The sequence below is a fragment of the Cebus imitator genome, unplaced genomic scaffold, assembly GCF_001604975.1.
Source record: "Cebus imitator isolate Cc_AM_T3 unplaced genomic scaffold, Cebus_imitator-1.0 Scaffold59, whole genome shotgun sequence".
NCBI classification, from domain to species: Eukaryota; Metazoa; Chordata; class Mammalia; order Primates; family Cebidae; genus Cebus; species Cebus imitator.
In genome coordinates, this window is record NW_016107374.1 from 3,191,110 (window position 1) to 3,305,777 (window position 114,668).

A 114,668-nucleotide genomic window follows, 5' to 3' on the forward strand; every position below is an offset into this window, starting at 1 on the left:
AGAAAGAAGAAAGAAAGAAAGAAAGAAAGAAAGAAGAAAGAAAGAAAGAAAGAAAGAAAGAAAGAAAGAAAGAAAGAAAGAAAGAAAGAAAGAAAGAAAGAAGAAAGTTTCAGAGAAAAAGAGAGAACCCAATGCCCAATGAGGCTGGAGAAGGAAGGCCTAGTTAGAGCTGGTAAGCCCCTGACTCAGTTTGGGCTCACTCCGAGGGAAGGATTTGGGAGGATTTGGAAGGTGATCGTAGGGAGGAAGAAGGATGAAAGGAGAAAAAGCCAAGTGATTGAGTTATTGAGCTGATTACCACTCCAGGCAACCAGAGTGCAGACCTCGGCAGACCCTCTGAGGAATTGTGTAGAACATACCTCTAAACTGTCCCTCCAAAGGACAGGAGGCTGGAGCCTCTTTCCACCAGCTCCCCACCCCCTCTACAGAGTGTTCCCAGAGTCATTATTTTGTGACTGTGCCTGCATTCAGGCCAAGGGAGCCTCTCAGCTTTAGGGAGAGCCCTGCTGCAGAAAAACAGATTTGTGGTGGAGCTCAAGGTAGGATGCTATCCGCATGCACTGAGCCTTCTGCCCTAACTATGTCTGAAATTAGAGGTAGGCAAAGAGGATGCAAGACATGGCACAGGAACCCTCTGCTACAGCAACCTCGACATGTGAAACCCCATCCTCCAATGAGCACATATGGTGAGTCATTCTTCATCCATTTATTCAGGTCATAGTCAACACCTTTCAGGGTGAAAATACAAGCAATGAAGACTGGAGCATTCCTGCCTCCATGAAGCTCTTTTTGTCCCAGGAAAAAAAAATTACAGTTCAAGAAATGAGAAGATCCCAATACTTTGAGAGGCTGAGGTGGGAGAATTACTTGAGCTCAGGAGTTCAAGACCAGGCTGGGCAACATAATGATACCCAATCTCTACCAAAAAAAAAATAAATAAATAGAAAAGAAAAAAAGGGATGAAGGAGGAAGGAGGGAAGGAAGGAAGAAAGGCAGGCAGAAGGAAGGAAGGGAGGGAGGGAGGGAGGGAAGGAAAGAGGGAGGGAAGGAAAGAAGATCAACTGTGATTAACGTTTAAAAAAAAAAAACAGAAGATTCTCCTAACTCATTATGTCATAAGGATGGCATAAAAGTCCTCCTGAGTGAAGTTATGGTTTTTAAGCCTCTGTTATTAAATGTGTAGAGAGGGCCAGATGCTCTGCTGAATGCTTTATATAAACTCTTTCTTTCATCACTACATCAGGCCTGGAAGGCAGATCTTATCACTTCCACTTTGCAGAGATGAAAACTGAGGCTTGGGGGAAGTGAATAATTTGCTCACACACCAGAGGACTAGCTGGGCTTCCAACACCAGGAAACCAGCGTTTAGCCACAAGATTACAAATCCTCCTTTACTTTTCCTGTGATCGACATCTCCAAGGACATGCCACCCAAAGCACTGTTCTGTCACACTCCAGCCACCATCTCCTTCTGCCTCTCCCTCTCTTCTTTTAGGCTCATGGGAAAGGACAGAGATGACATGAATCATTCCATCCCCTAAAGGAGTGGGAGCAGCATGGAATGGACGACAAGCCACCATGAGCTGGGTCACACTGCACTATCACCATGGTGCTTGGTATACGGACTAGCACATGGCAAACAAATGAAAGCTATTACTGCCATTGCCACTACCCTTATCAACACTGGAGGGACATCAGTCAAACGTCAAAACTCTGCCAGGAATAACCTTCAACTTGCACACCAGGCTGTTTCCTCCACCCCAACACTCACAGCTCTGGGAACTGAAACCAAGGATGCCTAAACCAACATATTCACTGGGATTAACATGCATGACTTCTTTTTAAGTGTAATAAAAATGAATTCTGGCCAGGGGAGTGGGCTTCCACTTATAATCCCAGTGACTCAGGAGGCTGAAGCAGGAAGATTGCTTGAGGCCAGGAGTTCAAGACCTGCCTAGGCAACATAGTGAGAACTCATCTCTTAAAAAAAAAGAAAAAAAAAATTAGCCAGGTATGGTAGTGTGTACCTACAGTCTCAGGTACTCAAGAGGCTGAGAGATCACCTGGGCCCAGGAGATTGAGGCTGCAGTGAGTTGGCACTCTACTCCAGCATGGTCAACAAAGCAAGATCCCATCTCTTTAAAAAAAAAAAAAAAAACCTTCTGAATTTAGAAAAGGTAAGATGCTGGTGATCAGTTTTTAGAGATGTAAAAATTATTCTCTTTCTTCTTTGTTGCCATGAAGGTCCAAAGTTGACAATCACTTACAAAACCAGCTATTTATTTATTTTTTAAATTTTATTTTGTTATTTTTAGAGAGAAGGTCTTCTTCTGTCCCTTAGGCAGAAGTGCAGTGGCTCAATCATAGCTCGCTGCAACTTCCAACTCTTGGACTCAAGCAATCCTCCTGTCTCAGCCTTCCAACTAGCTGAGACTGCAGGTAATCATGTATATCACCATGCCAGGCTAATTTTTAAAATGTTTATAGAGATGGAGTTTCACTATGCTGCCCAGGCTGGTCTTGAACTCCTGGCCTCAGGCTATCCTCTTCCCTCAGCCTCCCAAAGTGCTGAGATTATAGGTGTGAGCCATTAGCCGCTGCACCCAGCCCAAAGTCAGCTATTTAAACACGATTTAAGATGATGCCTGTGGGAAAGCTGTGTTTTAATGATTGTTGAAAGTGATGATAATGACGATGGTGGTAATGTTGGTGTTTTCCTAGCCTCTACTGAGTTCAGGTCTATTATTAAAATAGTAGATCATAGGGGCAAACTTCCCAACAAAAGAAAGAGGATAAAGACAAGAAGCAGCAGCATTAATAATTATAAATCCAACCAAGCTCAGTGGCTCACCCCTGTAATCCCAGCACTTTGGGAGGCTAAAGCGGGCAGATAACCTGAGGTGAGGAGTTCAAGACCAGCCTGACCAACATGGAGAAACCCCGTCTCTACTAAAAATACAAAATTAGCTGGGCGTGGTGGCACGTGCCTCTAATCCCAGCTACTTGGGAGGCTGAGGCAGGAGAATCGCTTGAACCCGGGAGGCAGAGGTTGTGGTGAGCCGAGATGGTGTCATTGCACTCCAGCCTGGGCAACAAGAGCAAAACTCCATTAAAAAAAATTATAAATCCTAGTTAATCCTTTCATGAGCTAACAACTATTAAGCATATTCTCTATACCAGGTGATACAGTTTGGCTGTGTCTCCACCCAAATCTCATCTTGAATTGTAGCTCCCATAATCCCCACATGTCCTGGGAGGGATCCCATGAGAGATAATTGAATCATAGGGGGTGGGTCTTTCCAGTGCTGTCTCCTGATAGCAAATAAGTCTCACACGATCTGATGGTTTTATAAAGGGCAATTCCCTACACAAGCTCTCTTGCCTGCTGCCATGTAAGACGTGCCTTTGCTCTCCTTCACCTTTCACCAGGATTGTGAGGCCTCCCCAGCCATGTGGAACTGTGAGTCCATTAAACTTCTTTTTGTTTATAAATTACCCAGTCTCAGGTACGTCTTTATTAGCAGCATGAGAACAGACTAATACACCAGGCTCTGTGCTAAACACTTTATTCTCATTGTCTCATTGAAACCTCAGACAAACAAGGACTCTCCGGGGCACTCATAGTAACCCAATTTCATATCTGATCAAATGGAAAGTCAAAGAGGTTGAGTGACTTGCCCAAGGTCACAAAGTCAGTAAATGACAGAGTGAATTTTGTAACCTAGTTCAATGAGAGAACAAAGGTGAGGTAAGTGAGTGCCTGATTCAACACGTGTGAGTTGTGTTTATTAAAAGGGAATAATAGCTCATCCCAGGACCACAGCCTAACCTGCCAAGATGACCAAGAAAGCACACAAGTAGCGCCCTCAGAAAAGTGGAAACAAAGAAGTATCCAGGCATCACCTTGTTTTTGAGTTGAAAATGGAACATTCCATGGTGAGCACTCTGCCGATCAGTACTGGTACCCAGCTCTGTCACTGAGGGGGCAATGTCTCTCATTACGGGAGCTTTACCTCCTCAAGGGAGACAGGAGTGTCCCATCTTCCTCGCAGACTCACTTCAATGAACAAACAACAAGCTAGATTTTATTTACTAATTCTACTTCAAGTTACAAAGATAATTCATCTTCATGACAAGAAAAACTGTGACATCCCCAAAAGAACAAAGAAAATTTAAACGCCCCAACCCTGTCACTGTTACTGTTATGTGTCCCGGAGTGCTTCTGTTTCAAGTGTGAATGCATGCTGATGCATTTGATAGAATTGAGGGGCTGCTGTGCAAACTACGTGAAGCTTGCTTCTTTTGCTTGCAGTGAATCTTAAACATCTTCTTTAAATCTTCTCCACAAATGTGTGGGTTTTGTTTTTGTGTTTTTGAGATGGAGTCTCGCTCCATCACTCCAGCCAGAGTATAGTGGCACAATCTTGGCTTGCTGCAACCTCTGCCTTCCGGGTTCAAGCAATTCTCCTGCATCAGTCTCCTGAGTAGCTGGGATTACAGGCACCTGCCACCACGCCTAGCTAATTATTGCGTTTTTAGTAGTGATGGGGTTTTACCATGTTGGCCAGGCTGGTCTTGAACTCCTGACTGCAGGTGATCCATTTGTCTTGGCCTCCCAAAGTGCTGGGATTACATGGGATTACAGGCTTGAGCCACCGCACCTGGCCCACAGATGTGTTTCTTAATGGCCATGTGGTATTTCATAACGCAATAATTTATTTAACCAACTCCACATTATAGGATATTAAGGCTGTCTCCTATTTTGCATGATATTAAAAAATCATGATAGACTTTCTAGAAAATAAATGTTTATATACATCTCTGATTACTTCCTTTGGACCAATTCTCAAAGCAGAATTATCAGATTAAATTATTTGCACATTAAGACTTTTGATATATTTTGCAAATTCTATTCCCAAAAAGTTTATCTAATTTTTATTCCCAGCCATTAGTGTATGGGATTTCCTTTCTCATTAGCAATAGATCACATTTTTATTAAATACACATTTGCCAAGTCAATTATTTAAAAAATTATATTTAACTTGCATTTCATTGATTAGCCTTTCAAGCATTTGTTGAACATCTACTGTGTTAAAAACTTTACTGGAAACTTTCACAGATATGATCTCACTTAAACACACAACAGTTCTTTGAAACATATAGAATATCTTATTTATGTATGTATGTAATAGAGACAGGGGTCTTGCTATATTGCCCAGGCTTACTCCTGGGCTCAAACAATCCTTCATCCTTGGCCTCCCAAAGTATTGGAATTACAGGTGTAAGCCACCACACCTGGCCAATTATCTCCTTTCAATAAAAAAGGAAACTTAGGCTTGGGCTAACAGGCTTTGTGGTACCCCCTGACACACACCAGCTGTGTAATCTGGGGGAATGTTCGACTTCTCTGAGCTCAAGAATACTAATGAGCTGACCCTCTTGAAAGTTCTTGTGTTTCTTCTGCCCTATAACCTTGAATCCTAAACCACAGAGGAACAGGAAGCCAGGGGGATGCTGTAATACTCCTCTCCTGAGTAAAAAAAAAAAAACCCAAAAAAACAAAAATAAACCCTACCATCTCACACATCCAGAGTACCCACTTACAAACTCACACCTCATTCCTCCATCACAGTCTCTGCCCTGGGACCTTTGCACACGTTGTTCCCTCTGCCTGCAATTCTTTTCCTCCCCACATTATACCTGATTAATTCCTACTCATCATTAGGGCTGTGCTCAAGTGTCACCTCCCCCAGATGGGGTTAGGACCCCTTGCCTTATCCCTCTATGGCACTGTGCACTCTGCCTTTCTAGCAATTTCTCCCACTGCAATTCATTGAGAATGCACATAATTTCCTAAGGACTGTCTCTCACAGAGCTAATTCTAAGTTTCAAAGGGCACAGCCTCTATCTCTTTGCTCATCACTGTGTCCCTGGTACTTACCACATGTCCAGTCAAAAGCAAGCATCCACTAAATATATTATAGGAATATAACAATGTTCATCATGCCTCAGTATGGTTTTATTAATGTCATGATAAAACTACATTAACTCTTGAACACTGCATCCTAATCCTACTGATTCAGTGGAAAAATCCATGATAATCGTTTAGAACCCAAAGAGGTTAACGTGTATTGGTTATGAAACAACAGTGTCCCTTGTCTGATTTCTGAAGGCTGCTGTGAACATGTTTTTAATGGTTTTCTAATGGTGGCAACTGTTTGAGTGGTGGGGTGGGGGTGCTGATCCCTAATTTGGATGATGTTCTTCTGAAAGGATAAGACTGTCTGTTGTATACAGCTGATAAAAGTAGTTTCAAAGGCAATTTCTTCAAAGGCAACTCCTTTTTTTATTAATTGATATCAGAGCAAATATCTATTTGGAGCACAGTCAGAATTTCTTCAGTGAAACTTTGCTAATGCTGTCCTTTGGGGGAACAGGAAAGCCATTGACCTAGTTTCTCCACTGCACTTGAAAGATGCTGAATTGCCATTTCTTTATAATTAATTCACACTTCTCAGGGGTTCTTTGCCTGGGAAAGATCCTAGGGGACCTGATTAAATGAATAATTTGTAATCAACAAACCAATTGTTTCTTTTTCAAGGAGATGTGGCATATTTGATAGCTCTTGATAATCTGAGGGGTGTGGGCATCAAAATTACAAAAACAGAACAAATCTGCAGCACTAATGTACTCACCAATTTGCTGCTCTTTCTGTCCCATAAGTGTTCTAGAGGTCAAGTTCACAAATCCTAAATCCATGGATTTTAAGTAAATACCTGATTCACTGATGGTTCATAAAGTCATTTGCAATGGAACCACCAAAACGCCAGGTTCCAACAATTAATTCAGAGAAAGAGATTCTTGAAAAACCCAAACATTTGGTGTTACATATGGTACGACCAATACCATTTTTAGATAGTTAGAATTCCTAAAGTCTTTTCTTCTCTAATGCCTACACAAATTCCATTAAAACAAAAAAAAGCCTCATTCCAGGGATATAAACCAGTGTATACGTATAGTCGGCTTTATCACACTCAAGGACAATGGATCCCAAATTCCCCTGTGATGGGCACGAGAAAGCACATGGGGTCAGAAATTCACATGAAGGACAACCCCTTCCTGTTTCCTTCACTTCCTATCCCCTCTATTCAGTCAGTAAAAAGAACAGGAAAAAAATGGGTGTTCAAGTTCCTTGTACTTGTTTAAGCACATGGTATTTATTAGGCATTAATGGCACACAAATATAAGGCACGAGTACTTAATTCTCACCCTCCCCCCTTAGCAACATACAGAGACATAATTGCATAGGGACACTCACTTACAACACACTCACACGCTCACGTACTTAAACACACTCAGCCTCACATCTTACCCTGTTCTCTTTATTAGGGTCTGTTTAAAAAAAAAAGAAAGAAAAAAAAATTCTTTTTAATCAAAAAAAGCAAAGCACATTTGAAAGAGGAAAAAAAAAAAAAAAAACCACAAACTTGGTTTTGAGTATCAATAAAATTAAAAGCTCTTGGCCAGCTCGTATGCTGGGTTTCATTTCATGTTATTACTTAATTAGAATTCCTATTTATAAATAAATAGTACCAGTAAAATATTACATCTGAAGAACCCTACCATAACACTTTACTTACACACTTTTTTGTTTTTAATACTGTTTTCTGTTTTCAGTAAACATAGTTTTGTGTTGGCACTGGTGTGGGCGTGATTTCTTTGGAGAGACATCATCGGTGAGTGCGTCTTGCCTCTTCTGTAGAAATTGTGGATTCTGCTTGACAACCAGTTTGGGTTGTTGGTGATGGAGGTTTGGAAGGTTGGGGATGGCCTTGTTTTTTTCATTTTTTTTTTTTTAATCAGGAAGAATATTTATTTTGGCTTTTTGTCCACAACTCTTGTCAGCACAGTTTGAGCTGTTATCACAGTCCTGCCTGTGTGTAAACCAGGGCTTTTTAAGTTTTTCAAAGCAAGCTTTCCGGAGGGGAAGCTATAGGCCATGTTTTAGCGACAGACAGCTGGAAAGACAGAGCTGGCAAGATGGTAGGGCTGAATAAGATAGGATGACAGGGGGCGTCAGTGTTATCCTGACTCCCTGGGTAAGTAGAGGCAAAACTGAGCACCGTGATATTGGAGAAGGCAGGACAAAACCAAAACAAATGGGGACATCACATGGCAGAGGTAGGTGCTTTTCTCAGTCAAGGGGATACGTGGTGAATTTAGGTTTCAGGGATAGTTTATTGGAGGGGAATTCCACAAGTACATATTTTGAAATATACTTGCCTCAGACCTCCCCCCAAATAAGGGACTGGGTCCCATTAAGAAAATTGAAAGAAAAAAATATATTATTATTTATTATATAACAATGTCAACATTAACACCAAGACAGGGAAAGACTCCAACTACGCACTAGGAAAAAACACTCGATGAGGCAAGACTTTCTAGAGCCCAAAAGAAGGAATGGGGGAAGAGATCTGGGCAGTGGCATGAATGTGGCTGGTTGATGAGTGTGGTAGTGGGGGTGGACTCATCTTTTTCTGTGTGTGTGTGTGTGTGTGTGTGTGTGTGTGTGTGTGTGTGTGTTTAAGTTTTGAGACAAAACAAAAAAGTCACATTTTTTAAATTGTGGTTTCAAGCTACTGATTAGATCAGCGTCCAGCGACCTTGAGTGCAGATGTGAACATTGGGTGAAATGAAAAATCTTGTCCGTGGGGTTCTCTTGGCTACTGTCCCTCTCCTTCCCCTTCTCCTCTCTTTCTCTCTCCTCTCTCTAGGAAATGTCTGTTGTGAAGCAGGCCTCACTTTAGCTATTGTCGCTCCACTCTGGCACCATGCCAACTCCGTGCACAGAGTGGTACTGATGTGGGGACAGAGTCCTTGGCACACCATGAGAGTAGAGGAACTCGGGGGGCTGAAGGGTGCCGGGGGACTGCAGGCCAGTCTGAGGCCCACACTGCCTGACCACAGGCTGGTGGGCCACGGAGGTCTGGTGCTGGAACATTCCCTCTCCCAGCTGCGGGGAGCCATGGTTGGCCATGCCAGCCAGCCGGGGGACCAGTGGCCCCGAGGTGAAGTGAGCAGAGAAGTGCTGGTAGGGTAGCCTGTCCATGGGCTGCACGGTGGTGACGGTGCAGCTGCTGTAGGAAGGCATGCTTGGCCACGTGTTGCAGCTGATGTCCTCCAGGCTGGGCACAGGCTCGCTGGGGGGCGCAGAGCTGGCATACATGCAGGCCTGCCGCTGTGCCGACTCTGTCCTGTAGGAGCCACCCAGGCCCTGCTGCTGCGGGTAGCTGGAGCGGTAGAAGGAATCTTCTTCACTGGGTGATGTCTCCATGTAGGGCTTCTTATAGGGATGGTCTGTGGTGGAACATTCTTCCTCTGTGAAGACAGGAGAGACAGCAATGAGGCCAGGAGTGAGCACCAGGCAGCTAAAAGTGGAGACAGTTATTTGGCCAAAGTACTGAAGAACAAAGCCTGAGAGATTGTTAGCCCTCACCGCCATTCTGAAAATGCAAGGGAAGTGGGGTGGACTGTAATGGTGAAGACCTTGGGCTATGGAGTTCCATGCAAACAGTTTGACCTTTCTGGATTCAGTTTCTTCATCTGTAAGATGGAAAGGATAATAATAGCCCTTCCTACAGAGGGCAGTGTTGAGGAATTAAATGGGAAAATATATGAAGCACTTAGTCCAGAACCCAGAAACATTCAATAAACAGCAACTAGCCAGGTGTAGTGATACACACCTACAGTTTCAGCTGCTTGGGAGGCCGAGGCCAGGGGTCGCTTGAGCCCAGGGGTTTGAGACCCGTCAGGGAACATAGTGAGACCCACACACCCGATCTCAAAAATAAATAAATAGCAATTATTATGATCTTGCCTCCTCTCCAGCATGTAAACTTCGTAAAGGCGGGACATTGTCTGCCATCTCCATCACTATATTCCCGGAACCTAGTAAACACCTACTCTTAATAATAACAGTAGCATCAACAATAAGTCAAAACAAACACATATAGTGTGTGCTCTGTGTAGCATGATTCTAAGCACTCTCCATAAAGTAACACACTTAATCCTCACAACAACCCTACCAGGTGGGTTTTACTATTACCCTCGTCTTACAGATGAGAGAAAAAGGACTCACAGAGGTTAAGAAGCTTGCCCAAAGTTTTACGTGGCTGATAAGCAGTAGAGCAGGATCAGAATCCAAGTAGTCTGACTACAAAGTCCTTGCTTTTCACTTCCTTGCTACATAGAGAAGACATGCAATCAATATTTGTAAGATGGATGGATGATGGATGGATGGGTGGATGGAGGATGGGTAAGTGGGAGGGACCTTGAATGAATGCTCAGATCCTTTCCTGATGCCTCATGTAAGCAGGTGCCTAGTTAATATTTGTTAAGTTGGTACAAGTTAATGTGTTGCTGTTTCCTGCTGAGCAAGTCACTTCCTCCCCTGTGCACTAGTTATTTTCTAGTGTAGGGCAGTGGAGATAGTTCTGTCTCTGAAAGGGAGTCTCCTTTCACCACTTTGGGGTCCCTGGCCCCTTTGGAAACAAGCAAAAGTGCTGGACTCTTTCCTAGAAAACTATGCTGAAACACAACGTGTTGAAAACTGCATGTGCATACAAGGCTTTGCATACAATTTCAGGGGATTCGAAGACTCCCTAAAACTCAGACCCCAGGTTAAGAAGCCTAGACATGTCTGGATTTGAATCAGGCTCCTTTATTAATGTCTGTGTGATACCAGTAGACACCAGCACCTACGTTCAGAGACTCATCATCATCTCTGAATCAAAGTGAGTAATACTTACCTCAATGGGTAGCTAAGAATTAAGTAAGATTGAGCATATACACCTCCTGATGCCCATCAACATGAGCAGCTCTTTTTTGCAGGGGTAACACTACCAGTCAATCTGATGGTAGATATAATTCACAATAATACCTTCAAGTTATTCCCTTCAGGGTAAACAATACTTGGGGATACCTACCAAAGTGTAAAGCCCAACCCAGACTCATTTATTAGCTGAAATTTTACCTTCTGGACTGAAAATTATCTTTCTTCATCTTCCTATCTTGTTCTAGTCAGTAAATGTTAAGAAATTATGTCGGTCTTTAGAAGGGGTGAAGAAAAATGAAACACTGAGGCATCCGTGCAACTCACTGTGATGGCTGATGGCCATGAAAACAGAATACTGAACTAAATAATGAGAGGAAATGATCAGAGATACTATTTATTGAGCACCTACTATGTGACCTTACTCTTTATCTCACAGTAATTTTCCTCAAGGTGTCTACTGTCATGCCTGTCTCACAAAGGCAGAAACTAAAGCTCAGAGAAGTGACTTGCCCAAAGTCACATGGCTGAGAAACAACAGAGGCTGGAATCCAAGCCAGATTGGATTGACTCTGCCTACACACCTTGCTTCCCACTCTCTAGATTTCTAATATCCAGTGCCACTCACGCAATCATACAACAGATCATTACTGAGCTGCTCCCCAGTGCTAGGTATCGCGCCAGGTGCTGGAGAGAGGGTGGTGAACAGGGTAGACATGACCCTGTTTTTGGTGCACGTCCTCGATTCCAGTCCATCCTACCGTGAGCAGTAAGTGAGGGAGGCTGACACTCTGTGACAGAGGGTGTCCTCAGATATAAAGCCTCAAGTAAGCCATTCTTTCAAGAGTAAATCCGGGCCAGGCACAGTGGCTCACCCCTGTAACCCCAGCACTTTGGGAGGCCAAGGCAGGTGGATTGCCTGAGGTCAGGAGTTTGAGACCCACCTGGCCAACATGGTGAAACCCCATCTCTACTAAAAATACAAAAGAGTTAGCCAGGCATGGTGGTATGTGCTTGTAATCCCACCTACTCAGGAGGCTGAGGTAGGGCAATTACTTGAACCAGGGAGGTGGGGGTTGCAGTGAGCCAAGATCATGCCAGCCTGGGTGACAGAGCGAGACTCTGCTTCGGAAAAAAAAAAAAAAAGAGTAAATCCTTTGGCTTTGGTAAAACAGCTCCCCAACCCAGGTAGAGTAGCTTGGGTTTGGGTTCCACCAATCACCTCCATTTGTATCATTGTCCAAGTGACACCCACAGGTAAGCCAAAAGTGTCCACGAACAAAATGTGTCTATGTTGGGGTTCTGCCCACTTAACAGCAAGCACATTTATTTTCAGCTAGACTCTTTCTGGGCCACATCTGGGACCCATAGGATGCCCCAAAAAATTATACCAAAGGAAAAAAGTGAAAAACACACTCTTCCAGGTGTTCTGTCTACATCATGCCAACCATCCAGATGTTTGAAAACATCCAGATGAGTCTTGAAGACATTGATATACTCAGCTTGGTTCTGTCCTCACCACCTCCTCCCTTGATTCCTTCCCTTCCATTCTTCCTTCCACTCCCTAGATTCATAAACCTGAGTGTTTCCATTGTTGCTGGAATCATAACTTTTGGGTTTTCCATTTAATCAGTGTGTTCCTCTTTTCAATAACAGAAAGTACAGCTGCAGGGTACCCTTGGCAAGAGAAAAAAACAAGGCAAACTAACCATTCTCAAGTTTCTGATCCCCTTCCAGATTTGTTACAAGTAAAAAAGGAAGAATAATAAGAAAACGGCCGGAACACATTTTGGAAAATCGTAAAATTATACATTCCAGTCTTTAGTACCCCAAAGATCTAATGCAGAGCACCAAGAAAAACTCAATTTTGGCTTATTGATGAAAGCAGGTCTTGAACATTCTCAAATTCCTCTCAGGCCTCATCACATTGTAAAGAAATTCCAACTCAAGGATCCAAATTTCAGGTCAGTCATGATAAATGTTCTGGATATAATCTCTGTGTTTATTTTGGTTATGGCTTGGTTTCTCTCTTTCTCTCTCTCTCTCTCTCTTCCTCTTTTTGAGAGCCCAATAACTGTTCAACAGTAAATAAATGTCTCCAGCCAAGTCATGATTAGATTTCAGGGTTGGGGCTGTAGTTAGGTATCAAGTCTTCTGATGAGGTGAGTCCACAACTCAGCTTCAGAAAGCTGCTTATTAAGCTTGGTCAATTATATTGCAACTATCCTAAACCCAAATGAGTCTCTTAGGTAACAGGGAAGTTATTCCTGATTCTGACCACTCATTATGGCATGGCGCTATAGAAAACTCTAGTCCTTTGGATTTTTCTAGATGGTTTTGATTCTGGATAAAGTGACTTTAGTAATGCATCCAGGGCACAGATACTAGGGCACAGGGTTATGGCTCCAATTTTCACTGGCCATGTGACTATGGGTGAATCACCAGGTCAGTACAACCTCAGTTCTTGACTGCAAATGGAAATAATACCCGAGCTTTTCATGAGATTTAATTGTGGTAATACTAAGTTCAGGTGAGTTTCTATCTTCCTTGCACATAAAGCGTTCAAATCTTGTCTGTTCAAATGACCTGTGTCTACTCTCTTTTCCCTTTTTCTCTTTTGGAAGACTGGACAGATAGCTTTCTGAAAGGTGTCCCATACTTAAAAGTATATGGGTAGATTACAGAGCTGGAAAGCTCACAGAGTTCTTTAAATATTAATTCTAGTGAGCAAATATTGTCACAATTCCCACATGGGTCATTTCTCTTGCCAATTCAGTTCATTCAGCTGAAGGACCATTGTTGTCTTCCCCGATAAACACCCTGAAACTCAGAGTAGTAATCTCTCTAGCTGAGTGACCTTCAGCAAGTTAGAAAAGTAGCTATAATTCAGGCCTTCTGACTCACAAAACAGTGCTCATTCTGACAGATGTGGCAGATGGCCCTAGGCTTTCCATTTCATGCAACCCTACCTGCTCAGCCAACATGAAAAGGTAGCAACCCTTGACTCTCAAGGATGAGTGGGTGGATGAGTAGATGGATGAATGGGTGGGTAGATGTATGGGTGGGTGAATGGGTAGATGGATGAATGAGTGGGTAGATGGATGGGTGGTTGGGTGGGTAAATTAGTGGGTAGATGGGTGGGCAGATGGATGGGTAGGTGGATGGATGCGTGCATGGGTGAGTGGCTGGATGGGTTGATGAATGGGTGGGTGGATGGATGAGCGGGTGGATGGATGGCTTGATGGATGGGTGGGGGGAGGGATGAGTGAGTGAATGGGTGAGGGGATTGGTAGGGGGATGAGGGTGTGGATGAGTGGGTGGATGAATGAATGAGTGGATAGATGAGTGGATGGATGGGTGAATAGATGAATGGGTGGGTGGGTGGGTGGATGGGTAGGTGGATGAGTGAATAGTGGGTGGATAGGTGGGTGGATGAGTGGATGAATGGATAAGTAGGTGGATGGCTGGGTTTTTTTTTTTTTTTTTGGTGTTCTGTTTTTATTTTTGTTTTTGTTTTGGTGTCCCCATGCTCTTAGCGCTTAGTATAAAGTAGGAAGGGTTGGAATGATATTGTGGGAAGATTCTCAACTAGAAATCAAAAGACTCAGTTTCCAAAATCACCTAGTTACTACCTAAAACTATTAAATTTACATACTGGCTTATTATATGTCTCATCCAGTAAGAATACAAGTTTCTTGTACACAGGAGCCTTTCCACCATGTTGTCCACTTATCCCAAGCACCCAGCACAATGTCCATTATACATTAAGCGCTCAACAAGTAAAGACTAATTGGATGAATCCATCCCAGATCTGCCATTCATCAGCCACATAAGCTTAGAATCTAGCCCTGTCTCTTGGTCCTCCATTAGACCCCTGCAAAGCAGGGGTGGGTGGCATCTCTCCTAGTTCACAGACTGCTGCAGGGAACTGGGAAATCAGCAAACGAATGGATATAAAATTGCTTTTTAAAATACACAGCCCTGAGAAAATGCACCCTTTTCCATATCTAATTCCCCTTCCCCTCTCAATCTCTAACTTTCCTTTGAATATCTGATTCAGTCCGTGGCTTTGCTGAAATCTTTATTTGGGTTGCTTTTAGTTTCTAATGGGAGTGACAGTCAGGGGTGGGAGGGAGAAAGACAGACAAGTGCTCTCCCAGGCCCTGGGGTCCTGGATTTGATTGAGTGGCATTGATAAAAGACCTTCCCAGCTTTTTTGGCTCAATCCATCGGGAGAGATAGTTTGGAGACAGCCGATTCCAAACACAAGGAGCCCTCTGGCCTGCCTGGCCCTTTGACGTTTCACTGGGCCTGACTCCTGGGATCACTGGAAAGGAGACAGACAATGAGGGGAAGTCAGATAGTGGGGCAGGCAGGGGCCAGGGGGAAAACCACCCATGGAGTTATCACTTAACGAGAATCCCAACTGGAAGGAAACCTCCGCTGATTCCTTATCACTTTACAGTGTGGAGGCTGATGATGAATTACTATTTGTTGTCTCCTAGGCAGGACAGAGAGCTCTTGGCTGGAATGCTCCCTGTCACTGGGAGCTCCCTTTTGGGGGTGGAGGGAGGTGAGAAGGGCAGAGGTTTCTGGAAAGGTGAAAGGATTTCTCCAGGGTGCATACACCCCATTCACCTGGAGCCCACAGATCTCAGTGTGCATCTCCAGTCAGGCCACTCAGGAGCTGGGTGACTTTGGGGAAGTTTCCCAGTGGTGGTTTCCAAATCCACAAAGAAGGGGTCATTCTTCACCTTGTTATCGCCAACCAGCCACTAAGTCCTGATTCCACCCACATCTCCAGCTTCCCCTCACACCCTGACCAGAGCCACCATCTCCCGTTTCAGGCCCTATGACGGTCTCTCAATGGGGCTCTGAAGCCAACTCTAGTCTTGTGCTATTATAGCAATGTGACAGCTTCCAAATAACTTAATCACAAGTTTAAATCCCACCAATGGACATGCACTGGTGGGAGGATAAAATCTGATGTCCTTCATTAAAATGGCTTACATCTCGATCCCTGCCTTTCTCTCTAGCCCTCATTCCCCCCACTTTGCCCTTGCCCTGAGTGCCAGCATCTCAGCCTTCTGTTCACTTCCCAGGGGCAGGCTCTTCCTCAGCCAAGGGGCTTCATGCATGCTTTCCTCTATGCATGGACACCCTCACACCTCCCCTTCCCTATCCAACACTCACTCTCCTCAGATCTCAGCCTCAGTGCTTCCCTGATCTTCCACTCTAGACTGATACTCCGGTTTGATATTCCTTAACACTTTGCATATCTCCTCATGGCATTCAATCATTTATTTTATTTTATTTTTTCTTTTTCACCCAGGTTGGAGTGCAGTGATGCAATCATAGCTCACTGCAGCCTCGAACTCCTGGGCTGAAGCAATCCTCTCACCTCAGCCTCCTGGGTTAGCTAAGACCACAGGTATGTGCCAACACACCAAGCCAGTTTTTAAAATTTTTTTTGTAAAGATGGAGTCTCACTATGTTGCCCAGGCTAGTCTCAACTCCCGGGCTCAAGCAATCCTCCAGCCTCAGCCTCAGCCTCCCAAAATGCTGAGATTACAGATGTTAATCATGTGCCAGGCTTCACAATTTTCATTAAGCCATTATATAATTACTTGTGTAATATGTGACCTGCTTGCAACAGTGTGAGCTTCCTAAGGGCAGGCTTGTGGCAAGCACATGTTCATTGAGCACTCATAGGTGCCAGGCACTGTTCTAGGTGCTTCCTGTGGATGATCTAATTTTCTCTCATCCCAACCATATCAAGCAGATGCTACTGCTATTCTCATTTTGCACGAAAGGAAGATAGTTGAGGCCCAGAAAGGTGAAACAATTCGCCCACGGGCACAGAGCTGCAAAGTGTCAGCAACTGGGAGTATTTCTACAGTGGATCAGCCCCCAACTGCAGCTCCCCCTGTGGCCACTCCAAGTTGATCTTAACTTCATCCAAGGAACCTGCAAACACTCCATGAAAGTCAAGTCATAACCTAAGAGGTTTGTGAACCTTGCATTCAAAGCCTCCCCGCCGCATCCTTCAGGAATGCATTTATAAGGATGCTGTTGTAAATATTGAACCTAAAAAGCACCATGATTCTTTTCGACTTCTTCCTGCCCGTCTTTTGGTATGGTATTAATTTAATCGATTAGACCTCCCTAATTCAAACCTGGTGAGCTCTTAACAGGTTTGACCCAGTCTCAAAGACCGATCTTCAGTGGAAAATGAAATTTTGAGATTGTACCGGATGAGCAAAGGTAACCAAGACAGTATAGAGTGGTGGTGAAATGCACAGGTGTAGAATTTGCAGACCAGGCTGGGGTTCAAGAACCACTGGCATTTTTTGTTTGGAACCTTTCTGAGCCTCAGCTTCCCCATTGGTAAAGTGGGTTAATAATAGCACCTACTCTACAGTGTTGTCAAAAAAGCTGGTGGTCTGGGACTTAGGAAGGGTTCCCTTAAATATCATATAAAACAGATTCTGTTTTATATGATATTTAAGGGACCTGTGTCCCATGGGACTTTCTTAACCTCCTGCTCATGCCTAAAGAGGCAGACATATTTGCAGGCATCTGGTCTCCAGTCCATCCAGCAGCAGACTGCTGGGAGTTGGGCCAGGGGGCCTGTTGGAGTGATATTGTTCAGGCCTTTGAGATCCAAGGCGTTTGGACTGACTTCAGGTAAGCCTGGAAATCAGGCCTCACCCAGGTCAGTTCCCAGCCCCATGTAAATACCAATGACAGTCCTTCCCTCCTTTAAAAAGCAAGATTGGTAAATGTCAAATAGTCAAACTCTGTTACTTTCCTCGTGTAACCCTAGCTCCAGAAAAAGCTACCAAAGCATCCATTCCCATCCATTGTTAGCGAGCTGTTTTTCTTCCTAAAGGTCTAGGCACTGGGTGCTGGATTCACAATGGCTTGTGTTGACTACTGAGTCTGTGAGGTTCAACAGGCCACTTTGTAGATTAAAACTGGTGTATTTTGGAGCAAAACAGCTACTACTTTCTGGGTCAATCCTGAGATAACACATGACATGTATGATTTTTTAACATCTTTGCACCAAGCCTTATGAGACAAGTCATACCCCGAGCCCAAATTTACAGACTTTTTTGAAATGAGGCTTGGAAAGGTTAAGTAACTTGTCACTATTTATAAACATTTTTAAATTTCAAAGGTGAACTTCATCCTCACTGATTCTGCAGACCACAGATGTAAGCTTCAGGCTACACCATCCCCTCCATATCTGGCTTCTCAAGCTCTCGCCTAGAGAGGCAGTCTTCTCTGTGCTTCCTCCTGGGACTCACCTTCTGGAGTGATATCTGCCACATACCCAGTCATAGCTGTCACCTACTGGGTACTTGCCAACTATCAGATGCTTTAGGAAATATCATCATTTACAGAGTGAGAAACTGAGGCTAGGAGAGGCTAGAACACCAGGGTGAGGTCACACAAGAAGCAGGGAGCAGAGATGAGATTTGAACCCACGTCTCTCCATCCCCAAAGCCTTCAGTCTCCCCACCATACCATTGCCTACTCCAAGCAATGGTTCTAGCAAGCTGAACTCAATACACTACCTGTGACAAACACTTCTACTCTGGTTCACAAGAAGGCCCACCAGAAAATTATTTCTTTATATAGCTCCTTTAGACTTGGATGACTTACAAAAAAGCCTTTCATTTCTCATGTGGCAAAGAAAACCACAGAATGCCTCAGCTTAGTAGATTTACAGTGGGGGGCTAAAGGGGGAAAATCACTTGTGATTTGTGCCTGTGTGTTGGTTTTGATCAGAACAAAAAAAAGGGGAGTTCAAAATGCACCTGGAAGAAACACTGGCACATATACCAGAGAGGCATTCACAGTCTCAAGGGGTTTTTCTACATCACGGCTTGTAATACAAGCAGGGACCACTGGAAGCAATCTCCCTGCCTACCAGAGGGGGTGGCCAAATAAACTCCATTTTATCCTTTCCAGTCAATTCTTCCTCCTTAGCAGTTAAAAAAAAAAATGAGGCAGTCTAGGTTTATAAAAAAATATCCAAAATGCATTCTAAAGTTTAAAAGAATAAAAAAATCAAGTTACAAAATACATACAGTGTGATTTTATCTATATCAAAAGTTTCATTAAAAAATGTCGGGTGCCGTGGCTCATGCTTGTAATCCCAGCACTGTGGGAAGTCAAGACAGGTGGATCACTTGAACCCAGGAGGTTGAGACTAGTCTAGGCAACATGGTGAAACCCTGTCTCTACAACAACAACAAAAATTTAGTAGGTTGTGTTGAGGCATTCTTGTAGCCTCACCAGCTAGGGAGGCTGATATGAAAGGATCACTTAAGCCCATATGGTTGAGGTTGCGGTGAGCCATGATTACACTACTGCACTCCAGCCAGAGTGAGACTCTGTCTCAAAAAAAAAAAAAAAAAAAGTAAAAATCTAGTTCTTTCTCTGCACTCTCCGTGTGTGTGTGTGTGTTTGTGCATGTGTGCATAAATGAATACAATAGGTCTGAACATTTCAAATAAGCTTTCTTCAAAGAAGGGGCTAGAACTGGGGATGGGAATATATGAAGGGAACCTTTAGTTTTGGCTGTATAATTTGAATTTCTTATCATCCCCATGTATTTTTGTGTTGTTTACATTTTTTAAAAAATGCACACTCCTCATCCCCCTCCCCCCCAGCCCAAGGAAAGGAAAAGATAAGAAATAATGTGAGCTGACCATGGGTGATCACACTTACCTTTCCTCTTGGTGCAATGGTAAATCTGGCTATGCTCCTGGGGCAGTGGGTATGGGTTGGGTGGGGGCAGGAGGTCCTGGGAGGGGCCGGAGACACCATTCTCACACTGGTACTGGGACCCCAGGTTGGATGAGGTGGAGAGAGCTCGAGACTCACTGCTGAAAGGACTGTGGTTGGAGGCCACTTTTTGCCTCACGGTGCTCCTGGGGACCACAGGATATTCTTTACTGAAAGAGAAAAGATGGGAGATAACACTTATCAGTACCCTGATACAGATTTCCTGAGTGGCTGAACCAGGCATGAGAGAATCCACCAGAAAAGTCACAGAATAAGGAAAAATGGGGTCTTTGATGAATGAAATGATCCAGTTATATTCATGTCCATCATATTTCACAAATGTATATTTGGGTACTAACTTTTCATGCCCTATACATTAGGCAAGTAGATTTGCCAACAGTTCTATAACTAAGCAGAAAAGTAAATAAACACCGCCAGTTAAGAACCCCTTCTAACAATCAATAAACACACAGGGTGTTTTGAAATATGTCAATTTAGTCTACCTATGTCTTTGAATTCCCTAATTCGAAAGCTAGTTAATCTAAGTATTTATTTAGACTTAACCTGTGGGTGTCCATCTTTAAAGTGGGGCTCAGGTCATTGCCCAAAGTGTGTAAAAACTGGTAGCTGACCACCTATGAGGGTCAGGTATAATCCTAGGTTACCCTAATCTGGATAGATTGCTGCTTGTGTCCTAGAATTTCCTTCTGAGCTTCTGTCCTTGTGGCCACTGATGTACTTAACTTCTCCATATCTTGGCTTTCCCATCTGTAAAGTAGGGATAATGAATGTCCCCAGTTCAAAGGGCTGTTGATACTGTGAAAAGACTTAGAAAGGTACATGGCACACAGTAAATGCTCAACAAATGGCAACCATCATCATCACTGTTATTGTTTTGGGCAGAGAGAATAAAGAGAGGGAAAAGGGAGTGAGAAAGAAAACAAGAAAGAAGCAGGAAAAGGAACACGGATTTTAAAAAATAGCATGGGATCTAAGATTACGTACCTCCAAATTCAGGCCCTATCCCCCTATCCCTTGCGGGCTGTGTGTTCATCTGACACACAACCCTCCCCTGAGCTTCAGGGCTTATGCAGGCAAAGTAAGCATAATAAAAATTCCATGACATCATAGGTATAGCATCCTTCAATGTGCTCAAAATCTGGTCCTCACACTCTTACGATTGGTCTTCCACATTCCCTTACCTTCAGATTTCATACAAGGTATTCCCATTTTTTTTTTCCTTAGAAGGACTCAGTAGAAACCTCTCCTGGAAGAAGGAAAGTCATGCTATGCAGCACCACAAGGCTCAAAGGAAATGAGATAGGCGGGGGTTGGATCAGACATGGGAGGTGGCAGAGGAGTAGAGAGAAGGGGAGCAGCTTAAAGATAAAAGGGACAAAGAGAGAAATGTCCAAGGATGGGGGAGAAGAAGAGCTTGACCCCTAACATCCCACACTCAGCATTTAGGATGGGACAGGGAATTTTGGGCATGGCATTTACAAACTGCATATATTGCTATATAGCCATTTAAAAAATAGTTTGATAACTATATTTTACATATAATTGGCTTCCTTTGTAACCTGTGTATTCTATTTCATGCACTTAATCATATTATTCTTAGAGGTGATTCATAGGCTCCAACATACTGCCAGAGAGGCCCACGGCATAGGTTAAGAACCCCTATCCTAGAAGGAGCATGTGTCAGTAAATCCCAAACTTCAGTCAGACACAATTTTCACCATGACCTAGAACCATGTATTCTTTAACTTACGACATTTTAAAAAGTCATCATCTATCCAAATAAGTTAAGCTTCACTATAAGTAATCGTATCTGTGAAATTACAGACTTGTGGTACTAATTATATTTCTTTTAATGCAATTAAAACAAATGTTTATACGCCTGTAGTCATCGCAGCTCAGGAGGCTGAAGCAAGAGGATTGCTTGAGCCCAGGAGTTTGAGGCTGCAGTAAGCTATGACTGAACCATTGCATTCCAGCCTGGGTGACCCTATCTCAATCAATCAATCAATGCTTAACTATTAAAATTAAAGAGTATACCTGAAATAATTTCACGTGCAATGAGCTGCACATAAGGCATTTTGAAGGATCTTGAATTCGTCCGTTTCATTTTTTCTGTGACTCTATGTGGTAGGTATTATTTTTGTTCACATTTTACAGATTAGGAAATTGAGGCCCAGGGAGATGAAGCAACTTGTCTAAGGTCACAGAGTTAGAAAGAGACACAACTAGAATTCTAACCCAACATGTCCTTATAACTTTTGTATTGTCTCCTAAAGACTTCTTTCAATTTTTATAACATAATATGCTTTTAGGAGAGCAGGGTTTGGGGACACAAGACTCTTTCCACTTCTATGCTCTCAAGTGTGTGACAATCTCCACCCTGTGTCTCTGCCTTTGTTTGCCATGTGAAAGCACATCAGAGTGGCCAGGCAGGGACATGGAGCATCTGCCAAGTTTCCATGAAGTTACACCCTCAGGATACCCAGGGGTGTCCTAGCTCAGCTTGCCTGTGGCATGTGCCATCTCAGAACCAAAGCTGAAGCCATCTGAGTGGCCGTAGCCATCAGAATCTCCCCCTGGGGCCAGGAGGCTGAAGGGAATGGAATTAGCTTTATAGCTCTCGCTTTGTGGTTCAAGCTACGTCATGGAAAAAAAGAAGAAGAAAAAGTATAATAACAATAAAACATTATAAAAGTTGTCAAAACTCGCTGGCAATTCTATTTAGATCTATTCCAATATTTTGCTGTCAGAGCTCCAGGAGGAAGGGGAAAATCTCTTTTGGTTTTACGTTTTTAATAGGAACTTGTTTTTTTAATTAAAGAAAATAACCCCCAAAAAATGTTGGCTGAGAGAATTTACAAGAGAATGTATCAATGGACTCCATGGAATTCTCTGTTCCATTACTGCCAAATTGCAAAATTGCTCTCTGGAAAGGCCAAGTCCTGCTTTTGATTACTAACACAGAAGTGGGGAAAGCAATATCATCCCAATAACCACTTGCCCCTTACAGCTCATTTCCCTCTAAGGAGCCCAAAACATCTTCCCCATCACTGATCAAGAACATCTCTGTTAATGCCCAAAATACAATGTCCTCAAGCCCCTTTGATAGGTGTCAAAATATGGCCACGGAATGGGGAAGCGACTCCTCAATCATTACAGAAGGATTCAAGACAATGTCAGAATCAAACAGCAGCAGGGCAGTTTTCACAGAGCTCATCCATGGATCAAAGGAACCGATCAATCCAAGAAACGTGGTTAGTATCAATATGGCCGAAATCTCTCAAGTCCTCAAGATGAAAAGATAAAATTATTTTCTTCTACAGTTTAAGAATATCCATGAAGAAGCAAGGACACAAGGGAATTAAAGTGAAAGTTGAAAAGCCCTGTGTCTCTGGAAATACAGGCAGCAAAAGGAGCCTGCTCTGTTTTTAATCATCATCATCATCATTGTTATCTATATTGTTCTTCAAGTGCCTCCTAATGTTCCAGCCACTGTACTGGTTGATTGATACGCTTATCCTGATTTGATCCTGGCAAGAACCTCATTTCCCAGGTACAGTCAGATTTACATTAGAGATACGAAAACGCACATGAGCCAGGCACAGTGGCTCATGCCTGTAATCCCAGCACTTTGGGAGGCTGAGGCAGACAGATCACTTGATGTCAGGAGTTCAGGACCAGCCTGGTCAATATGGCAAAATCCCGTCTCTACTAAAAATATAACAATTAGCTGGGTGTGGCAGTGGGCACCTGTAATCCCAGATACTTGGGAAGCTGAGGCAGGAGAATCGCTTGAACCCAGCAGGTGGAGGTTGTAGTGAGCTGAGATCGTGCCATTACACTCCAGCCTGGGCAACAAGAGTGAAACTCTGTCTCAAGAAAAAAAAGAAAAGAAAAGAGAAAAGAAAAGAAAAGAAAAGAAAAGAAAAGAAAAGAAAAGAAAAGAAAAGATGCAGGCACAGAGAGGTCAAATGGCTTATCCCAGACCACACAGCTAAGAGGCAAAGCTGAGTCTCACCTAGGGTCAGTCCTATTCCAAAGCTCATGTTACCTAATACTTTTTAAAAACACACACAGATAAATGTATTTTCTCATAGTTCTGGAGATGTGAGTGCTAGCGTGGTCAGTTTCTGGTGATGCCGTGTCCTCACATGCCAGGCAGGGAGAGTTAGAGAGGGTTAGAGTGGGGGAAGATCGATCTCTCTCTCTCTCTCTGTCTTTCTTCCTCTTCTTTGTAAGGTCACAGTCCTGTGAGATTAAAGCCCCACACTATGACCTCACTTAACCTTTTCTTTTCCTATCAGTTATCATATTTATTATTTTCACATAACATTTTTAAAGAATTTGTTTTGGGGGGAATAGGTAGTGTTGGGTTACATGGGTTAGTTATTTAGTGGTAATTTCTGAGATTTTGATGCACCCATCACCCGAACAGTGTACACTGCACCCAATGTGTAGTCTATTAAACCTCATCCCCTCCCGCACTTCCCTCCAAGTCCCTATATCAAGGGGAATGAAGGGAGGGGGCTGAGTGATAAAAGTCCCCACAAGTCCATTATATCGGCCACCTAACTAATACTTAATAATAAGCAATTGTTACCACCATACCAACTACTGGGCAAATACAATCATTCCACTTTATAAAGCATGCCGGTAATGAGAGATATCTGGACATTGGATATTGGCTCCACCCAGGCCATATCAAGATCTACTGATCAATCCTTCTGTTTGCAGAAACTTGAGTTTGCAACAGCCAAATCTCACTGCTTTCTGCTGTATCAAGCAGCTACACCTGCATCCCATAGACAAGCTCTGACCAGGGTCTGCCCCACTTCCCTCCAGGTACAAGCTGGGGGTCCTGAGTACCTCGGCTGGCCTTGGGTGTCAGCGCCGCAGGCCAGCTTCTCCCCAGCTCTGCCCTTCTCTCACATTCTGTTCCACATGAGCGAGTGCAATGAATGACGCCATTGTCGCCGGGTCTGGGTTGTAAAACGTTACAAGGGAATACTGAAATCCACGGCCAAACTGCATCCTCAGCCTCCCTCCAGCTAATGAACACCCCGGAGAACGTTTTCCACCACAGCCGACTGAATTGGCCTTTTCACGGGAGCAGGTGGCAGGGGCGCTGGCATGTTGGGGTTTTTGTGTTTGTTTGTTTTCCCCTGGTGATCCTTACCCAATTTCTGGCAGCCTTTTGCAAACAACGAAAGCAGTGCACTGGGGCAAGGCGAGGGACTGTGAAATCCCTCTTCTCTTGGAGCAAACTCCTCTCTTTGATAGTATTTTAATCTGTGATTAAAATTTAAAAGGGGGCCACATAACCCCTTGAGAGCTTCCTTGATTTATTAACATTCTGATACACTTAGGGAAGTTTATTCTGATCTAAATGCGTGGACACAGCAGTGACTGTGGGATTTAGGCTCCTGCAAATAGTAAATAATCACTGACTTCTTCAAGTCTGCAAAGAGCTTACTCAGTTTACACTACACCAGCAAGCTGGAGAAGGGCGCTGGGTACCATGTTGCCGATGAGAATAAGGGGACACGATGTTCTTACTTATAAGGGGAGCTAAAGAATGCGCACAATGTGGGCATAGAGTGTGGAATGACAGACACTGGAGACTCGGAAGGGTGGGAGGCAGGTGAGGGATGAGAAATTACTTAATGGATGCAATGTACACTATTAAAGTGACAGTTACACTAAAAGCCCAGGCTTCACCAGTATGCAATAGCTCTATGTATCAAAACCACACTTGTACTCTCTAAATTTATACAAATTTAAAAAAAAGAACGGGGATGAGGGCACAAAGAGATTATAAAACTTGCTCATTTTTTTTTTTTTAAATCAAACTCTCACTCTGTTGCCCAGGCTGGACCGCAGTGGCATGAACACAGCTCACTGTGCCTTCAAGCTCCTTGGCTCAGGGGATCCTCTTGCTTCAGCCTCCCAAGTAGCTGAAACTATAGGCATATGCCACTACGCCCAGCCAATAGTTGTATTTTTTTTTAAGAGATGGGGTCTTGCTATATTGCCCAGGTTAGTTTTGATCTGGCCTCAAGTGATCCTCCCATCTGCCTCCCAAAGCGCTAGGATCATAGGTGTGAGCCACCTCACTGGGCCTAAATTTTCCATTGTTGACTCAGTCAGGGATATATGATTTGAGGGGTGCCAGGAAACTCAAAGGCACCCCTATCTCTTCCCTTAAGCACTCGCCACTTGTAAAAATTTTGGTTTCGGGCCTTGGGTACCCCTTGTTAAATCCGTAGATAATATAGTATCAGAGTGGTAGCATCAAGCTCAGGCTCTGAAGTCAAGCCAGGTGAATGTGCCTTCCTTCAACATCCAGCCATGAACTTGACCACTACTTTGCTGGCTAGGTTCTTTCCTTTTCCTAAGCCCCAGTCTTCCATCTGTAAAATGGGCATAATAAAACAGCCACCTCTTTGGGTTTATCAAATGAAATGATGAATAGAAAGGCATAGAATATATATATATATGTTGGCGACACAATGCTTCAAATGGGTATGAATACCCAAAAATATCAAATATTTAAAGCTGGTCGCTTTTTCTAGGAAGAGGTATGCATGTGCATTGGCTACTCAAAAAGGGTCTGTGATTCAAAAAATGGTTTTGACCAAAACTATAGAGATGGTTCAGAAACCATGAGGGAAAGCCCTAGACAATTCATGACATCACCCTTTGTCTCAGTTTCCCCGTTTGCATAATGGAGAATAAAAGGCCCATCTCACAGGAGAGGTGTGAATCCTGTGGGCAAAAGCTAGATATAAAACAGACATACAAGGACAATTCAAGCTAAACTTTTAATGAATTTACGGTAATAATTCATCAAATAGTTTTGCCAGGTATTTAGTACTGAATTCAATAGCTCAATATTTTAGTTCAGTCTCATAACACTAACCATTTCAGCCAGTTTAACTATGACTTAGGTTTAGCATTTTTTTTTTTTTTTATGAGACAAAGTCCTGCTCTGTCGCCAGGCTGGAGGACAGTGGTGTGATCTCAGCTCACTGCAACCTCCACCTCCCATGTCCAAGCGATTCCCCGGCCTCAGCCTCTTGAGTAGCTGGGATTACAGGTAGAAGCCTAGCTAATTATATTATTATTATTATTATTATTATTATTATGTATTTTACTATAGACAGGGTTTTGCCATGTTGGCCAGGATGGTCTTGATTTCCTGACCTCGTGATCTGCCCACCTCAGCCTCCCAAAATGCTGGGATTATAGGTGGCCAGGCACCATGCCTGGCCACCCCCAGGGCATTTGATATTATTGTTCTGGCGAACAGCATAGGCATTGGGAGTTTTTAAAAGATTCCCAGGAGAAAGAAATCTTCCACAAAAGAGTACACACCGGATGATCCTATTTATATGAAATTCTATAACAGACAAAACTAACCTATAGTGAAAAAAAGTCAGGACATTGATTGCCTCTGGTGAAGAGAAGGAGGCAGAGAGTGACTAGGGAGACTGGAAATGAGATAATTTTCTGGGATGATGGGAATGTTCTATAGTTTGATAGGGGCTTGGGTTTCACAGGTATGTGCATGTGCCAAAAAGTGAGAGGTGTGCTTAAGATTTGTGCATTTCACCCTATATAGATTTAACCTATAATAAAGGAGTGTGAACAAAAATTAAGTCCTAGTTAATGATGTGCACGCTGAAGTGTTTAGGGGTAAAACGTACTCGTGGCTGCAATTTAGCTTGAAATACATCAATAAAAAGAAGGATGGAAGGAGGGAAGAATGGATGGCTAGAGAGATGAATGGATGGATAGATGAATGGATGGAGGGATATGTGGTGGAGCAAATATATAGCAAAATTTTAATTGCACACTTTAAGCAGTGAGCATATGGACACTCATCATATAATCCTGCCATGTTTCCCACACGCCTTTGATTTTTCATAGTAGAACACCAAGGGGAGCACTACAGGTAATTCTAATGTTCGGTATGAGTTGAGCACTAAGTAGAAAAAGGGGTTGTCTTTTCTGTAAAACAGCCCATGTGTGGGCTCTGTTTGCAGAAATACAATCACGTGGGCATATGCATTCTCCAGTGCTCACTTATTCTCTACACCCAAGGGATTACCCAAGTGCAGCCAGGGCACACCACCACCAGAGCCAGCGGAGAAGCCTGTTAAAAAACTGCTCCATCCCCAGAGCCGCTGACTCAAACCTCTGAGGGTGAGACCTAGAGATCTTTTTTAACAAGCCCCCCAGGTAATTATGATGTCTACCAAAAGTTTGAGAAACACTGCTCAATTGTGGAGGAATGAAACATACAACTCAATAGCGGGGGGAAAAAATCCCATTAAAAAATGGGCAACTTCATTACTCATTGAGGAAATGCAAATCAAAGCCATATGAGATATATCACGTTACACCTGTTAGGATGGCTATTACCAAAAAGACAAAAGATACAAATGTTGGCAAGGGTATGGAGAAAAGGGAATCCTTGTACACTCCTGGTAGGAATGTAAATTGGTGCATCCACTATGGGACATGGTATAGGGGTTCCCCAAAAATTAAAAACAGAACTATCAGCCAGGCGCAGTGGTCCACGTCTGTCATCCCGGCATTTTGGGAGGCCAAGGCAGAAAGATCACTTGAGCTCAGGTGTTCAAGACCAGCCTGGGCAACATAGCAAGGTCTTGTCTCTACTAAAACTCAAAAACATTAGCAAGACATGGTGGCACATGCCTGTAGTCCAGCTACTAGGGGGGCTGAGGTGGGAGAGTGGCTTGAGCCCAGGAAGTGGAGGCTTCAGTGAGCCTTGATCATACCACCATACTCCAGCCTAAGCAAGAGAGTAAGACCTTGGTCAAAACAAAACAATAAATAACCAAAACATAGAATTATCATATGACCCAGAAATTCCTTTTCTAGATATACACCCAAAGGAAATGAAATCAGTATCTCAAAGAGATATCTGCACTCCCATGGTCATTACAGCATAATTCAAAAGAGCCAAGATATGGAATCAGCCTGAGTATCAATCAGTGGATGAATGCATAAAGAAAATGTGATGTGTGTGTGTGTGTGTATATATATATGTGTGTGTACACACACACACACACACACACACACACACATATACACATGAATACTATTCAGCCTTAAAAATAAAGAAGGAAATCCTCTCATTTGAGACAACATGAATGACCCTGGAGGACATTATGTTAAGTGAAACAAGCCAGACACAGGCAGATCAACACAACATGACTCACTTACATGTATAATCTAAAATAGTCAAACCCATAGCAGTGGAGAGTAGAATGGTGGTTGCCAGGAGCTGGGGAGAGGGGAAATGGGGAGATGTTGGTCAAAGGGTACAAAGTTTCAGTTATGCAAGAGGCATAATTCCTGGAGAGCTAATGTACAGCAATGTGAATACAGTTAACAGCACAGTATTGTATACTTAAAATTTACTAAGAGGGTACATCTTAAATGTTCTCATACACACACACACACACACACACACACACACGTTAAATGTTCTCTCATATATATATACACAGACACACACACACACACACACACACACAAGAAAATAAAATGGTAACTATGTGAGGTGCTATATATGTTAATTAGCTTGATCATGGTAATTGTTTAACATTTATGTATATTAAAACATTAAGTTGTATACCCTAAATATATACACTTTTTGTCAATTATACCTCATTAAAGATGAGGAAAAACACAGATGAGTGAATGGGTTGCCCCCAGCACTGTTCCTGAGTAGCAGATATGCTGGGGATGGATTGAATGGGGGTGGGGGTACCTGAGTGGGAAGTAGGGGTGGGAGGGTTCTGAGCATCCATGCCCTTGACAGACAACCGTGATCCAAGATGAGATCTTTTCAGAAAAATCTCAGTTTTACAACTTCACTTAGGCTGACTCAGCTCCCCAGACACAACCCCTCTCTTGTTTTACATAAATGCATGCGTCCCTGGAGGAAGCCAGGTGGCTAGGCTAATTACAGCCCTAAGAGAGGAGTTAATGCCATCTCTAGAATGTTGTCTAACGTTTTCTCAAAAACCACTTCTCACTAACTGGGCATTCAGATTACCTTTAACCACAGGCATGAGAACACAAGAGTGCTAAGCCTTCAGTTTGAAAAATGATCATTTGAGGTTAAGAGCTGAAAATTAATTTAAAATCAGGAAGGAAGAAATAGAAGAGGGAAGGTTAAAATAGAAGAATTTTAACCTTTTAGGAGACCCAGGCCCCATAAATCCCTTGAAATTGTTTGAATTTGTTTTTGAATCAAGACAGCGTCTTGCTCTGCTCTTCAGGCTGGAATGCAGTGGCATAATCAGAGCTCACCGAAGCTTCAAACTCCTGGGCTCAAGAAATCCTCCTGTCTCAGCCTCCAGAGTAACTGGAACTACAGACACGTGCTATCACATCCAGTTAATCTTTTTTTTCTTTTTCTTTTTTTTTTTTTTTTTTATAGCAAGACAGGGTCTTGCTATGTTGGCCAGGCTGGTCTCAAACTCCTGATCTCAAGCAATCCTCTTTCTGTCTCAGCCTCCCAACGTGCTGAGATTACACACATGAGCTACCACACCTAGCCTGAATGTTTTCCTCTATTCATATATTGTAAATTTTTCAGAGGGTCTCTTGCTTTAATTGGATTTTCAAAAGGGGTCTTGCACCCAGATTCAGAAGCCCTACCCTAGATAAACAAGGTATAGAGGTTGAAAATAAGCACCCACAGAGACGGGAGAGGTTGGTCAGTTCCCAATGTGGCTGTGTAGAGCTCTTTCAATAATCAGAATGGAGCTGAGTAATGGATGCACTTCAGTCTGGCTGACACAGCCTGAACTCCAAACTTTCCCATCCGCTCTCTGGTTGGGTGGCTCAGAATCTCAGTCACCCTAAGCAGAGCTTCAAGGTGTCCCTTAGGCCCAGAAGCCACCTCCCCTGATGCATCAGCAACACACTAAGAGAGAAAGGAAGTAAAGGGAGATTTATTTCTTCCATGAGGAACTCTCGAGGCCAACCAAGTCCCCCAATCCATCATCTACTAACCCCTTGATAATGCTCCATAAATATTTCATCCTGTGTGAGGTGAGGTAAGAAATACCGAGATGAAGGACTTTGCTGTTGCTTGTTCATAGTCTGGGGTTTATGGTTACAAGAAGAAGAGCTGCAGCCAGTTTGGTGGGAGGGGGGTTCTCTCCGCCCTGAAGAAACCAAGCTGGTAACCAGAAAGGCCCCTGCATCCAAACTAACTGTGTGACCTTGGGCAAGTCAACCTGGCATCTGGCTTCACCAGAACATGTACTGTGTCTTAACACCTACCAGTGATCGAGCGTCCCTCTGGTCCAGACACAGACACCATGCTATGTGCTTCCACGCCTTCTGGGGCAGGTTTGTTTGTTTGCATGCTTGCTTGTTTGAGATGGAGTTTTGCTCTGTTGCCCAGGCTGGAGTGCAGTGGCACAATCTCTGCTCACTTCAACCTCCGCCTCCCAGGCTCAAGTGATTCTCCTACCTCAGCCTCTTGAGTAGCTGAGACTACAAGCATGCACCACCATGCCTGGCTAATTTTTGTATTTTTAGTCAGAGATGGGGTTTCATCATGTTGGCCAGGATGATCTAGAACTCTCGACCTTGTGATACGCCCACCTTGGCCTCCCAACATGCTGGGATTACAGGCATGAACTACCATGCCCAACCAACTGGGTCAATTTTAAAACATGTCAACACATTCCTTAACACTCCTTCTAGGTAGAGGAGAGATCTTACCCTCCATCCTTGAATCTGGTTTTTTGTTTGTTTGGTTAGTTGATTTGGTTTTGTTCTTGAGACAGAGTTTCACTCGTTGCCCAGGCTGGAGTGCAATGGCGCGATCTGGGCTCACTGCAACCTCCACCTCCTGGGTTCAATAGACCCTCCCACCTCAGCCTTCCGAGTAGCTGGGATTGCAGGTATGTGACACCATGCCCAGCTAATTTTTTGTATTTTTAGTAGAGACAGGGTTTCACCATGTTGGCCAGGCTGGTCTCAAATTCCTTAAATCTGAACCCACCTGAGTGAGTCACATTCATCCAACAGAATGCAACAGAAGTGACACTACCTGACCTCCAAGGTGTGGTCAACAAGGACCAGGTGGCTTCCACTTCCATGAAAAAATCTGAACACCTTGAGTCTACCATGCTAGAAAGGCTGCATTCCGATTTCTCAGTGGACGGCAGCTGAAATCCCAACTAAAAGCAGCATCAACTGTGGGTGGCAGGAGTGCGCCAAGCTGGACATCCTGCCTGAACTGCCTTCCAATACCTACAGCCCAGCCGTCACCTATGACCCAAGAACTACATAGCTGAGTCCTTCCAAATAGCCTGACCCACAAATCTCAGACAAAATACAAGTGCCTCCCTGGTGCGTCCTACTTCCCCATGCATACAGTGGCAACCAGCAAAGCCTGGACTTTTCATCATAAGCAGGATTTATGGAACATTAATGGGGGCTACAGATGGCAACTGGTGGAAACTTGGGGACTTTGATGCTCTGGGAGCTCTTTGTGGAAGGACTGTGGTTGCCCATAGTTCCTTCCTCAGTTAGAAGACTCCCAGTGCATTGTGGAGGAAACTTGTCTCTGTGAGCCACTTTGGCTGGCCTCACAGAGCATGATACACAGAGAACAGATGGGATACTGTGGAAGCCAGAGCTTCCCAGCCAGCCCAACTTAAGCTTGGGAGTCATTTGTTATGCAGCAGTAACAATGAATACGCACACATTACCTCATGTCATCCTCATGACCCTGGAGGTAGGCTCCCATAATGATTTCCTTTTTACAGATGAGGAAAAAGACGCTTGGTGGAGTAGAAAAGCCCTGGAGCTGTCAGGGCAGCAGCCTCACCCCAGCTCCTAAGCCTGCTTCCATCTGTGGCCCCTGGTCCTCTGTGTGTTGATTCATCCTTGTGTGCCTAGTGCTTGGCATGCAGCAAACACTTAACAAATGTTTTAATAGCATAGACAAATCAACAGTTCAAAAACTGAGTAAGTAAAAGAGTCTCTGGGCCTCAGTTTCCCATTCTGTGAAAGGGAGCAGGTGGATCAGATGCTGTCTCCTAGAAAACACTTAACAAATGTTTTAATAGCATAGACAAATCAACAGATCAAAAACTGAGTAAGTAAAAGAGTCTCTGGGCCTCAGTTTCCCATTCTGTGAAAGGGAGCAGGTGGATCAGATGCTGTCTCCTAGAAAACACTTAACAAATGTTTTAATAGCATAGACAAATCAACAGATCAAAAACTGAGTAAGTAAAAGAGTCTCTGGGCCTCAGTTTCCCATTCTGTGAAAGGGAGCAGGTGGATCAGATGCTGTCTCCCAGAGTCCCTTTTATCTCTACAATCCCTAGCTGCTTCTAGGAGCAGCTCTCCGCATACCTGTCATAGCGCCACTCCAGCTGGCTTTCAGAGATCTTCAGAATCTGACGCCTACTCCAGCCTCCTAGACCTCTAGACCCCTGCCCACTTCTTCCTTGATCCAACCCAGAAAACCCTTCTTCCCAACAGATTCAGGTCGCATTCTCTCTATGAGGTCTACTTCTACCCTCTCTATAAATCCTACTCTGCCCCAGTCCCAGCTCTAGCCCTTTGACTCCTAGGGAGTTCAGAACTTGTTTGAAAACATCTTGAAGACTGAAGTAAAGTCCAAAGAAAGAATTATTCTATGAAAAATCAGGGTCTAGAAGGTTTCAAACAGCAATGGCACCATCAAGCTTTTCTTAGAAATTTCTGTGGCTTGCATATTATCTTGACAACGTTCCCCAAACCTTGATACCAGCCATTCTGCTATTGGGTTAATGTTTCCTCTTTAATCAGCCTTAACTCCCCTCCCTTCTCTGCTTCCTTCTTTCCTTGTTTTCCTACAACTCAGTCTCATTCTGAGCAATAACATCTCTGAAATCACAGACCTGGTATGTCCATGCATCTGTGCACCACCTAAAACCTGCAATTCCTGTGCTTTAGAAGGCCAAGACATGAGGATTGCTTGAGACCAGGAGTTTGAAACCAGCCTGGGCAACATAGTGAGACCCCATCACTACAAAAAATTAACTGGGCATGGTGGTATGCACCTGTAGTCCAGCTACTTCAGAGGCTAAGGCAGGAGGATTAGTGGAGCTCAGGAGTTCGAGGCTGTGGTGAGCTGATTGTGCCACTGCATAACAGCCTGGGTGACAGGGAAAGACCCTGTCCTAAATAAATAAATAGTATGATTTTTTAAAATCTCCTTTGTCACCAATCTAAGACTACTGTAATTTGGGGAAATATTAGTTTTTAGGATTAGATTTTTTTAAACCACACATTAACCTTTCTAAATAACTTTGGCACACCTTTTAATTAGTCTGTTAAAGACAGGATGTTTAAATGACTTTATGCTTTGTGCTTTCCCATAGCTCCCAAATTTTTATAATAAGCAGTGATTGCTCCTATAACTAGAAACCATAAATAAATGTTGGAAAATAACAAAGGCATCATCTGCATTTTCCAAACACAGGGAGCTGGGCCAAGAGCTAGAGGGGAGAACAGCCAGACATTTGCCAAGTGAATCCAAAGGTTATTTCTGTGGAATAACTGCAAGGTAATGCTTAACTCTCTGTAACCCTGCCTCACTCCCTTCTTCCAACTGTCGGAATTAGAGGAAATTTCATCCCTCCTGCTTTTCTCCCAGAGCCAGCTGTCACCGGGTGTGTGGGGGACAGGAAACAGGATTACAAGATTAGCAGTGAGCCTGCCGTTCCTGCCTGGCTGTTATCAAGGCTGACTCTGGAGAGCCATAGTCCCCACTTGTCACTACCAACTACAACCTGGGGGTTGGGAGAATGGCCCAAAATAAACTCTGAATAAGGTCAAAATTGGGAGTAGTGGTCCCCAAATCAGTTAAATTGTACTGAATACATAGACTAGGAATCAAGCACTCTGCAGGCATTTGCTCATATAATTTTTATAGGAAGCCTAGAAAGTAGAGGCTATAGTTATCTATGTCCCTTCTGCATATGAGAATACTGAGGTTCCATGAAGTTAAATCACTTACCCCAGGGCACCTACTGATAAATGCAGAGCAAGAATTGACCCCAGGTTTGTCCGACTCCAAAGCCTTCTGTTGGAACCACCTTTCTTGAATCTTTCTCCTTCCCCAAGGACATGTCCAGAGACCTTGGCCAATGACCCCGTCTACTCCCCCAACCTCCTTGGTAGCTAGTTCAGCCCTCTGGTTTCCAGGGCAACTCCTAACATGGCCACAAAGACACACATGACTCTTAGGCTGAGAGATTTGATTCAACATGTCAATTACTGGCTGTCTACCGATGATTAGCCACATCTTTCCTCTGTTCCATCTGCAAAGTTCCTACCCATTAAGGACACCTAGTCCAGACCTTAAGCAATCTGCAATACCTTGAGGGATGGTTAGGACAGCCAATTCAGACCAAAGAAGAGTCATCTGCCTAAATACCTAAACACCTGTGTGACCAGCCTGGGAAACCTGAGGAGATCCCAACTCTACAAAAAATACAAAAATTAGATGGATGTAGTAGCATGCACCTGGAGACCCAGCTCTTTGGGAGGCTGAAACCAGAGAATCACTTGAGCCTGGGAGATTGAGGCTGCAGTGAGCAGTGATCGCACCACTGCCCTCCAGCCTGGGTGACAGAGCAAGGCCCCGTCTCAATAAACAAACAAACAAATGAACATGTGTTTAGAACTTTAGGGGAGTTGGCCAGGTGCTGTGGCTAATGTCTGAAATCCCAATATTTTGGGAGGCTAAGGCAGGAAGATCACTTGAGTGCAGGGGTTCTAGACCAGCCTGGGCAACATGGTGAAACTCTATCTCTACAAAAAAATACAAATTTAGACTGAGCGCAGTGGCTCATGCCTGTAATCCCAGGACTTTGGGTGGCCGAGGCAGGCAGATCACGAGGTCAGGAGTTCGAGACCAGCCTGGCCAGCATGGTGAGACCCTGCGTCTACTAAAATATAAAAATTAGACAAGCGTGGTGGTGGGTGCCTATAATCCCAGCTCTTTGGGAGGCTGAGGCAGGAGAATCACTTGAGCCTGAGAGGTAGAGGTTGCAGTGAGCCAAGATTGCGCCACTGCACTCCAGCCTGGGTGACAGAGCAAGACTCCATCTCAAAAAAATAATAATTGTAAAATAAAAATAAAAATATATAAATTTAGCCAGGTGCAGCAGCACGTGCCTGCAGTCCCTGGTACTTTGGAGTTGAGGTGGGGGGATCACCTGAGCCTGTGGAGGTCGGGGCTGCAGGGAGCTGAGATTGCGCTACTGCACTCCAGCCTGAGGGACAGAGTGAGACCCTGTCTCAAAAAAAATAAAGAAAGAACTTTAGGCAAGACTCCCTTGATCCTTGATCACTGCCATCTGAGCTCTCACACACCTGCACATGCCTACCTATCTCTCCTTTCATGGCTGTCATCTGTCCAATCAGCTTCCAAAGTGCAGGGCCTGGGTCTGACACAGAAAAGCCTGGAGGGTAACTGGGAAAGTTTTAGGGGCTGGTTCCCAGGAGGGGTCCTGGGAAGAGACATGCGCTGACCACATAGTCTGTGGCCAGGGAAAGCTTCTTGGAGGAAGAAAAATCTACAGGGAGGCCCAGTGATGGTTGGGTGATGGTCTGGTGAGAAGGAGGGGAAAGAGTTTGATGCAGACCAAATGCATGTTCAAAGGGCCAAAAATAAAGGAAAGAACACAGGTTTGAAGCCTCTCCTTTAGCATGATTGACACATGTTAGAACAAATCAAGGAGGGTGGCCAGGCCAGATGGGAAGGGCATGGCCAACCAGGCAAAAGAGTCCAAATCGTTTATTGAGGGCAACAGGGAACTCCAATGTTTGTTCTCCGCTGCAAACAGAACTTGTCCGATTTGTGTTCTACAAAGATCTCTTTAGTGACTACCTAAAGAAAGTCCCTGGAGGAGACCAGAGCTGAATTCAAGGTCTCAGTCGGTTAGGATGATTGGCGGCGGCTAGAATTCTGGTGGCAGCTAGAATTATCAGCCTAGAGGGAGGGGGCTGAATTCTGAGTTATGTTAGAAGGTAAAATCAGCAGGATACGGTAACTGGTAAAGTTTGAGAGGGTGACTCAAGACACCTTAAATCTATTATTCACCCCCTGCTCTTGACCTTGTAAAAAGGAAGGAAGAGGTGAGAGATGAGGAAACCCTGCAGTTGCAGGCTGGAATGGGCGATTTCCCTTCAGCTTCCACCTGCACAGCAGGCACTTTGCTGGTAGGACTGAGAGGTGACTTTGTTTGGCAATGACTAAGCCACCTTCATGGCAAATCACCATCAGAATGGGATAGGAACAGAAAGTTGGTGCTCTGAGCCTAGGGCCATAAATAACTGAACCTCAGCTAAAACGTGATACTTGCTGTCATCTTTCCTATGGACTCTATGACCTAATCAGACTCCAATTTCAAAATGTAGATGCTTAAAAATAAAAATGTATATATATTTTTATAATAAATTGAGAACTTGCCTATTTTAGCCACAAAAAGTACCTTGTGAGTCCACAATCTTGAGGGAAACCAATTTATGAAAATAGGAACGTGTGTACACATGTACCACATTCCTCATTTTTTAATGTTTGGAGACAGGGTCATTGTTCTGCTTTTTAATATTTGGAGACAGAGTCTTGCTATGCTGCCCTGGCTGCAGTACAGTAGTGTGATCGTAGCTCACTGCAATCTCAAACTCCTGGGCTTGAGAGATCCTCCTGCCTCAGCCTTCTGAGTAGCTGGGGCTATAGGCACATGCCACCAGGGCCAGCATTATTTTTTAAAAAGCATGCACAATTAGACCTGATAAGCCCACTATCTAAAAACAATTTTTCTGCTGCATGTATTTCTAAACATAATATTAAAACCACAGATCTAAGGCCTTTCTCCCTTTCTGTTCTTAGGTCTCTTATCTTTCTCTGAATGAATTTGTCTATCTGCCTGACTCTCCCTTTTCATGTTTTCCAGAAAGGATAAGAAAACATCCGAAATGATCTCATTTTATTTTGAAACACTAAACCCACCAAACAGAAACACACACACACACACACACACACACACACACACACACACACACACAAACCTTCTAACCTTCTTGGTCAGAGGGATCAAGATGTATTTCTAATTTGCTTGCCATATGTTAGGTTATTTTGGAAGCACATCAAGAGGTAGAGAGAATGTTCCACAAAATTGGCAATGCTTGTACAATCCTTTCAAATCAGACCAAATTCCCACTATGTACATTTGCTACAGCCCATTCGATTCATCATATCAGCAACTATGACCACAGGATATGTAAAAATACCAAGTAATTTTTAGCACCAGCTTCCAATTCTCCAGTGCCCTGGACACCACATGGTGTCAAATTTGTCTGTATTTCACCCTCAGGAAATCAACTCATTAACTTCTCTTTCATTTACCAAGAGCTGTTGCCAAAAAGAAAAGCATTCATCGGCTGTGACTTATGGGAAGAAAAAGAGAAAGGGTTTCCCTACAGGGAGACAGACAACAGAGAAAGAAGAGAAAGCTGTGCCTTTTGTTCCCTGGGCGAATGGAGAACGCCAAACTTTTTGTACCTTCTCTCCACTAGGAAATTTATTCTCCTGGTTGTCCAATGGTGTCAACCCCACATGTGAGGGTTATCAAAAAATGGGACGGAGGGGCTCATTCTCCCCATTTCTCTGTGCCTGGCATTCTATGGGCAGGAAGGCTGGTGGAGGGAGGTGCTGGGTTCTGCTGGCTTACCTGGGTTATTAGAGGGGTATTTGTGGAGGAGAAAATCCACTTTCCTACCTTTGCATTCTTGACATTCTGTGCAGCTCCATGTCATCACTGCCCCGAAATCCTTTGGCAAAGGGATTATTCTCTATCTTTAATTGCGTGATCTGAAGGAAAGAGGGAAAGAGAGAAAGCTGGTTGATTGCTACAAGACCACCTCGGGACATGAGCTAATAATAAATGTCATGGAAATGCAGCCTCTGGCAACCAAAAGAAGCAAATTAAGCCAGTCACGTCAACGGGACCCACAACTTCATTCAAGTGGAGGCTTTGAAACACGTCCTCCATCGGACAGTTTTTAAAAGGGGAAAAACACCTGGATTTGGTTTACTCATTAATTGGATTCATACTCTGCATCATTCCAGCCGGGTTCTTTTGTATTTTTTTTTTTTTTTTCCAATCTTGCATTTTGTGTTTGAAGCGCCATCTAGGCCTCCACACTCAGTTCCCGCCCCCCTTCGGAAAGCTGTGCATGTTGACATGCTTGTTCCACATCCGGCAGCAGGGTGAGCTCCATTTGGAAGGGTTGGCCCCCGTTTTCTGTTTCTGCAGAAAACATGTCTTGATTATTGCCTTCAAAAATTCTATTATGCCTCATTTCATGTTCATTTCATAGTTTCGCAGATAGCGTTTGCTAGTTCTGGTGGGAAATTGTGCCTAATGAAACAAATACCAACATACATAATGATAACATGTATGATAGCTATTGAACAGCACCAAACCTCTTTAATGTCCTAAGCAAAGAAGAGAGAGTTCTATCTTAGAAATCTGTGTTGCAACATACAAAGCATAGTTACAGAAGAGGGTCTTTTTGCACATTTTGGTTCCAGGCCCAGAACTTTAATCCATCAACGTATTATATTAGTGTGAATATACAGTAGCAGGCCCAGGTGACAGAATGCATCCATATGGAGTTTGCTAGAAGAATTTCCTAAAACTTGCATGTGAACTGAATTTTCGTCGAGAATCATGTAATAATCAGAGAGCAGCATGACTCAAATATCAGTCATTCAAAGTTTTCTCTCACTATCATTGCTATACCTATACAGCACCTGTATGCTGGCTTAATATTTTTATTTAAATCAAATCACTTTTTATTTACATTTGTTTCACACAAATATGATATCACTTCTTTGTACGACAAACTAGAATCGCTTGCTATTCAATAAGAAGAAAATGAATGTATGAGATTTTCTCTAGTTACATCCAAAGCTTGCCTTCTTTTTGTTGCAAGTGGGAATTAGACACTTTTAGAGAAGGAGTTAACACAAACCAATACTGAACTAAGACTCCCTCTCTAATAAAAGATGAGAAAGATAATTTTAAAAAGAACAACTTTCAGCCAGGCATGGTAGCTCACGCCTGTAATCCCAGCACTTCGGGAAACCAAGGTGGGCGGATAACTTGAGGTCAGAAGTTTAAGACCAGCCTGGCCAACATGGTGAAATCCCATCTCTACACAAAATATAACAACAAAAAAAAATTTTTCCAGGCATGGTGGCAGGCTCCTGTAATCCCAGCTACTCCAGAGGCTGTGGCAGGTGAATCACTTGAACCCAGGAGGAGGTTAGAGTGAGCCGAGATCACACCACTGTACTCTAGCCTGGGCAACAGAGCAAAACTCCATCTCAAAAAGAAAAAGAAAAGAAAAAAACAATTTTCTCTGTGATTTCATCATATTCGAATATTCCTAAAAATCATCTCATATATCCCAGTAGTATAGTTACAGATTTGAGAAACTACCTGATAAATGAAGGCACCCTCTAATTTTTTTCATTTGAAGAGAGGAATTCTTGTCTGTTCTGCTTTCTGGAAAAGATGACCTATGAGGTTTACCTCTAACTCCAAGACTCTATGTTGAAAATAAAATTATTATTTGTGTGTGTACCTATGTGTATTTACCATAAAAATGTACATATAATTAACATTTTAAGATATATGATTCCAACTATACAACATTCTAGAAAAGGCAAAGCTATAGAATCAGTTAAAAGGTCAGTGGTTGGCCAGGTGTAGTGGCTTACCCCTGTAATCCCAGCACTTTGGGAGGCTGAGGCTGGTGGATCACTTGAGGTCAGGAGTTTAAGACCATCCTGGCCAACACGATGAAACCCCGTCTCTACTAAAAATACAAAAAATTAGCCGGGCGTGGTGGTGGGTGCCTGTAATCTCAGCTAGTCAGGAAGCTGAGGCAGGAGAATTGCTTGAACCCTGGAGGCAGAGGTTGCAGTGAGCTGAGATTGTGCCACTGCATTCCAGCATGGGAGTAAAGAAGCAAAACCCCCATCTCAAAAAAAAAAAAAAAAAAAAAAAAAAAAAAAAGTTAGTGGTTGTCAGAGGTTAGAAAGAGGGAGGGATAAACAGGTAGAGCCTAGAGGATTTTTAGGATTGTGAAACCCCTCCCTATGATACTATAAAGGAGGATACACATCATTATGCGTTTGTCCAAACCCATGGAACGTACACCACCAAGAGCGAGCCCTAATGTGAACTACGGACTCTGGGTGATGTGTCAATGCAGGCTCATCAACTGTAACAAATGTTCCCTTCTGTGGTACGATGTCCGTGGTCGGGGAGGCTGTGCATGCGGTGGGGAGAAGGTATAGGGGAAATCCTGGTATGTTCTGCTCAGCTTTGCCGTGAACCTAAAATTGCTCCAAAAACTGAAGTCTTTTTTTGTTTTGTTTGGATAAGGAGGCTCGATCTATCACCCAGGCTGGAGTGAAGTAGCTCGAACGTAGCTCACTGCAGCCTCAAACTCCTGGGCTCACACGATCCTCCTGCCTCAGCATCCCAAGCAGCTGGGACCACAGGCATGCACCACCACACTGGGCCAATTTTTTTAGTTTTAGTTTTAGTTAAGATGAGGTTTCACCATGTTGTCGAGGCTGGTCTGGAACTCCTGAGTTCAAGCAGTCCTCCTGCCTTGGCCTCCCAAACTACACGGATGGCCGGCTGAGCCACTGTGCCAAGTCAAGTTGTTTTGTTGTTGTTTTGTTTTTTTGAAGTAGAGTCTCACTCTGTCAGCCAGACTGGAGTGCAGTGGCACAATCTCGGCTCACTGTAATCTCTGCCTTCTGGGTTCAAGCAAGTCCCTTGTCTCAGCCTCCGGAGTAGTTGGGATTACAGGTGCCTGCCACCACGCCCACTAATTTTTGTACTTTTAGCAGAGATGAGGTTTCACCATCTTGGCCAGGCTGGTCTCAAACTTCTGATCTCAGTCGACCCACCCACCTCAGCCTCCCAAACTGTTGGGATTACAGGCGTGGGCCACAGTGCCCAGTTGAGCCAAGTACTTTTTAAATTTTTTAATTTTTTAATTTTTTTAAGACAGGGTCTCACCGTGTTGCCCAGGCTGGAGTGCACGGGAGTGATCATAGCTCACTACAGCATTGACCTCCTGAGCTCAAGCGATCCACTCACCTTGGCCTTCCAAAGTGCTGAGATTATAGGTATGAGCCACTATGCCTACCCTAAAGTCTATTTTGTCTATTTTAAAATACTTTCTAAATATCTGTGTATGGGTGTGTCTACACATTCTCCCTCACATCACCTGTTTTTTTTTTTTTTTTTTTTTTAGGGTTTTGGAGAGACAGTCTCACTCTGTTGCCCAGGCTGGTCTGGAACTCCTGGGCTCAAGCAATCTGCCTGCCTCAGCCTCCTAAAGTGCTAGCATTACAGGTGTGAGTCACCACACCCAGCCCATTTTTGTTTAACTGTGTCTATTCCTATAGCTTTAGATTTTTTTTTCATTTTTTTATTTTTATTTTTTGAGGCAGAGTCTCACTCTGTTGCCCAGGCTGGAGTGCAGCAGTGCAATCTTGGCTCACTGCAGTCTCCCCCTCCTGGGTTCAAGCAATTCTCCTGCCTCACTCAGCCTCACGAGTCACTGAGATTACTGGTGCCCACCACCACACCCAGCTAATTTTTGTAGTTTAGTAGAGACGAGGTTTCACCATGTTGGTCAGGCTGGTCTCAAACTCTTGGCCTCAAACGATCCACCTGCCTTGGCTTCCCAAAGTGCTGGGATTACAGGCATGAGCCACCACACCCAGCCTCAGACTTTTTCTTGACTCTTCTGAATGAATAGAAAAATCTATAAAATCCTTTTGGAAAGTCATCTGAAGATGCATACTCCTGTATTCACCTGTATTTTAAGAGTCTAAAAACTCAACACCTAATAGGGTTTTTTTTTTTTTTTCTCATTCAGGTTTTGTCACAATAAAATTTCACCCAGTTGACCATAAATCATTTTTTAATGGATTCAGAAAAAGTTAAGGAAAAATAGACCATTTAAACGCAGATTAAACACATCTTTTCCTCTCACCCCCGCCCCCACTCCACCCCACCCCAGTCTCAGAAGCAAATGTCAAAGATGGTGAGGCTGTGACAGCAGTGTTTAGTGAGGATCTGAGTATCAGAATTGGTGCTCAGTCCCTGATGTCACTGCTCCACCAACAACTCAGGACAAAAAATTGCCCCAAGGAAAGAAGAAAAGGGTAGATTTTACGTTATCAGCAAAAACTTTTGCTCAAATCCATTCCTTGCACCGCAAACAGATTGGCTACTATCTAATCTTGTGCTTACCATCACAGCTTGCAAAAATACGGCTGCACAAGATAAGCACAATTTCTTACATGTACGCTTGTAAGGTATGTTGATCTTCACATGTAACTTCTTTTGGAAACTGATTGTAGATACCTATATGACATAAGAATTACCCTTGAGAAATGTCAACAATCTACCTTATCTGCAGGTTAAAATATCTGTCCCCTCACGTACTATAACAGTGTTTATAAAAGTCCCTTCCTAATATGCTGTGTGTTAGATCATGGGCACACAAACTGATACACCTGGATTTCTCAGTTCCACCAAAAGGCTTCACTGAAACTGACTTCTATTCGCCATGCAAATGTACTCCCTTCGAAATCAACATAAAACCGGATATCCGGGGGAGAGTTGGGAGTGGGGGAAAAACAAATATAAATACCAGCTCCAACTGAGACAGAGGTTGTAAAAATTAATGAGAATAATTGTTGTGAATTCTTGCTTTTGAAAAAAATTTTTAAAAACCCTCACGAGGGCTAAAAATCTTAATTATGTCTCTCTATTAAGGGTTCATTTCCTGGTCCCAACCAGAAAGCTCATACCTCATAAATATAGATTCCTTACACAATGATTTAAGCAGGAGGAAAATGCCTTTTAATGGCGAAGTTAGGTTAATATCTGGGGATAGACATTGCTTGCATACACAGCCATTGTTGCAAGAACAGGGAAATGAAATGCCCATGTGACCTTTTTTTAACACCTAAATATTTCTAGGGATTGCTCTGGGAGCTGCTGACAACTGCAGTGAAAACTTTACAAAAACGTGTTTCACAGAATGAACGTCGCTGGGGAAGATTTGGGTTTTTAAATATCTTTTTCAAGCTGTCAACCATCTGGGGAAATAAGTCCCAAATCCAGCCTGAGATCACAGCTGGGCTGAGGAAATGTGTCTCGTCATTAGAGGCCCTGTGGTATATGGGTATGTGATTGCAGCCTAAGAACTCAGCCCTGCCGCATACCTACCTCCACCTGGTACCTACATCCAAGCACAGAAAGATCATTCTGAAGGCACTGGGCTGTTGGGCCATAAAAATGGTGGCCCTTATTTTTCCAAATTGTCTTGGCAAGTTAATCACATGCATTGCTTTTCTTTCTCTGCTCATTTATCCAAGGCAAAATGCTAGACAAATAGTCATTGAATTGATGACATGATCAGGGAATGAGCCAACTAAATCACAAAGGCTAACATTTGCAGTTGTTTTTCAACCACAGGAATAAGAACTTATTTAAAATCCCAGTCTTTCAGATTCTAAACTAGCCAGGAAGTTAGAATGAGTAAGCAAAGAGTTTTCAGAAGTCTGTGTTTTGGATGGAGTCGCCCTGTTAATGAACTGATCAGTTAAGTAGTCAATCGACGGTCTTATCAATCATTACTAATGCTCCGTGCTAGCTCTCTGCCAGGTCTCACATGACACACTTCCCAGGAATTATCTCACTGAATTCTCACAACAACCTATGAGGTGAGTTCTCTTATTATCCCCATTTTACAGATGGGGGAATGGAGTTAAGTCATTTGCCCAAAGTAGAATAGATTTGAACCCAAGCAGTCTGCCTCCACCATCCTCGACCTTAACCCTATGCGATGGCAAGCTCAGCTGGCTTCCACCCATGAAGTCAGAAGTCTCAATACCCGGTCCAGGTGAGACAATAAAGTAACAAGACCGAGTCCACAAATCACATGCAACCCTGGGCCGCTTATTTAAATCACACATCATATATCCATGTGGGAAATGTTTGCAGGGGCCCTGCACTTGACTGGGAAAGAGCAGTTTTGGATTTGCTCCTGAAAAGAAAATAGGTGCCTTTGGTGCTCTAAAGTAAGAAGTGGGGGAGGGTAACAGAAAGTTGTCCCCCCTGAAATTTCAATCCCAGATGTCAAGGAATCTGTCAGGCTGGCTAAACAGAACTTTATGCACAGGTGACTCAACCAATAAAGAAAAAAAAAAAAAAGCAATTCTTGTGTGTGACCCTTTAGTATGGCCATTGAATACACGTATGTCCAAATGTATATTTGGAGACACACATTCTTAGACCTGTGAGCATTCAGACACACAATTCCCTAGATTGTGCTAAAAAAAAAATCACACATACACACCCCGTTGGGCAGGCAGTCATTTATGCACATCAATTACTAAATATGTGCATTGGGGAAGACATTTTTGAAATAGAAATGTAAAGGGTGTTGGGCATATTCACAAATGGTTTCGGTGACTGTTTCACAGGTGTGTGCATGTGTGTGTGTGTGTGTGTACACGTGAAACTTACCAAATTGTCTATTTCAAATGTGACTGTTTATTGGATGACAATTATTCTCCAATAAGGCTATCAACAGAGAGAAGGAGAGAGAGAGAGTTTTCCCACATCTATCCACACCCGATGAATCTGAAGATCATAACTACACAGAATTTAGGGTATTTCTTTCAAAGGACCCGAGCACTCAGATGGTTTTTTAAGCAGGTCACTTTTATATGTCCACCCTTCCTGTCCTCCTACATGAACCTGGGCTTTCTTGGGGTAGAGGAGGGAAATATCTGATATATTTTTGGACTCCTGTCAGGTCTGGGAGCCTGTAAGTATATACATATATAGGAAAAATTGAGCTTCCATATTGCTGTTTTTTTCCTTTTTTTTTTTCTTCCTGTGACCGTCACCGCAAAGCTGAAGAGAGGTTTACAGCACCCATTGAGGGAAACAGGTTTCAAGGAGTCAGACTCAAATTGGCCTGAAACAGTTTTGTACCTTTCAGGGCATTCAACCCTCAGTTTTGCTCTCTTAGTTCAACAAATGTGGGGATACTCAGAAAAATCCTCCTTCCTCTTTAAAAAGGAATGGTGTTTTGAGGGGAATGAGTTTTCTTTCTGAGGGCAGGAAGCTCCCTTGACCTGAGTTCCCAGACAGACCTTGTGGCCTAGAAGGAACTATCTATCACAGCTTGGCCTGTTCACAGACAATCTGGATTTAGAGATTACCCACAGTATTTTGGAGCAGTCCCGGCCTCAGTTGGGGCATTCTCTGCCAAGCCAGCCTACACTGGAATGACCTTTGAGGGGTGACGGGAGGATCTGGGGTGCTAAGCCTGCCTCTCACCCTTCTCTGCCCCGCCCCCTGCAGTCCCCCTTCCACCCCAGCCTTGCTGGTGGGGACAAGAGCTATGAAGGGGGAGGTGTGCACCATCCCACATCCATCTAGGTGATCTGCCCTCACAGATCCCACATGGATCCCCTCCCACCTTGCCCTCCCACAGCCTTCTAAGCCCAAATCACTGCTTAATACTCCTAACAGTCTACAACCCCAGGAGGGCAGGAACTCCTCTTCCAGCACCTATTTCTTGCCTCTCCAGATTCCAGATCTTTTCATAACAAGGCTTAGGAAGCATTAAATCCCTCCTGCCTCCCGCAATAAAACGAATCCACATGCACTCGGGTATCTAAGGAACAGAGGTAAATCCTGACAAGTCAAAACAACCTTTCTCTTGAGGAAAAAGAGAAGATACTCCCCCCACCCTCCAACCTGCTGTTACAGGCAGCCTGCTCCAAAGTCATTGCCAAGCTTTGAAATGCCAAAACCAGCGGCTGGATTTTGAAACTCATGGGGTCTGACTTCCACACAATCCACCTGGCAGTATCCTGCCCCTACATCAAACTGCAGCCACCTTCTCCCAAGCAATGCATGGGCTGAGTGCATGGTGTGCCTCCCCTGACCAAGCTGTGCTTCTGCAGGCTCTTGTCTAAGTCCTGGGAGCATTATTCCAAGCTGCTGGCGGCACAGGTTGTTCTGTTGTCATTTTAACAAGGCAAACCTTGCTCATGAATGTGGTCTGGAATCAGTGATTGCTGAAACAATTAGGGAAGCATCAGGAAAGTCCCGTCCTAAGGATCCTGGCAACTTTGCTACCTGCCCTGTTGCCAGTTGAGATACATCTAAAAGGCAGAGTGAGAGCAGTGGCTCATGCCTGTAATCCCAACACTTTGGGAGACCAATGTAGGAGGGTTGCTTGAGGCCAGGAGTTCAAGACCAGTCCTGGCAACATAACAAGACACTATCTCTACAAAAAACAAAAGTTAAAAATTAGCCAGGCATAATGGTGGTGTATGCCCATAGTCGCAGCTACTCCAGAGTCTGAGGCAGGAGGATCGTTTGAGCCTGGGAGGTCAAGGGTGCAATGAGCCATGACTGTGTCACTGCACTCCAGCCTAAGTGACAGAGTGAGACCCTCTCTCAGATGGAAAAAAAAAAAAAACACATTAAAAAGGCAGAGAGGAGAAAACTGATCCCAGCAGAAAAGGTGGCCCCAGAAATGAAACAGTGGCACCAGAGCCGGGCAATAAGCAACTTTTCTTCCAACTAGGCATTTCACAAAGTCATTGGGATGCCTTCTTGTGCCATTTGAGTGTATGGCCCATATGGTATGACAGGTTTGTTTCTAACTGGTGTGGGTGCATATGTGTGGTTGTGACCATTATGCCAAGCCCAGGGACGTAGTACAAACAGCTGAAACTCTTAGGCTGCAGCTTTGTCCCCACCCCAGCACCCTGGGGTCACAGTTGGTGACGGCGAGGAGCGAAGTTCCAGCAGGAAACCCTTGCAGATTCCTGCAAAAGAAAGAGCAGACGGCCCCAGGCACTGGTTCCTGGGCTTTGGGCTTACCTTGTGGTTCTGGTAGGAAGTCACTGCTATAAACGCCGTCTCAGGAAAGACATGGGTGCAGAATGCTGTATTTTTTGAGCCAAATCCATTATTTTCATCCGCTTTCACGATGTGTAATCTGGGCTGGTATTTGTGCATGGAATTTAGAATAATCTAAAAATAATAAAGAAAATGATATTGTAAGAAAATCAAAACTCCCTTTGTCTCCAGATAAAAACCCTGCTCCCCGCCCTCTAGATTCGCATTGTTATACCAGCTCTTGAAAAATAGGTATTTTTCTGCTGTTTTGAAAAGGGGCCAGGGATTTCATTAAAAAGAAACATTTCAAAAATAACAATTTTCAACCGAAAAAGCCAGGGTAATACTCCAGGAATCTACCCAAGGCACACAGAGCAGTAAATCAGAATTCATAACAAAGTTTGCTTAATAAATTAACTCCCTGCATAGGGCACTTCCCACCCCTAAAGGGAGTTGAGCAAGTCTCGATTGAGGAATCTCAGTCTGGGGGGAAGCCTGAACAACACTTTTGGATTGACAGGTGGTGTGGGGGCAAGGGGACAACAAATAAACAATCATAGAAATAACCCCCACTCCCAAATCTCTGAGGGATGCAAGAGAAGAGACCAAGTATTTAAAAAACTGGAATTTAACAACAAATAAAGTCACCAGTTCACTGCACAGCCTTTTTCTGAGGCTTGGGGTGGGTGATTAGACCTCAAATCTGGGGCCTTTGTTTGGAGAACAAGCAAAGTAGAGTTAGTGAAAAGAGAATATATTTGGGGGGGTGCAGTTGATCTGGCCTCCAAGGACGTCGGGTCATAAGGTGTGGGGACGAGGCACCCCTCACACGCCCCTCAAAGAAGGGGCTGGTTGCCTTGGAAACTCCCTTTCTCCAACCTGATCACATTTCAGGATCCACAACCAGAATTATCTGCATACTTGGCCTCAGACAGAACGGCTACATCTCGTTTGTCGGGAATATTCTCTTTTTACTTCCTTCCTATCTTCCCCATGTTTAGGGGGCTCCCAGGGACAAGAGGGGCCTTAACTTCTGTAGTTATGCTGTTATTTTTACAACCCCAATTATCATTAGGAAGAGGAGGAGGAGGAGGAGGACTTCCAGGCTGCGCGTTCTTGCTGGAGCCAGGGCTGGTCACAGATGAGCATCCTTACCAATAAAACTGGGTTTGTTGTTCTGATGACGCCTAGGTTTTGATGCTCCCGGGAGGCTGTTAACGCTAATATTTACCAAAACGTTCTCATACATCGCCACGGACCGCGCGGATCACCGCGTTTAACAGCCTGAAAATCTGGCCTGCTTTTTCCCCGGGAGCTGCGGAGGTTGTCTCAGTGACATTGATTATTTGCATTGATGACCCTGGGGCAGGATTCTTGGACCAACCCCGGAGCCCGGCCCGAGCGGGTGGAGGTAGTTGGGGGAGGGAAGCTGCGGCCCGGGCGGGGGAGGGATGAGGAGCTCGTGGGTCCTGCGGTGCCCGACCCCGGGCCGCGCGGCTCTAATCTCCGGCCGCCGTGGCCCAGCCGCCTCCCCGGCCGATAGCGACGCCGACCGGGGCGGCGTGGCGACAGAGAGACGCAGCAGGGCCCCGCTGGCCGCCACAGTCCCGGGCCGGCGCGGCCATCGGCCCGGCTTAGCCAAATTGCTTTGACGGCTGGGGACAGTGTGGAGACATCAGCGCGAGGGCGATCTAATGGCTCCTAATTTCATTAGGGCCGCTCTGAACGAAAGTCCGGAGTTCAGGGTGGAAATGCCTGGCTTCTGTGCAGTTCCGAGCAGTGCCCAGCCCCTCTCCCCAACTGGGAAGGTCCTGAAGCTGGCAGGGATGCCAGGAGTTTGGTGGTGGAGTTTGTGCACCTTCCGCAGGCATCCGCCCCAGAGAGACTCCAATGCACTCCAGAGGAGCAGAGAAAAAGCTAGGAGCTGAAACGGGAACCATCTCACTTTCCAGCGTCAAGGACCACGCAGGACCACACCCAAGGGTCCCACGCTCCAGAAGGAGCCAGCCCAGAGATGCATGTGGGACCTTTAGAAACAGCCCCGGTTTTCCTTGGTGCTGGTAAAGTACTTGCTGGGTACTGGCAGATACATACCCAGGACGGGTCAGCCAACGCCCACGCAAGCTGAACGCACAGAGCACCTCCTGGGAAGCCCAGCAAGGACTCGTGGGCCAAACACCCGGGTTTAACAGAAAGGCTCTGCATTTGCCTGGGAATGCCCGGCCCTCCCAGCAGGCTACACAGAAACGGAATGGTTCTTTCTCCTCTCTAGCAAGCCACCCAATCTCCTCCCCGCCCACGTGCTGAGAGCTGCATTCATCCATCAATGGGGATCCCTGAGATCCTCTTCCCACCCCAGATCCTGGGGGCTTCAGAACTTCAGCCCCAAGGCCTCGAAGTAGCAGATTTCTCATTTGGACCTTCATAAACCATCTCCCCACCTTGGCCAAATTCATTCCCGCCTAGCCCCCTCCTTTCCCTGAAATTGGCAACCGTGGGCTTGTCTGTTGCTCCTCTTTGAAGCTACAACCTTCCAGGACAGAGAATCCCTTTTGCAATTAGAGAAACCTAGCCTCAAATCTCTGCTCCCAAGTACAAGCTGCAGGACCTTGTCAAGTCATCTCCAGTCCCCAGGACTCTCCCATGCAAAAGCTATGCCTCTCAGTCCTCCCCCTAGGCTGCCATGAGGATCAAATGCCCTAAGATGAGTGAACCCACTTGTATTGCAGAATCATCCAGCTAAGGGTTCTAAAGGTGAATTCAGAATCTGTGTTCTGTTCTAGTGATTATCTCCTACGATGAGACTGGGGGACATTTTTTCAACAATCAGTGTTTTGTGTTTTGTTTTTCTTTGGGGAAGAGAAGTGATGCCTATACTAAGAATCCACTAAAGCCTACACATTCTTCTGGGTGGTGGGCAGGCTGCACATTCAATGCCCTGTGTTCAGTTTCAGGAAATTCACCAGACCTTTCTCTTGGGTCCAATCCAGACTCCAAGTTTAGGACCGTGGTTTAGGTTCGCCTGCTCTGGGCACAGTGTGGAAAGGGAGAAAGCTGGATGTTGAAAAGAAAAACAGATCTCCCCAGGAGTATCAAGCTAAAAAGCGGCACTGGCACCATAGTTTGCCTCTTATGAGTTCATTTTTCCATCTGTAAAAGAGGGGGCAGGTGAGCTGGGCTCTCCCTCTACCCCTGGGACGTCCCAATAATAGGGCAGGATTGGGAAGTGGGGAGGGAATGGATATGGCTTTCACTGTGGTCCAGCCTCTGTGCAGTCTATACTAGGTACCCACTGGGCTAGATGGTCCATGTTTTCTGTAAGTCTGAAACACAGCCCTCCACTCCTAACCACAGGTCGAATTCACAGACTCCCCAGGCCTGGAATGAGCAGCTTCAGTTATTCCTCCATCCCTAGGCAAAGGCAGAGGGGTCGGGGTGCTAGCAGCAAGGATACAGCCCCAGCCCAGGTGAACCGGCAGGCCATATCTCCAGCCACAAAGGAACGACAGACACAGAGCTGGGGGGCGTGGATCACAGGGAGACTGCAAAGGGGCAGATATCTGCACAGGAGAGAAGTGGAGACAGAGAATGAAGTCCTAGGAAGAAAAAGAAAGCAAAGGGAGAGCCAAATGAGGCGAAAGAAAGAAGAGAAAGGAATGAGAGAAGAAATGAGATAGATAGAAGGGAAAAAAAGGAAGGAAAAGGAAGTCCAGATCAAGGAGGCAGAGGTAGAATGCCCAAAGTGGGCGGAAATGAAGCAAAGAAAAGGAGAAGTGTGAGCATGCAGAGCCAAGAAGAGAGTGGGAAGGGAGAGAGGACAAGAGGGAGAGACGGCGTGGGATACAGGACACAGTACTCACGTGCCCAAATGGGTCCAGGTGGTTGTTGGTAAGCTTGAGTTTCTGGAAGGAGACGAGCTGCCTCATCCAATGAGCCCCAGTGGCAGGCGAGTCCGGGTGCACGTACAGGCGGCCAGGCATGGCAGGCTCAGCTTTGCCTGTCACAGACCTAGACCAAGGAGAGGTATGATCAGAGGCCTGGCTCAGAGTCTGGAGGTAACGAACTTCACTGGAGCATGCTTCAGTTCATGCACCAGGTGAGCGTTGCTGAGTAGTAGCTACACATAAGCTGAAGGCTCTCCCATCTCCCTTAGGCATCTGCAATCCCAGATGCCCCAGCGTACTTGGTACCTGGGTCCAGGCAGGCCCCTGGCCCAGCTCTTTCTTCTTATAGCCTCTTGCATCCCATAAACAAGTGGCAGGCTCTGGAGGTCTGGACGTGCAAAAAGCCTTGAAAACTCCTTGAGGGCTTTCAACCAGGACTTCACTGTCAGGCCTCTGCACTGCTGGCAGCCATGGGCACAATCTACCCAAGAAATGGGCCTCTCCTCTCTTAACTGTTTAACTCCAATACCGCGAGCCGATTTTGCAATTTCATAAAAATGCATGTTCAAAGTAGGTAACTCATAAAAAATAACTGTAAATGGTTTTATGCCCCCAGAAATACCTCCAGCGCTTGGTAACAATGCCCTTTGTAAAACTCCACAACCTTGTGGGTACAGTGATAGACACAGGCACCTCATTTCCTCTTAGCTTCCGTTTTCTCATCTGGAAAACGGGAGCTAATGGTTGCACTTTCTTCGTCTGAGAATGATTATTAAAAAGCAAATGGATAGGCACACAGGAGCCTTTAGGGCACAGTAGGAACTAAAAAAAAAATAAACAATGTTAACTGATTCAAATTCTCGGGAGAAGGTTCCACCTTCCTCCCTCCCCACTCCACCTGCCACCCCAGTGCCTACCATTTATTATCTGCGAACTTGTATCTGTGATCGTCGGCAGGTACAATGTCCATGAGAAGAATGTACTTCGTTTTGGGATTAAGGCCGGTCACCTTCACTTTGTAACTGGGAAACATCCGCCTAAGAGAGAGGGACGGGGGTGGGGGGCGGGAATTAATGCCAATATTTTGAAGACAGCCTCCAACCATTTTAAGGGAAGAAGCGATTCCTGGAGAAACGTGGAATTGGAAACTGGTCCCGTTCCGCTTTCCTCAGGATCCAGCCCGGGTTTCCCTTGAAGTTATAAGGAGGAGAAAGGAGAAGGGAGGTGAAAACAGCAGGCGGGCAACTGTAGGTATCTTTACAGGAAAACAGAATCCCGGACGCGGGCGCTTCTAGAGAACTGGTTTTGAAGATGCTTCAAAGGGACCTCCATTTCAACTCTTGCTAACTGCCCTTTTTAGAACCAGACCCCTACTATGAATATTTGTGGGGAGAGGAGGCTTATTAGGTACAAAGGTAGGCGCCGATCCTAGAGGATCAGTCTAGCCAGGTGCTTCCGCCGATCCTCACGGCACTAAGGGGTCACGTGTACGCCAAGGTGTGTGCGCCCCAGAGCCGCACACGCGTGGGTGCGCACAGCCTTCCTGGCCTGGCTTCAGTCCCCTGCCCCGGGAGGATGAGGGAGGCCGCGGTTCCCACTATAACTCGGTGGGTGACCTCTGACACGGGTCTCTAGCAAGAGTTTATTCCTGAGTGCCGCACAACTTCTCCAAGGCCCCTGGCACTCTTCCTTGGAGAGTCGAAATTCTTTGGCCCTCAGCGAAGAAATTCCAAACTCTCCCAGATTTGGTTTCAGAAAGAGCTGAGGCCTGAACTAGGATGGAGTCGTTAGCGAGCTGATGGCCCGGAACTGTGCCTTCTGTGCTACCTTCTGCGCCCTAGCGCACTCGAATTCCCCTCCACCTTCTGAGGAGCACGCCCCAGAAAGCAAAGATTCTCAAGGCTGGTGTGTGTGGGAAAAGAGAGGTTGGCCTATCTCGGCTCACTCTGAGAAGGCGGGAAGGGTCGAATGGAGGCCTCTCCCTCCGAGCCCAGGAGCCGAAGCCTCGCGGTGTTTATCAGCTGAGCAAGTGCGCCGGGAGCCGGGGGCGCAGAAGACTTCGCAGGCCTTTTATAGTTAAATCCTCTCGGCTGATGCTGGGGGGGAAAGGGGGACTCGGCCGTGTCTTTCCTTCCTGGGGGAATAGGAAGAGGACTGCAGTTCGTTGATATAAACAGAACGCGCCTCCTAGTTCACTCAGGCCTTGGGCCGAGCGGGGAGCAGACTTTGTTTAATTTTAAATAATAATAAATGTCACTGTTGTCAGTTTATTGAGGGAGGCTTCGGCTGGAGAACGGGGGCGTCTGGAGAGGCGGCTCCGCCCTCCCCCTTCACACACTCGGTGGCTTAGGCCTACCGGCCGCCTGCTCCACATGCCTGCTCGGGGCATCCTCTAGCCTTTTGCCTTGCAGGACGCAGAAGACCAGTCCAGCACGGGTAGGGATGTAGCCAGGACGTCCCCAGGCCTGGACGCGCGCGTGCATACAGACACACACACACTCACAAACCCTCACACACTCACACTGACATGGAGAGCTGCACCACCCTCTCTCCTCCTCCCCCAGAACGCTAGCGTTTCTAGCTAAAACTCTGCGAGCTTTCAAGGGGAACTCCGGGGCGAGTGTCTTGGCGAAGCTGCCGTGTTTATCCGTGTCTGTATATAGAGCCCGGCCGAGCCCCGGTTCAGTTTCAAAGCCTTCGCCTGCTTTCTATAAACAATGAAAGAGGTAGCGAATACATTCAGCAATTCAGAGTTTGGCAATCGGGTGGGACCCTGGAGCCACTCCAAGGTCAGGGAGGGTGGGGTGAGGGCCGGAGGAAAGAGTAAAGTCCAAGACCCCTGAAACCCAAAGACCTTCTAGATTCTGTCTTCTCCGGGTCTCTGTTTTCTGTTTTTGCCTTTCCCTCTTCCTCCTCTCTCTTTCCCTCATTAGGAATCCAGATAGCATGGCCTCCCAAGCTCTTTATTCTTTTCATAAGTGAGGTGGGAGAAATGCCGGGTTTCCGGACTCCAATGTTTGGAGTATTTCCTCCATCCTAGGAGAGATCAATGGAGGAATCTTCCTGTGTCCCTTTAACTAGAACCTTCCTCTGTCTCTCTCTCTCTCCTCTAATTTTCTTCTTTAAAGTGTCGACTCTCCTTCCCCCACCCCTTTAGTCTCCCTTCTCTTCCAAGCCACCTTTTCTTCCTCACCTCTCCCACAATTTCTTTTCTTCCCTCTACACAACTAGCCAGCTCACCTTCCAGCCTTGGTTATGATCATTTCCGTGCCCACTTCATGGAATTTCAGCCACAGTTCTCTTTCATGGAGAAACACTTTGATTCCCTCCATGCCCTGCAGGAAGGAGAAAAAACGTCACGCTGACAAGCCCTGGTGGTAGTGGGCATTGCTTCCCCAAACTCCCCCAAAACACAGAGACTGCTCCTTCTTTCCACTGGAGACTGTGGTCTCACAGGGTAAAAAGTGGCTTCAGCCCACTGCAGAATTATCTGGAGCACCCAACAGCCTCTGCTCAGGGATCCCGCTGTAGGCTCAGTCCCAGATGTTTGCAACAGCCTCTTGAAGCCACAGTGCTGTGCTGTCTTTTTTTAATGCCACCAGCACAAGTGTATGGAAGTATCACCCACCAACAGGGTGCTCCAGAATGTCACTGAGGAGGACCGGAATAAGCAGAAAACAAACAAAAACAAAACAGAGCTATTTCAATCCACTTCAGCTGAGATACAAGGTAAAAAAAAAAAAAAAAAACTAATCTAGAAAAACTAGAACCAAATCTAGAAACCCACTCAGAATGTTCTTATGTGGACACAGAGATGCCCACACACCAAAAATACAGATGTGCACGTGCTTGCTTATTCTTGGCCATGGCGGGTGCCCATATGAACACATGAATTTTTAAACTAAAAACTGTTTGTATTATCATATGTTCTCACAGTCCAGAATGAAAATTAATCCTTAATGTCTATATTAACAAACTTTCCAGGCTCTCCCTACAAGTAGCTCCATTCACGTCCAGCTATTTTGATTACAGGTCATGCCTGATGTCATTTAACATTTTGGCTTTCAGCTAAAACTAAATTTATAGAACTGATACAAATATAAATATATATACATATATATGCACACACACAGGCACGTACAATCTCTTCTTTTTGCAATAATTTGCAACAGGCTAAAAAGTGATCTTTTCCTTCAAAGAAAAAAATCTATAAATTTCCTAAACTGTGTTCATGCTCTCATTCACTCTCTCTGCTTCTCTAGAAATATACATATGTTTTCCTGAAACTTAAAGGCCAAAGAGAGACTCCAGTAAAAGCCAGGACATTCATCGAAATCCCAAGTGCAAGGGCCTTTTCTGGTCAAGTCACCCCACCCTACTTAAAAAATAATCGGGATCTAAGGAGGGGCCGACTTGAGCACCCAGTGGGTCCCTGGTTTAGGGCGCAGAGCGCAAGGTGAGGCTCCTCCCTCTGCCCCTGCCCAGGCTGTAGCCTGGCGAACCCGAGGCTCCTGGTGTCCTCCCGGCAAAGCCCTGCGCGCTCTCAGCTGTGGGTGAGGGCGCACCAGCCCGCTGGGCGGCGACCTCAAGACAAATGGTGCAGTGCGCGGGTCTAGGCGGCGGCACGGAGGAGGCAGGAGGAGGCGAAGGCTACAGAAGATCTGAAGAGGGGTCAAGCCATTGCTCATGCGGGCCTGAAGCGGCTGCTGACCCGGCCCTAATTAAGATGCTGAGGACCGATTCTACACGTAGTGCAGCGGGAAAGGAATTATCTAGGCCATTGTGAGCTGACCCCAAACAGCCGGGTAATTGAGGTTTCTCTAACAATTTAGATAGATTTTAAAAATCCTTTCGCCATAAAGGTAAGCATCACAATAAAGTGAGTGGCAATATGTGAGCATCTGGGGAGACAGGAAAGAGAAAGGTGGAATGGAGTGGGAATAAAGAGGAACAGGGATGATGATGGCCTGTGGGTTCGTTTTGTTTCTTGATGTTTTTGTTTGTTTTTGTTCTCTCCCCTCTAGAGGCGCTGAGCAGGGAAGCCAGACTCTGACTTTGGTCTCTGGCAAAGGTGAGGTCTCCTTACCTGCTGGGTGAAGGCGGCCTGTGGGGACGACGGGGACTTGCTGGGGGCCCCGAGCGCGCTCTCGGGTTTCGAATCGCAGGGCAGGTCTTTTGCATCAGGCTCCAGAGGCGTGTGCGCCAGGCCAAAGCCCTCGTCTGCGTCGGCCATGGTGCGCCCGGGGCCCTGTGCCCAGGCAAGGTTCTGCTCTGAGGAAGAGAAGCAGGAGGAGATGGGGGTGGGGAGAGGGAGAGAAAGAGAGAAAGGTTGGAGAGCACAGTTTTAGCGACAGGAGGGAGCAGTTTGGCCCCCAGATTCCAACTACCAGCACCTCCGTTCCCAGCTGAAGGAGACAGCAGAAGGCCCTAGAATTATTACTATTACTAGTATTCCTAGCGTTATTACTATTACTTTATGACCAGGCACAACCTCTTGCAAAAGACCCGCGTCAGACCCGGAGGAGGCGAGGCCTGCATCTCCCCTGCGTAGGCTCCCCGTGATAAGCAAGCTGCCCGTCAAATTTGTCTGGACTTCTGGAAGAGCCAATAAAGATAAGGCATGGGTATTTTTGGAAGCCATTGGGTAGGAACCAAAAACAAAACAAAACAAAACCCAGTGTCCTTTAGAGAATTTCTTTCTTCATCAAATTACAAGATGCCGTCGGAATTAAACCTCACAAGAGGAACCGTTTTCTGCAGCAGGCAAAACTGTCTGAAATAACCCGCCTCTTGCAAAAACAAAAACACAGGAGGGGAAGGTTGTGCAGATTGAGACTAGGTTCAAAAGATAATTCATGTCTATCTTTTATCAGTCACAGGCCATAACAGTAAAAGTCCTTTAAAATTAAAAGTCTTTTTCTTTACCCCAACCTTAAGTAAGATTCGTTAAAAGATTAAAAAGTGGCCAAACAGAAGACTGAATGAAGAAGACCACCATATAGCAGTTCCGAGGGAGGCGCATCACTGCGTGCCCGCCACCCGCGCTCTGCTGCCGGGTCGGGGATGGCGGGCATTTTGTGGAGTGACCAGGCCGAAGCGGGGGTTCTCTGAACTTCAGCCAGGCCTGGCTTGCTAAAATTGCAAGCCTAGGCTCAGGACTGGCGAGGGCAAAATCATTCTCGGATAAGTCCTAGGCTGGAGGCATTGAATCGGCGGCCTGGGTCCCCACAATGCATAGAACGGCCCGGGTTTGCAGGCGTATGAGGTTAGAACATATAAAATAACAGCCGCAGAGCTGTTCAAGCCCGATGAGCCTGTCTCCTGCTCTCCGATCTTCTTCCAATCTCCTCAATACTCAAATAGGAATCACCCCCCTCCCCAAAACGGGAAGACTTTGGGAAGTGGGTACAAGCGATGGCTCCCCAAAACCTTAGCAGCTGCTTCGGGAAGGGGCCAGATCCCATCCTGATCTGCAGTGGTTAGCGATCTAGAAACGGGGCAGAGGAGAAGGACAGCTTCGGAGGCCCGACTCGCAAGCAGTTTTCTTCACCTCGGCCCTCGGGGCTTCAGGGAAGCGGTGATGGGAGCCCCGCAGCCTCACAACAAAAGAAAGCAGGGATGGCGCCCCCACACGCGCTCCCATTCTCGGCGGTCAGCCGCAGGGAGAATCCTACCCTGAGCCCTCGCCAGGGTCCGGGGAGCTCCAGGCTGGCAGAGGCGAACACCGTGCGGTGTGACAGAACCAGGCCGTGTTTTCTGCAAACCTCAAAGCCACTCCGCAAGCTGCGGCAGCCTCCCGGACTCCATTCGCTGGGGAGCTCCGAGCTGCGCAAAATCTCTGCGAGCCGCGCTGTATGAATGCACAGCCAGACTGGAATCCGCCATTCCCGCCGCCCCAGCCGACTCGGCCGACGAGCTCCCTCCTGAGCCTCCCGGGCCATCTGCTGGGTGGGTTACCTCGCTCGGTGAAGCCGGTGCATTCACCACATCCTCTGCTGCTCCTAGCAGGGAAGCCCGCGGCGAGGCGGGGGTGCAGGCATGGTGGTTTCGGGCTTCCTGCGGGGTTTACTGTTTGCCCAGAATAGCGGCTACTACTGCCTACTAGGGCGCACCCACGCTGGAGCCTCCGCGGCGACTGCCCACCTCCAACACACACCTCCTCCGCTGTGCGCTTGCTCTCCCTAAATACTTCCAAGTTGGCAGGCGCCAAAGAACACAAAATAGCCTCCAAGAGCACCCGCAACCAGGTAATCTCAGTGCCCCGCTCCTCCCTTACACCCCCAGGGAGGGTAAGTTGGGAGCCCGGTGAATGGTCGAAGTCCTTTCTGAGCGCAGCTTTCAAGATTAAAGTTCCCGAATTCGAGGTAAGAGAGTCTCTCTCTCTCCCTCTCTCTCACTCTCTCTCTCTCTCTCTCTCTCTCTCTCTCTCTAGTCTCTCTGAAATACAAGCCAACTCAGCTGAGCACAGTGACGTTGGGTTGCCTCGATGCTCACAAATACTGAAATCGCGTATCCAACTAGCTCCCACTGCACTCTGCCTCCCTCCCCCTTCTCTCTCCCTCCCACCCTTCTGTCCTCCCTTCCCCCCCAAACTTTTCCACTAGATTTCCCGAACACTCAAATCACAATACGACTCTCAAACCCAGACCTGCAATAACTCCCTCCTCTCTACCCCTTTCCCAACCTCCATCCATCTCTGCTTCTCTGAGCAAGCGGTGGCTGCAAAAACTCCTGCACAAATCATTTCAAATGCGGTCGGCTTCTAACCGGGAAGTAATCTCCGTGACGCTGGCGGTGCAGAGAACCGAGTCTAGTCGTGCGCGCGCGCGTACACACACACACACACACACACACACACACACACACACACACACCCTGCGGGCCTTCGCAGCCTTGCATACATTCTCTCCAAAGCTGACCTCGAGAAGGAGCGCTGCCTGACCCTGCCTGGCCCGCGCTCGCCTTCCTGACATCTCCCCTCCACCCCCTACTCATCACCCCTACTCTCAGCGACTCTGGGGTAAAGGCAGGGTGAAGGTGCATTGGGATGGGGGCTGAGATCAAAGATGCCACGGAATCGCTGTGGGCTCCCACCCCCCACCAGTGAGGCCACCAGACCTCCCCTGCTCCAGGTGTACACAAGGCAGTGCCCAGTTTTATTAAAATAATCAAACAGTGATTGGGGACTGGCTGGGGTTTTCATCTCCACTGGTCTCCTCTCCTTGCCCCTTTCCCTCTCTGAAATGTACTTTTTTGAGGGTGAGTTGAAGAGGTCAATAAAAGCATAAACACAGTCAGTAGGTCTCAGTCTGAGCAGATCCAGATTGGGACACCAAATATTGGTACTTGTAGAAAATGTCAGGGGTCCTGTTCTGTTTCCCATCCTTACTGTATCCCCATCATCCTGATTTTTCTAGGGTTCTGATAAGAGACTTGGCCGTGTAAGCCAAGGTCTGGAGAAAGGGATGGAGGGAGGAGAATTGCCCTGAGATCAGCAGCTGTGTAACCCTCTGTGGCTGCTCTGCTAAATCCCAGGCCAGGCCATCGCTGCAAAATGCCAAAGCGGAATGTCTAACCCCAAATGTGGGGCAACCAGGGAGAACACCAACTCTCCTTTGCTACAGTGCTCACTCCACCTTCCAGGTTTGTTTGCAAACAGATCTTTGCCAGGGCGACTTATTTATTTGTGAAAACACCGTCACCGTCCAGGTCAGCCGGGAGGCCTTTGGGCTTGCTAACAAGGCGGCCCTAGGTGGAAGACAAAAAAAACAAACATGGCATCGGGATGCGGCTGAACCGCTACATCTCTGGTAGAGGGGAAGGGAAATCCAGAAAGACCTCCCCAATCCCTTTAAGTTCTCAGAGATTTGGGGATAAAATTAATTCCCATAAATAATCTTCAGGCCCCTACAGAGAGGAAAAATCTGGACTCTCCCAGGTAATAGCCCAGCCAGATTTGCTTAGTTCATTGAGCACAGATGGTCTGGTCTACCAAGCAAAATGGGGATTTTTAAACTATTAGAGATAATCCATTCTTGCCAGGTGACACACGAAGCCATTCTTATTTTGGTCATGAAAAGTAGCCGCACAGTGAGGGAAGATGCAGCAAGACCAAGACGGGGTGAAAAGCCAAGGAGCAGGGACAGGCCAAGTGCAAAGAGAAACATTTTTCCCCCTTAGTCCTCCAGGGCAAAACTCACCTCCAAATATCCCACCTCTTCTTTCTAGCGCAAAAGCCACGGGTGCGCCTCGATGGAGAGGAAGGTTCAGGTGAAGACTTTGAAAAGGACCCCTCAAAGAGACCTCTTTAGGCCGGATCTTCTTCTAATGTCTGTCAAGAAGAGCACCTACCTCCCAGCTCGAAGTTGGTTTGTGGTCTCGGACAAATTAAATATTACTGTTTATTACCAGGCATACCCCAATAAAATAAAGAGGCAACCAGGCGATAGCGACTATCTCACCAGCCGCTGCACCTATAGGACTTGGAGACGTCACGAGTCACGCAACCGGGCCGCGCGCTGTCACGCTTGGCTGGGGGGCAGCGGCGGGAGGTTAATTTCTCTCCGTCTTTGCCTATCGGTGCTGGGTCTGCGCAGCCACAAGTCCCGGACCTCTCCGCTTCGGGAATAAAAAAAGACATAAACTAACCCACCTTTCTCCGGAGAAATGAGGGTGGTGAACATAAGACACAAATAGAGCCAAGATCGACTTTCTTAGCAAGGGGGAGAGGAGGTCACTCTTCACGAAGCGAGGTGGGAGTCCACCTTAGACCTCTATTAGAAGGAAATCGAGTTGTTCGGAGGGCTGAAGATCCTTATTATTAAAAAAAAAAAAAAATCCCCCACGGAGGAGCTCTTGGCAAACGAATATTGAGGCGCCGCTCTAGCTGGTTAACTTTGGGACACGATAACTCAGTGCCCTCTTGCCGATTTGCATAGAAATAATTACTGGGTTATCGTGAAGGGGAAATGAGACAGAGTTCTCCGTAATGTGCCTTGCTGAGAGAGCGGTCCAAGAATGCAATTCGTCCCAGAGTGGCCCGGCAGGGGCGGGGTGCGAGTGGGTGGTGGAGTAGGGGTGGGAGTGGAGAGGGGTGATTTCTGCAGAGAATAATTATAGCACTAGGGCCCGCCGAGGCACTCTGTTTTGTTTTGTAATAATGACTATTATTTTTAGTCTGATCAATGGGCGTAATTTCTAAGCAGCCCAGTGGTGGTTACTCGCAAGCTTCTGCACACCGCTGGAAACTCACTGGCTTCAGTTGCAAACGTACGGCGTAGACGCCCCTGGCGGCGCCGAGAGAAGAGCTAGGCCTGCCTAGCACGGAACCGGCGAGCGTCCGGCCTTCCAGAAGGGTAAGTTCCCCGCCGAAGGGTCCCGAGGGAGCTGGACGTCTGAATTTGGACTTGTCCCCAGCTTCAGAGTTCGACCCTGGGTTTTGTGCGTCCCCAGCCCCCAGGGCTTTCCGAAGCATGGCCTGGCTCCAGGCCTGGTCAGCTCCGGACTGGAACGGCAGCAAAATGTGCAGGGAGGCAGCCGGCCGGCAGAGCTGGTGCGGGAGCCAAGGTCAGGCCCGCGGGGAGAGCGGGCAGCTTCCAGCGCCGGCCACGAGCTTCCCGGCCACCTGGACCGCAGACCCCATTGCTTCCAGAGAGCACCACCCGCGTCCTTCCTCTCCGCCAGGCTGGAGTGGCTGCCGCGAGCTTCGCTTTCGTTTCCCAAGCTGTTAATAACGATCTTTCCCCAAAGCCGAGGCTCGTTCGGTGCAGCGTTTGCTTCCAGATGCCAAGAACGCAAACCGAAATCCTTCTCCCAAACCCTCGTGGGATGAGATGAGTTTCTACTTGACCTCTGTACCGAGGTGGGCCGGAAGCCGAGGCCTAGGCCCCGCGGGGGCTGGAAGGGAAAGGCGAAGCTCCGAGCGTAGCGAGTTCTTTTCCGTGTGGTTCCTTTCTCTGGCATCCCGGACCGCGGGCCCTGCAGCCACCTGGACCGGCTTTACAAGGATTCTCCAAGTCCAGCGTCACAGACTGGCTTTCCCAGACGCTCCGGAGCCCGCGCCACCAACAAAGTAAAGGAGAGACGAGCGACCGCAACTAGATTTGAGAATCCTGGTTCTTTTCCCTAATCGTCTGGTCAATGAGCTCCGGAGCCGGCTACAGCGCGCATCCTCTCTTCCTCCCTTCGAAGAAACGTCGCTTTCCCGAACGTGCTCCCAGCTGGGTTTTCTCCCGGAGTGTAGTTTTCTCATTTTTAATATTTTGATTAAATTCCTGCCCTGATTTTAATACCGCAACAGGATAGCAGAGGTTCTTGTTTAAAAAGTTAAAACCAAAACCGAAGGGGCCGATGGCTGTTAATTTTTTTTCTTCACTTTCTCCTTCCGTTTTTAAGAAAGACACATCCAGAACTACCCCTTGTTTTCCTCTCAAAAGAGAACTCGCTTTAAAATACATCCCTTTCTATTTCTTTCCCGATAAGTCCCCAACAGACCTGGTGGCGACTTGGGATCGTGGGGGTGACGGAAAAATAGAAGCCCGGATGGGGCTGGGAAAATGAATACGAATTAAAACAATAGAAATGATGGCAAACGAAACTTTGACCAGCTCAATTTGCAAAATAAAGGGTCGGTCTGAGGGTGGGACATTCCCTGGTTTCTCAAGGGGGTCACTTCCCCTCTCACCCTGTTAGATCTGGCTCCCTTATATTTTTTCCAGGACCACAGTATGTCTCTTCTCAATGTTTTATTCGGTTTCCCTCCTTTTGTCCGGAAGTATGTGGGAAGAATACTGGCTGCTATGATTATTATCGAGTATCCAATGTTGTCCTCCAATATTTCCACCAAAAATGATTATTGCTGCTCTGCTCATTCATGTTAGCGTTGCTTCATGTGCTTAGATGATACTCTTCCTCTTTACTTTCCAAGTTTGGAGGGTGAGGTTTTTTGGTGGTGGTGGAAGGGGGGAGGGTTTTTTGTTTTTGTTTTTGTTTTCCTGTTCAGGGTAATGAAATGAGAACTGGAAGGGGGACATCATTTCAAGGCCCAGCTGAGAAGGATCCCAATGCTAGAAATTTACACACTTCAAAGAGCAGAAAGGTGGAAGCGAGTGGTGCCCGGACACAAGGATGCCACTGTTCTCATCTCCTCCAATGTGGGTAGTGCCCAGCCTAGAAAGGTGAGGGTCGCAGCTGGGAGAACTTGGAGCCCCCCAGGGTCACATGGAGCCTGAGAACTCCAACCATCTCCGTAGGTCAAACCCACTGATAGGCCTCCTAAAATGTTTGGGGTAGGGAAGAGAAACCTAGGACATTCCAAGTCTGTAACCCTGTAAGAGAGAGACTCAGACTAATATCTCTAGGTCTGGGGTGAAGGTGGGGGCCTGTCTGGATACCTCTTCCCTCAATTGAAGGGTTCATTGGAAACCTGGGATCCCGCTGCTCTCTGGGACTCTGGAAAGACAAATTTTCTTTGGCAAATGGAACGGTGTCGCGCTGTCGACAGAGCAGACTATTTTTCTTGTTTCCTCACAAGGTGGGGGTGGGGGAAAAGAAAAGGAAGCAAGAAAGAAAGGGAAATTAAATCCACACGTGTTAAGCTCGCTCAAAGGGCCAGAGACAAAACCAGAGATGCAACTTCAACTCCAGTTCTGGCTGCCTGAGGGCCTCTTTCCAGCCAGCCAGGCCTCACAGAGCAAGGCGTCCCCACTGGAGAGAATTCGATCTGATGTTTCATAAAGCGCTTTATTTAAGGAGAAGGGGTGTGGGTCTGTCTCCAAGTCTATGCTGCAGAGATTCAGAATTTGTAGCGACAAAGAAAACAAAGGAGACAGCAATTGTGATGATAATTAAACTCTTTATGAAAACTCATCTTGATGTCTTCCAAATCAACCCAGTAATTCAGGCAACCTTCAAGCAATGGCCAAAATCTTCCAGGCCATTGATTTACAAAATTTCTAAGATCTGATCAGGCTTTCAGACTTGGGCCTAGCTGGGTCAAGAGAAGCTGAAATGCTGTTGTGTTGGCTCTGAAATAGCCAGTTTAATCAGCACAACTGATCTCTATATCCTCCCTGGCTTTCCTTTGCGGAGAGACGTTCTTGAGAGAGGACCCTACGGGTCCCAGTTGCAGAGCTCTGGCATACATGGGAGGGAGTGGAGGCGGCCACCCTGCCTGGAACTGTGAGTGAAAACTCTAGTAATGACCTTGAGGAGGTGAAGGGAGGTGGGTGGGGGTGGGGGTGATGAGGGCGGCCAAACCCCAATCTGGAAGGATCTGTCACCGAAACAATTGCTTGGTCGAGACCTCTAATTTTTCTTCCTCTCCAGCCAGTCTCCTGTGGCTCCCTGGTGCTGAGTTTCTGGCCTTTGGTGACATCCTAACAGTAGGGTCCGGAAGCAGGGACCCCAGACACCTTGCTCCCTCACCCAAATCACACCCAAAACAGACTGGAGTGACACAGCTGACAGAGGCTCTCTGTGGCCAGCGATTGGCCGAAGTTCCTGGTGGAAAAGTTCCTATTGTTTCCGAAAGGACCCTGAATTTCCTGGTCACCATGGCAACCTGGAAGTCCCACCGAATGCCCTCAACAAGGGGGTGCCCTGAGGACATTTGCGCAATTTGCTTCGCGGTCTGAGGCCTGAAAAGCATTTCTGCCTATCGCTCTTGACTTTCTGGAGCCTCCTTAAATGGGTCCAAGAGAGCATGGATTTTAAAACTGCCCCCTTTTTTAAACAGGGGAGAAAATGGAGGTTTAGTACCAGCTGGGTTCAGGTCTTGAGCAAAAGCCCTGTCTTTGAATTCAGAATTCTGAACCCAAAGCCTAGCATGTACAGCCTATGATGTATCTGAATCGAAACCCGCAGCCCAAACATCTCAGCCAGAAACCTGGGACTTTATGTATCGATTAATCTCTTCACATCTGTTAACCACCCCTATCTGCATGGGAGGCTCCCGAGCAGTCCAGGCAATGCTTTTCTTTACCCGGGGTCATTTCTCCCAAACAGAAGGAGAAAAGTCTGAGCATTCAAAATTGTGGCATTAATGTCTGCAAGGGCTAATGGAGTGAAAATAATAATTTATTCTCCTCTTTAGAAAAAAAAATTGCAATTGCGGATGTAATTGAAATAACATTAAAATAATATTTCTGGTGGCACTGCTTTCTTCTTGAATCTGTATTGAGGGGAGGAGGGAGTGGATCTTTTTATTTTGGCGTGGACAGTGGACGATACAGGCTGGTTTTCTTCTGAGGCACTGAGCCTGTAGGGTCTGGCAGCAACGTAGGCAGTAAGGAGAGAAAGGGTGACAGAGAGAAAGGGTCCAGACCCAGGGTGCCAACCGAGGTCTCTGAGGGTGGGATGGGAGCAACTCCTCCTCTGGGTCCCCTCTCAGCTTTGCTCCATTCTGCTGCCAACCCCATCTTCCTCCCAACTTCTCCGGAAAGACAAAATTCAACTTCTCTCCCCTATTTCCAATGGGACAGTGAATGTCCCTCAAAGCCGCTGGCTGGCTCTGCAGTGCCTCCACCCATTGCTTTCCCTTCTGAGAGCCCAGGCAGCCTACAGAGATTCCTGCTCCTAACCCAAGGCCGCCTGTTTCCTTCCCTTCCCAGCATTTCACATTAATATTTTCAGTAGAGTCCTACTGTGTCTACACAGTCACCAAGAGAGCAATGTGGGTATTTTAGGCTTACAAATCTGTTAGTATTTGAGGTGCAATCATAGCTAACCTTTATGACAGGCCAGGAAAGAGCCAACGAAACCTGGTTTTGATCACACGTTTAGCTCTGAATTGCTCTGAGAAGGCAGCTCCATTCTTCTCAACCTTACAGAAGAAGTTTCTGGAGCTCTGGTCACCGCCCCACTCTGGTGCATCCAAATCTGGTGGATTTGAACCCACCGGAGTTGGCCATCTGACGCCGGAGTCCAGGCTTTTATGAGACAGAGTTTCTCCATCAAGGCAGGAAGGAGAACCGGACTGGATTGGGGGAGTGCAAAGGGCACTTTTTCAGCATCGAAAAGCACGTTTAGTTGGAGACCGGGGGCAACTGCTCCTTGTGTTGGGGAGTGAAGGCTCAGATCATTTCTGATGTCTCAGGCTTTTCTCCCCACTCCCACGAGGAAGCAGAGGCCCCAGAAGAGAGCCTGGGGGCAAACAGCCCACATTCGCTGGCATTAAGCAGGATGGGAGGGAGGACAGAAAGATGCTGATGTTCTCCTTTCCAAATCTCACTATTCTGTTTCCAAATCCTGGCCCACATTCGTCTTGGCCTCAAAGCCAGTACACACTGTCCGCTGGCTTTGAGAGAGGAAGATGGGTGGGTGGGATGGAGCCAGGGAGAGATGTGCCCTGCTCCATTTTTTTGAAGCAAATAATTAGGCTCTGAGTGGGTGAGGACTTGCCCGAGGTCATACAGCCTCTTCGGGAAATGCACTCAGCTCCTTCCCTTTCCCCACTCTCCCGCGCCTTCAGGTGGAGCGTTTGAAGGATTCCCAGCAGTTCCCGAGTGCACGTGGAGGCTGTGCCCCGGCTTGCTCCAGCGGCGCGGCCTCAGCCTGCGGAGGGCGCCCGGGTGCAGCGTGGAGTTCGCAGTCCGACACGGCCGCCTGGCCTCCCTGCTCCAGGCCTTCGCCTCCCAGGCACTGCGTTCTCGCGCCGGGACAGCGCGCGCCACGCGCGGCCCTTCGCCTATCTTTGCTCTGCGGCGCTCCCAGGAGCCGGTGGAGTCCCCCCGCCTCAAGCCCCCAGTGGTGACAGGAAAGTCCCAGACCTCATAGGGGCTCCAGACTTGGGACCCAGAGGGACCTGCTGCTGGCGCCCCTCCTGCAGCCTCCCCAGGCGCTCCCTTCGCTTCCCCCTGTTTCAGGCTCTTCCCACCGCCTATTTGCTCTGGGCGCAGCGCTGGCTGCCACACGTGCAAGTTAGGAAGAAAATCACTTCTTTAGAAGGTGAGGGGCTCTGAGATCCAAAGCCCTTGAGTAGCGCCTCAAAGGGAGGTGCAAGGGATCCCCACTCTGTCACTTCCCTCCCTTCGGTTCCCTCCACCCTCCTCCACCGCTGTCGTCCCTGCTCCGGGAGTCATTCTTCTAGTGCCCGAGTCTTTCCACCTCCACGCTGAATGCATCCCCTCTGAGGCACCCTCAGGTGATCCTGCCGCATCTCCAGGATCCTCGGCTACCCCTAAACCCAGGCCACCCTCATGCTAGCAGACATCAGGCTCAGGGTTTGCAGTTCCTCCCAGATTTCTCAGCCTGCCCTGCTCGCTAGCAACAGCTCCCACAAAAGCCCGACGTCCTGGTTCCTGGTCCCCATGGGTGAGTACTGGTGAGTGCCCAGGACCCAGGAGACTGAATCTTACAGACAAGGGCCAGTCCTATGGCATTCCTGCCCTGCGCCCAATCTCCATCTCCTACAGAACCAGACGTTGCAGGCTGCCCAGCTGCAGAAGTGGACTGTGTGTCTGCTTTCTGTGTGGCTGAATATGGCATTGTCCTAGAGTCTTTCTAAAGGATGGTGTCATTTGAGGGGCAGCTCTGCGTGTCTCTCTGCTGTTGTGTTAGTTGTGTGTGCCTGTGCCCTTATATGTGCTTCCTTGAGTGGGGGCATTTCAAAAATTATTACCTATGCACTTTTTCTGTGGACCTCCTTATGTGAAAACACCTGTGAGCCCGTGGTACAAGGGGTCTTGTGCATGTGTGTGGTGTGAGCTTGTGTGAGCCTGTGTGTCATTGTGGAAGGGTGTGTGTGTGTGTGTGTGTCTGTGTGTGTGTGTAGAGGGTGGGAAAACCACCATCCAAATATCACTTCGGGTCAGATGGTTTTCTGGGCTCATACCTAATGCTCAGTGCCCCCCTGCTTTTTATTGGCTATTTTTATGATTATTATTTTTACCAGCAGCTCCAAGCAGAGGCCTGTGGGCCTGGGCCCCCTGGAAGAAAGTCACTGTTCTGCCATTCTGCCTGGGAGGCCGAAGGATCTGTCTGCAGCAGCCTGGGCCACCCAGAGTCTATATTTGGAAGCAAATTCCACAGCCACTTCCTGGGAACTGGGAAAAAGGTGCCTGGGAATTGGAGAGGACGGTGTTGTCAGTGAAACTTCATCCCTGTCCCCAAGTGCTCAGGGAAAGCCCCTACACCCTTGGCAGGTTGGAAATGTCAGGTGCAAGATCCATGCTGCGGCATGGACGCAGGCAGAAATGCACCCCCTTGCAGCATAGAGGCACAGTTACTTCCTCTATAGGTGAAGGGCGTGAGTAGGTGATAAGCACAACCCACCTACTGACCCTCAGAGCACCCATATCCCAGTTGTGCACACGCTCCTCCTGCACACACCTCGTGCCCCCCCTCCCCAGTTCAGAGGGACAGGGGAGTTGACTCTAAATCCTAATCATGTGTACTTGCTGGAAGTTGATTAAAGGAGATCAGATGAGCCAGTCTGGCTGCCCACAAGTCCCTTGCCCAAGACAGTCTTTGACCTTGTCCCCCAGGGTTCGTTGATCTGGTGGACTCCAGGGAGGGTTTGCTTCTGCTGCTCTGTAGATACCAGGGTGAGAGCTCCAGGGCTGGCACGATTAGAGACAGCTGCTTGCAGCAAATCTTTCCTGGGCTAGGTAAAGACATGGACTGCTGAGCCCATCCTCTGCCAGCCACCAGCCACATGCTGAAAGCAGCAGCAATGACCTGGCCTCAGCGACCTATGACACTAGGGGGGCTGGGAGGAAGCTGGTTTACCTGTTCAGGTGGCCGAGCCCCTTACTGACACCACCACCTCAGCCCTCTGTCCCCAAGAGGTCAAGCAGTGAGATGCCCCAGACCCAACCACTTGGGAGTCACTTAGAGTACACACAGCCATGTACGGCCACCCACTTCATACACAGGTGCAGCATTTCTGTCTCACACACACACACAAGCATGTCAGGCAGCCACCCACCATGCGTCTAGGTTCAGCAATTTTGTCACACATAGCTGCCACCATATTCATCACGCATTCATATAAATGTATATACTATACATATATATACAAATACATGTATATATTAATATATGAATTCATACATGCATAGACACAGTCACATGCACATTCCAGTATTCAAAGCCATACACAGTCACACATGTATACACCCACATACACACATAGCCTGATCACAAACCCATTGCCGTTCTCCTAGGCATGTTCAACAGCACGTCACAGAAACACACTGCATCTTTCACATGCATAAACCCACATGTATACTCTCACACTCAGCCTCACACAATAGGCAAACCCACAAACCTACAACTCTTTGGTCACATACTCTCACGCATATCCTCATGCAAAGGCACACACCCACAGACTCACATCAATTCAGACACACAATCCTGCTCACCTACAACCATCCACAGGCTCACAGCTGTACATAAATGCACATCAGTTCAGTTACACACATACTCACAAGCAGTCACACTTACACTCCCAGTTGTCCACCCCCACACACAACCACACACTTCCCCCAACCCCCAATATATCTCCCCCTTCAATGTCAGGCACACATGTCACAACCAAGGCCAGGCATATACACACATTAAATTGCTCATACATGCAATAGCTCACCTGCGCTCATCACTGTGTGCACAGTTGTGCATGTGCAGTCACACACTTCCACATACTCTGTCCCAAACCAGCCACATTCACAATTACAAGTCTTCCCCCTGAGTCACAGACATTAGTTCATGCCTACACTTGGATGCATGCACACCCTGAAGGTCGCATTCAGATCCATTCATTCAGGATTCACACGGTCACTGCATCATCCTAGGGTCCCACACACATCAACCTCAGACCCTTGTGTATCCTTTAATGTGGCCACACACATGGGTACACTTGGAGGCGGGCTGCCCCTGCCCAGCCTGGCAGAAGGAATTGTGTGGTCATGATTAGAGATCATTCCCCACTGGCATGGTGAGGTTAGCCTGGAGAGAACCTCTTGATTCCACAGGTCCCACTCCGACTAGAAACTACCAGTTCAGGAGGAAAGAAGACATGTGGGTTTGGAGCAGACAAAGGAAAAGCCCATCTCTAGCCTCATCCCCAATCCTCAGCCCCCACCCCACTTCAGGTCTCATGGCTTCGACACAGCCCCATCCCCTGAGGGTGAGACCTGAATAGTCCCTTGGCAATAACTAGTCCAAATCTGTAATTTTATATATGGGGAAACTGAGGTTGAGAGGTGCAGAGAGTGAAAGGAATTGCTAAAGTTCTTCAGGAGCTCAAAGCAAGCTGAGAGTGGGACCCTTGTCTTCTGCTGCAAACCACACTACAGAGACTCTAAGAGATTCCTGGACCCCATTAACCCCCTCTCCCCACAGCACCACCACTGCCATCACCATCCTTCCACCTAGTGGTCCCATCTAGCCCCCAAGGATGCCTGAGCTACCTGCCGCTGAGCAAAAATGAAGCCTTAGCTCATGTCCTGATCCTGCTTACCACCCTCCAAAGGTTAGGCACCATGGCTCATGCCTGAAATCTCAATGCTTTGGGAGACTGAAAGCATTGGGAAGATTACTTGAGGTCAGGAGCTCAAAGCTGCAAGGAGCTGGGATTGCACCACTGCACTCAAGCCCCGGTGACAGATGAGACCCTGTCTCAAAACAAACAAAAAGTCTTAGAATAAAACCCAAACTCTCCCGTATCATGAAAGCCTTGCAGGAGCTGGCCCCTGCCTACCCTCCTACCTCATCCTCCCCCTCTTTCTGCCTCTCCATTCCACCCAGCTTCTTCTCTGGTCCTCATTGGCACCAGCCTTTGTTCCTACCCCAGGGCCTTGGCACGTGCCATTCCCCCTACGTCCAGCTCCCCTCACAGCTGCCTCCTCTGTGGCCAAATCCTCCATGAGGCCAGCCCTGACCACTGACCACTGAAATTCCCTCTCTCCATCCCATCACTCTGTTTTATTTCTTTCATAGCACTGACCACTATCAGAAGTTATTTTACCATTATCCTTAGCAAACTAATGCAGGAACAAAAAAACCAAACACCACGTGTTCCCACTTACAAGTGGGAGCTGAACAATGAGAACACATGGACACAGAAAGGGGAATAATACACACTGGGGCCTGTCTGGGGAGGGTGGTGATGGGGAATAGCATTAGAGAAAAGAGCTAATGCATGCTGGGCTTAACACCTAGCTAGGTGATGGGTTGATAGGTGCAGCAAACCACCATGGCTCACATGCACCTTATGTAACAAGCCTGCACATCCTGCACATGTACCCCGGAACTTATAATAATTTTTTAAAACATTGTTTTTCTCACATATTAGTTTCTTATCTGTAAAATGCAGCTAACAGTGGTACTCTCCTCTGTTAGGGTTTTTGTGAAGTGTAAGTGAATTTCTAGAGGTAAAGCCTTTAGAAAACACTTGGCGTCTAATAAGCACTCTGTATTAGCTGTCATTTTTTGTTATGTGCTTAGTCATTATGTTTCCACCTCAGAGTCTAAGCTGCTAAAAACAGAGGTCATGGCTGTCTCGTTCAACACCACATCCCAAGCATCCAGGATTATGCCTTTCATGTAATTGACACTAGCTAAGCATGTGTTAAAATATATAATGGTGTCATAACAGATGGACTTGAACCCAGGGAGACATATGCAAAACATATACAGATGCTCCTCGACTTATGCTTAGGTCACGTTCGGATAAGTTCATCATACGATGAAAATGTTGTTAAGTCAAAAATGCACTTAATACCCGGATAAACCCTTTCTGAAGTTGAAAAATTGTAAATCAAACCATTGTAAGTCAGGGACCATCGGCACAAGGAATCAATAAAGTGCACAGGACCAGCGAGCTCTCCTCCCTCTGGGCAATAAAAATAAGAAGATAATTCTGAATGACGATAAGTTTGCAGGGGAAAACACCAGCCCCTCTTCCTGCAGCATGATTTTTGGCTTTCTGAGCCTCGCTTCCCTGAGAAACTTCCGCTTCTTCTGCCCCAAGTGGCCCCATCACCGATTATCCCTCCCCTGTCCCCTGGGCCTTTCTTTTGCCTACCTTTCTGTCTCTTCCCAGGAGCCCGGAGAAGGAGCCAGTAGGTAAGTGAAAGCGGTATTTGTTATAGGTTGATAAAACCCATGTTTATCTAGAAAGCTCTGTCCCATCCTGTGTGCCTAATTGATCATTTGCCCAATGCCCTCTCCACCAGGGCTGCAGGTACCCAGGGAAATGTGACTCAGCCCACCCTCCTTGGCCTTCTTGCCACTCTGTTTAATTCCCCTACCCTTTGCCTTTGGGAGAGAGGGGCTGCCCCCTAGGCAATGTTTGCCAGGAGAATTTGAAGAATCAGAAAGGAGGTGAGAGGAGATGGGAAGAGGGATGGTGGGGTCCGGACTTCCCCAAGTGGATTTGCTGTGCCACTATTTAATCATGCTAACTATATTAAATTCTATACTCTAGCAGCCTCTTAAATCCGTTTATGGCCCATGCTAGACCCTGAGCTGTAATAATAATAAAAATAAAATAAAGGATTTATGCATCCAGGGTGTGGACCCGTCACTGGCAGAAAAGAAAGAGCTGTTTCTAGCTGATTTTGCTGGCCTATTGCCCACACTCTGACCTCCTGTTTTCCCTGGGTGGAGGCTCCCAGGAGCGGAGAGAAGGACTGGGTTCCTGGCAGGATTTAGAGATTTAGGGAAGTGAGAAAAAGCCAACTTAAAGGGAGCATTGGCTGGGCTTTTCTCAAACCAGTTTGTCCAAACTCCAGTCTCTCCACTTTCCTCTCTTGGGCTCATGCAGAAGAATTCGTTTGTATTGTAGCTTGAGCAGACCTAAACCCAAATTGTGGCTAGGATTTGAAGGGAGAGCAGACAAACGGAGTGGACATTGCTTAGAGAGGGAGCTGGGTATTGTGGTTAAGCCTTAGGCGTTGCCACGTGTCCAAATCCTAGCCCTGTCACTTTCTAATTGTATGAACTTATGAACTAGGGAACGTAAGTCTCTTCACCTTTCTCACCCCCAGTGTCTCAATCTGTGTAATGTGTTTCACAAGAATATCAGCTTCAGGTGGCTATGGAGAGGAAAAATTATATAACATAGTACAGTCGTATGCCACATAAAGACATTTAGGTCAATGATGGACCACATAGACGACAGTGGTCTCATAAGATTATAATACTGTATTTTTACTGTACTTTTTCTATTGGATGCACAAATACCACTGTGTTACAATTGTTTATAGCATTTGGTATAGAAACGTGCTGATCAGGTTTGTAGCCTAGTAGCAATGTGCTATACCGTTACAGTCTAGGTGTGTAGTAGGCTAGTCCATGTAGGAATTCACACTACAACCAAATTGCCTAGCAATGCATTTCTTACAATGTATCCCTGTTGTCAAGGGACACATGACTGTATATGCAAAACATCTGGCACAGGTTTAGAGTAGGTCTTGAGTGCACTGTGCTAAAGAAGGCCAGCCTTCTTGAGCTAAGCAGAGGCAGGCTTCGCGTCTGCTTTATCATCGTGGGCTGGGGCTCACTTCACCGTGACTCCCAGCTCACGGTGAGGAGAGGAGGCAGGAGAAGGATTCGGCAGCCATATGTGGAACTGATCTCTTGGAAAACATGAATAGCAACTGATCAGTATCTGGAAGAAGCTGAGCCTCCTCTGAGCAAGGTTTCTAAGAAACAGGAGGCAGGATGAGGACAGAAGGAGGAGGGAAGAAATGCTCATAGCTTGGTCAGATGGGCCTGGAGATCCCTGGCCCCCATCAGGGGCAGGGGGAGGAATCGTGGCTGTTTTGTAATTCATATTCATGGAGAAATTGCCCTCTCTGGGCTTCTGTGGCCCTGCACCCCTATCTCTGCACCCAGCACTTAAGAACCTAAGTTGTGACCATTGACTTCCAGGCCTGTCTCCCCACAGGACAAAGCTCTTTGGGGACAGGAACACTGTGATTGCTGTCTCCCAGCTCCAAGATCATCAAGAAGCACTCATTCAATGAATGCTCAAACATGAGGATGGGGGCCTCTGGTTTTGTATTCCTTGCATTTGGTGTTGATGAGGCCAGAGCCAGGGACTAGAAGTGAATGTGTTCAGTTTTCCTGCCATTTGTGGCATAATTCTCACTATCTGATTGCCTCCTATTGGGAAACTAAAAGAACACATTTGGTTACCCAAAAGAAGGGAAAACAGCATATAAAAGAGACATCTGCACTCCCATGATTGTTACAGCACTGTTTACAATAGCTAAGATTTGGAAGCAACCTAAGTGTCCATCAACAGATGAATGGATAAAGAAAATGTGGTACATATACATAATGGAGTACTATTCAGCCATGAAAAAGAATGAGAACCTTTCATTTGCAACAGCATGGATGGAACTGGAAGTCATTATGTTAAGTGAAATAAGCCAGGCACAGAAAGAAAAACTTCACATGCTCTCCCTTCTTTGTGGGAGCTAAAAATTAAAACAATCGAACTTATGGAGATAGAGAATAGAATGATGGTTACCAGAGGCTGGGAAGGGTCGTGGTGGTGGTGTGTGTGTTGGCCGGGGGTGGGGAGATGGGCATGGTTCATGGGTACAAAAAATAGATAGAAGGAGCCTGGCACGGTGGCTCACGTCTGTAATCCCAACACTTTGGGAGGCTGAGGCGGGCAAATCACGAGGTCAGGGGTTTGAGACCAGCCTGAACAACATGGTGAAACCTGGTCTCTACTTGAAAGTACAAAAATTAGCCAGGCATTGTGGCATGCATCTGTAATCCTAGCCTTGGGAGGCTGAGGCAGGAGAATTGCTCAAACCTGGGAGGCAAAGGTTGCTGTGAGCTGAAAGCGTGCCATTGCGCTCCAGCCTGGGTGACAGAGCAAGACTCCGTCTCAAAAAAAAAAAAAAAAAAAAAAGAAGGAATAAGATTTAGTATTTGATAGGACAACTGAGTGACTACAGTCAAGAATAATTTAATTGTACATTTTAAGATAAGTAAAAGAGCATAATTGGATTATTTATAACACAAAGAATAGATGCTTGTGGCAATGGATATCCCATTTGCCCTGATGTGATTATCAGGCATTGCATGGCTGTATCAAAATATCTCACATACCTCATAAATATATACACCTACTATGTACCCACAAAAATTAACAATTTTAAAAAAGAATACATTTGGAACCTATGGAAGATTGATGGCATCTAGTGACCCAATTTTCCATGCTACCGTCTACTCACGCTGACTCTAGTCTTGGCCTCACTTTAGCCAATGGGATAGTAGCGAACTCAACCCATTGTCTCTCATCTCCCTGATTTGTTTGTGTGAACGATTCTGGGCTATCTTCCTGGAGGATGAGACAAGTGGCTGAGTCTGCTCAGTGGTCTCAGCCAAGGCCCTAGATAAGTAAGAAAGTCCAGCTAAACAAGATCAACAAAACCACCTTGTCAACTGCAGGTGACCACAAATACTGAAGAAAGCTTCATTTGGCAGACCTGTCCAGCTAACTTATAGACTTATAAGCAAAAATACATGTTTATTGTTGTCAGCCATTAGTGGTGGTAATTTGTTATGTGGCATTATTGTAGCAATATGGCTAACCAATAGAGCCTTGAGCTATATCTAGCCCTGACTGGCTCCACATTCAAGTTTTTGACAAGGAAAGAAATTTTGAGGTTCCAGTTGCAAACCTCCAGCTTGAATTTAATTTCAAGGGTTGGCTATTGAAAGTATCAGAAATAGAGTGGTGCTTCTGACTTCAAAACTATGGAAACTAGAGCTGACAAGAATTCCAACAAGGCTAGGTTTACACTGAAGCAATTTCCTGGTTCATCTAAATCACACAGACCTAGGTTTAGTGAGGCAAAGTGAGTGGAAGCCCCTTCTGAAATCTATGGTGGGTTTTTCTGTAGGACAAGTCATGCAATAGTGGACAGCATCCATTTCCTCCTCTGGTGACAGCATTCTGAGTTTCCCTTCCTAGCCCTCATTACCTAATAGATGGCCAATTAGCATATTCCATCCTCCAGCTGCAATGGTTGGTTCAACCGTAGGCATGTGTTCAAATTCTATCCAATCAGAGGACATCTGCCAGAAATACCATGAAGAGAAGGCCTCTCTACTGGCCTTAGAATGTTAAAGATGGAAAGCTTAGTGAGCCTGGCCACCATCTTGTAACCAGAAGGGGAGAGCTTGCCCAAACAGGCAAGAGCTATGACATCCCTAAACTTCAATATTTTTCATCTGTAAAAAGAGGATAATAACTATGTCCTCTCGGTATTGTTGTGAGCGTTTGAATGAGATAATAAATTAAAAGTACCAGGCAGGTCATCCATAAATGTAAGCTATTGTAATTAATTTGGTACAACTACTGACCTAGATCAGTATCTGATATTTAACTTGTAACTAAAAATGAGCATGTGTGTGTGTGTATGTGTATATGTGTCTGATGTTTTCCATGTTTACCTGGATGTTAATAAACATATCTATATCATCCATGAATCTGGGCTCAAGTCCCAACATCGACAATTACATATCGTGTAGTTTTCATAAGTCAACAAGCTTTCTGAGCCCCAGTTTCTCTATGTCTGAAATCGGGAAAATTATAGGACTCACATCATCTGTTAGAAAAATAGATAAATGACGACGATATGTGTCAGGTACAGTGCCTGGCACAGAGTGAGTGCTCAATAAATGTTTGTAATTTTTCCCGCATTATTTCCCTTGATACTTGCTTAAATCTCAATTTTAAAGAATAGGTCAGCACATATACACTGCAGTGTAGAACCTCAGACCTGAGACCTGTTAAGCAAGACACATCACCCCAAATTTCTGCCGTGGATAACCCAAGTCTCTGGGGAAAGGTGGGACATGGTTTTTGGAAAGAGGAAACTTCTAAACGAGACATCAGCTCATAGTGCATTCCCAAGGAATCATCTACAAAGTGTCAGTGAAGGAAGCTGAGATTGTAAAATGTCTTCAGTAGGTTAAAGCCCAAAAGCAAGGATGTGGGTTTAAACACCTGGAGGTAGCTCAGGCACCGTTTTGTGGCAATGCAGCTGCAGGCCGTCCTAGTCTAGTTTTACTCCCACGTCCATGCCTCATAAAGTAGCCATGCCTCGATGTATGCGAAGAAACAATGAATGAATGTACTTTGACCCATCTGCTATGAGAGCGCAGTAATTTACCAGGAACAACTTACATGTCAAACAAAGAAGATGTTGGTGCAGCCCACATGGATCCTTGGGACAGCATCCTCTTCTCCCAGGAATATCAGGTCTCCATTTATTTATGTCAAAGCCTGATTTCCCCTTCTATATCCCTAGAAAGGAAATCCAACAGTACAGGGATATAATATACCAAGAGACCCCTGGAGGGTTATTAAGCAATAATGAAAGACAGTCTTGCTCAGAGCCGACCTATAGTTTCTCTCCTGCTGGATTATGAAAGGAGTTCAAAGGATGGCCCTAAAGCCAAGGTGATTGGCTAAAGAGTTGGGATGTTGAAAAAGGGGCTTTCATCTTCGTATCTACATTCCGATTGAAAGTCATTATCTTCTGCTTGGAGCTGAGTGGTCACAGGGTGGAGCTGGTGGTCACTCATCCCAGTTACAGTTCAGTTTCCACATCTCAGTAGCCCTGCTCAGAGTTGCCTGGAAGGATTCATTCACATGGCTGCTCAAGCATTCCACGAATATTTGTTTAGAATCCAATATTGCAACACTTCCTGGCCCATGTGCTGTCTAATGTCTCATTTCATCAACATGGAGAAAAAGGAATGGTGAAGCTTTTAGCAAGCTCTGGTGTGATATAAAAACAGCCTAATTCTTCTTGGTCTTTCGAGACTTTGGAGGAGTGTAGACGGTAGGGAAGGGATCCCCAGTGCAAAAGCACATATTGAATCAAGCTTTGTAGATAGAGTCTCCTGTGCAGGGTATTTTTGTGTCGTGGTTCCAGGCATAGACAGGCACATATGGGTGCTCACAAGTAAGTTATTAAAACTCTCTGACTCTCAGTTTCCTCTTCTGTAAAATGGCCAATAGTACCATTTTAGAATTGTTGAGAGGGTTAAATAAGGTTCTTATGTAAAACATGTAATATACCCCCAAACAGAAGGTTACCAAATCTAATAGAATTGCTATTCTCTTTTTATGTGCTCAATGTGTAGAGCTGAGAAAATTTAACCCCCCAAAGAAAGTCTTTCAGCCTTTAAAGAGGGGAAAAGCCAATTCTGAATAGATTGTTTCTCAGCCTTCCTGACTGTATCTGAAAAGATGAAGCTGTGAACACCCACCACGTAAGGATATTACAAAGATATTGGGGGTTACATTTGCAAAAAGTCTGAGTGGAGAAACACAATAACTCGACGTCAGGTCAGGTATAACTACCATCATAAGTGACAGGCAGATCAAGGAGCCCATGGGACTGAATTTGCCAAGGTTTAGTTCACTGCTATTCCCTTAACACTCACTTTTCAGCTCAAATTTGAGTACTTAGTTAACGCACCACTGGTCCGCCGCTGAGAGCATCTTTTCCACCTTGTTTCTCTAGAGCAGCTGAAAGAAATTTATCAGATGTAGATTTGAACTATACTTGGAACTAGCTGAATGCTCCAACCTTATCTAATTTAAAAATCAACCTCCAGGGCTACCAAGTAGGGGTTTGTAATTTAAATAAATATTGACTGTCTACTACATGTTCCAAAACTATTCCTGGTGCTGAAGTTACAATAGTGACCAAAACAGACAAATATTTCTGCCCTCAATTAACTCATATTCTGATGTCATACAAATCACCAATGCATAAGGGGCCTACATAACTGGATATCTGCTGCATCATGCTTTTTCTCCAGTGCCATTCTGGAAAGAACCATGCATAAAGATCTTTGCAATGGAAAGGGTGGAATTTACCCATATTGAAAAACAGAGATATACATAGGCCTATATAAATACATAGCTTAAGAAACAGAAAATGACTTGAGTATTGGCCCTGTATCAGGCATTGTACTAAATGCTTGACTTAATTTTAATTCAAATTTAGTCTTCACAACAAGCTATGAAATAGGCACTCTTCTTATATCCTGTTTATAGATGAGAATACTTGAGGCTCAGTGAATAAAACTAATTTGATTTAATAGAGAATTGCTCCAGAACTCCAACCACAATTGGTGGAAATAAGGGCAGCTTGTGAGTAAAAGCTTTGTTACTGGAATGGATTAGAGGGCATGAAATAAATTCAGACCAGTTAGAATATGGGGCAGTGGAAATGGCTTGCATGTGCATGGTGAGCTGAAGGAAACCAGGGGCATTTACGTTTTTGCAGGAAGGCTGCCTTCCTGAACAAATCTTGAAAAAATGACCCCAAGAAAGAAGACTCATGGAGACACACCTTGCTGAAAGATGACTTAAAGTGGACTGTGGTTTGAAGGTAGATCTGAAGAGTCACATGGGCTTGAAAACCCATAAAGTCTTGGCCAATGAGCCTCATGAAACTATGAGCCAGTTGACACAGAAAGCTGGATAGGCTTTTTCCAAAGACTATCTCCACGGGTTCATGGAAGGCAGAGGCTTAGAGCCATCTCATAATCAGTGTCTAGTGAAAAAGCTGTCACCTTCCAAAGGATTAAATGTTATGCCTGTAAAAATGCATGCAAAAACATTACACAAACTCAAATAGAGGGATATTTTCCAAAACAACTGGTCTGTATGCTTCAAACATGTCAAGATCAAAAAAAAAAAAAAAAAAAAAAAAAAAAAAAAAAAAAAAAAAAAAAAAAAAAAAAACAGAGAAAGACTTCCAAATTATAGAACAACATATCAAGTAAATATAATGCATGATTCTGGGTTGGTGGGAGTGGCATAGCCACAAAAGCCATTATTGGAACAACTTATGGAATGAAACATAAACTGTGGATTTGATAAGAGCATTGAATTTTATGATTTTGGTTATTGTGCAGTGATTATATAAGATAACATCGTTTTTAGCAAATGCTCTTTGTTGTATTTAAAGAGGGACAATGTCTCTAACTTGATCCTGTGGTTTGTTAATAAATATTTATATAAGGAGAGAGAGGAAGAGAGACTACTCTCTGGAATAATTCTGTTTGGGGAGGAATCCAGCAGAGAAAAATGCAGAACTAAAAGATGAAGAGGCATTGTTGGGGTCCTTTGATCTAGATATACCTGAAGCTGACATGCCACAAGCTTCCAAATTTCACAAGCCAATAATTTCATCCCTTTAAAATTTTATTTTTGCATAAGCCAGCATGAGTTGTGTTTCTGAGTTGAGTGAAGTCAGCTGAGAATCCCCGAGTCCTGCCGGTTATTGAGATGTAATATATCACCACCACATTGCAGGCACGGTGCTGGGCAACAGGTGTAAAAAGATGAATAAGATCTACTTGTCAGCCTGGGCACGGTGGCTCATGCCTGTAATCCCAGCACTTTGGGAGGCCGAGGCAGGCGGATCACGAGGTCAAGAGATTGAGACCATCCTGGCCAACATGGTGAAATCCCATCTTTACTAAAAAATACGAAAATTAGCTGGGTGTGGTGGTGCGCACCTGTAGCCCCAGATACTCAGGAGGCTAAGGCAAGAGAATTGCTTGAACCCAGGAGGTGGAGGTTGCAGTGAGCTGAGAGGGCACCATTGCACTACAGCCTAATGGTCTCACAATGCTCCAATAAGGAGATGAATGTACAAGCAAATTATTAAAATACAGGTAATATCTCTAATCTGATAATCTAAATTCCACGACGCTCCAAAATCCAAAATTTTTGAGTTCCAACATGATGCCACAAGTGGAAAATTCCACACCTGACCTCATGTGATGAGTCACAGTCAACACAGTCAAAACTTCGTTTCATGCACAAAATTATTTTAAAATATTGTACAAAATTACCTCCAGGCTATGTGTATAAGGTATATATGAAACAAATGAATTTCATGTTCAGACTTGGGTTTGTTTCCTAAGATACCCCATTAGGTGTTTGCATATATTCCAAAATTTGAAAAAATCTAAAATCTGACACACTGCTGGCCCCAAATATTTCTGATAACAGATACTCAACCAGCACAATACCATCTGATTTTGCTCAATGTCTCTTCCTTGCTTAAAATAGTCTCTCTTCTTTTTCCTTTTCTTTTTTTTTTTTTTTTTTTTTTTTTTTTTTTTTTTTTTTTTTTTTTTTTTTTTTGAGACAGAGTCTCACTATGTTGCCTAGGCTGGAGTGCAGGGGTGCAATCTCTGCTCCCTGCAACCTCTACCTCTCAGGTTCAAGTGATTCTCCTGCCTCGGACTCCCAACTTGCTGGGATTACAGGCATGCACCACCATGCCTGGCTAATTATTGTACTTTTAGGAGAGAGGGGTTTCATGTTGGCCAGGCTGGTCTTGAACTCATGACCTCAAGTGATTCACTTTCCTCAACTTCCCAAAGTGCTAGGATTACAGGCATGAGCCACCACACCTGGTCCTCTTTCTTCTACCTCTGTAAATTATCATCCTTTAGGAGGCAGCCCAAGTTAACCCTCCTTCATAAGCCTATGAACCACGGTTTTCATAGTGATTAAACCATCAGATGGCATTACTGTATGTGAAAAATGGTAAATAACACCACATGCCTTACCATGCCAACTGCATTCACAGCTCATTGGGAATAAAGTCTATAGAGATGGGTGTGTAACAATAAATATAAAATTTTTTGAAATTCAGCAAACCTTATAAATAATCTAGTTGGTAGTTAGATGAAAGGTATGAAGGGATATGAGGTAGTGAGGTGGGAAGGTTAATGACAATTTCCAAAAGAGAAAAGCTGAAAACAGATTCTGAGGTGAACGTTTTCTCAGGCCTGATAAGCCATTTGAGACTTCGGACAACATTAACCGCCTCTTGAAGCATGAACCTGGGTCAGAAGCTCTGTAGAATTAATTCATTGCTCAGTACCCAGGTGACATAACCATTCATACCCCAAACCTTAGCCTCATACAATATACCCAGGTAGCAAGCTTGCCTATGTACCCCCTGAATCTAAAATAAAAGTTGAATTAAGTACATGTAGACCCAAAGAGGGGAACAGTAGACATCAGGGCTGACTAGAGGGCGAGGATTGAAAAGCTGCCTATCGGGTACTGTGTTCACTACCTAGGTGAGGAAATCATTTGTACACCAAACCCCAGCAGCATGCAATTTACCCATATGGCAAACATGCCCAGATACCTCCTAAATCTAAAATAAAACTTGGGGAAAAATTAAAAAAAAATAAAGAAGCTTAAAAATAAAGTAAGGCCAGGCACGGTGGCTTATGCCTGTAGCCCCAGCACTTTGGAATGCTGAGGTGAGTGGATCTCCTGAGGTCAGGAGTTTGAGACCACCCTGGCCAAGATGGTGAAACATCATCTGTACTAAAAATACAAAAATTAGCTGGTGTGGTAGCAGGCTCCTGTAATCCCAGATACTCAGGAGGATGAGGCAGAAGAATGGCTTGAATTTGGGAGGTGGAGGTTTCAAATGAGCCAAGATGGTGTCACTGCACACCAGCCTGGGCTACAGAGTGTGACTCCATCTCAAAAACAAAACAAAACCAAACAACAAACAAACAAAGACTGAAAACAAAAAAATAAAGAATAAAACAAATGTCCTGAAGCACTTGCTCTTATCATGTGCCAAAATCTGAAAAAGTTTGATGCTAAAATCAAAATTGCCTTTGAGTTGTAAAATCATGTAAATATACAACTTTATTTTCAAGGATTCTATTCTTTCCACCTAAAATGAAATTGCAGGCTTAAATTTTATTTGGTAAAATATGAAACTTCTGGATCAGAAGTTTTATTTTTTCTTTTTCTTTTAAAAAAGACTGCATTTCACAAAATCCTAGAATCCTCACCTAAAAATGACACTGGGTCAGAATTACTGGGATTAGTCACCCTTCCCAGGTGATAATCACATTTCTTAGATGACAACATTCATGTGAATTTGCCAAGAAGGCAACAAGGAGGTCCTGCTGAAGCATTGAAATGCAGGTTCCACACAATTTTTGCGGTTTGTGCCATCATGTGAAACTTGGATCTAAGCAGAGTCTGAGCCCATGTCTGTACATGACTAACCACCAAGGGTATAAACAAGAGCCTTTCTGGATATACACTCTATATGCATAGTACTAGTTTGCTAGGACTGCCATAACTAAATAACACAGACCGGGGCGGGTTAAACAATAGAAACATATTTTCTCATGATTCTGGAGGCTGGAAGTCAAAGAGCAAGGTGTTGGTGGGGTTGATTCAGTTCTGAGGTCTCCTTTTTTTTTTTTTTTTTTTTTTTTTTTTTTTTTTTTTTTTTTTTTTTTTTTAAGATGGAGTTTCACCATATTGGTCAGGCTGGTCTCAAACTCCTAACCTCAGGTGATCCACCCACCTCAGCCTGCCAAAGTTCTGGGATTACAGGCGCGAGCCACCGCGCCTGGCTCTGAGGTCTCCTTTCTTGGTGTGTAGATGGCTACCTTTTCCCTGTCTTTACAGCGTCTTTCCTCTGTCTGCATTTTTGTGTCCTGATCGCCTCTTAATAAAAGGAAACCATTCATATGGATGAGGGCCCACTCTAATGATCTCATTTTATTTTCATTATCTCTTTAAAGGCATTGCTTCTAATTACAGCCACGTTCTGAGTTACTAGGGATTAGAACTTCAGAACATGAATTTTGGAAGTACACAATGCAGCCTATAACAGAGACACAGACACTTTATATGCCTGATCTTAGTTAATGCTCACAGCAACCCCATGAAGATGGCACTATCATCCCCATTTCACTGATGGGTAAACTGAGGCTCGGGGGGTAACTTGACTGTACAATACAGCTGCTAAATATTAGTGCTGAAACTTGTCAAGTCTGACTGACACCAGACCCTACGTTCTTAACCATGACCTTAAATTGTCCCATGCCCTTGGCCATTCACAAGATGATCTTAAATGTGTGACCAGATGAACTTTAGAAGAAACATTAATATGTATCTCTTCATTTTAATGTATACTATTTAAAAAGATGAACTCAACAAACCCATAGTGACTTCAGATGAAGCCAAAGTAGGCATTTAGCTTTAGAAAAGCAAATAAAAGAGAAAATAGAATAGACGGTGCTTGAATATAGCAAAAGTCATTAAGTGAATTTAACAGTCACTAAATTTGGAAAACAGTGATTTGTGTAATACACAAATTCATACAACCACATTGCAAAGTCACCAGTTTGCCCTTTGTCAGCTTAACACCCAGACTCATCTCCTTAAACGGTATTTAATCTCTAACTAAAAATGATCACGAAGTTGCACATCTGCCTAACATGATACAACTACCCCACATACAACCAAAACTGTGCTGACCCTTTCCCCACAAGAGAAAATAAACTGTCTTTGTCTTTGAGCAGTACCTATTCTTCTCCTAGCTGATTTAAACAATTATAAAATATCAATTTTATCATGTACCTTGCCTTCTCTCTCTCAGTGTGTGTGTGTGTGTATCTGCTCTCTCTCTCTCAGTGTGTGTGTGTGTGTGTGTGTGTCTGTGTGTGTGTGTTTGTGTGTGTATGCTTCTGTGTTTCTCTCTCTTCAGCCCTTTTATTCCCATACCCCTAGCCTTTGGAAAAATAAGCCAGCCATTATACCATTAAGACTTGGCTGAAAGAACAGGTTTGAACCACTGGTTATGTTTTTCTTCTAATTTCTTCCCTTCCCCCTGGATATGCTGCATTCTCTCCCTGCCACCAACAGCAGCCAGCATATTTCATCAGTTATTCACCATGGATGCTGGGGCTTTATTAGCAAATGAAAATGGCCCGGCTCCAGCTGACATCAATGGAGTCTCAGCTAGGAGCAGGACCAGAGCATTTCCGGTGGTCCCAGTCTCAGACAAACCAGTTTGAAGAGGAGCCAATTGGCTTTACCCAAGCTACCAGTGAGCTATTTTTGACATAAAAAGATGCCGAATTTAGCTGATAACTGATTAAAGAAATTGTAAACACAGCTAGTTTGGGTTTTAATATCTTGGCAGTGGCAGAGGATAGACAAAGGAAAAATACCAAATTTGTTCAGGCAAGTTATTTTTGAAAACAATTAATCGAATCCCATCAAGTAACCAATTTCTTGCAAAACAACTGTTTTATTGTACATTTTCCTCTCTCTCCCATCTTCCTACCACTTAAATCAGTTTATGTAGGAAAACAAAGCCTTAATTTTTCATAAACCTGAAGTTGGCACAGCAATGAGAAAAATTCCATGAACACACCAATATGGTATGTTCCTTTCCTGTTCTAAGGCAAACTCATTTCAAAAGTTAAGATAAAATTTTCTAAAATGTTTTGATTATGTATGGAATAGTAAAATCATTTCTGGTCTCCAGCCAGAAAATAAAGTCTTTAAATCTACTTCAGATCTTTCATTTTCCACAATTAAAAAAAAAAAAAAGGATTCACCCATTTTGTCCAACTGTTTCTTCATAACAGCCTTATCTTGCCAGGCAAGAAAGTATCAGTGTCCTTCCTTAAGACCTGGAGAACAAGACAACCCAGAAAGTCTGAGAGACCTGCCCAGGCTCCACAGTCATCAATTAGTCCAGAACGGTTCAGATCTGTAGTTTAAGTCTTGGCTTCATTTTCCCTCCTTTGGTTTGGTTGTTTGGTATGGTTTGATATAACATTTTATAAGAAATTCCTTTTGCTTATTTTCAAGCCTATAAAACAAGACAGCACCTAAGAAGAACTGTCCAATTCAGTCCTAAAGCATAAAGATTGAAATACTTATCCTTAATTAGAGTCTGGTCAGCGTTGTCACAGTATAATGCAACAGTAATATTCTTATGAGGACATATAATAGCTACTCATTATTGCAGGTTTACCACATACAGCTTTTTAAATCCCTACCTCAACCTTTATGAGCCAGCCCTCATGTTCCCATTTTACAAAGAAAGAAACTGAGGCTCAGTAAAGTTAAGGCTGCTCCCAACCACACACACAAATGTTAACATAGAAAATATTTAGCAAAGTTAGCAGTGTGCATATGCTAAGTCCCAGTAATTCTACTCAAAAGAAAGTCTTTCACAGATAAAAATAAATGGTGTATATGAAGAAGCAGATACAAAGACATTCACTGTATCATTGTCTGTAGCGGTTAAAAAAAAAAAATGTAAAAATCCACTAGCTGAGAAAGTAGCCTTGGGCTACTTACTTAACTGTGTGTTTCAGTTTTCTTATCAGGAAAATGAGGATAGCAATAGCAACTATTTCACAGGTGTGAGGATTAGGTGAGGTCATTACATAAAATGGTTAGAACAGTTCTTGGCTCATAGGAAATGTTATGCAAGTATTAGCTACAATTATTATTCAATCATAGGTTACTATGCTGCAATTAAAATGAATGAAATATATTTATGTAATAATTAATATTAACAACTATATATTATCTACCAATATGTCTTATGCTCAGAAATATAATACTGAATAAAAAAGCAAATTGTAGACCTGTATATATAAGATTTATTCAAATTAAAAAGCACAAACCAAAAGTTTGTATCGCTAATAGACAAGTGTATATTTTATAAAAGTATAAGAAATTGGACTGCAAATAATTTATCAAAATCATGTTAGTGGTTTTCTCTAAGAAGAGGAAGAGAAAGGGAGATGAGGTTATGAAAGAGGAAAGCACTTGAACTTTATAGTATTTTGTTTCTGTTATTAAAAAAAAAAGATTTGAAGTGAATATGACCATTTGTGAATATGTGTTTTTCCTAGGTGTAAGTACATAGGTATTTGACATATTAATCTATGTACTTTTCTGTATTTAAACAACTTTTTAAGTATAAAGAAAAAACCCACAAAGTTTATGTTGCTATGAGAAGCTCACACTCAACAGGTTTGAGATCTTGCTATCCTTCTGTATTTTTGGCTTCATTTCTGGCAGCGTGAAGGGGTAGATCGTACTTGCGAATGACCAAAAAAGAAAAGCATCATTTACTATCCAACTGCTCAATGATCTTTGCAAAGAACTGTGAAGTCATTTTCAAAACCCATCTAGAGGGAAGAGCCCAGCATTTGTCATTGTACCCATAAAGTACAGAGACCCTCACCCACACCCTGACCATCAGAGACCACTCTGTCACCCAAGAGACCACAAAAAATATCATCTTCTAGGGGCCGCCCAATAATTTACACAAAGTGAGGATTCAACTTAGCAAACAATACTTGAACATACTTCTAAAAGGGAATAAAGTTTTATCCAGACAAATTCATTTTAAAAGTTGATATAGTTTGTACATAACCTTAAATTTATAAATGCCACCATATTACTTTTTAATATGACCACAAACGTTTTCAAGTTTAATGTAAATTACCTTCCTTATTGAGGTCTATTCATATCAATGTGGTAAGGTTCTGGGTTCAGGCGTTTGCCTCAACTGCTTATGTGACACACATACACAGGTGCACGCGTGCACACGTGCACACACACACACACCCTAGAGTAGTAACAGAAATACTAGTTCTATTTTGTGCAGAATCACCAAAAACAGCATTTTTCTATTTGGAAGAAGCCAGTATTGGAAAATTTTAACGCCTTTCATTTTTTTAGACATTGGAAGTTATAAGATACTCGTGCTGATGGTACAATCTTAATTCCTCACTAATTTTTCTAGTTACGTTCTAAGATACTGTTACCTACACTGCATCAGGAAGAAACTTGGTGGGGGAGAATGCACAGTCACACACAGAGAATAGAACACAGCAATGTATTAAGATAATAAAATACTAATTATCTTAGCTCCTCTCATAAATAAAGGAGTGTTTTCTTTGTGCCGGGTACAACTCTTAGATGCTTTACATTGCTTTGTCACATTTAATCCACATAGAAAACCTTTCAGGCAGGGATTGGTATCATCCCCTTTTTCAGATGAGAAAACCAAGGCAGAGCACTTGAGGAACCAGGCCAAGTACATAGACCTAAAAAGTCATGGACCAGTGTGTGGATCCAGGCATTCGAGCTCTTACACACTAGGCCATGGCTATATGTCGGGTCTAAAAGGTAATGATTCAAATAAGAAAAAAAAAAAATCAATCCTGCATAGATTGTATCAAGAAAATGCAGAAGAAAGAGGTCACAGTTGGAATGGCCTCAGAAAAGCAAACCAGAAGACGTGGGAAAGAAGCTGAAATAGAAATGTGTTTTCATGTACAACTTCTAAAAAATAGAATTCAAATTTGATTTTTATAATAATTTGAATTTAATTTTTATAATATGCAAATATATATGAAACTGACACACATTTCAGTATCTTGGTTGTGCAGTGCCTTGGACATCCTAAGTGTTCAAGAGCTATTTGCTGACTTGACCACGAGTTAGTTCCATGTGCCAAAATATGATTCCTGGTGTCTTTCTGGAGCCTTGCTGTGGTAGCAGAGGAATGCATTTGAAGTTTGGAGCCCTCACCTGCAGAAGCCCAATCCTCAGATAAGAGGAAATTTGGTTAACAGCCCCAGCTCCTATGTTTAAGGGCTCCCCGCAGGAATCTTGGCCCCACATCCGGATCTTAACCGAGAATTTTTCCAAAGCCAAATTCTCACACCCCATTACCTTTCAGGGCTTAGCGCTGGCTCCAAGAATGAAGACCTGCTAGGATTTATGGGAACTGCTGGAGAAAGAAACAGGACTTGCAAGTCCATGGGTGGGTTTCCTATGAACAGTCCAGGGACTGACTGACTTCTGTCTCCATCAAGTCTACCTTTCCATGCAATCTGCCACCATGTAGTTCAGCAAATCATCTTTGAATTTGCATTAGAACCACATATAGAAATACATAAATACATTTTCTTCATTTGAATTGCAAATATAATATTAATATTTACAAGTATATATTAGTTACAGCTATGTATTAGTTGGCCTGCTTTGGTCTGGACTTAGCTGTTCTCCTTCCAGCATTTTCTTTTCTTTTTTTTTTTTTTTTTTAGACAGAGTTTCGTTCTTGTTACCCAGGCTGGAGTGCAATGGCGCGATCTCGGCTCACTGCAACCTCCGCCTCCCGGGTTCAGGCAATTCTCCTGCCTCTGCCTCCTGAGTAGCTGGGATTACAGGCACGCGCCACCATGCCCAGCTAATGTTTTGTATTTTTAGTAGAGACGGGGTTTCACCATGTTGACCAGGATGGTCTCGATCTCTTGACCTCGTGATCCACCCGCATCGGCCTCCCAAAGTGCTGGGATTACAGGCTTGAGCCACCGCGCCCGGCCCCAGCATTTTATTTTCATTTATTCAATTGTGAATGGTGGGAGATGGGGTGGAAATTAAGGGATGGGGGAGGTACTGAAAGATGTGGGAGAATGAATGAAGACAAGAAGGAGGATGTGGAAGTAGGGGTCAGTTAAATTGTAATTATTTGCTTTCAGAAACAGACCACCTCAGTTGGAAAGTATCTTAACGGGTATATGAGCTTGGGCAGGAGATTTTCCTTAAAAGCCTCAGCTTATACACCTGTAAAATAGGCTAAGAATGCATTTCTTGCAGAGCTGATGTGGGAATGAAGTGAGGTATTTTCAAGGCAGCTGCCACAACTTCTGCATGGAGTGAGTGTTCATCAGATGGTACTATTATTCCACAAGGGAGAAGAGGAAGAGAGAAGGCAATATGGGGGCTGCACAGAAAAGGAAAAGGCCATGAGGACAGCAACCATTTTCTATTCTTTTTTTCAATTCATTTAAAAATTATCTATAGCATAAGTAGGACATGTGAAAGGCAAAAAGAAACTAAAACCCAAAAAACATAAGAGTAACAGTGAAAAGCAAATATTCCTCCTTCAACAATTCAATCGGCTCTTCCTGGAGGTAATCATGTGACAGGGTGACAGTGTCCTTTATGCCCCTCTGGGGAGTCACTACACACACACACAAAATTGCATGCTATAGAAACCATTCTGCCTGTTGCTTTTAGTTTCATTGTCCTTTGCTTACATTTTAAAGATGCTTTTGTACATACAGAAAGATTTGTACATACAGAAAGATTTGTACATACAGAAAGCCCTCAATCTATTCTATAGCTGCATATGTCACTGTTCCTTTTATTACAATCAGTTTAAACAGCTCCCTATTCATGCCCACCAAGTTGTTTTCAAACGTTTGCTATTACAGCAGTGCTGCATTGAACTTCCTCATACATATGTGATTTTGCAAATGCATGACCACATCTGTAGGATAAACACCTAGGACAAAAATTGCTGTTTCTAAAGGTTGTGCTGCCATCATTTTGAGGACACACCAAATTGCCCCCCATAGGGGTTGTAAGTGCCCCTGTGTGCTTATTACACACACCCTCAACAACACAATATGTTAACTGAATATTTTTCATCTGCACCAACCTTACTGGAGCCTCAGCTTTAAAAGAGCCAGGCAATTAATGGCTAGAAGAAGGGCTCCACAGCTTGCTGCTTGGGTCATTCCAGAAAGCCAGATTTAAAGGGCATGCACTTATGAAAATGAACTGTGATGGAGCCAGGATTTCTTTCCTGAAGTCTCTCCCCTGATCACCACACAGGAGTGCCTATTTCTCCGGTCTCTAGAAGCACAGGTCCCCAGCATGGGTCCCTAGGAAGCCTCTTCCCTTCATGAGGATAGGATCACCCTGGTATTGCCACTGAGTCAGGTATGTCAACATTTTCTCCCTGTCTGGTCTGAATTGCAGGCTGAGCTTAAGGCCTGAAAGGAAGTGACCTCCTATTAATAAGGAAGTTTTGGAAAGGTGGATAGGGTTGGAGGCTATTCCTGAGGGCAGAGTGGTCAGCTGTTAATATTCTCATCACTCGGGAAAAGGGGCAGGAGTATAGAATTCCTACACCCTTTGTCAAACTGAAGAAGTGAAATGGTTGGAAGATGAATGTTGTTGGCTCTGAACAGCATATTATGGAGCATGAAGCTTTTCATTCGGGTGTATTTATGGGTTTATATTTACCCAATAAATATAACAATGGATGAACAGCTGTTGAGAAGGGGAGACCTGGGCTCACAGGGAGGAAAAATAGAAATCTGTCATCCAGGAAGAGAGTTAGGTGGTCTCAAAAGGATTTTAATCTTGGGTGGTTTATTAGTCTTCTTGAAATTCTTGCTAACTCTTAGCAAGATTTTCTCAGGGGCTCTGAGAACAAAGATGGAAATCAAATGGGCAGCTGACATGCACAGACCCTGGTATGCTCATGTGCATGATAACACATGGGCGTACTGCTGATAACTGGATAGTTCACCGCTTCCAAATGGACAGTCTCGTTGGCCATGGAAAGTTTGAGTTCTTACTAATCTTTTGGCCCCCTCACCTCTCCAATGTATCCAGCCCTGGAGAGGTTAGTGCTAACTGAATGCAGGACTTCTTGGTGCTGCACTCAAAGTGTTCTCCTCCCCTTTCTAATTCTCTCCAGGCCACTGTGACCTGTTTTTAGTTAAATTTGCCATAATCAAGGAAGTTTAAGTTCAATTGTGCCACATTCTGGGCCAAGACATGAAGAATTAATTGTAGAATGGGTAAAGAAAGGGGGAGGGAAGAAAAGACGAGGAATTAGATGGGGGATTGCAAAATAGAGTGAATAAAATGGAAAAAAAGACACCAGAAAGGAGGGACTTGGAAGTGTTGCAAATGTGGGGAGAAAAACAAGAACACTGGGCATGAAGTGAGGAAGGATGAGGCAAGGAGGGAAAGGGGAAAAAGAAAAGAAATTAGGAAGAAAGTTGTGAGGGAGGGTTGGAGGGAGGGAGGAAAGGTGGAGAAGGGAAGAAGGGGAAGGAAATCGAGGAAAGAAAACAATGGCAAAGGGAAAAGAGGTAACAAGAAAGACATGGAGGGAAAATAAGAAAACAAATGAGACCCAGAATAAGCTAAATAATGAAACAAGAAGTCAAGACAGCTTTCTGAACTGCAAGGCTTCTGAAATTCTTTCCAGGGAAGCTCTGCGACCCACTTTTGTGGCAGCACATACATCCTCGCCTCTTAAACTAGCTTTAGCTCTTGGCTAGGCTTATAAAGGCATTTTCGATTAAGTCTAATTAGCGAGCCCGAGCTAAAAGGCCGACACAACGGCCGACTCCGGGAGGAAAAGGAGCGTTCCCAATTCCCATGCTCTCAGTTTCAGGTTGTCGGTCTTTTGGCAGTCCCCCACCCCATCCCAAGCCAGGATGCTCAGCCTGGCCCCCTTTCTTTCCTGCTGGTGAGGCCACCAGCTTTGGGACAGAACTCTGGGTCTGTGTCTCAGCCCTCCCTCTTAGTGCCCCGGCGTCCTGGCTGCCCAAGCCTGGGGAAGGAGCCCGCAGACGCCCACCGCGCGTTGGAGCGCGCCCGGCTGAGAGTCAGCTTGGAAGCCCACAACTCGCCTTTCTTGAGCGGCCAGGCTTAGGATTCTTTACGACACCAACCTATAATTTACACATTAAATTATATTATATATTTTATATATAATTATATTATTATATGTTATACTGGAATTTACACATTTTGATTCCGCCTGTAATTTGCCCTTGGAGCTCCGATGCCATAAAATCCATGGAGTCTGGCAGTGGGACCCCTACCCCACCCTGTAAGGCCCCAGCTCTCCCTGAACTTCCCTAAGCTGCTACAAATAATCGCATGGAAGGCGGCCAAGAATAACGAGAAAATAAACACAGCTCTCCCGGTCCTCTGAGCGCAGGCCGCGGGTCCCTGCTGGCCCCACCTGGCTCTTCTCCGGCCTGGGGGAGACGAGAAGGCCGCGTCACGATTTCTGTATTCATTGTTCCCAGGGGCAGCCCTTAACTGCTCCAGGACCTAAATTCCAAGCAGGGTGACCCTCTGGCCTTTGTCCCTGCTGTCCTTTCTAGCAGAAAAATTGTCGGGCATTCAACCTCTGTCAAAAAGAAAAACAAGAACAAGCACCCAAACCCCAACAACGAAGAGCGAACGTGGACTCCAGAAAGTTTTCGCCTGTCAACTCCGGAACTTTTCCCGAAACATAAGAGACCCAGTGTTCATCTTTACACCCTTAGGTCTGCGCCTGCGGGTGAGGGCCACGGGCTGTGCAGGAGCGCATAGCTGCGGGTGTGCCCTTAATTTTCATGTATATAATGAAGTGTGTGTGCGCTAACTCGCCTGCAAATAATGTGTGTGCGCAAAGACGTTTCTGTCTACAGATAATTACGCGTAAATTATCCGTGGCTGCGAAAGTGCAAACAACATATGCAAACTATCATCTGTGTGCAGATAATCCCGTTCCCACGAGCCGACGGTTTGCAATTCTCAATTACTTCTACGTGCATATAATTCTTCGGGCAAATTGTTCTGTGTGCAAGTGATTTGGTGTGCGCGTCAATGATTCTACCGCTGAAAATTCTGTAGATGTGTGGATGCCTTTAGAAGGCTGAAGAAAGGGCTCCAAGAAATCGTGTCTACGTGGTTGGTCAGCGCGCGCATCTGCGGCACTGGCTAAATCCCGGGAAGCAGCGCAGAAAAGCAAAATATGCTTTGCTTCCGACCATGCTTTCTCCTTGAGGAAACTGCCTGCTCCCAGCGCTGCATGGAAAGCAGAGGGTGGAAGGGTGGGTAGATGTTCTGGGTTCTCTATCTTGTCTCCTCCAAGCTTCAAGCTCGTTGAGGTCCTGCGCGGTCAGGTTGCATCCATTTGCACAGCACTGCGCGGCGCTCAGTTGGGAACTGCCCCAGACGCCGATTTCCTCCGTGTCCTGCGGGCTCCTAGCTGCCGCCACAAAGCGGCCGGACCCTACCAGGGTTTCCTAGTGCCCCGGATACCTGCAAGAATCTTCCCAGGGCGGGCGCAGTGGGCCCTGAGAGCTCCGCAAGGAGAAAGTTGTTGCGTTTTGCCAGGAGCTCACTCGCTCTTCGAAACCCCAGTCGGTAAGACCTTGCACCCCCCACGGGCACTAAAATGGCGAAGCACGTCCTGGCTAACACATCTGTCTCTCCCAGAACGCTCACGTGTGCCCAGAATTATAATACAATATAACACATCGTAATATCAGATATTATACCACGTTTACCTTCCAGTAGGATGTGTATATTGTGTTAGGCTGTGCTTATGTGTTTGTTACGACGTGCTGTGATACCGTATCTCTCAATTCCACTACCACGTGCCAAGAACCTACTTGTTTATTTCATTCACACAATGACCCTGCAGGCAGAAGTCATTTGGAGTACTGCCTACTCCATGCACAGAGAGGGGAAGACACTTCCACAGTTGCCCAGCAAGAAAGGGGAAGGGCTTGGACTGGAACTCACAGCCTGAGGACTGGCCTGGAGTGAAAAGCAGACATCCACCCACATTGCTCTGCAGGAAGCTTTCCTACACCACGTATTGCTGTTTCTGGAATAGCCCAACAATATATATTTATTTTATTACATTCTCACCATCTGGCTGAGAGGAGCTGCTGCCAGCCTGCACGCTGCAACCCGCTGGCTGAGGACCCAATGTGGACAGGTCTCCAGTTCTACTGGAGACCAGACACATTTTGATCTTGCCATTCCCTCCTCCTGCCTCTTTCACTGGCTTCTCCAAACAACCCTAGGGAGGAAGTACAGTTATCATGGTTCACAGATGAGAGCCAGGTTCAGAGAGGTTAAATTGCTTTCCCAACATCACTCAGCAAGTGAGAGAAGAGGTTCAGCTTTGGCATTCACCCTCCAGAGTCCTTGATTCTGAAAGTTGCATTTCCAAACCCAGACCCACTCTGAAGTGTCCCCGGTTTAATTTGAATTGGAAAGTTGATGGGAGACCATCAATGGGGAACAGGTTTAAATGAGGATATTTTTAATGTTTGGGAGTTGGGAACATCCTTGAGATGCAACAGAATCTCTGGATCTTCCTTCCCATGGAGAGGTGTTCCTGAACTCCAATTAAAGTCTTTAGAACTATGATCATGGTCCAGGACCTCACTGTAAATTAGCTGGAGATCTGCAGTCTGCCTCCCTGATGACAGGGCTGAGGATTGATCCTTCACATATTCCAACCTTTCCTCCTCTTTGTGTGTTGCTGGAGGGGGAAGAGGGTGTGCCCATGCTTGGACATGTGTTTAATCCCTTCTTCAGCTGCAAAAGTCAGGGGTCTCTGTGACTTCAAATATATCCCCAACAACTGGAGCACCATCGCCAACCACAGCCCTTAAGGATCTCCAAGAGCACGGACTTCTGCATCTTCTCTTAGACTTCCCTGTCACTAGGCAGAGATCTACACTGGTGAAATTAAGGGAAAGGAAAGGAATCAACAACCAGTCCAGTTGGATTATTTGGACCCCTGCCCCAGGAAGCCACACATTTCCTTCCCGCCATACCAAAGTTGTTGGGGAGACTTTGTGGACAGATTCACTGGACTTTGTTAGTGTGGAACCAGCCACTATCCTCGGGCTCTGTCATAGGTTACAAGATGCAGGGGCCTGAGGAAACAAAAGTGTTAGAAATTGGTGCTTCCTGGGGAAAATGGGATTCACCGGCGTTGAGATCTGACAGATATTTCCTAAATAGAAAACGTCGACACAGTTGTCCCAAACCCTAGCCCTGTTCGTCTGCTGCCCAGTGACCTCTGCTCGACAAGAACAAACACACAGCCTCTAAATGCAGGAAGAGTGTTTCAGACAAATATGGGAGATTCTTTGGTCTGCTTTTCTTCTTTCTTTCTTCCTTCCTTTCTTCCTCTCTCTCTCTCTCTCTCTCTCTCTCTCTCTCTCTGTAAAAAGAGTGTATTTACACTTCTCATGACATAATGGAGATGAAAGAAAATTAGAAAATTATCTGGAAATTTTGGCCTTTTTCCTCTCTCTAGTGTCTGGATGACCAGAGAGATTGCTTTAACTCTCTAATTTGGGAAACCTGTGGGGCAGACTCTGAAGCTGTTCATGAACACATTTGGAAGTCCATGAAACTCATAGAAGATGCCAAGGTAACCACCACTCACCCATCACCACACCCATCTCTCCCCCCCTTCTCCGTCACAGCCTTGAGAGCATCATGGAATTTGGCAGGAGAAAATAAATCCAAAAGTACTGTATCAGAAAAATTCAGGAGAGTGAAGAGCCATCCAGCCACAGCTGGAGAACAGAACATTGTGCTAATACAATCTGGACGGTTGTCCCTATATGAGCAGATGTTGACTACCTGACAAATCCAGAAGATTCTGGGTAATTCAACGTAACAGTTTTGCCTAGGTAATTCAAGAGACTTACATAGAGGAATCTGTAATTAGGCAGTGAATTCAAACCACTCTAAAAGAGTTTAGGTTAGCTGTGTTTTGTTTTAATTCAGAATGCGCAGTTTTCGCTGGAATTTCCGCCTGGGCCACACTCACGGAGGCAGAGAACAGCCCATCCAGGTGGCCACTTTTCTCCACCAAGCCCCCAGAGCAAATCCCTGGGGGGCCTGCGGGGCTGGAGTGGAGGCCACTGGGAGGGGAGGGTCACTGGGCGCGCGCACGGAGCAAATTTGCCCGCGCGCCCCCAGAAACGATGACATAAGTGGCGCTGATGAGCGCTGCGAGGCTGAAACGCAACTACATAAAGGGTCCGCCGGCAGCGTGGGCCGGAGGGATTGCTTCACACTCCGGAATTGGGCCCAGACACATTTAGAAATGTTTTGCTGGACGTGTGCCCCGCAAGGGCGACAGCGGCAGCCGGCAGCCTGGGCGAAGCTGCGCCGCTGGTCACAGGCTGGCGCGCGGCGGCGGCGGCGGCCACAGAGGCGTCCTAGGTGGAGGAGAATGCCTCCGCCTTTGCTTGTTCTCCCCCAACCCCCTCGTTTGTGTGCCTCCTGGGGGCAAGGTTTGTCTGCCGCCTGCAGCGCCCCAGCTGTGACCAGAGAAGCAATAAGGAGCGGCGTGGGCAAGAATTTGGCATCAAAGGAAGTACTGTAGGTTTCAGCATCGGTCTCTCCCGCTGATCGTTGGGGCTCCGCGGGGCAGAGGACCATCTTGGTCACAGCTGGGCCTCCAGAGCTCAGCACCAAGCCTGACACTAATGGGATATTTATCAAATCAATGAAGGCACCCAGAAACCTGGCTTTCAGTCCTAACATTCTCCTCATTCACTATGGGACACGGAATGCCCTCTCTGGCCCTGTTTCCTATGTAGAATAACAGGGCAGTCTTTGGGTTCTGCTGCGCTCTTACAACTCAGTCACAAGAAGTGATAACCACAAAAACATCTGACACTAATTGACCACCTACACTTTTCTACGAGCTTTGCAGTCTCTTAATCTCCCAACAACCATCGGGGTAGATAGCGTTATATCCCCATTTTACAGAGGAGCAAGCAGGAGGTCAAACAGGTTGACCCAGGCTGCCTCGTTCCTGCGGGGATTTGACTACTGTGGGAATCCCGTGCTCAGAAGGCGGGAGTTGCTAGACGGCATGTTTAGCGTTGAGTCCGTGACCCAATTTCGCCAGATTTAACGACAATTCCTACACAAGTTCCCCTAACAACAAGGAGGGCCAGCCTTTGCTCCCGCTTCTCTGTTAGCTGTGTATCTGGAGCCAAGGAGTTTAAGCCAGCTCACCAGCTCTGGACCAGTACAGACCAGGGCTGGAACCCGGAGCCGCCTGGGCATGTGTTCCTGCGTGCTTACTCCTGGGGCAAGGGAAAGAGGTTTACCTGTGATCCTGACCCAGACTACGCATTAAAAGACTGCTTAGAATTCCTAAAGCCTCTAGGAATCTAACGTCCTAAGAAAGGCCATCCCAGGAGTAGATGTGATGGACCTAAGCCCTGGCATTCGAGCTCCGCGCCCCACCGGAGTCTTTACGCACAAGCGCAATTGCGCTGGGCACGTGGGCGCAAACCCGGATCCTGCAGTCTGGCTTCTGGTGCCTCCTGGTTTCGGCTTCGGCCACTGCACGGTCGTCAAAGTAATGAATGGAGAGAGAAAAGAAGCGGCGGGGAGGGAGGGGGCATTGTGAAGGGGGTGGGATATTTTGGAAATAATACTCTGGGAGAAGGAAATATGGACAACAGTTTATCAGCACCCCCGCCCCCATTGTCCGCATGTTTAAAACCCCTAAGTAATTTTAGATTGTGTCTTCAGTTAATATATCTCTCTCTCTTTCCCGCGGGCTGACAGAGAAGCGCCGTTGCTGCAAGATGTCTGCAGAAATGGGTCTTTAAGAGTTTCCACATTGTTTAGCTACACAAACGTGTTTGCGGTTCCCGAGGCCCTTCCCCTCCCCCACCCGCCTCCGAATCTCATTTCACTTTATGACTCCAATTGTTTGAGGATGCCCGCGCCACATAAATCCTGCTTCGAGATTAATCTTCCTGCTTGCTTGCGCTGGGCGCAGTGATTTTTTTTTTTTTTTTTTTTTTTTTTTTTTTTATTATTATTTTTTTTTTTTTTTTTTTTTTTTTTTTTTTTGAGTTCTTTAAAAGAGGGCGCCGAGCGGAGATTTATTAACAAGGAAAAATAGTTTATTTTTATAGCCGATCTTGGAAAGGTGGGGGTGGGAGTGGGCTGGGAAGGAGAGCCCTTCGTATGGATAAACAGTGAGGCTGAGAAGGCCGGGGGTGTTAAAGACCACTTCAGCTGGCGACTTGAACTTTTCTCACTACCTCAGCTCGGCTGTGGATGCTTAGCCAGGAGTTTGCTCTGGACCAAGCCAATACTGGCAGGTGTGCCATTGTGGATCTGCTGTTGGGTTTTGTGTGTGTGTGTGTCTGTGTGTGTGTGTATACACATGTGTGAGCAAGGATCCCATATACTCCCTGGGACAAGCCTCTTAAGAGGTAGGGAGCCAAGGTGGGATTCCCCAAACAGGCTTCTTCTCCTCCAAGGCTGTGAGCTTTGGGTCTGTTGAAATGAAGGTTCTTAACATGACTCCATGGATGGCGGTCACAGGTCTTCACAGCCCTGATGCTAGTCTCAAAATTGTATTTTGGGTGTATCTTCTGAAGAAAGTCCATAGTTTTCATCAGTGTCTCCCTGGGTAGACATACTTTGCCATCCAAAAGGCTAAACATCTACTGATTAAGGATAGAACTAAGCTGAATCTTTCAACTTTCCAAGCCACTGGTAGCCTGCAAACTCAAGTTGTGTTCTTCAACTAGTTTAACATGTGCCCTTAAAGAGTAACCAGGGACAGGAGCCTTAAATCAAATGCATTGTGGAAACCAGTTTCTGGCTGAATTGTGGACTGGTGATTAGCTCGTTTAGAGCTAAGAATTGATTAGATCTGATTCTCAGCATCAGATCAAGAACCAACAGGCCTGTGTGTTACTTTTAGCCTCCAACTAGCTGTCTGACTTTGAACCAGTAGCAACTCCTGTCTGGGCCTCAGTTTCCCTTTTAGGAGAAACATTTTTGAAGTGTGTATGTGTGCTATCTTTCACAGTCAAGTGCCTTGGGGGGACGTGTAAGGAAAGAACACACAATCTTGTTTTTTTGTGTGATTTTGCTTTTGAGACAGGGTCTCACTCCGTTGCCCAGGTTGGAGTACAGTGTCACATTCACAGCTCACTGCAGCCTCAACCTCCTGGGCTCTACTGCCCGCCTCAGCCTTCCCAGTAGCTAGCACTCCAGGCACGTACCACCAAACCTCGCTAATTATTTTAAAATTTTTAAATTTTTTGTTGAGACGGGAGTCTCATGTTGCCCAGGCTGGTCTCGAACTCCAGGCCTCAAGTGATCCTCCCGCCTGAGCCTCCCAAAGTGCTGAAAATGAAAGGCGGTGTAAACCACAGCCTGGGGCTTCTAATCTTGTAATGTTCCATCCTGCACCAACAACTCCCTGAGCTCTTGGTGGAGAAGGATGTTTTTTAACCGTAGAGGGAATGTGGATCCCACCGAGAAACTGATTTTTTAAAGATGAACCAAAAAAGGAAAAGAGGAAGGGAAAAAAAAGCACTTACTGAAATAGGCGATTCTGTATGCAGTGTTGCCTGGCCCCTGAACAGGTTTTCTAAGCCCCCCTGTTAAGTAAAGAGAAGCTGCCCCAGCTAGCCTCTGGGCTCCGGGCCACGTGAGCCGGTTGGCCAGGGCTGGGCGGGCTCCGTGCTTCGCTAGCCAGCGGAGCGGGGTGAGAGGGTGAGAGAAGAACGCTTCTCCTTTGATTCGCAGACCCGGGCGCAGCCGGAGACCGCCCGGCACCGCGGCGTCTGTCTGTCTGAGCGCCTACTTGCCGGTCCTCTGCTGCCCCGAGTGAACTCTAGGCGCAGCTGGACCTGGGTGAGGGCGCGCGGTGAGCCCAGGCCAAGCGCTGGAAGAAATGGACTAGGGGCCCGACCTCTGGCCGCGATCTGCCAGGGCCCAATCCTGAGCGGTTTATTTGGGATCCTCAGATTAAGATCTCGGAGCACATGGCTAACCACTGCAACCCTCGGAGAGTCGCTGATGCCCGCTGCTTTTCCTCCCAAATGTCTTTCCCCGAGGCTGGGGACACCTGTTCTGATCAGAAGAAGGCCATGGTTCAACCTGTTTGACCCCGCCCGGGTCCCCTTCTGAGGGAACATACACCCCAGTCAGCTGTGCTGCCGGCTGACTTTCCCTCGACAGTGCCAAAATTTTCTAATAATAACAATAGACCACCAAAAATAAGGCTTCTTTTACTTTATAAAGATCTTCCAACTCTGCGTCCTACTAAACTCCAACAACTCAGTTAATTCATATTAGACTTTCTCTCTGCAAGATGAGGAAGCTGGACCCAGAGGGGTTAAGCAAGCGGTCCACGAATGCACAGCAGTGGAAAGCCTGGACCTTAAACGCAAGGTTTCAGACTCTACATTTCTGTCATTTTCGAGTACACTACAAGCAGCTTCTTACAACAGGTTCTCCCACCCCAAGACAAGACACCCCAATATACATGCTGGTATTGCAGTGGAATGGAGCCCACACCAAGCCTGAGTCCAGGCGTCTCAGGTCCAGCTGTGGGAAAGAGAAAACGCGGACCGGAGGACAGGTTCACCGTTACTGACAACTTGGGGTACACAACCGGAGTCCCGGCGTCTCCTCCCCTCGCCCCGCGCACTTTTCCGACTCTGAGGCCCTGGGGCACTGAGGGAGCGCTGACCTCCCGGACCCCTGCAATGGCTCGCACTTTCACTTCCCTCCCGGCTCCGCACCAGCCGGTGCGAGGGTGGAGGCGTGTCAGCCGCTCCCCACCCACCTGATGACTTACCTGGTTGCAGTGGATGGATGAAGGCCTTCCCTCGGAGCCTAAGCCCTGGAGCGCGCGCACCACGGCGCGAACCGCTCCATCAGGCATCCACTGGCCTCCAGCGGCGTTTCCGGTTGTAGCACTGGGCGCCCCCGGAGTGGACCCGATAAGCTATCGGCCCAGCCCAGGAGGGGCGGTCAGCGGCGAGTCAGGGCACCTCGGACCGGCTCCCGGCTCCCGGCCCGGCTGCCTGCCAGCGGCCGCTCAGGACAGAAGCGAGATGCCTGCCTAGGCGTTTCTGGTTACAATCACCTCACACACCGGCCTGCATTCCGCCCCCCCACCCAGCCCCCATCCTTACCATGAAGTCTGAAGTCACACCTTCTCCCTGGCTGGGAAGCTTTGCCAGGGTGGGGGCGATGAGTGCCGGCGGAGCTTGTTAATCTAAGGAGCTCCAGCAGGTCCGTAAAAAGGAATATTTTCGGTGGCCAGAAAAATCAACATTGGGTTAGGTGTGTCACCCGCCCCCATCCACCAGGAGTTCATTTTCTACTCATTTAGCCGGGACTGCCGTGTGTTCCTGATTATTTTCTGGAAGGACTGAAACATGCAGTTTAACGGACACTGATTTGTTTTCTTTTTATGAAGATAAAGGTCTTACCGGGTAAGAGAAAGCAAATCTTGGTTCATAGGTAGACTGAAACATAATAATCATCATCAAATACTTAGCTACTATTTGATGAACTCTTAGGTGTATTAATCCTTCCAAAAAGTCAATGCGTCAGAGCTATTATTTTACCCTCTTTGCGGATGAATAACTAGAGACGTGAAAAGGTGAAGTGACATCCCAGAGTGACATGGCTGTAGGCACATCACCCAGGTACACAGTAGGTCTGTGCTAAATGTTTGTGGAAAGTCTGAACCCTGTTGATGGAAAGAAAGGAATTACCACACCCCCTGCACCCACCACTAGCTTGTCTTGGGGGGCAATCTGACAGCCAAGGGAGAAGCGGTCAAAGCCGAAAAGGCCCTGCACCCTTCCTTCCTTGTCCTATGAAATGATTCATGCCAAGAAAAAGTCCAAACAGAATGATTCTTAACTTGTTTGGGGACTGGGACTCCCCGAGACTCATTCTGGATAAGGTGAGGTCTAGGGCTTTCCCTAACTTCCATAAGAATCACAACCAGTCCGTTTGGGTTTCTCTGCAAGCCTGGAGTCCCCAGGATGAAAGCTCAGGCCCCAGTGACCGCTTTCCTCTTCCCTCTATTTCTGTGTTTGGTAAGGCCTAGGAGCCAGGGCCTTAGCCATGCCTCTGGGGTCACGCTAGGCTTTGTTGAACCTCCCCCCATCTGCAGAACAGGGCCGCCCAGCATCCATAGGGCAATTAACCTCATCCACCCTCTCCCTACCAGTTTCCTTAAAATAAATGTGACAAACATGAGCCTAATGATCTGCTGGGGGAAGATCTATATGCCTCAGGACTGTAACACATGGCTCCCTTCTTCCCCGGGGGGAGCAGGCAGCTCTACTTCAAAGAACAGCCTGGTTTTCCTGGGTTTCCTGGCTTTCAGGAAATAAACAAACAATCAACCAAGTTCTTTGGGTCAGAATAACAGCCACAGATAGTAACACTAACGATGATGATGATGATGATGACGATGACCACAGGTCAGTAAATATTTATTGACCTCAGGTTCTGGGCTAAGTGCTTCACATGGGCTGACTCATCTGTTCTTGGCAACAGCCCTAGAAGGCAGACAATACAATTGCCCCATTTTACAACCAAGGACTGCTGAAGTCATGAAGTCAGGTACCCACACTCCTGGAGCTAGTAAGTGGTAGAGCATGATTTGAACCAAATTCACCAGTCTTTAAATAATAATAGAATTTTTTTTTAAATCCTAAAAAGTTATCATGTGCACTTACACACATGATAAAAAATATCAAAGAGTATGCAGTGACCCATGCCCTCTACTCCCTTCATTTCCCCACCCCCAGTCACTAAGATCGAAGGTTGTGTTTTATGCATCTGTATATTCTTCATATCTGTGTATAAAGGCATAGGTTTATATAAAAGTCTTTTAAATAGCAAATGGAGTTCACAATACACACAGCTCTGCACTTTGAATTTTTATTATTTGGTTAACTTGATGATGCATTTTCAACGTGTGACCTTTTCATCTTTAATTTTCGTACATAAAAGGGGATTTTGCCAAACAAAAAGAAGTGGGTGTCTGCGGGGCTCCTTTCGTGGGATTGGTGCAGTCGGGGAATTTTTTTTTGGCTCAGGGTCATTGTAATCGCTTGGGGACAGAAAAGGGGGTGGGGCAACAAGGGGAGGAGGGACAGAGAGAGAGAGGGAGTGAGGGGAGGAGAGAGAGGGAGAGAGAGAGAGGTAGAGAGAGAGAGGGAGAGAGAGAGAGGGAGAGAGAGAGAGGGAGAGGGAGGAGAGAGGGGATATCGGGAAGCTCAGACATCTCTTACATTCCAATCAGAGATAGCAGATGTCCCAGGGACAAAACATGCTCATCCGCTCTTGGCACGGGAGTGTCACTCAACTTGCAGGAGATTTCAAAGCCTTAAATGGTCTCTCAGAGACAGGGAGGGCCATGTTCATTTTCCATTCTGTGCAGAGGGCAGGCACGCTTTTTACTTTTCGGCAGAGGGTTGAGCCACGCCAGACTCGCTGGACAAAAGGAACAGGGAGATGCGCCTGGCCTATTTTGGCTTTCCATGGGGTCTTCCCTGCCAGGGCTGAGGAAATTTTATGGAATTATTTTGTGTATTTCACTCCTCACTCTCACTCCCATCCCCAAAACAGTCACCGCTTAGCATTTTTAAATTTTCCCTTTTATTTATTTTGGTTCAAATTAACTCAAACCAAGATATTCTTTCCCAAATGGCGTTGGTGTTGTCCTTCATATGGTTTTTAAACAGTTTCTTCCTGACAAACCCATGAAGCTCCAAAGTGAAGGCTTCCAGGCAGCCACCCAAGTGACAGGTGGGAGAGGCCAGTATGGCTGTCCCCAGGGTCCCGGAACCCGGCTGGAGACGTTGGAGTAGCCAGGACACGAGGCAAAGGGTGGCAGCCTGTTGAAGATCCACACTGCCATGCCTCTTGTTCAGAAGAATAATGGCCGAGGCTCGAGTCTGCCTGTTTCTGCCTCCTGCTCTCCCAGTTTCCTGTTCTCTAGCCAAAGATAATAACACCTCCCTCGCCTTTTTGTTTGCTCTCAATCTCTCTAACTCTTATTGTCTCTTCCTCTGCCCTTATGTGAGGCTTCCTTCCTTCCTTCCTTCCTTTTTTCCCTCCTTTCTTCCTTCCCTCTCTCCCTCCCTCCCTTCTTCCTTCCCTGCCTCCCTCCCTTTTTCCTTCCTTCATTCCTCCCTTTTTTCCTTCCTCCCTCCCTCCATCTCTCCCTCCCTTCTTCCCTTTTTCCTCTCTCCTTTCCTTCCTTCCTTCTCTCCCTCTCTCCTTTTCTTCCTTCCTCTGCCTTCCCTTTCTTCTTTCCTTCCCTCTTTCCTTCCTCCCTCCCTCTCTCCCTCACTTCCTCCCTTGCTTGCTTCCTCCCTCCCTCCATTTTTCCCTCCCTCCCTGCTTTCCTTCCTTCCTCCCACCCTTGCTTCCTTCCTACCCTCTTTTATTTCTCCTTCCCTCCCTCTCTCCCCACTTCCTCCTTCCCTCCCTTCATTTTTCCACCCCTTCTCTTCTCCCACTGTAGCCATCATTCCCCTTTCTTATTCCTTCATATTTTTCTCTCTTCAGAGCTCTCTTACTTGGGGAGGGACCCTTATAATGAGAAATGCTGAAGGAGAGTCTCTGGGGCCTTCGCATCAAGGGTTTAGGGAACATAATGGTAACTGAAAGAGCGGTTCCTTTTATAATACTAGAGGGAATGTAAATGGTAACAAACTTCCTGGGGACATTTTGGCAGTTTGCAGTTTATTTTACTGGTTCATTTATGGCTGTTTCATTTCTAAAAATGTTTTCTACAGAAATAACACATAAAGAAATGTGGGCAAATATTTACCTGTAAGAATTTTCATAGCAGGGACATAAAGAACAAAAAAGTTAAAAACTTAGATGTCCAAAACTAGGAGGTTGGTAAAATTGTTTTTATCTAGAGATTAAATATTATGCAGCCATTAAAAATCTTTTCTTATATATATATATATAATTTTTTATTGCATTTTAGGTTTTGGGGTACATGTGAAGAACATGCATGATTGTTGCATAGGTACATACATGGTTAGAATGCCGATCATTAAAAAATCTGGAGACAACAGATGCTGGAGAGGATGTGGAGAAATCTTTTCTTTTTTAAAGACTGAATCTCACTCTGTCACTCAGGCTGGAGTGCAGTGGCGTGATCTCAGCTCACTGCAACTTCCACCTCCTCCTGGGTTCAAGTGATTCTCTTGCCTCAGACTCCCTACTAGCTGGGATTACAGGTGACTGCCACCACACCCGTCTAATGTGTGTATGTGTGTGTTTTAGTACAGACTGGGTTTCACCATGTTGCCCAGGCTGGTTTCAAACCCTTGAGCTCAAGCAATCTGCCCACTTCAGCCTCCCAAAGTGCTGGGATTACAGGCATGAACCACCGCGCCTCGCCAAAAATCCCATTTTAAGTGAGAAAAGTAAATTAAAGGTAGTTGTGTGTGTATGTATGTGTGTGTGTGTGTGTGTGTGTGTATTTGAGATAGAGTCTCACTCTTATTACCCAGGCTGGAGTGCAATGGCACAATCTTGGCTCACTGCAACCTCTGCCTCTTGGGTTCAAGTGATTCTCCTGTCTCAGCCTCCTGAGTAGCTGGGATTACAGGCACACACCATCACGCTTTTGTATTTTTAGCAGAGACGGCATTTTGCCATGTTGGCCAGGCTGGTCTTAAACTCTTGAGCTCAAGTGATCCACCCACCTTGGCCTCCCAAAGTGCTGGGATTACAGGCATGAGCCACTGTGCCCAACCTGCATGTATTTTTATGATTCCATTTTTATAAGTGTGCATCTGCATGTATGTATTCATACACATTAAAAGGTGGCATATATATACACACGCACATATATACACACACATATACACATATATATACATATATATGTACATATGCATGCATATACATATGTGTATATGTATATATGTACACAGTGTGTATATACATGCATATATGTGCATATATACGTGTATATATGCATACCACCACACCTGGCTAATTTTTAAATTGTTGGCAGAGATGGATTCTTTTACATTTTTAAAAAGAAGGCTAGATATAGGTTCTCACTGTGTTGCCCAGTCTGCTCTGGAACTCCTGGCCTCAAGCAGCCCTCCCGCCTCAGCCTCCAAAAGTGCAGGCATGAGCCACCACTCACAGCATCCCTTCCCTCATATTTCTACATTTGAAGCTGGGTGATGAAATTATGGTGGTGCAGTATAGTGTCCTTTCTCCTTCTGTATATGTTTGAAACTTTTCCATAATAAGACATTTACAATGTTTATAATTATGCACAGTTCTTCATTGAAAACAACATCATTCAAGTGCATTTCCCCTTTAAGGCTCTTGTTTAAGAGCTTTCCCCAAAGTTTTCTTTGTCTTTGCAGCCAGGATTCTAGATTCTAGGGATTCCTGAGCCCAGATGACACCCTGCTGACCTGAGCAGAACCACAGTGGGAAGAGGGGGGCGCTGCCCACTCAAATTTCCATGTCTGATGATGAGCTATCCAGTAAGACCAACAAAGACTACAAAGGGGGCAAAGTCTGGTGAAGTCAATTAGGTGGGTTTGCAATAAGAGGTTATTGAGAGGCCAGAAGTTAACATGGAAATTCTTGTTACCAAAGGGAACTAGAAGGACCTTTAAGGCTCAGGGGGACATTTGGTTGCTATTATGAATGAACAAAACCAGCGAAGCTGAAACAGGAAAATGGCAATATTGGGCATCTCAGTGGGCTGGAGAGAGGCCCAATGCCCCTGGGGCTAAGTAATCCCAAATGCTTTGAAACCTTCTGACAGTGGGGCCACTGAGAACCACAGGGCAATAAAAGGGTGAGGGCAGAAGGTCCCCTGACAAAGTGACTGAGGTTCTAGGCACTGAGCCATTTTGGAGAAAGTTAGTTATTGCCCTCTCTTGCTGAAACCCATAAAGGAATCACCAGTAGATGTTCTAGCCTACTGGCCTGCAGAAAACCTGAATGCTGGCTTTGGAGAGAAGGGAGATGAGGCGAGAACTTTTCATACCTAGAAATGGAGACTGTTGGCTTAGCCAATAGCAGAGCAGCCTGTTAGGTTCTGAGGAAGGGCCTGCCTCTGGTTCTGTGTAGTCAGCTGCTCTGCAGTGCCAACACAGTAGATATCCATGACTCCTTGGTGTCTATGAACTAGGGAATTAATTAGTATTTGTTGGCTTTGTGCAAAATGGCCCCACCTTTATTGCAGCATTTCCCAGAGAACGGTCTACAACTACCTGCTTCCCTATCAGCTGACCTATTTGTTACAAACACCGATTCCTGGGCTCGGCTCCACCCTCACTGAATCAGAACCTCAGATCTGCAGCATCTACAATGTGAGTAGTCAGCACAGCTCATTCTTACGCCCGGCCCCCCAACAATTACAGTATTGTTACAGACACCTTTGCCACTCATTTATATATATATATATATATATATATATATTTTTTTTTTTTTTTTTTTTTTTTAAATACAGAGTCTTGCTCTGTCACCCAGGCTGGAATGCAGTGGCCTGACCTTGGCTCAGTGCAGCCTCAACCTCCCTGGCTCAAGTGATCCTCCCACCTCAGCCTCCCAAGTAGCTGGGATACAGGCACATACCACCATGCCTGGCTAATTTTTTATTTTTTGTAGAGACGAGGTTTCCCCATGTTGCCCAGGCTGGTCTCAAACACCTGGACTCAAGTGATTCACACTCATCGGGCTCCCAAAATGCTGGGATTACAGGTGTGAGCCACCACACCTGGACTCAACATTTAATTTTAAAAGATACTGAGACATAGAGGAGATTAGTTGTGCAAAGTAATGTAACAATAAATATTATTTTCACCACTCATTTTGTGGTATCCCAGGTAAACATTATACCTACTATTTATTTCAGGTTTATTATGTGTCAGACACTGTGTTAAGAATCGTGGATATACTGTCTCATTGCATCCTCAAAACAACTCCTTCGTGGGGACGGTATACCATTTTGGAGGAGGAGAACTGTTGCATAGACAGGTGATGTGACTTATGCAAAACCACGTACCTTTCAATGAAAACAGCAGCAATGACAATGATGGCAGCAACAATAGCAACAACAGGTACTATTTCTTAAGGGTTTTCTGGAAGTCAGGCGCTGTGCTAAGCATGGATTTTTTAAAACTGGCAATTCGTCCATGTAATTTACCTTTACATGGATTTTCTTTTCTCTTTTTTTTCAGAGTCTCACTTTGTCACCCAGGCTGGAGTGTAGTGGTGAAATCTTGGCTCACTGCAGCCTCCGCCTGCCAGGTTCAAGCAATTCTCATGCCTCAGTTTCCCAAGCAACTGGGACTACAGGCGTGCACCACCATGCCAGGCTAATTTTTGTATTTTTAGTAGAGACAGGGTTTTGTCATGTTGGCCAGGCTGGTCTCAAACTCAGCTCAAGCAATTTGTTCACCTTGGCCTCCCAAAATACTGGAATTACAGACATGAGCCACTGCACACAGCCTCTTTACATGGATTTTAAAATTTCTTTCTCACAACTATTTTTAATAAAATGTATCAATATTGCTTTATGAATTATGAACAAATTATGACATATGTACCATCTGTGTTAATATGAGGTATTAATACAGGACACTGGTTGTGTCATTCTCACAACTTTATAAGGTCAATATCATGATTATTCCCATTTTATAAATGAGGAAACAGGAGCCTAGGAGATTCAGTTTCCATGTCTACAAAGTTCAGAGGCAGGGATGCAGGATTTGACCCCAAATCTTCTGAATACCCCAGAAAATATAGGGGCTGAGGCTTTCTGGCTATAGCCAAGAACCCTGTAGTCTTTCTCTGATGCAGCCTTTTTTTTTTTTTTTTTTTTTTTTTTTTTTGAACTTCAAGAGATTTTTCTTGTGCATCTTTTTTTTGTGTGTTACACCACAAAGCTTTTTTGTTTGTTTGTTTAAACAGAGTCTCACTCTATCACCTAGACTAGAGTGCAGTGATGCAATTTTGGCTCACTGCAACCTCCGCCTCCTGAGTTCAGGCCATTCTCGTGCCTCAGCCTCCCGAATAGCTGGGACTACAGGTGTGCGCCACCACGCCTGTGAAGCCAGTTATTTTTAAACATGAGACTGACTTTTATTCTAGGAGAGTATGGAAATGGGCTCCAAAATTTCTGAGGAGCAGAGATGATGCAGAACAAAAATTAAACATTCTGGATATTGGACTTGAATATGTGTGGGGCTATTCCTTACTCAGTTTATCCACCTGTTAAATGGGGAGAAGGCCTCCTGAGAGTGGTCCAGAAAGAGTTAAACAGGAGGCAATTTATGGAACCATTAAGAAAAAGAGCAAGGGACCAAGAGTCAAGAAACCTCAGTCGCAATCCCAGAGCTGACTCCAGGTCATCCTGTATCTTGGCCATTTGGTCCCTCTCTCTTGGCCTCAGTTTCCACAACTGCAGGATGATTCTGAGTTCATCTCTATGTTCCTGAATCCTATTTTTCACCACCTTCCAGTTTAGACTATGAGCCCTTTCCATCGGCTCAGAAGCTCAGATCTTACAGGAAAAAAAAAAAAAAAATGAAGACGTTGGATTAAAATGCTCCTAAGTGCAAGTGAACTTGGAGAGTTTTCCCAGGTCATTAAAAAGGGAAAATCAGCCTCCCTAAGAAAACAAATTCTCCTCTCACTGTAAGAGCGGGTTATCAATCGGAATTCTGATGACTTTGGGGCTGACAATTTTAACAACCACTTAAGTCTCACCCTGCACCTTTTATCTGAGTGCTACACAAACATTGTTAAACACGCAAGCCAAGGCCAGGGAAAATGGTATCATCTAACAGGAGAGAAGGCCCAGGGGACTGAAGCATCCACAGTCCCCCTCCTCCCAGTCTTTGCTTCTCAGAGCTAATCAATGCCCAGGCTAGGCTTAGAATTAATAAGTCTGGAGTCTTGCACTTTTGACCTAGCTGTTAGATAACAATTCCTTTAGCTAGGCTGTAGGTTATTAAGCACAACGAGCCAATTTGATAAATAGATGACGTTTTATTTATCTAAATTTCTGGGGGAATGGTGTTTATTTTAAAGGAGAGGAATGTAATTTATAAATAATTTATTTGCACAGGATGAGTTGAAACATTGAATCCTCATTTGGGAAAAAGAATCACTTAAAATGGTCCTTTTATACTTTACTCATTACAGAAAAAAAAAAAAAAAAAAAAACACTGACTCTTGATACCTGAATTTTTCTCATTCTTTTCAGGCCCTTTAATGCCCAGTTGAGCGGGATTTTGACTCAATTTGTTCTAATATTTCACATTCAATCTCATGGTTGAAAATATCTTTCTCATTTTCCACAGAGCAGTTACAATTCTGCAATGATTTACAATTTTGCAAAAGTGGGGTCTATTTCCTAATTTAGGATGGGTTAAAGAAAGGTATTATGCATGTACAAAATGGAATACATTCTGACATCTCTGATCTCTCTCTCTTCCCGCTCATCTTTGTCTCCATTAAGTAAAAGCAAAAAAAAAAAAAAAAAAAAATCAGATTACAAACTAGTTGGAATGCATTGTCTTAAACTGTCTGTATGTTTTATTAAAATAACAAAACTGCATGCCTTCTGGCTCAGCAATTTCATTTCCAGAGATACTCGCAAAATTGCACAATGGTATTTCTACAGGGGTAGTTGTTACAGGATCTTTTGGGATAACATAAGGTTGGAAACATTTAAAATGGTCAACAGTAGGAGCCTGGTTGAAGACATCTCAAACCCCCAGAAGTGGGGGTTCACACCTGTAATCCCAGCACTTTGGGATGCCAAGATGGGAGGATAACTTAATCCCAAGAGTTCAAGACTCCCCTGGGTAACATAGTGAGACCCTGTTTCTAAAAAAAAAAAAAATTGCGTGTTGTGTTAGTGAATGCCTGTGGTCCCAGCTACTCGGGAGGCTGAAGTGGGAGGATGACTTGAGCCCAGGAGGTGGAGGCTGCAGTGAGCCATGATCACACCACTGCAATCCAGCCTGGGTGACAAAACAAGACCCTAATTCCAAAAACCTAAAAAGAAGTCATGGATTAATCCCTACAGTGGAGTGCTATACAGCCATTAAAAGAAGGAAGAGAGGAACCATCTCTGAGATAAATTCTTAAGAAACGAGCCATGTTTTCACAGTGGGTCTAGTGTGACCCAGTGCATATATAAAAGGAGACAGATTCCTGAGGAATGAGAACAATGGTGTCTCTGGGCTGGGGAAAAAGCACTGCTGGGGACAAAGATGGGAGGCAGATTTCTCATTCTCCATGCTCTTCTAGCCTTTGAAATATTAGCCACGTGAAGGCTTCTTATTAAAAATAAATGAAATTAGCTGGGCACTGTGGCTCATACCTGTTAATTCCAGCTTGGGAGGCTGAGGCAGGTGGATCACTTGAGAAATCAGGAGTTCAAGACCAACTTGGCCAACAGGGTGAAACCCTTTCTCTACTAAAAATACAAAAATTAGCTGGGCGTGGTGGTGTATGCCTGTAATCCCAGCTACTAGGGAGGCTGAGGCAGGAGAATCACTTGAACCTGGGAGGTGGAGGTTGCAGTGAGCCAAGATCACACCACTGCACTCCAGCCTGGTGATAGAGCAAGACTCCGTCTCAAAAAAAATTAAATAAAATAAATGTGAAATTGTAAGTAGTCAAAGAATATGAACTTTATGCATAGAAGAACATCTTAAAAGACATACATAGAGTCGATGATCTCTAGGTGGCTTGGTCTGTGGATGCTATTACACTTTTTCATTTGTCCACATTTTCTGCTATTTCTGAAATGGACGTGAAAAAGAGTTCTTTGGTAGATTTAAAAAAAAAATAAAAGGAAGAAGGAAGAAAATGACTTTCCCTTCTTTGCCCTCAGTGGTGTGGATTCCTTTATATGTGTATTTAATATCTCTGAAGTAGTCATTGTAAAATGACTGGGGGTGGTGGGAGGTCAGGAAAAGACTAATAAAAAAGAGGTTTATGGGCATTTGAGTGAGATGAGAAGGACTTCCAGATGCACAAAAGCCAAGCTTTGAGGAAAGGGAGAGAAGCCCTGTGCCAGGATGAAGTGAGACGTGCTTTTGAGGTTCACAGTCACCTTCTTCTGGGCCTCTCTGCTGAAGGACCCCAGATGCCCTGCACTCATGATGACTGCCCAGTGGGAAGACGGTGGGGAGAGGAGAAGCCATTGGGATTCCCTTTCAAGGATGAACAAACTCAGACATTGAATGAGGCCCCTCAAAGTTCACTGAGGATCAGAAAGAGGAGATTCCAAGTCTCTCTGCTTGGAGAATGCCCTTCCTTTGCACCAATAATGATAAGAAGAATATCTAATTGCAACCAAGCCCCTGATGCATGCCAGGCACTGGGTAAACATTCCGTATGCATTATCTTTTTAAACCTCACAGGTTGTTATAGAGATTGAACAAGGAGAACGGCCCCTGGACAGTGGACAACCCTTGCAGCTGACCGTAACTACACTCTGCCTGCTGTCTTGTCAGTAGATTAGATCTGAGAGGTAACTGTGGCCCCCTATTATAAAAGTACGGTTAGTGCCTGCCTGTATCTGTTCACGTTTTCTTTTTTCAGCATGCTAACCTAATTTCTAAGTGCCAGCACCTGAAATTTTTTGCCTGAGGAGTGGTACTGTAGCGGGCAAACTCTCTCTGTTTATGGGAAAACTGAAATTACCATTTCACCTCCACCCCCAGGGCAGTCCTCAAGTGATGAACAGTGGAACATGGCATGTAAACACTGCAGCCTTTTGGGTGGTTAACTCTGGGGTGTGTGGTCTACACCAACTTCCACAATTCGCCAGTAGGATTAAGCTCCCATATCCTCCAGAGCTCACTTGCTGGACAACTCACCCTGTATTGGCTCCCTCCCATCCTGCCTCACTTCCCCACACCCCTACAGTACTTCCTGGCATCTCTTTCCAAATAAACTACTTAGAACTGTCTTGGCTGGGTGTGTGTGGCTCATGCCTATAATCCTAGCACTTTGAGAGGCCGAGGTAGGAGGAACACTTGAGGCCAGGAGTTCAAGACCAGCCCAGGCAACATAGTGACCAGGCAGCCTCCCCCATCTCTACAGAAGAAAATATTAGATGAGTGTGGTGGTGTGCACCTGTAATTCAGGTACTCTGGAGGCAGAGGTGGGAGGATTGCTTGAGCCCAGGAAGTTGAGACTACAGTGAGCCATGTTCATGCCACTGCACTCCGGCTTGGGTAATGCAGCAAGACCCTGTTTCAAAACAAAACAAAACCTTGTCTTAGGATCTGCTTCTGGGCATCCAGCCCAAGCCAGCTACTGTAGCCTATCCTATGCCCACTTTAAAAAGTCTGTGACTCTGGACCAGGCACAGTGGCTCATGCCTGTAATCACAGCACTTTTGGAGGCTGGGGCTAGTGGATCACTGGAGGCCAGGAGTTCGAGACCAGCCTGGCCAATATGGGGAAAACCCCATCTCTACTAAAAATACAAAAATTAGCCAGGCATGGTGGTGCTCACCTGTAATCACAGCTACTTGGGAGGCTGAGGCACAAGAATCACTTGAACCCAGGAGGCAGAGTTTGCAGGGATCAGAGATCCCACTACTGCCCTCCAGCTTGGGTGATACAACAAGATTCTGAGGAAAGAAAGAGAGGAAGAAAGAAAGAAAGAAAGAAAGAAAGAAAGAAAGAAAGAAAGAAAGAAAGAAAGAAAGAAGAAAGAAAGAAAGAAAGAAAGAAAGAA

General features: G+C 45.5%; 1 protein-coding gene and 1 long non-coding RNA gene across 3 annotated transcripts; one reads left to right on the top strand and one right to left on the bottom strand.

Annotated features, from left to right (window-relative positions):
* Window positions 1-8,581: 8,581 nt before the first annotated feature.
* On the bottom strand, window positions 8,582-61,435 carry TBX5 (T-box transcription factor 5). Of its 2 annotated transcripts, none has more exons than XM_017529518.2 (9): window positions 60,832-61,435; window positions 56,718-56,902; window positions 54,872-54,966; window positions 52,549-52,668; window positions 51,608-51,755; window positions 47,730-47,882; window positions 38,490-38,581; window positions 19,570-19,796; window positions 8,582-9,377 (listed from the first exon to the last, which is right to left on the bottom strand). In XM_017529518.2, the coding sequence occupies exons 2-9, from the start codon at window positions 56,862-56,864 to the stop codon at window positions 8,803-8,805; spliced, it is 1,557 nt and encodes a 518-aa protein (XP_017385007.1). In that variant the 5' UTR covers window positions 56,865-56,902; window positions 60,832-61,435; the 3' UTR covers window positions 8,582-8,802. The 2 variants fall into 2 exon arrangements, with proteins under 2 accessions (XP_017385007.1, XP_017385006.1); XM_017529517.2 differs by lacking the exon at window positions 60,832-61,435 and adding an exon at window positions 58,589-58,971.
* On the top strand, window positions 58,907-65,784 carry LOC119471379. The gene is made up of 2 exons (XR_005200422.1): window positions 58,907-58,995; window positions 60,860-65,784. It is a non-coding gene; the product is annotated as an uncharacterized LOC119471379 (long non-coding RNA).
* Window positions 65,785-114,668: the final 48,884 nt, after the last annotated feature.

Coding starts and splice junctions, on each gene's coding strand:
- TBX5 (XM_017529518.2), bottom strand. CDS start 56,864: ATGGCCGACGCAGACGAGGGCTTTGGCCTGGCGCACACGCCTCTGGAG. Junction 47,883..51,607: donor ACCTGGACCCATTTGGGCAC/GTGAGTACTGTG, acceptor TATTATTTTTAG/ATTATTCTAAATTCCATGCA. Junction 9,378..19,569: donor CCATTGCACCAAGAGGAAAG/GTAAGTGTGATC, acceptor CTGTCTTCACAG/AGGAAGAATGTTCCACCACA.